Genomic DNA, 144179 nt, shown 5'->3' with positions numbered 1-144179 from the left:
ATCGTCCACTATACCTTTAAGTGATACAGCAAGACGTCTTTGATGTTTGCCGCCATTCGATTTCTGTGTGTGTATGTGTGTGCATTATTGTGTGTGTGTGTGCGTGCGTGTGTGCGTGTGTGTGTGTGTGTGCGTGTGTGTGTGTGTGTGTCTAATACATGACGACATGACCATTGTTCGTGGTCACAGATGGTCTTTTGTTCTCGGATAATGTGGCCTAAAAAATACACGGCAACAACAAACCCAACAGTATGCTGACAAAATGTAGCATCAAATTTAGAATTTTTCTTTTTTCTTTTATTTTTTTTAAAACAGTTGCGCATAAATATTTTTTCTGTCTCTTGTTAATTGTGTGGGGACTATTATTGCCAAAAAAAATTCCACAAACAACAAATACAAGGGACAACATGGAGATTGATAACGTAAATAGTATTTTTATTGTGAACGTGGAAAAAGATGAGATAAGGAAAATAGTGAAGAACTTTGGGAATAAAAGATCAGCTGACTGTGAGGGATTAGACATGTCGATTATAAAGAATATTCTTGAGTCAGTCATTGAACCACTCACATACATTTGTAATCTGTCTTTGAAAACTGGAACTTTTCCTGAAATAATGAAAATAGCCAAAGTTGTTCCTCTTTTTGGCCCCTGACCCCAGTGTCTCTGCTTCCACAATTTTCCAAAATTTTAGAAAAGATCTTTGCATCAAGAATCAACGAATTCATACACAAGGAAAATCTCTTAATTAACAATCAGTACGGTTTCAGGGCAAATCACTCAACAGCAATGGCAAAAATGGAATTAACAGAGAAAATAGCAAGAGAAATTGACAATACATTTTTTTTGTAAGTATATTCATTGACTTACAAAAAGCTTTTGACGTGATAAACCACTCACGGTTGCTCTGGAAACTTGAAAAATATGGGATCAGAGGGATTGCTCATAAATGGATAAGTAGTTATTTAGAAAAAAGTATGTTCAAATTAATGAAGTAAAATCAGACTTGTGTGATATAAATTGCGGGGTCCCTCAAGGTTCGATTCTTGGTCCGTTATTGTTTATACTATATATGAATGATTTATCTAAAGCATCGGAAGTACTACAGAGTATTTTGTTTGCTGACGACACAACACTATTTTATTCAGGAAAAAACTTAAAGGAGGTAATAGAAGTAGTTAATATAGAACTCAAGAAGATAAAACAATGGTTTGATGGCAACAAATTAGTTTTAAATGTTAAAAAAACTAATTTTATATTGTTTAATGATAGAGGAAATAATATAGATATATCAATTAAGATAGATGGGATAGAAATTCAAAGGGTACAGGAAACAAGATTTTTAGGTGTTATTATTGATAAAGACCTTAGCTGGAAGTCACATATAAATTATATTAGAAATAAAACAGCTAAATCCATCACAGTATTATATAGAGTAAAATCAGTTTTAAATCAGTTAGCATTAATTAACTTATATAAATCAAAGACTTCTGTTCTGGAAGGTGTTGGAAACAACAGTGAACCTTTTGACCCAGATTTGAAGAGCGTGCTCGTGTCACCAGCGCTTTTTGCTTTCTCTCTTACAGTTCAACAAACTGAGCTTGGATTCGGGCCGCTGGTAGAGGATTTAGATAAAGAGAAACTCAGTGGCCTTGCAGACACTCCTTGGAAATCTTATTTGTGCCTTCCAGAAAATGTCCAACCTGTATGGAGAGAACGTTATAAAACCGCCGCGGACCAAAAAGCTGTGATGCTGTAATCGCTTTTGTCTCTCCGATAAACCCAGCAGAGTGCAGCATGTTCACACAGATCGTCTGAGAAACAGCAGTTCATCACAGGTTCCAGGTACAGCCAGAAGAACAGACTGAACGCCAGCTTATGAACGTCACTGTAGGACGAGCAGAGAGCAGAGAGCTATACGTATCTCAGCCAGAGAGAAGAAAAGCATCCGCAGCGTGACATGAATGTGTTTTATCTGAGGATGATTTCAGTAAGAATGAAGTTTGAGTTTGATTTCTGCAAACTGACAAACAGTGTGGAGGAACTCATCCGTATCTGGTGCTTTAAAGGTGTTTTATGCTGTTGTGGAAAATGGAAAATGACCTGTTGTCTTTGGAAGTTTAGTTGTGATGCACACACACACACACACACACACACACACACACACACACACACATCCGTATTTAATTTTCTCAAATGTTAATCAAATTTCTTACTATTTCATATTGACATTTTTTTGTGAGTGTTCATTTTTTTCACTAGATAAATTCATTTACTGAATAATAATCTTCAGTCACATCACAAAAAATAAAAGAGTCAACACAAAACAACGCAGTGAACAACTCGATATACTGAAAGTCTTTAAAGAAATAAAGGATTGATCCTGATGGCTCGGTGGAGCGTGTCCACTGAGCAGCTCAGGGAGAAGTTTCCTTGATTTTGTTGAGACATCTGAACCATCTGTGTGGCGCATCGGTGAAGCACTTTGGTCAGATGTTTAGACCGTTACACACGTATGTCACAAATATAGCTCTATAAACATGACTTATGTAACTGTCTCTCTGTGTTTGTCCTGTGGTGGACGGATGGGTCTCGGGGTGTCCACTGTCTTCATCTAAGACAGGAAGGCTGCTGGGAGACAGAGGAATGAAGTATAAAGATGAGAGTGGGTGTTCAGGTTGCCCCAGAGGTTCTGAAGGTTCTTTAAATCCTCAGAGAAAAGATCTATTCATGTTGTGCTTTAAGGCTAAACGCTGCTGCTGGAAGAAGTCTGCAGATTGGGATTATAAAGGCTGTGAGGGATTCTGGGAGTCTAACAAATTAGTAGCAAGGGAGGTTATGAACATCTTTGAGTGAGAACAAAGCAAACAAACAAAAAAAAACAAAAAACAGCAACGCTTTTGGTGGTAAACATATGTCAGATTGACCCCCCCCCCCAAAAAAAAAAGACAACTTTAATATGAACCGAGCAACATCAGTTCGTTAGCCTAATAGCATAATTGTCTAAGTCATATTTGAATGTTTATGGAAAACAAGAAAAAACACATTTTTTGCAAGCACATTGGTATTTTTTATTGATATTGTATCAGGAAGTTCAACCAGATGTGTGAACAAGTTTCCAACAAAAAAATGAAACAGCACTGATTGTATAACAAATAAAAAAGACTTAGGCAGAATATGCCATGACTTAGGCAATTTTTCACTTACATGCAAATACAAACATAACCAAAGTTGTTTTATTTTTGTAAACATAACCAAGTTGCGTTATTTGTCTAACCTTAAACAAGTTGTCAGAAAAGTTCCCACAGGGAGAACCGGCTCGTGGCGGCCAAGCGTTCATAGCGACGTCACTTTTTGATCCTTGGATGTCGGCTCTTCCTGTCATTGTGAAGCAGAATTCACCAAGCGTTGGATTGTTCTCCACTAACAGGGAACGTGAGCTGGTCAGACCGTGGTGAGACAGGCTAGTTTTACCTTACTGATGATGTGTTGTAATAGTAACAATAGCAATAAGATTACTATTGCAACAACACATCATCAGCAGAGTTGGGGTCCGTTACTCAAAAAAGTAAAGAGTTACCTGTTACTAGTTACTTTTGAAAAAAGTAGTGCCTTACACTACTTGATTACTCCATGGAAATAGTAACGAAGTTACACTACTCGTTACTGCGTAGTGCTCCGCGGAGCTGTGCTCCTTTATATCCCTCCGCGGAGCGCTGCCATGCGCAGATCTGTGTGAATCAAAACTTTTTTTTTTTAACTGATTGTAAAGAAAACACGTCTTTTAAATGTTTTATAACCATTGGGATTTACTTCACGTGCTAATACGCCGTCCCCTGGACCACTGGAAGGAGTATTTTGTCCATTTGCGTAGTCCGGCTCTGACTGACTTCCAGCTAAGCTTCGAGCTAAGCTACTACGATGCTAACAGCTGGGAGCCAGAGACACAGGGATTGATGAGCTTGTCTAACTTTGTCAATGATAGGGAAAGGGCGTGGGTCCCTGATCTTTGGAGTATTCCTTTAAAAGGGGCATTTACAGCAGGAGGGAGTGCAGTGTGTCAGTGGGGCACAAATTTATATAAGGCAACCAATTTTACTTTGACGGTTCCATCAGCCCTGACCCGGAAGAGAGAGCCAGTAGTTCCTCGTATGGCCGCCGTTCATCTACTGGTGGTAATAAAAAAAAAACTCCACTTAAATAATGATATTTTGGTTGCTCTGTTTGCAGTCATTGTAAAAGTAAGGATCGTAGCGTTTCATTTGTAACGCTAGTTTAACTATCAATCTTGAAGGAGCAGTGCCGTTACACTACTTATTCCCATCAAAAGTAATTTAACTACTTGTAACGCTCGTTACTTGTCGTTACATACCCAACTCTGATCATCAGTAGGGTAAAACTAAGCTGTCTCACGACGGTCTAACGTCCCGCTGATGGGAGAGCTCCGGACCTCCGCTCCCGGGCGGAGACGCGCTCCGTGCCGGCCGTAGAGCGCACGGAGACCCACCGCATAACCACGGAGGCGCACGAAGCAGGCGGCGCGGCTGCTGGAGCTCTCCCGTCGCCTCCGTGGAGCAGCTCCGGGCCGTTTACCCAGTCGGCCCCAACTCGGCCCCTGGAAGTCAGACACCCGGGCGCCGTGACAGCCGAGGCCGACTCAAAGTGCCTCTCTGCTGGGGAGAGGAGCTCCAACGTTCCCATCCGAGCTAATTGTGGCTAAGTTAGCAAAAACTGTCAACTGACCCACCTGAAGACGGTAGACGAGCTGACTTTATGATAACACTGGCGATGGATGAAGAAATATAGCCGAAATGAGCGATTTTGTAGAGCTGATGTCCCGCGCTGAAGCTCCCCTGCCGTGGGCCCCGCTAAATCGGTTGGATCTAAATAACTTCTGAAGGAGTCCGAGCTGCACCATGTTTGTCTGAGTGAGTTTATGACCATGACACACCTATAAATAAGGTGCAGGTGTCAAAAAAACGGAGTTGCCCTTTAAATGCATAGAAGAACCACATCCATTTGTCTATTACATCAAGGCTTTTTGACCTTGTCAGGAACCTCTATTTAAACAAAATAAAACAAAAAAGTGTTTTACACTAAATTATAAAATGTTCTGGTTGAAATTATGACCTTTGTGTTGTTATAACACAGTTATAAAATCAGATTATAGAGATTTGTTCTGACCAGAAGCGAGACCACTTTAGCTAGTGTTAGCTAGCTTACACTACATCATACCTCGTCGCAGAAATTTGATTAAAAGTTTAAACATATAATTCCTAATCCCTTTGATTAAGTGAAAGTACATAGTGTCCACAAAGTTCAAGAAATATGAACTAGTTTACCAGATGAATCAAAGAGAAGACTTAATGCTTCACTTGTGCTCAGCAGAGCTCTCTTTCTCATGAGTTAAACCATGTTTGTGTGTCAAAAATGCCTCAAAGAGAAGACTAAGGCAGATAGTGATTTTGGACTCTAACAAACGTTCTGATAGGCTGAGGACATAGGCAATAAGACAGGATGATGCAGCAGTGAAAGGAGAGTAAAGTCAGGCAGATATCACAGTTTGGCCAAAAAATGACTTAGGCAATTATGCTATGAGGCTAACGAGTTGTAATAGTTCGTGATATTTGGGGCGTCCATTGAGAGAACACTCTGACACAGATCAGACCAGTGAGGCTGCTGTACCCCAGTGGCTCCAGCAGAGGGCGCTCACAGAACAGGAAGTTCGCCTCCTGGCTCATCCTGAATGATGGACAGAGTGTTTGAGAGCCACAGAGGATGCTTGAAGAAGCTCCTGCAGGCTTCACCCCTCTGAAAATAACATCAGCTTCGCTTTCTTCTTCATTTATCTGCAAGAGAGAAAAGATTTGGATGCAAACAGAAAGTGGAGCAGTTCCATCTGCTGTGGACCCAGAGATAAGAACTGTCCAGGTATAAGCTTTCAGCAGACATGGACAGGTTAAAGGTGTAGCTGGGTTGCATGAAGGCTGGACTCTGAGCAGACCCTCCCTCCAGCCTGAACATTCATTTACACCATGTGGCCTGAAGGTAAAGATCCATCCGGTTGGTTTTTGTTGTCAGATGTTTCACTTTTCTCTGGATAGCAACATTTTCCTGGCATTTTCTGTCTGTTTGCTTTGGTTTGTGGGGAAAAACAAGATAAATCACTTACAGCTGCATTATATTAATTAAAAATTATATTTCAGATTAAATGTTTAATGTATTAATTTCACATTAACTTAAATGGGAACCACTGCATATGACTGTATGGAATTAAAAAAAGATGGTTTTATGTTACAGAAAGACTCTTTTATTTAGTCAGTCTCTTGACTGAATTTCCACCGGATGAATCTGTGATTTTTAGCTGTCTGCTTCTCTTTTACCTTGTTCTCTACAGCAGTTTGTCATTTGATCTGCCAAAAGTGCTTCACGAAGAAACTTACATGAATCCAGTGTATTATATTTTAAAGAAAGTGCTTTGGAATGAACATGGAAGCTCTCTCTCTCTCTCTCTCTCTCTCTCTCTCTCTCTCTCTCTCTCTCTCTCTCTCTCTCTCTCTTTCTCTCTCTCTCTCTCTCTCTCTCTCTCACACACACACACACACACACACACGTACACACATACATGTACATAAGCAAGCACGCATGCACACTCATGCACACGGACACATGCACAAACACATCCACACAAGCACGCACACATGCATGCGTATACACACACACATACATATATACACGCATGTACGTAAGGACACACACACACACACACAGACACACACACACACACACACACACACACACACCCTCTCCCCCTCCCACAGAGCTGTGTGTTGATGTGTCTGTTGATCTGTGTCATTGATCCTCATTCATTCCTGGACCGACCCAGCTGTCAGTCACTTCCACTTCACTGCATCTCCAACGGCTGCAGAGTCCCAGCAGAGCTCCACACACACACACACACACACACACACACACACACACACACTGATCTGGGATCAGGGCTGCCCTCTGCTCGCTCAGTGACATGAGGGGAGACACTGGGCCCAGACCAGCTCCCTGTGGGACTCCAGGAGGACTGTGAGGTCAGGAAGGAAACTGAATAATGAGTAAAGACCGGGTCATGGTGTGTGTGTGTGTGTGTGTGTGTGTGTGTGTGTGTGTGTGTGTGTGTGTGTGTGTGTGTGTGTGTGTGTGTGTGTGTGTGTGTTGGGGGACACCAGTAAAAAAAAGGTAAAAGGGAGACATTAAAAAACAAAGAAAGATGGCAGGGAGGTATGGAGGAGAGGAACAAGTCAAACAGAGTCCAACAGCACAGCCCTGCTCACACACACACACACACACACACACACACACACACACACACACACACACACACACACACACACACACTCATTTAGTTTTTGATTAATTAGAAAAAATAGGAGCATATTGTTTAGCCCCCAGGGCAGACTCAAGCAGTGGAGAAGCTACGCCAGAGGACTCTGGGGGTGGGGGCTCTCCTCCAGCCACCAACAGAGACCCAGCAGTGGCTGGACGGTCTGGGATTATGCAGCTCAATCAGACTCCGGCAGATTATGTCTGACCAAAACAGACTCCGGAGGGGAAGGATTAACAACTATTTCCACATAGTTTTGTTGGGTGAAAACAATCAGCTTTGTGATTAGGGCAGCGTTAAATGGCCCACAGATGTAAAAGGGGTGAAACTGGAGGACAAATCTGTCCCGCAAAATCTTTTCACATCCATTGGCTCCAATATGTTTGAGAGAATAGATTGTAATTGGCCTGATTTTCACTAATCCCAAAAAATCTAAGCAGAGAGCTCCTGAAAACCAATTAGAGGCAACAAACTGTCTGTGGCCAATAATCTGAAATCCCTGCAGTATTATGAACGCTAATCCAAACTGGATTGATAAACCGGGGAGATTATCTGACAGATAAAACATAGAATTAGGAATAAATTGGCCAGATTTGTCAGAATGTATAAATATGAAGGTGTTGCTGCAGTTTACTGTGAAACACACTGTTGTTATGGTCATCATCTGGAGCGAAGCAGGGCTGAAATCCAGAGTGTGTCACGGTCCAGTCATTTACAGTCTGATCCACATTTTATTTCAGGGGTTCTATCGGGTTCAGGTCAGGACTCTGTGCAGGCCAGTCAAGTTCCTCTGTAGCAGCTGCCTGTGCAGAAAGTCGGCGAACGCTGGAATTCACTGAGCTCCCGAGAGCGGCCCATTCCTTCACCGATGTTTGTTGAAATAGCCTGAATGCCTCGGTGCTTGATGTTAACACCTGTGGCCAGGCCACGTGATTAGAACACCTGATTCTGATCACTTCCATGGGTGAGCCAGTACTTTTGGCCATACAGTGAAAGTGACCCGAGAGTTTCGCCTTGTTTGATTCAGATCATCTGAACTGGAGCAGCTCCGGGTGTTAATCTGCTGTCAGAGGAGCAGTGTGTGTGTGTGTGTGTGTGTGTGTGTGTGTGTGTGTGTGTGTGTGTGTGAAGAGAAACACCCTAAATGAGCATTCCACTGGATTTGCTGGGAAATTCAGTTGAGGGCCGGAGCTTCTTTCATCTGGGCAGCTGTGAATGGGTCTAACCGGGCCGGCCGGGCGGCTCCCGCTGGGAGGGCATATGGACCGCTTTGTTGGCAAGAAGGGAGTGTGTGTGTAGGGTCCACCAATCGCTGCCCTCGCCTGGGGAGTTAAACAAATTGATTGGCAGGCTCGAGGCGGCCAGTTCCAGACACTGTGGTCCCATTGAGGAGGCGCGGGAGCCGCAGGGCCGAGCGGAGAGCAGGGGCCGGACGGCTTCTTTTCCTCTGAAGGCCCGAAGCCGTCCGCTCTCACCTCCGGCCGCTGCAGTCGCTCTCTCCGCCTTGTGTGAGGAGGATTTATCTCCTCACATCAGCTAAAGAGCCGCGGAGACAAAGAGAGCGCAGCGACAGAGAATAAACACCAGCCCCAACCTGGCAACGCCTCGTTACCGGGGCGGCCCGCACATGGAAGCTGCATTAGCCCATGATTTATTGACCATTAGCGAGGACATTACTGCAACTTCGGAAAAGAAAGTGGTGCCGTTTGTCTGGCAGTCCTGCTGGAGGTGGTCTGGTGGCTCATTGCGGGTCTTCAGTCGGACCCGAGTCACGCTCGCACACTCGGGGACGGGCCGGTCATCTGTGGACGCGGAGGTGGACGGCTCAGTGCCCACGCAGATTAACAGTTCGGCAATTAGCCCGGAGCAGCGAGCCGGCGAGACGTGGACGAGGCGACCGGTCAACCAAGACGGCGTGCTCGCAGCAGCAGACCCGGACCCGCCAGTCCCGGCCCGATGGTTGTGTGTATGACAGTCTGAGTGTGTGCGGTGAGCGTTCACACACCCCGGTCCACACACCGTGACTGCAGATTGATTTTTTCCTCCCCTGCTTTTTATTTCTCTCTGCTCGCCATTCACGGTGTCATTTTGCCAACCTGAATGAAAGCGGGTGTTATGGAGGCCTTTTGTCGACCTCTGAAAAGCTGCTGGACTCATTCCAGTAGGCGAGAAAAGCTCCTTTCACTGCGGCAAAACTGGAGAAATGTCCTTTACTCAAATATGATCTGCACTCACAAAACAGCCGCCGCCTTTCACAGCGAAGACAAGAGAAAGAGGACACACACACACACACACACACACACACACACACACACACACACACACACTTAAAATTTAAATTAATGCTTGATTTGTGAAAATTTTGATTAAAAAAATGGAAACATTTTGAAAGGGTTGAAAAAATAACAAATGGACAATTAAACTTACAAAAAAGAAAACAGTGTAAATAAATCGCTGAAAACTACAAGTGGGGTTAACTTTTTAAAAGATGTAATTTCACTGTTTTTTAAAAAAAACAATAATAAAAATCTAATCATGTAATATGATCTGATATAAATATATGTAATATCTGTGATCAAATGGGATCTAATCTAATCTGAATTCATTTAATCTGATATAAATTGATTTAATCCAGTCTCAGGTAATTGAGCCTGATCTGGCAACTAATCTAATCTAATCTAATCTAATCTAATCTAATCTAATCTAATCTAATCTAATCCAATCTAAAGCTTCTTCAAAGTCAGGAGGTGTTCCTGTCCTTCAGCTCATTTTACCACAAAAAGAGTTGAGAAAATCCACACACTGTGATTTAAAGAGTTGCAACTCTGGTCTGGATATTATGATTGATTGATTGATTGATTGATTGATTGATTGATTGATTCCAGCCGGGGTTGCAGATTCAAAACCTTTCACTGCATTCATGGTGTAAAAAACACTTTTTCCCAGAATAAGCATCAGTTTGGAAGGTGTCTGTATTAAATTCACAAAGAAAAAACATTGGAAGTTTAGCAGCATCTCAAAGACACACACACACACACACACACACACACACACACACACACACACAGGTTTGTATTTCTATCCTTGTGAGGACACTCATTGACAGAATGCATTTACTAGCCCCTAACCCTGACCCTAACCCTGACCCCCACACAGCCTAACCCTAAAGAAATGTTTTTGACCTTTAACTGTTTTCAGTAACAACAACATGGTCAAGAAAACACTGTTTCCCTCATTAGGACCGGAAAAAGGTCCCACAAGGCACATCGAGCAGGTTTTCCTATCCTTGTGGGGACCAAATGTCCCCACAAGGATAGGAAAACACACAATCACAGACACACACACACGCACGCACGCTCACGCACACACACACACACACACACACACACACAGCCAGGCCCAGCTGCTGATGTTGGCCTGTGACGGAGTGACAGCCAGCAGCAGTATGAGGCACATTATCCACCTCGACACACACAGACCCCCTGAAAACACACTCTTTGTGTCTCATGTACGGCGCTCGCTTCAAAGGAAAGAAAAGAGAGTGAGAAAGAGAGAGAGAGAGAGCGCTTTTAATTATTCATTGGATGCAGTCGAAGGCAGAAAGTTTCTTGTTGCTTCGTCTCTCAGTTTAAATCACACTAATTTTTGTGTTGTGTGTTCAGAGGAGGTTGAAGACAGTGTGTGTGTGTGTGTTGGTGCATATGTGTGAGTGTGTTTGCATGCAGCGTTGCTGGACTCGCGGCCTCGGGTGTTGTCATGTCTTGACTTCATGAAGTAAAACGTCTCATATCGGGTTTCTTGATGAAATGGAAATCTTTTCTTGTCAGTCGACGTTCATTTGGGAGGAGCTCATTTCCCGGAGTGCAGAAGCACTGTTGACTCTGTGTGTGTGTGTGTGTGTGTGTGTGTGTGTGTGTGTGATATTGGGTGAACTGGCTAACAGTGGGAGGCACCACGGAGCCGCTGAAGCTCTGGGATTGACTCCCTTCCCGTGGTTTCCCGTCCCGTGAGGCGTCTTGGCGCGCTGACAGATCAGTGTTGATTCATTCACACATACGAAGAGTGGAGCGGGACACTTGGTGTTGAATGCAAACACCGTCCTGTGTTTGACAACACTTGTGTGTTTGAGCAGCGTCGGGAGAGGTGTGGGAGCTCTTTGACAGAAGACAAACAGCACACAGGTGGATTCAGCGCTTCAAGGGCTTAGTTATCTAGCACAAATGTTTGACTGCGGTCCAGCATGCTTATGTAAGTTGGCTGGACGCCTCGATGGCTTCTGTAACATGGTATCATATCATGTCCGTTCCTTCTCATGTTTGTCTTTCAGCACACACGGCGGGATGGCGGGTCGATGGTCAGAAGCTCCATGTGTAGAAATGCAGAGAAGCAGAAGACGTGTGTCCTCTGATCAGAGATGGACACTTCCTGCAGATGAGCAGACTGATGGGACAGCTCTCCTCCTACAAGGGCTCCGACTTGTTAAATGTTAAAACTTCAGATTTCATGGAAACATTCATATTTGTACACTTTAAGTGGGACTTCTTATCCGGCATGTTGATAACAGAAGAAGTCTGTTGGACTCTGGATGGAGTCTTGGGTGGAGAAAGTTTTGCCAGCTCAGTGTGATCAGAATGTGATGAAGGAGAAAGAGAAGCAGGAACAACCTGCAGACAGCTTCCTTCTCCTCCATTCTGACTAACTCTGCATGTGCTGGATGCAAACTTTGAACTCTGCGGTTTGAAGGTCAGAACCTGGTCAGGACCTGTTCAGGACCTGGTCAGGACCTGGTCAGGACCTGGTCAGGACCTGGTCAGGACCTGTTTAGGACCTGTTTAGGACCTGGTCAGGACCTGGTCACCACCCGAGAGGGGCTCCGGCAGTTCAACTGGATGAGAGAGGGACCGGGGGAACCGAGGACGAGCTGCAGCCTCTCTGGAGACCAGCTGACGGCTCCTCAGACCAGGCTGGACAGGAACCAGGAACCTCAAGATCACAGATCAGGACAGATACAATCCTCACTGTTAGATCATTTCACAGACCCTCAGGAAACAGACTTTCTTCATAAAACCTGTCAGATGGACGGACGCTGATACCAGCTCCATCTGTCTCAGACTGAACTCATGTCTGTCCAGCTTGTCCATCTGTCCAGCCTCAGATCAGTGTCCAACTTCACTCCAGCCTTCTTGTGCCACAAACTCAGCCAGAAACCTGGAGGTCATGACTGATGACCTGCTGACCTTTAAGACGTGGCCTCAGGTTCTCGGTCTTGTCGTTATGCCCTCTACCACATCAGGAAGATCAGACCCTTCCTGACCCAACAGGCCCCCCAGCTTCTGGTCCAGGCTCTGGTGATGTCTCTCCTCTGGCGGGTCTCCCTGCAGGTCCAGTCAAACCTCTACAGAGGATCCAGAATGCAGCAGGTCTGGTCTTCAACCAGCCCAGCAGAGCTCAGGTCCTCCCCTGTTCATCTCCTTCACTGGCTTCCAGTTGCAGCCAGAATCAAATTCAAACTCTCCTCCTGGCTTACAGAACACTTACAAGAACGGCTCCGGCCGACCTGGACTCCCTGATCCAGGTCTCCTCTCTACCTGGAGCTTCCGGCCCAGCTCGGCTCTAAACCTCCAGCCAGACTCTCCTCTGTTGTTCCCAAACGGTGGAACAAACTACCAGACTCTGGTTCTGCTGAGTCCTGTTCTACTTTCAAGAGACAACTGAAGACTCAACTGTTCAGAGAACACCTGAGGACTGAATCCGACTGCACCTTAGGGGTAGAGCAGGTCAGGTGGTCCAAAACTTCAGCCCGTTTGGTTTATGATGATTATCACTCCTGAAGCATCGATGCAGTAAGATGCTTCTCTGTGAACAATGAGAAACAAGCAGTTAAGGAGCACATGGCAGCATTTTACAACAACCTGCTTATATTCATTCAGTCACACACTAAAAAAGACAGATGCTAATAGATTTGAGCCTGTGTTTGACTGTTAGCTGTAGCGCTGAACTAAATAGCTTTATTGGATGTTATCAAACTTTCCTGAAGCAGTGCAGGGGCAGTTAATCATTGACGTGCTTGCACACTGATATGGATGAAACACATGGTGAATGGCTGAAATTGAGGTGTTGCTTTGAACCTTCAATATATGGTGTTATAAGTTCCCGGAAAGCCGAAAGCAAATACTGATAATGCGATGGCCGAGGTCGGCTGCCGTTAGGCCGGGGCTGTGATGAGCACATCCTTTGTGTTGGAGGGTTTTCTCTCTCTTTCTGATGCTCGTTCACTTTCAAATGGAAAACTGACACCGGCACGGCGTGTTCTCCTCTTTCCAACGTCCCTTCATGTGGGAACAGCTGATAACACGCTGAGGGCGGTCCAGTATTAAGGACAGGAAAAGTAGAGCAGAGGCATCCGCGACCCCCCAAACCAGATAAGTTGTTGAATGTTTAGTGACAAACATGATTTCTGTGCATGAATTAATCTGCACACAACCTCCAAAGCTAAAACCTGCTCCTCGATCACCTGCAAGCGTCTGATATCACTGGAAACGAGGGTCAAATCATCCACGGCAGATTTCAAATCTCATATTTTCAACATGCAAATTGCAGAATAACATTAAAAGGAACGAGATGTGGGCTGTCAGCTTGATTTGCGGCGGCAGTGATATTTTCAGACGCTGGCAGCGGTCCGCTACGTCCCTCGCCCGTCCTCACATCCCCCCATTCGCAAACACAGACAAAGAAGTTGTTGAAAGAACCAAAAGAGGCCACTTCACCACACAAGTGCCCTGACCTGACCCCGTCTCTCGCCGGCAGAATATATGACGGCAGTAAAGCAGCTTTGTTGCTCTCCTGACGAAGACAACACCAATACAAACAAAGAAAGAAGAAGCGGGAGGTGATCTCTCTTAATAATGCCACCGGACAAATGAGGATTATCCAGCTCAACATTAAGATGTTTTCTGGACTCGAAGTTGTCCTCCTGTCCTCCACATGCTTACAGCATCCAAAACTAAAATAAAAAGCCAAGTGGAAACAAACTTTGAACTTCCTCCATGTCCACAGTTTGCACGTCTGAAAGGGAGCAAGAACATGATATCATGAATATTTTGATAATACGGACATGAAGTTGATCTACCGGTGAGGAGCAGGTAAGATGGAATCTGGCAGATAAAGTAACATAAAACATCCATTCAACATACTCGCCTTGATGGAATAAGTGAGTCGTGTGTCCGGCCTGGAGGAGTTCGTGCTCTCAGTTATGTATGATGTGGAGCATGAGTGAACATATGGTTGAAAACCCAAACGTTTCTGATTGCACTAGTTAAAAAAGAACCGACTGTTGTTCCCGTGAGGAGACTCATTTCCTGTCTGACATCTGTTTCCATCCTTTAAAACAACACTTTCTCAGCGCTGCACCTCAAATTTAGACTTTCTGATGCTCAGCTTCCTGGGGTAAACAGTTAATAGCATGCTAGACCCTCCTTTTTTGCATGCGATACCACTCATGGTATAATTCTTAAATTAAATATTAATAAATTAACTTCAAAATGCATGCAAACTGAAATCCACCAGCAGTCTGACACGCTTTATGCAGGATGTTTGTGATCCGGGCTGAATGTTGCTCTGCTAAGCTAATCACTTAGCTTACCAACACTCCCAATTCAGCAGATTTCCCACAATCTGAGGGTGCTGGTGGATTTCTGACAGGCCCAGGGCCAGGAACTGTTTCTATCCTGAGATTTTCATGATCTTGTGCTTCTGAATGCGACTGAACGGCCGCTGCTGATCCCGGAGCAGTGACTACAGTCGGAGCACCTCTACAGCCGCCCGCCGGTCCGCCCTCACCTCATTGGCTGACCTGCAGTTTTAGAGCACCTCTTCAGTGGCACATCCAAACGTCACTAACACTTTGAGTAGTCCATTAGGACAAAATAATAGACGAGGCATAAAGCAGGGAAGTTTGGTGGTTTGAGAAAGAAAAGAAAAGAGAAAATATTGAAGGAGGGAGAGGGAGGAGAGAGAGCTCAGCACAAAACCAACAAGCAATTTACCAATCAGGAATGGGCAGGGGATGAAGGAGAGACTGATTTGGGATCAATTAGCTATCCTCACAGCTTTCATGGACAGACTCATGGATGGACTAGCGGATGAGCGAGGAGTCCGCTGGCTGCAGCCCGCCGCTCCTTTCTCTCCTCAGCCTCGCCTAATGACGACCTTCCCCTGAAGGTCACCTCAGTCACCTGTCACAGGCTTTGTTCCGCCATTCAGCCACACAACGTCCAAACGCTGACTGATTGATTGCCTGGACCTGCCAGGTTCAGTGTCACTGTTCAGTTTGCTGAGAGTGTTTCTTGTCATTTGAATGACTTTCAGTGAAAGAGGGGCTCATGAAGCCAAGCCTACAAAAGATGCTCTCCGACGCCTCGTCTCTCCGGCGAGCAGCAAATCACAGCCAGGGTTGGTGAGAGGGTTTCCAGAACGTTTCCAACGTTCAGAGGGTGTGTGTTGTTTTTGCCTGAGATTCATAACCTTGCATGACATTGATTCTTTTGCAAATGATCTTAGTCCACAAAACCTTTGCAAAGCGCTCTATAAAACCAATGCATTATTATTATTATTATTATTAAAGCTGTCTCCAGTAGCTTTTGCCTCAGCTTCTGTAGAATATTAATTCAGAGGAATGAGAATTCTGTTTGCCAGCCAGTCAACATTCACCTGCTTCTCTAGTTTGCTGATTTCTCCTATCAGAAGGATTTCTACTGTTGTCTGGAATGTTGTCTGGATTGGGCTGTGATAATATATTTGTGTAGTCATGAATTCTTAACTGTCTTTGATGGTTTATGATTTAAAAGATCAAAAGCAAACAAAATTCACATTTTATTCAGCTCTGTAAATATTGAACAAATATCTGCTCATCTGGCCCAATATTTCCTCAGAATTTGAAATGTCTAACTCTTGGTTTGAGCAGAATTTGCTTACAATATGTTGATATAGACAAACACTGATTTCCTGTCATTTCAAGTGAAAACTGACACTAATGTGTCTTTTCTCATATTTTTGAAAGGGGCATTTTGCACATTGCATGTTAAGTAAAACATTGCCCAGACTTTGTGTAAATGCAAATTCAAGGTCATTCCAAACAAAAATTGGTGGTTATTTAAATTTTATAACATTTCAGCGGTCTCCCACATTACTGTGAAAGTGGTCAGTATAGCTGTGAACCAAGTGGAGCATGTCTGGCTGCATCGTGCTGAGAAGAATAACCTCTGTTTACAATCCCATCCTCAGGGATGTGCTGCTCTCACATCTCGCGGCGTGGAAGCTAAAGGACGCCCGAGAAGAGTCATACGAGCTGATCGCTCCGTATGTTCAACCAACATTATAATCTGAGAGAATTACAGGAGCCCGTTTGACTTAGAATAAAATCCTGTGTGAAAATGTCAGGAGAGGAACTGATCCACCGCGGTACAGTCGCTCACAGTGTGTAATCGATGATGAAAATCAGAAGAGTGAATGAAGATTTTCTCAGTCGTGTGTTAAACTAGGAGCAGAGAGCCGAGCAGGTGCAGTCTTAAAAGCCCGGTCTAATCTGGAAGCTATGTTTGCTCGCAGTATTGTGTTGGACCTTTGTGTCCAGTGCTAATGGTGGGCCTCTCAGCCTCGTGCACGAGCAGATACGTCTTCAAGCTAGTCACTATATTACTTCTACAATGATGACACTTAGGGGCCAGTTTGACTGGCCGGCCTTGCTTTCCTTGAGTTCTTAAACAAGAAGCTGCTTTTTCTATGTTTCTCAAGTGGCTGTTTGTTAAGAGTGTTGCAGTTAAAAAAATAAAAAAGCACATCCTTCAAGACCTCTGTAATCACTCCTCAGCCTGCAGAAGACAATATAGGCTTAAGTAATAGGTGCTAAGAAGTGGTCAAGCTCAGCAGGGCCTCAGCGTCAGGCCTGGAGGCCGCCGGAGCCCACAGCTTCACGTGATGCTGCTTTTCACCAGCGCACAATGACGCCAACAGGTAGCCATCTTCTTTCAGTCTGCAGGCCCCGAGTCCCGTCACAACAGCTGAAGTGCCGAAAGAATGCAGTCAGAATATAGGCTTCATTCACACAGGGCTCATCACCATCCAGCCATTCATCATGAATTCACCCATCCATCCATCATCCATCCATCCCTCCATCCCTCCATCCATCCATCTATCCATCCATCCCTCCATCCCTCCATCCATCCATCATCCAGCCATTCATCATGAATTCACCCATCCATCCATCATCCATCCATCCCTCCATCCCTCCATCCATCCATCTATCCATCCATCCCTCCATCCCTCCATCCATCCATCATCCAGCCATTCATCATGAATTCACCCATCCATCCATCATCCATCCATCCCTCCATTCATTCATCATTTAATCACCATTCACCCATCCATCCATCATCCATTAATCATGAATTCACCCATTAATCCATCATCCATCCATCCCTCCATCCACCATCCCTCCATTTATCATCCATTAATCACCAATTCACCCATCTATCCATCATTCATCCATCCCTCCATCCCTCCATCCATCCATCCATCCATCATCCATCCCTCCATTCATCCATCCATTAATCACCAATTCACTCATTCATCCATCCATTAATCATGAATTCACCCATCTATCCATCCATCTCTCCATCCCTCCATCTATCCATCCATCCATCATCAATCCATTAATCATCATTTCACCCATCCATCCATCCATCCATCCATCCATCCAGCTATTTATCTCTCCATCCATTCATCCATTAATTGTCAATTCACCCATCCATTTATCCATTAGTCACCCATCCACATTCATCCATTAATCACCAATTCACCCATTAATCCATCCACCCTTCCATCCATCCATCCACTCTTCCATCTATCCATCCATCCATCCATTCATCATCAACTCACCCATCCATGCAGCTATCTGTCTATCCATCCATTCATCAAATAATTGTCAATTCACTCATTCATCCATGGATTCATCCATCCTCTGATTCAATTCATTCAGTTGTTCAGATGTGCCGCTGATGACTTTGTGTTTGTTTGTATTTAATACACACACTTAGCGAGCGCTCGTTATCTGCAGACCTCCATGAAGATCCTGCGGTTCATGAACTGAAGTTTGTTTTTACGAGCTGCTTGATGACTGCATGACTCATGACTTCAGTATCAAGTTTATGAACCCAGAATCTTCATCTTAATGTCACATCTGTCTGTTCTATAATGACCTCCAGTTTATCTGCAGCACTGGATCAACAACACCTCTGACCTCTGATCCAAGCATTAGCGCTATCAGGCAGAGAGAAAACTGACACACACACACACACACACACACACACACACACACACACACGCACACACACACATCTGGCTCCCACTTCCATTGATTTTTGGTTAACGTACAACCTTTGGCTCGGTACTGAGTCAACATTGACATGCATTCATCAGGATGTCGGAGCAGGATTTCCTCAGAAACATCAGGAATGTGGATAAATGCACAGGATAATCTGAACCTCTGAGCAAGATGAGAGCGCCGTCAATGCCAAATAAAAATAATTTAACATTTATTCAACCTTTACCTTAATACTTTTACATTTTCACACTGCAGTTCTCCCGGGTTAAAAGACCAAGTGAGACAAATACAGGTCAGTTTAAATCGAAATACAGTTTGGATCCGAGCTTAAAATTACTTTCCAGATGTTACCAACTTGTAGATTACAGGATATCTATTGAATCATTCATTACTGCTCATACAAAGACTGGATGTCAAAATTGTAAATTTTTTGTAGATTAATGAATTTTCCCAACGTTTCCCCTTCGATTGATGAGTTTCACTTTTAGAAATGAACAAGGAGCGATGCTACAGTAGTTTTAAAAACTTCACCAATTTAATACATTTCATTATTTAGATAATCACATTTATTTCTTTTCATGTGATCAAAAATCCAAATAAAATTGCTTCTCTTTCGTCTGAGAGCAGAAAATGAAAATGACAGCTGAACAGCCTGTCATATATTTAAGAAAAACTTGAAATTGGATTAACTGATCGATTGTTCACAGATAAATATTTCTGTTCGTCAGCTGGAGAAATGTGAATTCAAACTACTTCCTGATAATTCCTTACAGGAAGTGTGGACAAAATGAAAAACCTGGATCTTAACACGTCACCCTGTGGAACTCCATTCCTCGGAAAAGCAAATTTCAACATATTGACAGCAGGTTGGTAACATTTCTTGTGTTGACCAGTACTCGACTCTGCTCCGTCCTGATTTGTTCTTTGAAGACCAGCATGGTCAGAGACAAACAGACGTTTCCAGCTGAATGAAACGGACAGCAGTCAGTCTATAAAGCAACACATCCTCCGGCTGTGATGCAGCTTTACTGGTGACTGGGAACTACGTTTTCTAAGTGGTTACTTTGGATTTTGAGGAATTGTGCTTCTCTACGCGGCTCGGTGAAAGTTCTGCAGCTGCAGCTCCGTAGTTGAGGCTGCTTACAGTCTTTTGATGGCGACAGACACCTACACATTTACTGTCATGTGTCCATGGACAAAGCCCATCAGGCACTGGACAAGCAGGAGGTCCGCCATTCTCCCTCCTTCCATTTCGGACCCTTTTCTTCCTTCTCCGGCTTCCTAAACTGAGACTGAATCCTGAAGAGAGCTTCACTGTGAGGAGATTCTGCAGCGCACCAAACACACAGTGACAGAAAACACCCACACACACTCCCCACCATGGATAATGTGACAGGCCGGGCTTCTGCTCATTTTGCACGCACACATGCACTTGCACAAGTGCACTCACAATTAACCCTCAGACAGTCCGTCAACTCCCCAGAGGCCAGAGCCTTTCAGCTTTGACTGAAACACCCCTCCCACTCCACACACTTCTACTGAGCTGATGCTGTGCAGAAATTTCATGGAGAAGTTAGATAATTTCAGCTGTTTTCTGTCAATTTTCGAGACTTGGCAAATATCAGATACTTTAAATTTAAGCTATCCTCTAGGATTATATTTGTCGCTGAATTATTTAGTTTCAAACGCAATAGTGAGTTAAAGGAGAAAACGACAGCTTGTCCAGGTCTTCATGGCCCTCATTGGTTTAATCAGACTCCATAGATAAATATAAAGTCAGAAAATCCATGAAAACTAATACAATCATCATGTAACAGTTCTGGAGCTATAAATAGTGGGTCCAATGACAGAACCCTGTGGAACTCCTCAGTTCATTTTACTGTTAGATGAACTTTCATTACTGGCATAAACAAACACGGAGCTTTCTATTGAATGTGATTCAAGTCTCTTTATGAAAATCCAATCTTGTCTTGATTCTGTGGAACAGCAAAGATTTCAGACACACAAAGAAAGAAGAAAGAAAGATGTGCTTTGTAATTTGGGAGGCTGGACTCCTAAAGAGGCGTTGAGTGGAGGAAATGAAAGGTCTGCCGCGGACGCTCTACATCATGTCGGCGTGACGGAGCGCCGGCCGCCCTGACGGACTGCCCCGCTCCTAATGATCATTACAGCTCTATCTGTGTGACTTCTGGCATATTGAAGCTGAGTAAATCGGATGTTCCAGGGTTGCCCTCGCAGCCCTGACCTTCACCTGCGTCTCTGACCACAAGCTTTAAATCAGCTGCTGCGGCCCTTTCACAGCGCTGGCCGAAGGTCTCCAAGAAAGGCCAGCGGGCCCCATTCAGCAGGCGGACCGTGGGCCATGAGAAAGGACGGCGCTAGCCAGGTCAGCCCAGGCTCTTTGTAGGAGCAGGAGCTAATGGCACAGCAAGCATTAAAAACACAAATAGAGCCATTCACCGGGCGGAGCCTGAGAATGGATGAAAACACACAAAGGACTTAAAGAAACATACAAAGCAACGCCTTCGTAATCAGGACGGAGAGTGAGCTCGTAGCGCGCCGACGTCTTTACTCATGTGAGCTATTTATGTGTCTGCAGATGATTAGCGTTGTCTCTGTTTGGATGGGGACAGTTTGGACTCTATGATTTTATTAGATGTGAAAATTGTCTGCAATGAAAAGAGCAGAGAAAACGACGCATTCAGTGTGACTTCAACCTGTGAGACAGAGAGGAATCAGCGTAGCGCCAATTATCTACCAGCTGGATGAAGCAAGGGCAAGATCTTAGTTAAAATCAGGGTCGTAAAGTAACATGAGCAATAAAAAGTTTGCTTTGAACAGGAAGAAGCAGAAATCTGATGGATGCAGTACAAGAAAAACAAAGCAGGGAGCAACAGAGCCCAGAGCGCTGGATAAAGTCTCCCTAAGAAAGTTTATTTATTTCTCTTAAAGTCAAAACTGTGTCACTTTAAGAAAGAACCAGCTCAGGAGGTTTTGAGAGGAGACTGCTCCTTTCAACAGCAGACACACCACTTTTCAAAACCCAACCTGACATCAAACAACCTCAAGCAGCTGTGAGGACCTCAGAGCAGGCGGTTCAGGAGTACAGGAGCTCCAGCTGACGGCTTTCAGGCACATCAGCAAACTGCAGGGAAATCACCACACACTCATGTCTTCACTTCAACATGAACTGTCCATCTCAACAGACGACAGTCCTGAACAGAAAACACCACAAGCTGGAGGAAACTTCGCTGAGACTGACCTCTGACCCACGTCTGAGGAAATGATAACAAGGAAAAGAAAGATGACCAATCACAGGTTCAGAGTAGACTCTTTAGATGAGTGAATAAGGTGTGTGTGTGTGTGTGTGTGTGTGTGTGTGTGTGTGTGTGTGTGTGTGTTCTCGTATTTCTATCCTTGTTGGGGCCAAATGTCCCCACAAGGATAGCAAAACGTGAAACGACGTGCCTTGTGGGGACCTTTTTCCGGTCCTAAGTAGGAGAAACAGTGTTTTCTTGACCATGTTGTTGTTACTGAAAAAAGTAAAAGTGCAAAAACATTTCTTTAGGGTTAGGCTTTATTGTGGTGTGGGTTAGGGTTAGGGTAAGGGTCAGGGTTAGGGGCTAGACATGAATGGGAGTCAATGGAAGGTCCCCACAAGGATAGAAATACGAGACTGTGTGTGTGTGTGTGTGTGTGTGTGTGTGTGTGTGTGTGTGTGTGTGTGTGTGTGTGTGTTCTCGTATTTCTATCCTTGTTGGGGCCAAATGTCCCCACAAGGATAGCAAAACGTGAAACGACGTGCCTTGTGGGGACCTTTTTCCGGTCCTAAGTAGGAGAAACAGTGTTTTCTTGACCATGTTGTTGTTACTGAAAAAAGTAAAAGTGCAAAAACATTTCTTTAGGGTTAGGCTTTATTGTGGTGTGGGTTAGGGTTAGGGTAAGGGTCAGGGTTAGGGGCTAGACATGAATGGGAGTCAATGGAAGGTCCCCACAAGGATAGAAATACGAGACTGTGTGTGTGTGTGTGTGTGTGTGTGTGTGTGTGTGTGTGTGTGTGTGTGTGTGTGTGTCTTTGAGCTGCTGCTGAGGAAGCTGAGAGTCCCTCAGAGCTCCACAGCTGAGTTCACTGCAGGCTGATATTGACTCGGTGATAATTGGTTTGCAGGCTTAATGATCTTGGTTTACAAGGCAGATAAGCCTGATTGGGGGGGGGGGGGGGGGGGGGGGGGTGTTAAGCATTTAAACCCTCTCACCCCCCCTCGGTCAATATGGAAGCTCACAGCTCAGACTGACACAGAAGCTGTCCATTAATCTGAGCAGATTATCACGGAGACAAAGAGAAGGTGAAGTTCGGTCCTCACAGGAAGCTCGGGACGCTCAGACCTCCGACCGCTACGCCCACACTGCCAAAACTGCCTCACTCGACAAGAGGTGCAGCCTCAAGGGTGAAAAACACTTGTAAATGCACGTTTCTTTTTTTTGTTTGTTTGTTTTACTTAACTAAAAATTGAAATTGAATGCTTGGTTAGAATAGTTTCTTTCCTTGGACCCTTAAATATCAATCAAAAGTATCAATCCATTTACATATCAAACAATTGATTTGAATGTGCAAAATTGACCAAAATAGCACCCATTTTAAGGCTAAATTAAATTATTAAGTGATGTATTTGTTGCTGAATTTTTGGATGTGCGTTATTTGGCATTAAAGAGCATCTTTTTAGAGTGTTATTTGAACAAAAATGTGTGTCTAGTTAGGGTTGGGGTTGGGGTTGGGGTTGGGGAATGGAGCTACAACGAAAACCAGATATTTTTTCATCTCAGTTTTGTCCCCTCATCAGCAGAAACGTCCATCACTGACTCTGTCCTGTCCCTGAACCTGTGCTTGTGCTTGTGTTTCTTCCAGGATTCTGATTGGCTAGCCTGGCTGGTTACACTGCCCCCTATAGGTTCAACTTGCTCATAGCAGCTTTTGACCAGGTTTCATGTGAGTTCATGTAAATAGAGATCTGTTTGAGAGTGAAATATCATCATTTCAATGTGGCCTAAAAGCCACTCAACAGAAACAGAATGAACAGTTTGGTGAGTGTTTCCTGTCTGCTTGGGCCTGTTTCCACAGATACTGAATAAACCCCCAGCATGTGTGTGTTCATCTACCGCAGTGTCCGTCCCGCCTGTGGACACAGACTCCGTCCACTCCGCAGTGTGGAGGGCTGACAGGGAGCGTGCTACTGAGGTCAACCCTAACCCTAACCCTAACCCTAACCCTTCCAAAGCAGGCCGGCCACCCACCACCCTCCTCCCACTCCACCGCCAGCTCCAGGTCCCCTCTTATTACCACCCGTGACCCAACCCCGTGGTCCAGGCCACCTCGGCCCAGCCCCCCCCACCCCCCCACCCTGTGTGACTCATTGATCACTGCTGACACATCAGTAATTGCGCTGGGATAGATAAGGGCCAGCAGACGAGGCCCTGGGGTCTCCACATTGCTGAAAAAGCCCAGAACAAACAGTGTTTGTCACCCACAGAGGCCATTTGGCTCTGCGGCCTCTCATTGGCCTGTTTCCTCTGATTTTCCTGTGGCCTGACGTCTTCAGTGGATCAACGAGACGTCTGTGCAGATTATTGACTAATTCGCAATTGTATTCACTCATCTTTTTCATTTTATATATGCCTGAAGGAATGAAGTAGCCATCAGTACAGGGTGGATATCACACTTTCATCAAAACTAAACTTTCTTTAAAATCATTTCTAGCTCCAAGAATATATGCAATGTTTTTTTTACCCCACAACTGTGTCACGTCCTACGGGCATCATGGTCACTCTGTCGACGTGACCTGACGTCCTGGATCGTTAGTCACATCAGGCTGATGATGAACTGAGAAACAATGAATCTCTTCCACCTACGATCAGTCGGAACGATCAGAAGGAAAGCAGTCACCATGAGAACCACGTTCAGCTGCTGTTGTCTTCAGCGTGTGTTTTCTAACCATAAGACTTGAAACAGATTCACGGAGGCAGCACTGGATGGTTCTGATGAGAAATAATGAAGTGAAGCACATTTAGTGATCGATCATCCAGTCACGTGTTCAGCTCTGAAAATGTTCAGAAGAGACGAGACACAAACAACCAAGAACAAAACTCCAGTGTTTCCAATTCCTGTGATGGGTCCTGGTACCCAGGAACAGTTCCTGCTATCTGAGAAAAGCTCCTGTGGTGGGTTCATGGAAAGGTCCCGGTTCCAGGCTAAAGTTCCTGCGATGGGACCTGGGGCCTAGAATAAGTACCTGCTACTTTGGAAAAGTTCCTGTAGTCTCCACCTCAGGATTATGTGGTTTTCCAGGAAGAGCTGCTCTTCACTGAAGTGATTCACTGGAGGTTGGGCTGGACGTGGCAGCATTAGAATGAAAGCTTCCATCTTCGTTGTTAACTCACAAAACATTTCTTTTTTGGTTATTTTTTGATCTCTCTCAGATGAATTAGATGTATTTGATTGAGTGTTCGCTGTTGTTCGTCACCTGCTTTGTTCTTTTGGCTTTTAAAGGGAATTTAGTCCTAGTTTAGATGTTAAGTTTTTATCCAACTCAGTGAAATTTTGTATTTTAAAAGAGAAGCCTGTGAAATAATGAAACTATCTACAGCTTCGAAGTCGTGATAGCTGGAAGAGCATTTTCCCATCCAGGGCTGGAGCTCTGAAAGCCTGTAAGAGCGAAAAGGGAAGCAGGGATTGGATGAAAAGAGCGAGAACATGTTGTTAGCAGGACATACAAGCGTGATAAATTTCCGTTCGTCTTTTGTCACTGAATACGTCTGGGCCCATATGCTAGACTACAAAGCTACGTGAAAGCAGTGTTTAAGAAGCCAGGCCTACCACATTAAAGCCTATAACAATCTGTGTTCATGGTAAGTTATCACTCTCAATTAATCACCGTCCACAATAGGATTTCTGATGTGTTCAAGCCCCCTGAAAGCTGCAGGTCAGGCTGAGGGCAGACTGACTCTCAGCTCGCCTTTCACTTTATCACATCTCTCTGCGGCCGCTGCCAACATTTTTCTTATTCCTCGAGCCGTCTGAAAGAATGGCGGAGTCCGGCGTGTCGCCGTCCAAGCCAATCCGGAGCCAGAGCTGTAGGTGTGGAGGTGCGGGGCCGCCGCTGCCCGCCGGACCGTCCGGTTGGCTGAGAGCCTTCTGGCCTGCTCCGAGCCCCTCCCTGCTCATTCCGCTGGGCCTGTGTTAGCCCATGAATGGTATTGTATTGTTAGGGCTCTCCCCATTCCTGCACTCCTGAATGGGTTTAACCGCTGGTTTAGATTCAGTTACACGGTTTTGGTTGAAAGTGTCCCCCTCCCACCGCTTTGGACTCCATGGTTTCCTTGGCTGACCTGTTTAGAAGCCGGCGTGGAAATGTCATGTCGCCCCTCCCATGGGCCGGACCGACATTCACTCTGATAGGTAACAAAAAAAAAAAAAAAAATCACTTGGGATGGGAATGGCTCTTTTCTTCTTCTTTTTACACACAATGGATTTCCAATTTATGGTGGAACGCAAGCAGACTTTGAAGTGGAGGATGTGGCTGTTCAGCCTGTGATAAACACTGATGGGAGTTAAATGCAACACAGCAGCAGTGATTGGTTATAAAGTGAACAAGTAGATCTGTGATAAACTTTAGGATTAGGATTCATTTCCAACTGAAACACACTGCAAGAAAAACACTGAAAAATACAACACGCAAACAAACAAGATATAAGACGCACTTCTGGGGTTGAGAGTTTGATGAAAATCTTGAATCACAGTCTTGGACTGTTGGAGGTTGACGGCGTCTGCTTTCCTCGCACATAAAGAACTTCACAAACAAGCTGCTTATTTACCAGGAGAGCCGACTGCTGCTTCGCTCATTCATTACAGCGGCTGTTTTCAGCTCAACTGGAGTGGAAAAACAATGTTAATCAAGCCAGAAGTCAGGGAAGTCGGTGGAAAGGCCCTGAGCGCCACAGCACTTCCCTCTCGTCCTGTGAAGAATCATTCTGCCGCCGATTCAGTGGAGGATGGGGAGCGGAGGAAGAGCTTTTATTCTGAGACACACCAGCTCAATTCCAGAAAAAGCTGGGATGATGTAGATCTGTGGTGGCTGGTTCATTTTAATTCACCTCCTGTTACCATTCAGATTGAGGATTGAGGATCCAGTTCCCCTCTGCCTGTTTTACATGAAATTTACATTTCAGACGGTGAATTGATGAACATGTCGTCTGGCTTTCTGAGCTACTTTTGGTAACTTTTGGCATTAATTATTCTTTATGTTCTGTGAAATGATTTCTTTCATGAGGAACAATCGAACGTGGCTGAAGGTTCCAAGACATGGATGAAGAACGACAGAAAACAGAGCAAGTGAGAGCTTGATAAAGAAATCCTCCCTGACCACATGTGGAAGACATGACAACAAACCAGGACCGACGTCCAGAAGGGAAACTGCGAGCGGATAAATCTGAACCATAAACCTTCCAAAGCTGGTTACATGTAAACAGAATATGTATCAGAAATCAGACAGAACAATCGGTACAGAGCCCTCAGAGCTGACCTTTAGGCATGTTTGTCCTGAGTGAAGGAAAGAGGACGATGTCCGGTCTGGCTGAAGTGAGACGTGATGGAGGGATTCAGGTCAGAGGTCACTCAGAAACTGACGTTTGTCTCTTTGCTTTCTGCCTCAAACACCTTCTGCTAGCTTTAACATTCAGGCTGATCTGAGGAAGTGCTTCATTTTTACCCTCATGACTCTGGCGACTCTCTCCAGGTAATCCCAGAGACGGCGCTGAAATGCAGAGTGAATTCTAAAAACTGCAACAACAATGAGAATCGGCAAGTCTTCCCCCTTTTCTGAATAAACTGGACACTTTCATCAGTTTAGAATGATCCAGTTTTTCCATCTTTTCTTGGACTTCAAACACTGAGAGCGTCTCACGTTTCAACCCTGATTGTTGCTTCAGGACCTTCAACATTTATTGGTGGAAAAACTGCAACTGATCTGAAGGACCAGGAACAAACATGGTGCTAATGGACATTTACTGGGTGCAGAGGCACTTAGATAGACAGATGAATGAATGAATGAATGAATGAATGAATGAATGAATGAATGAATGAATGAATGAATGGATAAATGAAAACTACTGAAACTCAGTACTGGGAAAAACAGTGTGTGTTTGTTGGTATAAACTCATTTCAGATCAAAGTTTCAATTTTTGATTTTGAAAAACTGAAACAAAACAAAATTCCAGTTTTACTTTTTGCAGCTAAATGTAGTTTTCACCATCAAAAGTTTTTTTCATGTTGGACTTGACTGAACTTTGTCTTCCAGCACATTTAAAAACGCTGTGGAGTTTCTGGAAAGCTTTGCCATCAGTGCCTGTTGTTTTGAACCGGACAAGCCTATAATCAATTACCTCGTGTCTCTTCATGTACCTGTCAATTAGCGAGCGGCAGTTGGGTCGTATGATGGGCGCCAGCGGCCTCCAGCGCTGCTCGCTGCCACCATTACAAGCAGTAATTTGATAAGAGCGCTTGAGTCTGACACTTATTGGACATTAGTCTGGCCGCGGCCTCTTCGGCCTGCAGGAAGCTCTGCAGCTCCGCCGTCGACCTTTCACTGCGTCCCAGCAACACACAGGAGGGGTCATCTTCTTCACCTCTATTCTGTCTCTGTCATGTTTAGGAAGTGCTTTCAAAATAATTCCAGACAGGTTAAATCAACTGGTTGTATGGTAAAACAAATGTCCTATTTTGATTCATCTGCTTGTAATAAACTAGTTTAGACTGTAATATATCGACTCCTTCAGTCTTACAGTAAACAGTAATACAAACACAGCAGGGCTGTTCACTGCTTCACATTTCATTTCCCTTCATCCTGCAGTAAACAAAGGAAGCATCCAGCCCTCTGTGTGTGTGTGTGTGTGTGAAAGAGAGAGAGAGAGAGAGAGAGAGAGAGAGAGAGAGAGAGCAGGGAGAAACAGTAGTAATAAGAGTCGAGCTGTGATAAAACCCGTGTTGGAGGCTCTCCCACACGTCGGCCAGTCTCCCTGGAGACTGACTCTAGGTATATTTTACAGCCTGTTGAAGCAGCTCAGGAGGGTTTCCTCTTCCACGTCTGCTCGTCCTTTCACTGCCGTACTCTATTGGTCTGAGGAACAACACATGACGTGTCGGCGCCGAGGCTGGCTGTAATTGTAATTGGTTTCATTGGAAAGTGGATAAATAGCGGTGGCTGGTTGCAGAGGGCTTCCTGCAGAGTCTGACCGCTCCTGGGTTAATCGCAGCCCCTCCGAGCCTGGAAGCCTTCCCAGTCTGCACTGGCCACCAGCCACCAGCCACAGGACGGCAGGCCGCAGCTCAGCTGCACACACACACACACACACACACACACACACACACACTGCTTTCTTCTTGATCCGTCTGTGATTGAAATATGATCAGCTGGTCATCAGCTGAGCTGCTTCCAGAGTCCAGACTGCCACAGGAGAGGCAGCAGAGCTTCACTCTTCATCTGGTCACATGTGAGTGTGTTCAAACCAGCAGCTGTTTCAGTGATAAACTCCACTGTCAGCTGTGTCGTTCCTCCACGGTGTATCTCCACCTGGCTGCTGCTGCTGTGTTTTACCTTTTAAATGTCTTCCATTTATTGATGATCTCAAATGGAACTTTAATTCACTGAAGAGATGAACTCTGGATTTCAGCAGGACAGATGGAGCTTTCAGGTTTTCCTGAATCAGGTTAAACAATTTCACAGTTTGACTCAGTTGACTTAAAACAAGTTAAAATGAAGTTTTGGACTCATTTTCTGTTTTCTTCAGTTATTCCTCCAACTGCTGTCAGCACCCTCTATTATTATTATTATTATTATTATTATTATTATTATTGTTGTTGTTGTTGTTGTTGTTGTTGTTGTTCTTGTTGTTGTTGTTGTTCTTGTTCTTGTTCTTGTTGCATTTGTGGTAAACACTTCATGTTCATCAACTCAGCAGACTTATTGAGAACGAAAGAGGCCTCAGATTAACATTCCTTTGTTTTATTAAAAGACAAGTAAAATGACCAATACTACAAGAATGAAAATCCAACATTTATCAATCCTTCATAAATTTAATTTATCAGAAAAAATAAAGACAAACAAAAGCTCCAAGAACCCTGAACATTTTCAAAACATCCCACAAAATTAATAATGATTGACAATTCAACACAAGTCAACAGATCATCAGAAATCAACAATCAGCAAATGTGGAAAAGTCAGATATTTGTTTAAATAGACGAGGCCCACGGAAACAGTGTTCACCTCCTGTTCCACTGATGGAGAGTCAGCAGAAACTGTGAAGAGAGAAAAACAAGATACTGTCATCAACTCAACTCAACTCAACTCAACTCAACTCAACACAACACAACACAACACAACAAAACACAATATAATATAATATAATATAATATAATATAATATAATATAATATAATATAATATAATATAATTGATTGATTGATTGATTTGAGTCTTGAAAAGTTGAATGAAAAACATTTATCTGCACATCAAGTATTTTAATTTTCCCGATCAGCAGAATTCAATCTGCCACTGATCAGTTCTCTCCTCCAGAACCGAGCTTCCACTGATTCTCTCCTCCAGAACCGAGCTTCCACTTCACCACCATGAACGGTGGTTTTCAGCCTCGGGCCTTTGTTTTTGATTGATTTGACGTGCGCATAATGCTGACTCTCTCCATCCCATCGGCTGACTGAAACGGCCTTTTTGTGCCACTTGACTTTCTCTCTTACACACAGCTGCATTTGTCTTGCAAATCCCTCCCCGCTGCGTGGCGTTCAGAGGAGGAAAAGAGAGCAGTCGGACATCAGTGAAGTTCAAGCCAGCGAACAAGCGGAGAGGCTGTTCCATAGCAGCAGAACGGAGCGCCGGTGAAAAATGATGCATGCTTCTGCACCTCTGAATCCTGGCAACTGACAGCGCCGGGGAGGGAGGAGGAGGAGGAGGGCCCGAAAACTGTCCTCCGGGCTCAAGTCAGTGCCGGAGACGAACAAAAGAGGCCGGAGTGAACGGCTGGAGAGTCCTCTGACGCGCGGCGGGGATCGGCAGCGCAGAATGTCGGAGATGGATGGAGACGCACACGTAGAAACGGCCGTGACTGAAATTTGCATATTAGTAATTTATCACTTTTTTGTTGAGGTATTCTGGGATTCTTGAAAAAAAAAGACAACAAAAAAAGAAAATGCATCATTTGTCAAGGCGTGCGCGTTGCGCTCTGCGTTATTAAAACGCTCTCGGTTGTGTTTCCAACAGAAAGTCACCAAGTTTCATCGGATCTGTTCAAACCTCTCTGAAGATCAGTCCAGTCTGCTTCATTTCCATATCTTTTCAGCGGAGCTTCCTCCTGAATGGACTGTAATATTTCATGATGGGGCACGCAAAAGCTGTGCACAATGCCTCTCATATCCACCCGCATTCAGCCGCAACAAAGATCATAGCGAGACGTCTTTATGGCTAATTCAGTGAAAGGCGCAGGTCAGCCCGCACACACACACACGCACGCACGCACGCACGCACGCACACACACACACACACACACACACACACACACACACACACACACACACACACGCATCACGCACGTGCGCACAGACACGTGCAGGCACACACACACACAAATGTTTGTTTTCTTGTTTTTTTATGCATCCAGTTCACAACTGATAAAAACCAACAAGCTCAACTTCTGTACAAAACAAACAAACTGAAATGAAAGGAAGACTTATGGGCTGGAGGAGAAACCTTATGAATACAACTCCACTCCATCAATATCCACTATTCCAAAAAGATTACAATTGCAATGTTTGAAATTAATTGTTAGAGTAGAATAGAATACAATAGAATAGAATAGAATAGAATAGAATATTCTTTATCAGAGGTAAAATTCGTATAACTTTTAATTTTGTTACTGTGTTTTATGTGTTTCATTAAAATGTAAATGAAATCACAAATTCAAAGATCTAGATGTTTCAAAACTCTCTTCCTAAGTGGGACACTGTTGATTCATGCCTTCTGCAGGTCAGAGGTCTGTGATCAGGTTATTGTGGTCCCTGTCTGTGCTCAAGTGCCTGTGGTCGTCAGGGTCTGTTCTTATGGTCAGGAGTCGGGCTTTGTACTCACGGTCTGTGGCCATGCGTGCAGGGTCTGTGCTTGGGATCTGTTCTCAGGGTCTGTGCTCCGGTCTGTAGTCAGGGTCTGTAGCCGGGTCGTGGTCCTGGTCGTGGTCTTTCAAGCGGACGATCAGCTGCGCTGCAGGCGCGCTGTTGCGCAATCAGCTGGGTTGGACGTGCGCCTTGAGCCTTTACGCGTCAGTCTCAGTTAAAGCAAAGGAGACATTAAACCGTGACAGTTTTTTTTCCTGAACGTTCCGAGCTTCATGTTTCATTTTATTTGTAATTATTTTTAATGACATAAATTGTTCCGTGAAGGAAAATGAATTTTAAATGAATTTTATTGTTTAAAGCTTTAATTTTCACGCTATTCTGATAAAAACTCGTTTTGTTTGGACATAATGTGTTAAAAAAATGAGATATTTATTTTTCCCCATCTTAAGCAATTATCAACAATTGTGTGCGCACTGCATCCACAGCCAGCCGGCACGCCCGTGGCTGCTCACGCTCATGCGTCAAAAGGACAATTCCAGGCATACAATTCGTTTAATTTCGTCATAAATTATATAAAGAATATGATCCTAAATGTGCTCCCGTGGCTGTTATGACCGGATCAAATCCTTATTCCGTTGTTTGTTCGTCCATTCTGTTGTAAAAGCCAGTTGCGTTTTGTCAATGGGGAAATCTGTTCGTGCGCCCCGGAGCCACTTGTTGCCGGCGCATAAAGTTGGAGCTATTGAGAAGTTAAATATCCCGGAAAGAACACAAGTTAGTATCTCAAGGGCTTTAGGGGGACAAAGGACCAGCGCCTTAGCACCATATGCTTAATGGCTACAGCCGTCCAGCCTTTATTAAAGGCAAAAAGTGGTCCTTTAAAAGTTGGAAAGGCTCCTTTATTTGAGTTAGATGGAGCACTTGCGCACAAAACCAGAAGCGCGCGTTGCCATTGACTCGGCCCCTTTCTTTTTCTTTCAGGAGTCTGAAGCGGCCACCGTCATCGCCCGTTTCTCTCCAGCATAAGCTTTTCATCACCGGGCTTTGTTCTCGGTGAAAGTAATGCTGCGAATCAAAGACATGACAATATTTTCCATCAGCTTGGAGACCCTGGACAAGAGCCCTCGAGCTTTGGCAAAAATCAGGCCGGTTATTCATCCTGTCACTCCGCACCTGTGGTCCCGCATTCAAAGTATACAAACCTGTCCCTATTAACATTAATTATTCACAAACAACACAAAGGCTGAAATAGAGCAGGTTGAAGTCTGTTTATGGCTCCTAAATGTTTTATTCCTCTGAAGATGTGCCCAAAGCCTTTTTCTTCCCCTCGTTCGCGGCCCAGTGTCCGTCTCTCTTTCAATCTTGAGTAGCTCTACAGTCCGGATTTTACAATTGCAGCATCTGCTTCTGCTTGCGGATGAAAATATGACACAAAACATACTAATAGAGGATTTGTTATCTGTCGGTAATGAGTGATCAGCGCAGAGACAATGCGGCGGGATGGAGAGAGCCGTATGGCTCCGAGGGCACTCGGGACAGTTTGCTCTCTTGTGGAGAAAGCGCCAGGTGATGGGAAGAAAATCCCCGTCCTGAGGAGGAGAGCACACCAGATCCTCCTCCTTTCTCTCCTTAAAAAAAATAGCAGACATAAATTTAATTGGCTTATCAAGGCGCTGCGCTGTTAATTGGCTGCAGGGACACAAAACAAACGTGTTTGGCCTGTCTGGCCCGCGTTGCGCTTTCAGCCCGATGTCACATCATTGAAAATGTGTTTTATTATTGCAAAACGTCATGCTTTACAGTGACCATATTGTGCCCGGGACAATGGCTGATGGAACATTAAAGACGCCGGAAAACCGTGCCAAACCCGTCTCGAAGACACTGCAAGGGCCTCTCTCTTTGCTTGCTTTTAGGCAGCTGCTGTCCAGGGATCCAGGCGTAAAGACATGAAAAGAGGCAGAGTTAGATCTACCAGGTGCATCCCCGGAGAGCACGGCGCAGACACATCTCTTCCAGGAGACAAGAAGAGGCTCATAAAGCTGCAATTTAGACCCCGAGTGTCACGTCTGGCACACAGAGCGCGCAGGCAGGGAGGACGGCCCCGAACCCGCAGACACCTGTTGGGAAGCACGGACCCCCGGCGCCCACAGATCAGAGGGTTTGTGACCCGCTCAGCCTTCACAGCCTGCACACTGCCATACAAGACGCAGGGAAGGCAGAGGTATCGCCATGAGTGCCCCCCCTCCCGCGGGATAATCTGCAAATCAAGCCGATTTGTGGCTCTTGTTCGGCATCTCCCCCCGGTGCGCCGACACACAGGCTTAAAGCGGATTTGACAGAATTAGAGGCGATACAACCTCTCCTTTTCTTCTCTAACGTGCCACTCGAAGCTGTTTAACTAAAGCTTCACACCTTCACTGATGTCTGCTTAATCACCGCGGACACATGTACTCCGCTTTGCTTTACTTTCAGACACGGATCACAGCAAAACACACACACACACACACAGCCGCCGGTGCGTAAAAGCGCCTAGCGCCGTATCTCACCGGCACAAAGATCCTCCAGACCGACACCGTCCCTAACTCTGCCACCACGTCAAACAGTGCACGGCTCACTGATAGATCTCCTCATTAATATTCCCTGGGTTGTGCTTAAGTTCCCCTGGATGAAAAGAAGCCTGTTAATGTGAACTACTTTATGAAAGTAATTAAGAGCTTAAAACATGATTGGTCACTAAAGCGAACACCTGGACGCGCAGTATTTATTAAATGGTAAGAATAGTAAATGTAAAATATTTGATGGAAAAAAACCCCCCGATATTTTACATTTAAACATTCTCCTGATGTTTTTCTTTTTTTTTTTTTTTACATTTGACCTGAAAGAAAAAAAACACTTTTGGAGACAGTCACTCTTCAAATAATAACTCAGAACACTTCAGATGCTTTTCACTCTGAATTATCATTTTTAGGAACTCCTGAAAAAAATTAAGTCCGGGAGCGCTGCGACATTCCAGTTCCACTTCGCTGTGAGTTTCTGTCAGGATTATTCTGATGGTCCGACTGACACATTATTGTGTATATTTTATAAAGAGGACACGTCAATATGCGGACTTTCTCTTGAGGAATGTATCTTTTCCACCCTTTCAGAAGTTGGACTTGGCTTGACGAGCGGTCCAGTGCGCAGAGTTTGGTGCAGCGCTGCTGCAGTGGCGGATGCTGCGCTGCGTCCCGCGGCTCTCTGGAGGTGTGGAAGCTGCTGAATCAGCGGCCTTTGAGCTCGGCGCGCAGCCTTTCTCAGCCAGATGAATGCCCAGGCCCTCCGAGAACGAGAGCAAATAAAACCTGTCAGACAGCGGAATGGTCTGGTTCTTTTAAGCCGTGCCAAGCCCGTCGTTGGAGTGACAAGATAGCCGGGAGTATTTCAGGCTGTCCCTTCCGCTTGGCTGCGACCGCACCAAAGGATGTTGAGAGGCGCTTTGCGCGCCGCGCACTAAAAAAAAGTCTCAACTGCACAAAGGCGACAAGGTGCGAGGAAACGACAATGCTACCACTGTTTTAACCCTCAGCTCCGCCGGGAAACAATCCCGCTGGAACCGGCCCTCCTGCCAAAGAGATGAGGCTGCATTGACTCGCTTAACATTTGACTTTCTAATGGCTGTAATAGGATTACATGCTCCTGTCGCGCTGGTAATGAGAAGCGGACGGACTGGAGGAAGGAACTGGACAGTCTACAAAGAGAGAGAGAGAGAGAGAGAGAGAGAGAGAGAGAGAGAGAGAGAGAGACTTTCACACATTCATCTACATCGCATCTTGTGAAATTTAAATGAAGTTGAATGTTGTAGTTTTTCTTTTCTTTTTTTTCTTTTAGTCGTATAATTCGTCCTGCGCGTCTTGCTGGATGGAACCCACCTGTTGTAAGTCAGTCGATTGGAGTCCAGAGTGAAGCTCCTGGTTCGGGTTCTGTTCTGTTCGGGTTCGGGCTGTCGGTGCGCCGGGTGCAGCAGCTCGTCCCTCTCGGCCTCGTGTCTGCTGCGCCTCATATAAGCGCTCTTCGTACAGAGGGGGGCGGCCGCAGCGCAGAGCCTGGAGACACATGCTGGAGAGATGCCTCTGTACCACGGGAAAATCTGTCCCGGCAGCACCTGGCAGCACAGAGAGGCTTTCAGCAGCCCTCCCACCCACCACACGCCTGCACGCCTGCGTGCACGTTAAACACCTTCAGCTGCCGCGGTATATTCCGTCTTCGCATTAGCATCTCATTTGCATATTTATGTCACAATATTGTGCAGCATTCGTCTGGCTTGACAGTCGGCTCGTCTCGGTTTTCCTCCAGTGAGAGGGCGACGGGCCTCATCCACCTTCCGGAGCGCACCACGCGCGCACCAGCGGCGCTGCACTGCGGCCTGAGAGCTTCAGCCGGGAGGGCATGACGGGATTTTTTAATTCAGGCTGGAGTCCCTGTACAGCAAAACACTGCTGCAGGAACACTGAAACTCCTGAATGAGCAGTTTTTTTTTTTTTTGTTTTGTTTTTTTATGAACACCATTCATGTATTTGGGCAGCTTCACAAAAACTTGCGGTGTCGCCCGGAGCCTCTTTTTATGGAACCATATGAACCATCTGTTATTTTGTTTTGCAAACAAGTCAGGGGGCTTGTCACGTGACCCCAGGAGTTGGAATATGATCCTACAGAAATCTGGAGGGACTAAATCTTTTGATCACATTGAAACAATTTAATGACTACAAACTCCATGGTCAACAAGTGTCTCTGAGGAATAATGAGGATGTAGTTCATCTTGTGGAGCTCATTCTAGGCTGCAACTTGTTTTTGCTCATTGGCAGCTGGGGTCTGCTACAGACCCCCCCCCCCCCCCCCCCCCCCCCCCCCCCCCCCCCCCCCCCCCCCCCCCCCACACACACACACACACACACACACACACACACACACACTCACACAGCACACAGCACACAGACATATACACATACTTTCATGAGTGATAAAACAAACACACATTTTAAATGTAGCTTTTATTATCAAATTGAATATAAATATAAATCACGGAGGCCAATATAAAAAACATTTTCTTTCATTGCATTTTAAATTAAAAGAACATATATTATCACATGTGAAAAATAAATACATGATTGCCCTTTGCTTAAATTACAAAAAAATAAGGTTATCAACATGATAAAACTATTTACAACATTGAATACAATAAAACCTGCTGAGTAAATTGACCTGCTGTTCACAGTGCGATGCGCACTCAGACTTTCACGCACTCCACTTGACGGTGCTCAGTGTGTGTCTGCTTCAGGCCACGAACCCGAAGGGGGGCTCGTTTTCAATGTCAGTCAGTCCCGATTTGTTGTGCAGCTTCCGGGGGTCTTCTGGGGTCCACACCTTGGCGGTTCTGATGATGTTCTGCTCCCGGAGCTGCTTCTCATCCGACCAGGACAGGGAGTGACCGGCCAGCGGGGGGAGGCCGAAGTCCGGGTCGCTGGGTGAGGGAGACCCTGGGAGGGGGAGGGACAAGGAGAGATTATTATTATTGTTATTACTGTTATTATTATTATTATTATTATTATTATTATTATTATTATTATTAAAATATTATAATGTTATATATTATTATTACACTCACTTGTTCCTCGGTGGCAGATGATGACCTTCTTGGGCTGCGCGTGCGTCTCGCTGCTGGAGTTCCGGATGGGCAGGTCGGACTGGACCAGCTCCGCCAGGAAGTTGATGTACCCGATGGCGAGGCGCAGCGTGTCCACCTTGGACAGCCGCTTCTCGTAGGGCAGCGTGGGGATGTGGGAGCGCAGGCCCTCGAACGCGTCGTTGATGGACTGCATCCGGCGCCGCTCGCGCACGTTGGCCGCCTGCCGCAGCTGCTGCATCTCCGTCTCGGACCTCATCCTCCTCCTGCGCTTCAGCAGCGGGGCCGCCGGCGTGCGGGGACAGGTCCGAGGTGCTGTCGGCGCAGCCGTAGGAGAAGGTGGAGGAGGAGGAGGAGGAGGAGAAGGACAGGTTGCCGAGGTCGTACTCCGCCCTGCCGCCGCCCTCTTTGCTGTAATAGTCCTGGAAGTGTCTGGTGAGGAAGTCCACGTCCTCGTCCAACAGGTCCTCGGTGTCCAGGTGTCCGTCCCTGGAGGACTGGTCCGTGAAGAACTCGTCATCATCGAAGTAGGGAGGGGAGGAGAAAGAGTCGAGTCCGGAGAAAGGGTCCAGCACGGAGTCCATGTTCACACAATGACGCCTCGTTTCTGCTTTTATCGACTCGTCTCTCCGCTCCAAACTTAGTTTTAGCTGAAGAACAGGCACGCGAGGCTCCTTTATAGCGACATCCATAGTCGCGTGCCGTTTGCAGGGAGCGCCAACCAATCAGAGCTCGGTCCGCACCACAAAGCCCCGCCCCCTCCCCCGCGGCGGCTGGTCCTAACATCTCAACTCCGCGCTGTCAGCGGCTGTTAACCCGCAAACAACCGGGACTAAACCGGCCCCGCGCCGGGACTCCGCCGGTTCACCGGCTGCTGTCAGCTGAGACCAGTCTTCACTTTAACGTGACGGGAGACCGGAGGTGTGCAGCGCGGCTCCGGGACTCATGTGGCTTCTTGACGCTCCTGCAGTTGGCTTGAACGGAGGTTTCTCAAAATCACATCTAAATACTTAACAGTATTATTATTATTTATTTGCTTTCACCCCCTGCTTCAGAATGACTTCTCTCTGTCTAAATATGTTTTAATGAAGGCACAGCAACTACAACCCCACCCCCCCCCCCCCACACACACCACACACAAAAGATTATTAAATAAAATAAAAAGATAAAACCACAACAAATGTGGAACAAAAACACACGCACGAAAAAATAATAACAAAATGTGCAGAAATTCAAAAATACAAAAAAAATTGCAAACTTAAAAATATTGGCTTCATTCACACTTTGCGCGTTACCTCTGTGTCTGCAGCCTTATTCAAAAGAGTCGTTTTTGGATAACTCTCCACCAAATCAAAGCCAAGTGCAGCCACAAAAAAAAAAAAAAAAAAGAAAAAAGTGTGCTATCTTGCATTTTTGAAGTTTCAAATATAATTTCTATTCTCAGGTGTTTTTTCTGGTTTGAGTGGGTTTATCCTTCTTTACTAGCATTTTAAACATTGCTGAAAATGCTGATATTTTAATACATTTAAAAAATTGCAAGTCAGATAAACAAATTCACTCACTCTTCAGGTCATGTTATATGCTATATTATTATTATTATTATTATTATTATTATTATTATTATTATTATTATTATTATTATTATTATTACTCTTTTTTTCATCGCTACCGGGTCAAACAGCTCTATAATGTTTTGTCTGTCAAAGCCTGAAGAATTTTTAAAGACTCCCTGTTGGATTAGCAAAAGTATTTCTATTATACATCACTTTATTGAAAAACAACAGTTGCACCTCATCCACGTGTTGAAACAACTTTAATCTTGCATGTAAAACATTTCTGGTGTTTGCATTTAATGAAGTTGAAGGGGAAATTCAAAATGTCAGCAGCTCTCAACATCCCAGTGATGATTTTTAAGGATCCAGTTCCCATCGTGACAACAGCAAAACAAATGAGCAGCTAAATGTTTGAGCTTCGTCTGGAGTGAAGCCGGAACGTGGAGCGTCTGGAGCGCAGAGACCAGTCCTCCGTCATTTGTTCAGCAGTAAGTGGTCCTGTTACCGCCGTCAATACGTGCACCAGTGAAGTGGTCTCTGCGCCACTTGTGCCAGCCAGTGTGGTTTAGACTGGGAGAACTGGTCCACAAATAAAAACACAGTGGTGGGCCTCGGGGCGCGCGCCTCATTGACACCTCACGCGACAAATTAACGCGTCCAGTTTGTGGAAAAGAGACGAGCGAGCGGCCTGCGAGCACGCATCTATTCAGCCCATTCATCCAAACGGCTCACTTTGTTCTGCGGGCAAAATGGGACCTTCTGCAGGGTGCACGCGCGCATGGGGTGCGTGGATGTTGGTGGTGTGACAGAAAGGCAGCAACAGGCGCCGCGGCCGTGGGAAGAAGGACACTTGCGTCCCTATTGCCAGTCAGCGCAACACGTCGTGTTATAAATGAGCCTTGTGTCGACATAATGAAGCTGTAGGAGCAGACGCACAATGCGCACGCCCCGGTACCGAACAGGTGCTGAACCACGTCCCGGTACCGAACAGGTGCTGAACCACGTCCCGGTACCGAACAGGTGCTGAACCACGTCCCGGTACCGAACAGGTTCTGAAAGAGGAACCGAACCAGGATGACATGTCCTACTTCTGGAGCAATAACACAAACTTCAACCATTATTGGTTTTCATAGAGTAAATTCAAAATCCTCACTCAAATCAACATTAACCGGCAGATCCCGCTGAGGAAGCAGCTCCAGAGGTCTGGATCGGGGGAGGTCATTGAGGAGCCTCAGACAGACACCACTGATCAGAAAGTCACAGTTCTGATTCTGCAGAAAGAGACACTGACAGACTTGGCTCCCTAGTTCTGTTGGAACCCTGCCGGGACTCGAACCCGCAACCTAACGAAGTTCACTGCCACGGGTCTGTACCTGTCTGTTCTGCTCAGTCATGCTATGATCATAGAAGAACAGCGTCAGTGTGCAGTGGTGTCGTGGTGTTCGTGGTGAGCGCCCCACTGAAACTCTGCAGGCTCGGGTCTGAGTTTGGGGATTTTCTGTGGAGTTTGCATGTTCTTCCAGTCTAAAACACGTATTACAGAATAATACAAGTCTAAATGTCACTATACATTGGGAGATGTGCTGGTTTGTTTGTTTTGCTCCTCACGTTTCCCTGATTGGCTGTGAAAAAGTTATGTTATAAAGAGCACAGCAGAGGCAGCGTAAATCAATAAACAAAAAAAACGAACAAACAACAAACAAAAACAAACAAACAACAACAACAAACAATTGTGAAAGTTGCCTGATTTCGTCTCGAATAATTGATTTTATTAAGTATAAATTATGACAATCACGAGTGATTTTGTTCAATGAGAGAGCCTTAACCACATGCCAGATAATTACATTATAATTGGCTAATTCAGCAATTTGGGGACACTTTCACACTTCATAGTCTGTTTTCAGTTGCTGTCAGTTACTTTCGTTTTGTATTTTATTTTTATTGTTTTGTAAAGACAAACAGGTTTAATTTTTGCTGTATACCCTGCCCTGCTGCTGACATTCAGACATTTTAAAACATCTGCTACTTGATGAGTCTTTTCTCTATACGTTCATCCGCTCGAACTCAGTCCTGGATTCGCTTTTCCAAGCAGACACGCTCTCCTCCTCCTCCTCCTCCTCTTCCTCCTCTCCTCTTCCTCCTCCTCCTCCGCCTCCTCCTCCTCCTCCTCCTCCTCCTCTCGTCCTCTGGTAAATAAAAACGACGATAATTCGGACCGTGCAGGTTCTTAACGCGCCGTGACCGCGCGCTCCACGCCGCCTCATTGATAAACGCGCTGTCAGTGTGAATGAGCCGACCTGCGCGAGGCCAAGTGTTCGTGTTCCCATGCGCTCTGCAGGACGCGCAGCCGCTCCCCAGAACGCACGGCGGCTCCACGGGACGCGCAGCCGCTCTGCAGGCTGCAGGACGCGCGGCCGCTTCACACAACGCACGGCGGCTCCGCAGCGCGCGGCTCTCCAGGAGACGGGCCGCGCTGGTCACGGTGCACGCCGGGGGTTGCAGGTGCGTGCGCGGTTAAAATGTCCTCCAGAAACACACATCCATCAGTTTATTCACCTTCCGTTTTTAGTAAGTGTTGATGTCGGTTTGTAAATGACAGGGCAATAAAAATGTCTTTTTAAAATTTTTTTCCATGAAAACAAGATTAAATGAAGCACTGCAAATCAATAATTATGATCAGACAAATGAAACGCACTTTTAAATCGTCTCTTTCGTTTCAAACGCTGAAGTTTGTTGTCTTCGTGAGTCTTTCAGCCCCACTAATGAACAGCTACTGATCAGTTGCAAGAGTGTCTGGAACCCCAACATTCATCTAAAAGCAGATCATTTCCTCTGATTGATCTGAAGTGTCTTTTCATCAGTTGAATGAAATGTTAGAAAAATAACTCCTGGCAAAAAAATGACTGTAATTGTAAAGTTAAATATCAGTTCGTCATCGTCCAGTTGGCTCACTTCCGAATGCAGCATGAAATAAGACATGAGAGGGAGTAAATCACTGGACTCAGTTCACTTTAAATTCAGAGATTAAAGCTCCCTGAAGTGGCTTGTGTGGTATAAAAGAATGTGGATTGAGGTCTGCGAGCAGCAGCAGCTTGTCCACATGAGAGGCTGGAAAAGGAAATCCTGAAAGTGAACTGTGTGGCAGACAAATGTGTGGGATTAGAGTCGGAGCTAATCCTCCCACACAGAGATTCAGTGGTAATCCCTGTAATCACTGACTACTGGGGATTGTCCATCTGGATGACTGAAACAATAAAGGGATTTACTGAAGAGTGATTCAAACAACTTGATTAGATGCATTTTTTTAACCCTCTGCAGTAGATTTGACTTGTTGGTCACTTGAAGGGTTAAAGTTAGATTTAGGATTAGGATCAGGACCAAGACCAGGACCAGGATCAGGACCAGGGCTAGGACCAAGACCAGGACCAGGATCAGGACCAGGGCTAGGACCAAGACCAGGACCAGGACCAGGACCAGGACCAGGACCAGGGCTAGGACCAAGATCAGGATCAGGATTCCAGGCTGTTGCTAATTTCTAAAATCATTAAGCCATGATGAAGGTGTGTGAAAGTGCCAAATATCTCAATCTACAGATTTTACAACAAACACACAAGTTCCAACCTTAAACTCTATTACATACATACATATATATATATATATATATATATATAATATAATATATATATATAGATATTATATATATATATATACTTTTTTTTTCACAGAAAACTGAAACTGGTCATGTTAACAGATTGCATGACGCCAGAAGAGTCTGAGCAGCAGTTTCCTACACTCCCGCTCACATTCCTGTATTCCAGGGCTTTATTTCTTCAGCTGCACCTGTAGAGGAGTTTGAAGTTAGACCATCATGAGATGAATCATCTTCACAGGTGAAATGAAGAACAAGCACAAATAAATTAATCAACATAAAAACAAGTTTTACTGATTGAGAAAGAAACAGCAAACAGGCTGTTTGTCACAGAATGAGTTGAGAATGAAGCTGGAGAAGCAGACCTGAGATCAGAGGGTCAAAGGTTCAAACCCCACCGCCGGCCCCTGACTGTGAAGACGAGTTAACCTCAAGAAGATGCTTCTTGAATTTGTCGGGGAGGTTTCCTATCGCCTTATTGATTATACTGGAGGTCTGCAGGCGCTAGCAGATCCAACCGGCATCTGGATCAAGCTCAGTGCAGGCCCCCCCCCCCCCCCCCCCCCCCCCCCCCCCCCCCCCCCCCCCCCCCCCCCAGTCGGCCATCGTGGTGTGAAGGTGTGCAGACGGACGTGTGCTGCAGTCTGATCCGGGAGAAGCTGGTTGGTCTAAACTGAAGCTCACACAGGAACCAGACAGTTTCAGCCCCTGAACAAACACCGGTCCAGCAGAACCGGCCCTCCGTTAGCTCTCCCTGCACCATGATGCTCAGCTCTGACGGACCTGAAGGGGGGCAGCGGGGTCCTGGGGTCAGTGCGGTGGGGTAATTGACTCGTCTGCTGCTGGCTCTAATTGATTTGGACGTTAATCTTGTGGTTCCAGACTGAGAGCTGGGCTAATATGTGCAGTACTGGAGAGAGTCCAGCTCTGCCCGGGGCTGTTGACGGCTGCAGGAGGATTGGAGCAGATTAGCAAAGATTTTAGGGCGTCCTGCATGAACAACTTCGCTAAACTGTTTGTCTGCTTGTCTGCATAAGGTCAGGGGAAAGTCAGAGGAGGACAGGCAGCCAGAGGCCTGGCTGTGGAACGGGACACCTTTCGTCCGATTCAGATCCGGTTCTGGCTCACACTGAGACCATCGGTGAGTTTTACAGTTCAGAACAATCATCAAATGATTAACACTCACAAATCAATATGAACAAAACTCACAGGAGCTTTCTGAGTTCAGGTTAATGAGTGAAACAATCATCAACCAACGGTTTGGCTCTTTAAAAAGTGGCTGCTTGTTCACATGTTTCCCTTAAAAACACTCAATCAGGAAATTAATGGAATTATTGGAATTTGTGTGATATTTCTATCAAATGAGTCTAAGATGAGGTGAGCACAGCTTCCAGAGTTTCAAGCATACAGTGGGTTTGAAACATGTGCAGAAACTGTAGTTTTAAAGAGTTTTAGTAACAACTCGTGGCAAACATGTCAACATGTTTCCAGCTGTTTTTATGCCTGAGTTTAGCAGTTTCATTCTTCTTTGACAGCATTTCTGGGACAAATTTGACATTTAGAATAGAAATTATTCCTAGAGGGAAATTCCTTTAAGCAATGATCAACTCCGAATAAAAAAAAAAAAAAGCTCAATACCAAATAAGACAGGATAAAAATGACAAATTAATACACATAAGGCTTAATGTCAGCACAGAAAATATGACTTTAAAAAATAACTCAGCAAACTTTAATAACAAGGAGGTTTAATAGAGTCTTATGGCCACAGGAAGGAAGGACGTTTAGTCAGTTTAATGATTTCATCTCTTTTCTCATCTTTTTTGTTTTTGTATTTTTTTTCCCTCCAGTTTTAGAAATTTCAGTCATTTTAGGGTTTTATCCCATTTTATGTTTTTTTTTCAAATCCAAGAAATAAAAGTAATTTGTAAAATGACTTTGCTGTGTAAATAAAATTAAAACTATAATAAAATGTTTATAGAGATGTAATGGGGTGAAAGCTTCAGGGAGCCACAGCAGAGGAGTGAAAGAGCCACATGTGGCTCCAGAGCCTCAGGTTGAACACCCCTGCTTTGGGTTTCATTTCATTTTTTTTTTTTTTTTTTGAGCAGTTCACCATTCTCTCCGAACAGCAGATCAATATAATATAAAGCATTTCTGAACAGCATCAGAAAGACGTAGAACTTAATCCACTCTCCATATGCAACATGAACTTTTAAAAATATGCATTTTTGATTACATCTTATTTTTTTTATTATTATTACTAATTATTTTTTGAAACTATAATAACATATACATATAATAATTCATGTTTTATGCCACATACAGAAATATTAAACCATCTTCTTCCTGTCTAGTTTTATAAATATATACTATTAGGCCATAATCCCTCTCAATAAATAATTTGTGATTATTTTCTTTCAAAGAACTTTTATTATTTCTGCTTTAATTCATTGTTGTGAATTTCCATGCATTCTTCTTATTACTTCCTTTCCTGCAGTAACTATACTGTCTGCGTTGTATTTCTGTATTAATTGCCCCAGATTACTACTATTAATTAAATTAAATAAAGCTATGGAACGAGTCAGAAGGTATTTTTTCTTATTGAGAGACTTTAAAAGTTTGTTTTTTAAATGTTCAAATAATTTGCAGGTGAGTTTTTATCTATTATGACCTAAAGAAACTCTTTAAATATGAACTCACTCAATCAAAAGATATTTTTTTTAAAATTCTAATTTATAATATAAAGATAATTTATTTCTGTTGAACCAAACATTTAATTTTAAAATCCTGTATTGAACCTCTTTAATGATTTGAGTCACTTTACACATATCATCAATGTAAAGAGGGAATCATTCAGGGCCCAGCACTGACTCCTGGGGGACGCCACAGTGATGTCCAAATAACTGCAGCAACAGTCTTTACAAGCTGTTCGCCTTGTTTAGTAACTCCACAGCTGATCCTGAAATGGATGATATTTCCATACTGTTGGGAAAAGCACAGGTGTGAAAATATAAGATGTAGAGATACTTAAAACCTGCAGCTTCAGATGCAACAACAGGGATTTTATTCTCATGTTTGTTTGTCTTTTTAAGTCTCACGAGTAAAACTGTCTTCAAAGTATCTCTTTGTGACCTGCATTTTCTATATTTTCCAAAGATTTCAAAGACTTTCCCTCTGAGCATATTCTATTCTATTGTGTTCTATTCTATTCTATTCTATTCTATTCTATTCTATTCTATTCTATTCTGTTCTATTCTATTCTATTCTATTCTATTCTGTTCTATTCTATTCTATATTTCTATTAGAAAAGGAGCATCAAACCCTCAGACACAGTGAGAATCCTCGGCTGACCCTGACTGGATGTTTTCTGTAGATTCTAGAGAAGAGAAGGTGGATCAGGGTCTTTCTGCTGAGTTGAATCAGATGTAAAGAACCACAGCTTCTCTTCTTTTACTTCTCTCCCTCTGATGTTTTTCTGTTGTCTCAGCCTCAACTCGCAGCTCCACTTCTGTAGTGTTCAGTGCATCAGCGCCATCGTGTGGTAATGTGGAGGAACAGGCAGCAGCGCTGCTCATTCATTTACTGTTTTAATTCAACTTTGAAGATTAAAAAAAATCAATCTGAGATCAATTTTATGTGTCCTTTGTAACATAACAGCTCATGTTAGGTGCTTCACTCGATTTTCAGTAAATTATTTTGATTTAATCATTGATTGGTTCATCAGTGCTCCGGTTTCTGACTTTTCCTTATTTCCTTAAACTGTAAGAGATCATTAATGAGAATATTGATTACATTCAATTGATAAAACCTGAATAATACAGCTGACATGATTCACGAGAAATATTCTAACACATCATTTCATGCAGCTCAGGTTATGTATTGAAAGGGTCAGTTTGAATCTATTGATCACATTGATTTGGATCAAATTAAATACAAGTTATGAAAAAATCTGTATCATCTCTGTATTGCTGGAAAAGAAAGAAAACAAACGGTAACACTTTACTTGAAGCACCCAGTATAACACAGTATAGGTAGTTATAAACACTCATAAATGATCACAATGCTTTATAACTCACTATGCAGCATAGGGTCAGGGTCAGGGTCAGGGTTAGGGTTAGGGTTAGGTCCTGATGTTATAAAGCATCGTGATCACTTCTGAGTGTTTATAATTATACAGTGCTATAATGTACTTAAAACGTGTTATACAGGGGTGCTTCAAGTAAAGTGTTACCAAACAAACAAATAAGTTATTTGTTTTCTCTTTTCTTCCAACAACATGCAGGAAAAGGAGGAAGTTTAACTCTGACGACTGACTGATCGATATCAACAAACATATCAGAGAAAATGCTCTTTGTTACATCAATTTAAAATAATAATAATACACACATTCAATAGCCTATATTTTATTTAAGTTGCAAAGTTATTACATGTAGATAAAGTCTCTCTTTTTTGTCTGGTTACAGTCTAATTGGGGATTTTATCAATAAACAATATTGATCAATAATTATGGAGGATGTTATTGTAAATAAAGATCATATCTGAGAGAACATAATCAATGTTCCACATTAAGTGATTCACTTTTTTTATTTCCTCCAACAGACGAAACCAAAGCTTCAATCACTTCAGATTTCCTAAAAGAATTGAGAAATCATTGATTTGTGGGCTGCAGTTTATATTCTGTCTTCTTATACTGTATGAGTGGATTTCTCTCATTCAGGTCAGTAAAATTAGCCTCTGTCTGCTGGTGATCACTGCCTCTGTGCTGAATCCTCCTCTACTAACAACATCAGGATTATTACTCTTCTAATGGATCTAACCTTTGACCTTGGGCGGAGCTAAGGTCACGCCCCTCTGGTTTCCTCCCACAGTCCAAACAAAGTCAGGCCGACTCAGACGTGAGCCAGTGGGGGGGTTGATAGTTCATTTTATTATGGGTTCATCAATAGTTATGGACATATAATTATCTCTTTACAATACAAGATAAGATTAGAAGAGCATGACAGACCACTTCAACAGAATGTCAGAGTTTAGAAAACCAATAAATTAGAGCATAAATAAACCAAATACATGTCTTCAACTTAGATATAGATTCATAAGTACTAATAATTGTGTCTGCATGCGTCATGAAACACCCTCATCGGTTCTTTTTTTGTACAAACACGAGAGACCGGTCGCAGTTTTGACTGGAGAGTTTCTATACAGGATGAGTCTATGAAGCTACCAGACCGCACTGAGGAAAAGGCCCAACATAGAAAACAAGGAAGCACTTTATAGAGACCACACACACACCCACACACACTCTCACGCACATCCCCACATGCTCATATGTACAAATGAAGTCCACACACACACACACACAGACACACACACACACACACAGCGCTCATCACGTCTGGGAGACCCTGATTTTAAGAAACTACATTTCCCATCTCTTCCTGAGGAAAAATAAAGCCCACCGAGCCGTGGGGTCGAGCACAGCGCTGCTGGTGGGAGTCGTCAGGGGTCGGGGGTCAGCTGCTACGTCCTGGTGACCTTCTGTCAACGCCACGGACAGCCGGGACGGAAACTATGAAACAAGGGAATCCAGCTGCAGCTGAAAGCTTGAAAGTTTCATCAGTTTGAAAAATGGATTTTAACAAAAGTTCGAGGAATTTAATCAGAGAAAATTAATGTTGGATTTGATATTAACGAAATACAGATATGATAAAGTGCTCAATATAGAAGTGAAACGACTTGATTCAATGACGGTGTTGATAACTTATGTTTAATATCTGCTGAATTTGTTAATATGATGTAGGGAGGAATCGTTTCCGTACTGGCGGTCCGGTCCGTCCTCCACCTTTGGTTTTTCTGGCCTGTTCTCCTCTGGCTGTCCGAGGAAGCTCCAGGCTCCTCGCTTCCGTCACCCCATCCCTCTTTAGTGTCACGTTATTCCTCCTCCACACTTCCTCCCAAACTCACAGACAGTAAGCTTGCTACCAGAACACAAAAGAAACGGTTCAAGATAAGATAGAAAACAATAAACATGGTCATTCAGTAGCTGTATGGCCCTTTCCTCTCCAAAAGAAGGATTTCACATTGAATATGGCTCACTGTCATCATTTCAACACAGAGGTAATCAGATTCTGTACAAAATTACACCCCGCGCACACGCACACACACACACACACACACACACACACACACACACACACACACACACACACACACACACACACACACACACACCTAATCTTTACAAAAGAGGAAAATAAATACAATATACTGTCATCGTTAAATAGTCTGTAGAATCCTCTAACAATCCTACACCGGGTTTCCAGAGTGTCGCTCTGGAGAAATGAACGGCAGTTATATAAGAAGTTGCCACAATAAATGCAGTTATTCATATAAATGATGCTATCAGAGTATCAGAGATAAAGAAGGTGAGGATGGTCTTGGCCCCAGAGAAGATGCTGAGACCGGGTTTGGTCCCTCCCGCGGTCCAGTCCGGTCCAGCTGTGGAACATGAGACCCCGATGGATTTGGAATGTGTTCTTATGGCACTTTAGCAGTCTGTTCGGACCATTTATAAAAGAACAGGAACTTCTCTCGGGCACGGACTGAGCGCTTCAGCTCGGGCTCAGGAGGCGTCTCCCACCAAAGTCTCATCCGTCCACACGCTGCAGACATGTCCGCTGTGCTTTGTCCCAGCTTCTCTTGCTCTCCAGCAGATTCACAGGAAAGTGTGTGACTCACAGGACACCAAAATAATGATAATAAAGAAAAAAAAAATCCAAATCAAAGCCACAGAAGGTGCAAAAGAGGTGGGAAGGAGCAGGAAATGCTTGATAGCCCAGCTGCCCTCACTGTGACATGACACTCCTGAGGACTTCACACACTCCTCACACACACCGTGTGACTGGTGAGGGTTGGAACTCTCAAGTCCAGGTGTAGCAGGACACACCCAGGAGCTTCCCCTTTAAAGTGACAGCGATAGCTAGAAGCTTCTGGAGACGTCCCGTCCGAGCTGTTTGGGACGTGTATTTGGAAACGTTTGGATTCGTATTTTCAGGTTTGATCCCAGAATCCAAACTTCAAATTGTAAAACAGTGCCTGTCTTTGCCAAAACACATTTTTAGGGGGTTCAAAGGAAAACACAAACATCTCACAGTGTATTTTTCTCGTTCACTTGCAGGACAAAGGGAAATGATTGTTTCCATCTCTCACAGGGTCGAACAAACACTCCACGTTTGAAGCTGTCGCTCTTGTTTTTGAGTTGTTTGGTTTTCCTGATTGTTCTCATTCATTTCAGTTGTTTTTTAAAAGCATGAGCCTGGAGCTAGAATGGCTCCCTGTGACGACCACTCATTCAGAGCATGGTGTGAAGCAGTGACAGTGAGGGCAGCCTGCCGCTGACACTGAGAAGCTGGCACCCCACAGGGTTTGAGAACACCGTCTGATCAGGCTTTGATCAACCTGATCGGTCATTAAGCCTTAATGTTGTCATAATCACTGCACTTTTACCCTGCACGTCCATTTAAACCAAAGTTTTCCTTGGAGCCTCAAAGATTTACAGTGAGACCAAACACACTTCCTCACAGACAACAAAAGCACGAGCATTAAAAGAATATCAGTTTCTCAGGTTAGCTGTAGATTACAATATTTTCTGGACGATAACTCAAAGTTTTTTTTAAGCTTGCTTGGCTGAGTCATTTAATTTATATTAAAAATATACCAGAACATACAATCTGGAGCCAGTAGGTGTCACTGTAACAGTAAGCTGCTGATGTAAAACTAATCACAGAAAAACTAATTACTGTCGTTTTAATCGTTTTTAAACGTTTGGATTGAAGGAGCAAGCTGTCAGGAAGAAAACAAACAGTCAGAAACTTATAAGCTGGAAAATATGGCATGAAAGCAGGAAATGTAATCAAAAGAGCAGGGAAAAGCTCAGAGCCTCCCTTTGGCCTCTGGTGACCCCAAACTCAGGCAAAGAGCCTCTGGTTTAAAGGCCACCTCTCAATTAAATTCTGTGTGTATTTATGTTGACTGTGATTCTCAGTGGGATTTGAGGGGATGTCAGCTTGACAGGATGAGATGAAGCAGGCCCAGGGTCAAGCCAGCAGGTCAAACTGGACTTCTTAAACTTTTCATTGTCATCTCATGAAGCTTCAGTTGCATCCAGAACTGCCCTCAGAAGTCAAACTACCACAGTAATGTAAACACAGTGCTGTAGTATCGAGCAGCTGAACATCCAGAACCATCTCCTTCTCCTCATATCGCCCGATGACACCAGGACGCTTCAAACATGCAGTGTAGAGTTCGAACTCAATTTGAAGCATCCTTTCTTCAAGTAATAAACAAACCAGACACAGCTTCCAGTCTTTTCTGCCTCCAAACAGCTGCTTTGATGACCTCCTCTCACAGTCTGACCCACATCCAGTATTAAGAATGTGGGTTTTAATTAAGACGGCTCCGGCCCACTCCTTTAAAACCACTTCCTGAGACTGACCCACCTTTACCCAACACAGAACTGAACTCATAAATAGATACAGGTGTAACTAAATGGATTAATATGAAGAAGATACTGCAATCAGAGGCACAATGAGATGAGTACTACGCTGCGTTTTTGATTTGAATTCACTATCACCTCTAAATATTGCTTCGGTCTGAATGTACCCTGTAGAAACACATTGCCTTAAAACCCCAAAGGGGGGAAATGGATGTAAAATTCAAACCTCACAATCAAAAAATCTAACTTGTGCACAGATGATCATGTAAACATCCAGTTAAGCTCATTTTTGCAACGTTATTAATTGTTTTTTGTTTTTTTGCTTTCTTCCCCTCAAACTGATGATGTTGAAAGCACTGTGATATTCCACATAGAGGTTACATTCTGCCTCAGTACAGCTCAGGCCCTATTTTTGCAGTTGTGGTCAGTAACTTCTGAGTCAATTAAGAATAGAGCAGCTGGCTAAAGCTAAAGTCAGGGACGGGTCCTCAATCCAGATATTTGGAATTGTTTTTGGTAGTCTCTGCTGTGCTCTGTTAGCCTGTAAGACAACGTAATGCAGCTGCAAAACTTCAAGACCTGGAAGAAAACCATTTCAATGTCCACAACTTCAAAAATAGAACCTTGTTTGTCAAAGAACAGACCTTTTCTTTACAGCAATTCACCCAGCACTGCCCTTCTTATGGCCTGGATGGAGAGAGGAGGATGAAAGATAAACAGTGGTCATGGCTCTTCTTCACAGAGAGAGAGAGAGAGAGAGAGAGAGAGAGAGAGAGAGAGAGAGAGAGAGAGAGAGAGAGAGGGACGGTCTTTATATTACACCAGCCTGCAGTGTTCATACAGCCATAAGACCTGAAAGATTTCCCTGTGAGAACTCACATGTTGGTCAGCGGTTATGCGATTGTTTGCAGATGACACACGAGTGTTTTCGAGCCAGATCGTTAATCACCTCCGACCCTTTTCATCACAACAATCAGAGGTTTTACTAAAACCACATTCTCTGCTCTGTTCACGCCTGTCAGGCCCACGCAGGCCAAATATACCGGCTGCAAAGACACTCTGTGAGCGGAACCACTTGGTTCTATCGGCCATAACGGAACTACAAAACACTGAAGTACACAGCAGTGATTATCTCTTTAACTTGGAATATAACAGGCAAGTATTTCAGCATTTTGAATTCAGATTTAATGAGTTAAAAGCAGGGAAACAGGTTCCATAAGGTATGCAAATGGGTCAGAGCATCTCCAACACTGTTCCCAGTCAGTGTCACAACTGGTCCAAAGAAGGAGTTCATGAAAGGCTTGTCGATGGTTGTGAGGAGAACAGGTCTGATCCTCCCAACAAGTTACTGATGCTGGTTCTGGAGTCTCAAGCTAAAGGCTGACATTTCTTTAAATCATTTTCATTATGAGGCAATTAGTTTGTAAGGATGCTGGCCACTGCTGGTAGAAAAAAAACTGATACCCTTCATAAGACATTTTGTTTTAGCTCAAAAGTGTGGAGCTTGTTTGAAGAATGTGGTTTAGGATTATTTATTTTCTGAATATTAATTCAAAACTGAACATGAGTGCTTCTGTAAATGGAGTTTAAGGCAGAGCTGCTGGGTTTGAAAAGAAGTCAGCATTTAGTGTGGTGATGTCCCTTCTTCTTTACAGTCAGTCATGTGAAGCACAGATCAGAGGCCTTCATTATGAAGCTGGATTTCCTCCTATTGAGGTAACTTCAGGGATTATCTCTGGGCTTTCCGTCATACGACGCTGGGCCACTTCTTACAGACCCTTCTTATCAATAAAGCCTTGTCACTGAGAATTCTCTGAAGTACTTGTTCTTGACTTGTTCCCAAGTCTGTTTAGCTCCACAAGGTTTTCATTTGAAATACTGAGATTAAAAATAATGGTGACACATGACAGAGCTGCAGAAACTATCGGTGTCTTAACAGTGACAATTAATATTCTAACACAAAACATTCACATTGAGGAGCTGAGCCTCACAATAACTGGATGGAAACTAAACTAAAGGAAGATCACTGAGGAACACTGCTCCAAACCTCTGTGCTCCAATCAAGAAAAACTGAGCGATCAGAGTGATGTACGTTTACTTTGTCCCGTTTTGTTGCAGAAACAGCGTTGCTTTTGTCCTGGATGATGTTTCAATTCTTCATCATTTTGGAGAAGGATGATCTGCAGGGTTTGTGACTGGGATTTATGTGAACAAGCACTGATCGCTGATAGAACATGACTGAACATGTCTGGGTTTGTCCATGCAGATAAAAGACACATCTGGGTATAATAATCCAGCTTCGTAGTCCAGGCCTCTGCTGTCCAGGTAATCGGTTTTAAATTATCTCAATCCAATCCTAAACAGACTCCATGGGGATTTCAAAAGGACCTTGTGGGGTCATAACATTACAGGACCCCTCATCCCTGATGACTTTGGGTTCATGACTGGGTTGCTGTAGTAGGATGGATTCAGACATGCATTTGAAATAATGAGAATTTAGCATTAACCACTAAGTGTAGATTTGAAGATGTGTATATTACATAAATGTTTCTGAAAGGATTCTTTGTTGTTTTTTCTTGAGGAACCTTATTTGTCACCTAACCGTGGGAGTGAGTGGAAAACGAGCAGTGGTTGTTCTTCAGTTTGAGGATCTACTGGTGATGTTCACCTTAAAGACCCTTCAGAGGTGCGAGACGTGTTGTTTGAGCCTTCGCGGAGCTGAAGAGCTTCCTGTTCGTCATCACCATCAATCCTTCAGTCTGCTCGGACGAGGACGGTGGAGAAATAAGAGTGAGGCTCTGAGTGTTTTTGATCAGTCACCTGAAGGAGGCTCAAGACGCTGCCCACCGATGTTCTATAACTCTGACCCTGCACAGCACCAGCTCCTCTATTCAAACAGAAGGTGAGAGTGAAAGAAACCGAATCGACTGACCGGTGGAATAAGAGTTTCATCTCTCCGTCAGTACCAAGCCCGAGTGTCTTCTCAGCCTCAGTATATTTGAACCGTGTGTTTACACTCCTGACCCTGGATGTGGACAATCAGACATCTTTCAGCTCTGTTGATGTTTATGCTGAGTGTATGTTTGTGCGTGTGTGTGTGTGTGTGTGTCCTCTGTCATGTCCTCATAGCCTTGTTTGGGCCTCGGGGATGTAGATCTCGATGCTGTCGGCGCTCTCCGTGGCTGAGTTCTGCCTCACGGACGCCGCTCTCTTGGCGGCCATCAGACGCTTGCGGGCCTCCTGCCTCTGTTTCTCCGAGCTCTCCAGCGAGCGGTCTCTGGCCAGAGGGGGGTGGTGGTGGTGGGGGGGGCCCTTCGGGGGCTTTTTGGGCACTGGAGGAGGGAGGCGTCTCTCCTGGTGGAGGAGGGGTTCAGGAGGGGGAGGAACATTTAGGAAAAAAACATGCACCTGTGTGTGTGTGAGTGTGTGTGTGTGTGTGTGTGTGTGTGTGTGTGTGTGAGAGAGAGAGACAGGGAAGTGAGGTAGACATGCTCTATAATCCCTCTGTTGATCGTCTGTCACATCTGTTTTAACATCAGACCCTGTTTCAGTCGCATTGCTGTTCTACTTCATCCCTCCTGACCAGCAGGTGGTGCTGAAAGCACTCAGTGTTCTCCTTCACACATGCACAGTTTGAGTATGTATACCAAAAATGTCACTTGTGACCCCTGGGGGACCCTAGAAAGGTAATAGTTCCAGTGTAACCCCAGGTTCAGCTCCTTTTTTTTTTCGTGTTCGTTTTGCATACAGCCTGAAGATTACAACAAGCCTTTACGATATCATGAAGCGCCATCTGCTGGATGCCCTGCGACCGCGTCAATCGGAACAACGAATTCGCCCTCCAAAGGCCGCGACATGAAGCTTATCCTGTTTTCACGTTCACCTAAGGCGGAGTGACGCCGCTGTGGCGTCTCCTTCAGGTGAAAGACTCATTCTTAACCTCCTGGCAGATGGTAAGGTTGTTGAATCTATTTTTATTCTCACTGAGTGACGGGGGACAGCGGCCTCGCTCCCCCTGGGCTGGTTCACATGACGACTGTGGCCGTTAGCGACGCGATCGGTGTTAGCTTTGCCTCATGGAGGCGGCGCTCGTATGTCCGTCACCTGGCTTGAGAATGTAATGATTCTGGGCTGGTTGATAACGTGGTTGGTGTGCTTATGCTGTTTGTGAAGCTGCGTTTGGATTTTCCCTAACCAAACGCCACGGCGGAGCCCGATGGTAGCTTGCTGCAGCTAGTGACTGCCAGTGATTTTTTTAACTGGTCCTACCCACCCACTGGCCACAGGGGGCCGTCATGTGGCCGCTCCCTCTCCTGAGTGCAGCCCCAGTGGGAACTTACGGGCTTGGTAGTCCAGTGTCTGCTGTGTAGGCGGCGTTTGCCCCCTGAGCACTGTCGCTGTTGTGGCCTGTTACGCTCTCGGTGGGTGGTGCCACCATAAAGACAGAAGGAAGAGGGAGTCACCAAGTGCTTCCCCTCCTGGTCGCAGCTTAGCAGAGCTGCCAGCCCACTACAGGCAGCCTCCACCTCATTCCCTCAGCTTACTGATTTACTGTTTTTGTCTTTCTGGCCTGCGGCCGGGCGGCTGCACCCTCTTCTGGACATTGCTCTCCTTATTGCTCTCCTGAAGGAGGTGGTTGGACAAATCCTGCTCAGATGCCAAGTGGCACAGTCGACGGACGCTCAGGATCCTCCACCGTACAGTGGTGGCCCCGCTCCGGAGAGCTGCACACAATTTGGGGTCACTTCAGAGGAACTGACCCACTGTCTGCCGGGGTTCCCCTGAGGAGAACCACCAGCCTGTAGGCGAAGATGGGTTGGTGCACCCTTGCCCAGAGGGCCTCTGTCATGAATTTTGGCTGCTTCCTCTGGTCTGGCACACCCCTGAGAATTTGTCAGGGGGGCCACATGTTTTTCTGACCGGCTTGGGCATGGTTTCCCATGCTGCACAGTCTCACCAGCTCCCCTTACACGTTTAGCTACTGGAAGGCCGTTTTGCTGCTGAGCAGCTGTAGGGAGCCTGAAGCTCATCCTGAATGTCAGACCGTCATCCACCGGGCTGCAGCACGGCGGTTGCTGGAATTTCAGTGGTGCAGCATCTGCAGGGAGGACCTGGTGCTTTGCCCAGCTCAAGCAGTTTTGAGTTCTTGCAGGCTCCTCTGGGGAGAATTCACTCTCCTTCTACCCTGAGAGTGAATGTGGCAGCAATATAAGCCCGACATGACAGGGCTGCAAATGGTACAGTTGGGAGCCATGACCTGCTGTCGGCTTTCTCAAGGGAACTCTGGGGCTTCGCCCAGAGAGCCCCATGGGCTCCAGCATGGGACCTGCACCTGGTGCTGGAGGGTATCTGTCAGTCTTCCTGTGAGCTCTTGTTAACAGGGGAACTACAGTGGTTCTACACAAGACTACATTTCACTGGCCATTGCCTTAGCAAAATGCGTGGGTGGGGAACACACGGAGCCTATCAGTCCATTATGCCTGAGGTGGCATCCGGATGCTAGGGATGCCGCTCTAAATCCAACATTGCCATTTTCCCAGAGGTGTTGTCTACAGGCTGTTCAGTTTATACGGCTTGCATGATATGACTCTTCATCGAGCGTTCCTCTAGATGGAGGAACTCTTGTGCCCAGTAAGAGCCCTGGGATGCTATATTGACGCTTCTACACAAATTCATACCTCCAAACAGCCTTGGACTGTTCTGGAGGTCCTGCCTGAGGCTCTGCCTTCTCCAAGCAGCGCTTATCCCACTGGATCATGGATACCATTCACCATTCTTGTCAGGTGGCGACCTGCCCTTCACCATCGGGAGTGTGCTGTCAGTCCACCAGAGTGGTGTCCACACCTCGGGCCACCCCGATGGGAGCACCCCTGAATGACATATGTGCTGCTGCGTCCTGGGCGACGCCCTGCACCCTTTCCAGGTGGTACAGCATGAACGCCGCCACTCCCCATTCACTGGGCAATCACTGGGATTCCTTGTGACTAAGTTGGGATAAATCATTCAGTGCTTTCAGCACCACCTTCTGGCAGTCAGGAGGAATTAAATAGAACGAGAGTCACAAATGTAACTATGGTTCTACGAATCCCAGATGACTGCCAGAGCGCTCTGTTACTCAGAATCCGCATGACCACGTGACTAGATTCTGTAGGAGCCGAACCTGATTTGACACTGGTATTATTACCTTTCCAGGGTCACTCAGGGGTCACAAGTGACGTTGTTGGTATGCATACTGGAACTGTTGATGTGCAAAGGAATCACTGAGTGCTCACTGCACCGCCTTCTGGCGGTCATCCGGGATTCATAGAACTGTAGTTACATTCGTAACTTTCGTTTTAACATCAGACCCTGTTTCAGTCGTGTGTCTGTTTTAACATCAGACCCTGTTTCTGCCGTACTGCCGTGACGTTACGTGCGGTTTTACCAGAATCCTAGCAGACATTAGGAAACATGCTCTCTGGTCTGTCTCTCTGTGTTTTTCAGTGGAAGCTTTGACTTAAGCATAGTTTATTTTTTATTTCCTAAATGCAGTGATATTTCAGGATTAAAATAGGTGTTGTTATTTACCTAAATGTGTTCATTCGGTGTTTTCTGCTTTAGAAAATATCCTGTGGGCCAAGACATGAATTCATGATTTAGAAAGTCACAATCTAGTGAGCTAGTAGACGACAACAGTAGAAACGTGTTGATCAAGTGATAGTCCACTGCAGGTATTATATTAATGTGAAGAAGTATTCTGAAAACTATTAATCATTCAAAGAGCTGGAGCTGATAAACCTTGTCAAGTTTCTAAATTATGACAAAGGAATATTTTCTTTTCTCATGCAGCACAGATTGACTCTTTATTTAACACATTTTTACAGTTTTGTGGTATTTAATATACATTTCAGTGGTCTTTCTCTGTCTCATTCAGCTGAACATCTTAAAAGTTTTTAAAGAATCGTTCCAGGCAGATTGTCTTACAGTTTATGAAGATTAATAATAGTAGAAAAGCCTCGGCCACTAGTCTTTAATGAACAAAACTGCAGCCAGACTTCAGTGTCTCCACCAACGCCACCTAATGGTGGAATTGCAAGCTTACCTCCTGCTTCTTAAAGCAGAGGAGATGCAGAGACTTCAGCTGGAGTGGGTTCAGCAGATGTAGAGAACGTTTGACAGGAATGACCTTCTGTTTGCATGCATCATGTTGCACAAGCTGCTGTCTCTGTGGCCTGAGGTAGCTTTAGGAAAACAGTTGTGAGGTATCCACTGAGCAGTGGGCTCTGGTTCAGCTGACCAGGTATACAAAGAGAAGTGAGAGACAGACCTTGACTACCTTCTGCACTGACACATTTATTCTTTTAGTTTAATTCTAAACGGAGGTTGTGGAGTGTACGCTGGGATTGTCTTTTACAGATATCGACCTGAGGAGCAGCACTACGCCTCCATAATCCTCAGATTAGAAAGATGAAACTGACTTTAAAGACTCGTCTTTCATCTATTGCATCAGTCCATCTGATTATTGCTGTTCTGACGGCTTGCAGCTGCAGTCAGTCTTTTTCCTCTACAGACAGTGAGCACCGTGAAGCCGAACGGACTTCAGAAGACGGAGTGAGTCAGCTGTGTTTATCAGTCTGCATGTTTGGAGCTACAACACGCAAAGCTCATGCCACGCAATGGAAAGGCGGCTGCGTGGGGAAGTTTGATGGAGGAGCAGGGGGAGGGGGAGGAGGAGGGGGAGGAAGAGGAGGCATGGACATATGGATGGGAAACAGACATGATGGATCCACGCAGGCCCGGCGGAGTCAAGGCCCTGTGGTGTTGTTGGCTTTGCTGTTATGATTGTTGATGGATGGCAATTTGCGAAGCACCTTCACTGTTAACACACACAAAAAACACACACACACACAAAACACACACAAGAAAGAACATGACAACCATGAGAGCGGATGAGGAAGCCAACAGAATCCAAATTGACAGTAAGTGTAGAACCACAAACAGCTACAGAGCAACAAAAGCAGAGGAGGCAGGTTTACCTACAACACTTAGAGCGAGCATCAGCATCACCATGGAGACCAAGTCAGACACCGTGTACCATCTACACTTCGGAGGAAAGGCTGAGTAATACTGCAGGACTAAAAATAAGACGGCCCTGGCCTCTGTTTAGTTTGTGGAGCGAGTGAGGCGAAGCTCGACTGCATGGTGATACCGGCTCCTTCACTTCCAGCTAACGGAAGGTAAAACACGCCGTTACTTCATAGCCTCACACTCGAACACTCAGACAGAGGCCTCATTAAAAACCCTCCGGCTGTTTCGCAGATCTGTTTGTGTTAAAACGCTTCATAATCCAAGAGGAGAGTTACTTCAGATTAACTTCAACACAGTGTGGCTGCTCACAGACAGGAGGTTCACATTTATTTATAGTACAGAACATTTTATTTCGTGAAAAGTTGGCTTTTATGTCTGACATTTAACTTTAAACATCGGTAGTTCACTGAGTCAGTGATAAAGTGAAAAAAAGAGATGATTCCTAACGCCTGAGGGCCGATGCTACCAAGAAGGATTTTCTCCTACTGAAGCAACTCAAGAAAAGAAAACCTCTGAAGGATGTTTGTGTTCTTGTTCTCTATTTAACTCTGCTTACATCTGAAATAATGAGGTTAATAATAACGCTCACACATGGCAGAGCTGCAGAAACATGTATTTATGGAGCGCGTGACTACTGGTCTACGAACACTGACGCAAACGTCTGCTGGGATAAAGATAACCTGAGTGATCAGACTGCTGTCCGCAACCAATTAATGTTGAAGGATCTCAGCAAGTTACACATGAACAGAATCTGAAATTTTCTGTTAGAAACACCTAATCTGATAACCTGCTTTACTGGTCACGGTGAGACATCCTGCTTTGCAGCACAGGCCTCAGGTTAGACAGAAACAGCAGCAGCAGCAGCAGCAACATCAAGCACAACAACAATAATAATAAAATAGTCTGCATACAGAGTACATGCTACTAAAGTAAACGGTTATGTGGACATGCAGAAAGTGTATAAATAAATGTGAATTCGATTTGCAGTTTGATTTACAAATTAAATAAAATGGAAGATTGAGAAGATGTCTTTTCATGTCCTCTTGCTTGTCTCTTTCTTTGCACTAAAATACAGGAAACGTTACAGGTTATGGATTACTTATAGAAAATCACTGGACCGTTTCTAAACGAGGCTTCATGAGTTTCAGATCAATGTGTTTTACCTCAATGCTTTGATCAGATCTCATAGTTTTTTATAACTGTGAAAGACTCAGTGAAACCTGAGGGAGAGTCCAGCAGCAGTGCGGAGACAGACGGCTTTTGTTGCTACGTCATGCATCCACATAATGAGTCACACTGATCATGGCCATGCGGCGAGAGAAAGCCGTTCAGATGTGTGCGGCGAGCTGTGCGTACCTTTCTCTCCGGAGGATCCAGGGGTCTCCAGTTATTGGCCCTGAGCTGGTGGAGCTCGTCAAACTTGAGGCTGATGTTCTCAATTGACAGCTGGAGCATGTCCCAAAACCCGGCGAGGTCGGAGGCCACGGGCCGGGGGTGGGCGCTGGGGTTCTGTCACAGAGCAGAGGCAGCACCACGGGGTGAATGTGAAGCTCCTCGCTTCCGACCAGGTACACAGCGTTTAATGGGTTTACTCGACGGGAGAAGCAGCTTCGCTGTAACAGGATGCACATTCAGAACAAGACAAGACACCTTTCTGACAGCAATCTGACGGGAGCTGCTGCTCACAGGACAGGAAAATATAATCATGCTGCGGCACTAGAGCCAGATAGTGAGAGAACTCACCAATTCTCGTCCAGCAGTCGTCACTGTATTGCTTATTTTCATCAGTTACCATGTTAATACATCAGCACCATCAAAATGTGGAGCTGAGGCAACATGCCTGGATGCTGTTTGATAATGTGATGGATTGTATCTGTTACAGGCTGAAAGAACCTGGATGTCTGTATGAAGCTCTAACAGCACAAAATTGAGCCTATCATGCCATAGAGCCATGCTTAACTTATTACTTGGTATAAAATTAGCTTTAAGAGAAATACAATAGCCTCAAATAATATTCTGAACTTGTGAGACCAGGCTTCAAACACACACGACTTAACACTTGTTGGATACGGCTCTGGTGCAATCCATTTCACACATTTCATTCTCCCAAAACTCAACTACAGTCTTCCTCCGTAACAGTGCCTTGAGATGACTGTGTATTATGTAGAATAGAACAGCATAGAATAGAATAGAATAGAAAGTTAAAAAATACATAAGACAGGATAAACATTAATTAATAAATGATAAATACTGATATATTCAAGCATTTAATAGAGAGTAACATATACAAGGAATAGAATCTGATGAGAAGAATGGACTTTGGCATATATAAATCAAATTAAATTGACCAACCGAACTGAGCCAGCCATACATTTTGATGACCTCTTTAGTATTGTGCAAACTTGCACACGTGCAGCATCTTGTTTTTTCCCGATTAGAAGCGGCTTTGAAGTTTTCTTTGAGCTGCAGTGGCTCGTTCACCTCGCCTCTTAGCGTCTGTCACTATTCTGATAATCACTGACCGCTGCAGACAGGAAGCGCCTCATTCACATTCCACATCGATCTTCAGATCTTCAGTTTTTAGCTTCTAACGCACCACTTTTAGGGATTAACAGGGATCAGTCAGCGGTCGTAATGTTCTGGCTGACCATATGGGGATACTCACCAGGTTCTCCTCACACAGCTCCCTGAACTGCTGAAACTTCTGAGACATGAGCAGCTGCGCGCTGCCCATCGCACTCCTCATCTTCCCCAGGACTGCGGGCAGAGAGGCGACAGTGAGCGGCGCCACCGACACGAGACAGGAAGTCTGAGAGCGCGAGAACGAGAGACGCACTGTCTTCAGGCAGCTCGTTCTCCTGCTGGTCCAGCTCCATCTGTCGACACCAGCCGTCCATGCGGTCCGTCTCGGCCTGCAGCAGCTTCAGGAACCAGCGACCGTCTCTCTGACACACCGACCGCTGCACCACCTGCCGTGCACACAGCACAGCTCTCACACTTCACCACACATTCCACTCCAAGCTGCAATCTCAGGCTGCCGAAGAGAGCCTCAGTGCAGTGGGATCAAGTTCAAACGCAGGAAGGCCTTTATCGTGCACGGACATAAACCAGACGGACAGGTCTTCAGAGAAAGACCAGAGAAAAGAAGCTTTCCTGTTCATCACAGTTCACCACTGAGGCTGCTTCTCCCAGCTTTTCATATCATCTATAACAGGTGTTGTTATCAAAACGAGCAAAACTCAAATTCAGTCTTCAACTGCTGATTCTGTTACAGATAAAAGAAATGAAGTTTGAACAGTGTGTTTTAATAAAATGAATGAGTGTCTGACCATTCATCTCCTTGTTTTCATGGTTTCTTTTCAGAGGATCAGAGGAGGGAGCATCCTGAGCAGGACTGATCCACAGCTGGGAGCGCAGCTCAGTGGATCCGGTTCTGAACACACAGCCATCATGAGGACGCTCCTGAATTACAGCTGCTCATTTTATTAAACACTGTGATTTAATTTCGATGTCATATGAAAATTACAGAACATTTAAATTCAAGGTTCAACGAGGTCACAGTGACTTTTATAGGAATAAGTGAGGTCTTAGAGGTCAGAGGTCAAAGCAGAGCTCAGAAGAACATTTCTCTGCCTCTTCTGACAAGCAAGACAAAATCTGAAGCTTTTTCTATCACCATTATTTTGATTACCTGAAGGTGTTGTGGTGATGGGGGTTGTAATACCTCACCTCGCCACTTGGTGGCTTTTATCACCAGCTGAGGCAAAAGCAGTTTTGTAGGGTTGGTGCATGAACCTTGTTTATTTTAAGTTCGGAGCTTCACGTTCTCTGTTGAGGGGCTTGATGGACAGGTGGAAGAAAAGATCGCTTGTCTCAGATAACGGTAAACTGACGGAGCAGCAGCTCGCCTTTGACACAGCCTACGTGAACACACACCTCCAGGATGGCAGAGCTGTTGAAGTTGACGTCGAGCGAGTCGTCGGTCACGCTGTCGATCCAGGGGTCCGGCGGCGGGAGGATGGACGGATCGAAGCCCACGTCCTCGTACTCGTCAGAGGCACAGGCGTGGTAGTGGTTCCCTGAGCCCTGGATGCTGACCGTGGAGGTGGTCGCATCACGGGAATATCGTCGCGAGATGGCGCCGGACAGCAGCTCCATGTCCGTGTCCGGGGAGTCCAGAGGTGTATCCAGCAGGTCCGGCATGTCCAGGTCTGCCTGCGTGGAAGAACCCAGAGGTCTCAGAAGATCGGAGGATTGTGATACAAAATGACGAACAGTGGAAGAGATCTGGAGTAGCTTATGACCAAACTTTACCTGTACAGCGGCGGTCACACTGTTGGAGCGCTGGAACCGGCGATATCTGACAAGCAGAGGGAAACACACAGTAAACACACAGGATCAAGCATCTCTGTGACCTGATCATCATCAGAATACCAAATAATCTGGACCAGGAGGAGAAATGATCATAAAACAGAAAGAGCCTAAATGTTGGCCGAAGATCAAATGTCAGAAAATGAGACGGGATCCAGTTGAAGTGGGACGGCTGGTAAACCCTCAGACAGTGGAGGAGACCTTCAGAAGAGTGCAGTACTGTATGATGTACCCTGATGTTGACCTACTGTCAGCTCAGGTCTCTGCTTTTGACACAACTTCAGCAAACATGGAAAGTTTAAAAAGACAGTCACATTTCAGCGACTCGTCAAACTGTTTCCGGTGGATCGTTGTGACCGTCGGTCTGAGCTGAGCGAGTCCATCTACACTTCCACCTCCCCGACTGTCAGAGAAAGAGGAATTCCCAGCGAGAGACCCACATGCTGATTTATGAAGGACGGAGAAACAAGGCGACAGTGAGAATCTGGGACATCAACATCACGCAGCTGCCTTATACAAATACTTCAATCCAAAACAGCTTCAGGAACAAACAGTTCTATAAAACTCGGGCAGAAGGGGGAGAAGGAAGGAGCTACATGAACTCCTGCCTGCTTTAAAGGATAAGCGGAGATTTTTCCACACAATGACAAGATGGATTTGGTTTAGTCTTACCTATAAAGGGCAGGTAACTGCTGCATGTGTTGGTTTTTTTAGTACATATTGTTGAAGACAATCTGTTCTTTCAAAGTCAGAAAAATGTTCCACGTTATTTTTGAAGAAGACAGATGTCAGATAAATAGACGGGAGTGTGAATCGATGTAGAAGTGCTGGTCACAGTTAGCGGAGAGTAGAGCGCAGAATAACCTTGGCAGATGAGTGTGTGGGTGTTTGTGAGCAGCGAGAGAAATAATTACAGAGCGACCGGAAATGACTCAGCTCAGCCTTCCAGATCTGCTCCAATCAAAGTCTGCAGGAAAATACCGACAAGGAAAGCATGGACTTTAATAATAACCCAAGGACCGGGTGCTTCCAGTTCAGGGAGTGTGTTTTTTTATTGGAGCTAGTCAGGATCGACGGAGGCAAACCGACGACCTTCCACTGCTTCAGCTGCTGCAGGAAAGCAGCAAAAGAGCGCCGTGGTGTGAGGCTGTCATGTCCAGGAACTCAAATTACCGGCTTGTGTTTGGACAGTTCACTGAGTTTCGTGATACAACGAGGATTTGATGGTCGGGTGGTTTACTTATTATCCAGTTGTCCCTGTGTGTGTGTGTGTGTGTGTGTGTGTGTGTGTGTGTGTGTGTGTGTGTGTGTGTGTTACAACACACATCCTCCATATAGCGACGCTATACGCAGAGCCATTCTCTTTGCTGTATTGTAGTATTTTTACAAGCTGACTCACCGCCTGCTGAGGAACATTTAAAGGAGTTAGAAGAGCTGCAGAAATTACTCATCCATTAAAAATTGGATCAAGAATACAATGTTTCTCCTCATCACTGGAGCCAACTTCTTGTGAGCTCTTCCAGCATTCCTCATTTTCAAATTCAGTGAAGTAATCATGAAGGAATGGAAGATAAACCTGATAAAGCACATACAGTGTGTGTCACCATCAAATATTGATGTAAACAGTTAAGAACAATAAAAAAACAAACTTCAGTGTAAAAACCTGAGTGCAGCAGGTGTGACAACTACAAAACCTTAATCAGCATTTCAAGACAAGGTGATTATTTATTGCTCGGTTTTATTGTTTCTGCTTCTTGTAATCCTCAGTTTGTGCAGCTGATGTTCTTCATTAACTCAGTTATTCTGATAAGTATTTCAGTCCACTGTGACTCAGGTGCTACGCTGGCACAATAATCATGAGGAAAAACCAAGACGCCGCAGTCGATCACAGCTGGTACAGTCGATCACATCCTGTAGAGTCAATCATATCCTGTACAGTCGAACACAGCCTGTACAGTCAATCACAGCCTGTACAGTTGATCACAGCCTGTACAGTCGAACACAGCCTGTACAGTCAATCACAGCCTGTACAGTTGATCACAGCCTGTACAGTCGATCACAGCCTGTACAGTCAATCACAGCCTGTACAGTCGATCACAGCCTGTACAGTCGATCACAGCCTGTACAGTCGATCACAGCCGGTACAGTTCATCACAGCCTGTACAGTCGATCACATCCTGTAGAGTCAATCACATCCTGTACAGTCGATCACATCCTGGACAGTCGATCACAGCCTGTACAGTCGATCACAGCCTGTACAGTCGATCACAGCCTGTACAGTCGATCACAGCCGGTACAGTCGATCACAGCCGGTACAGTCGATCACAGTCGGTACAGTCGATCACATCCTGTAGAGTCAATCACATCCTGTAGAGTCAATCACATCCCACACAGTCGATCACAGCCTGTACAGTCGATCACAGCCGGTACAGTCAATCACATCCTGTAGAGTCAATCACATCGCGCACAGTCGATCACATCCTGGACAGTCGATCACAGCCTGTACAGTCGATCACAGCCTGTACAGTCGATCACAGCCGGTACAGTCGATCACATCCTGTAGAGTCAATCACATCCTGTAGAGTCAATCACATCCCGCACAGTCGATCACAGCCTGTACAGTCGATCACAGCCTGTACAGTCGATCACAGCCGGTACAGTCGATCACAGCCTGTACAGTCGATCACAGCCGATACAGTCGATCACAGCCGGTACAGTCGATCACATCCTGTAGAGTCAATCACATCCCGCACAGTCGATCACAGCCTGTACAATCGATCACATTCTGTACAGTTGATCACAGTCTGTACAGTCGATCACATCCTGAACAGTCGATCACAGCCGGTACAGTCGATCACATCCTGAACAGTCAATCACATCCTGTACAGTTGATCACATCCTGTACAGTTGATCACATCCTGTACAGTCGATCACAGCCGGTACAGTCGATCACAGCCAGTACAGTCGATCACATCCTGTACATTTGATCACATCCAGCCACCATCTGAGTGTTTTCCGCTGCTCTACAGCTCCGTCCTCACAGCAGACCAGATGTCAGTCATAACTTTTATCTTTTCCCACTGAAAGACGTCCATCAAACAGTTATAGATCAGCACCAAAGAGGATTCAGGAGTAAAATTAAATATGTGACAGACTTTGCTCTCCAGTGACGGCTGACAGCGAGGTTCAACGGCTTGTTTTCAGTTCAAGGTTCATCATCGAACTTGTCACTTTCTAAAAACACGAACAAGTTTCTTTCTGAGGTATCAAGGTTATGGTTCTTTAAGATGAAGGTTTGTGACTCCTCAGTAATGCTTGATAATGCCACCTTTTATGATTCATTACCAGGTGGACTACTTTTGGTGTATTTATTTGATATTCGATACTCATATAGACTCTTTCAGTGATTCTTTATTCCTTTTGAATTAAAATGTTACACTCACTTTCGCAGAATATCAGAATTGTATTAAAAATAAAAACTGTTTTCTTCTGAGGACCATTTCAGCTTCTGCCATTTACTCACAGGACATGATAAACGAGGGTCTCTCTTTAAATCCTCAGAGAGAAAACCTGAAAACAGGCTCTTTTCCTGCTGTTGGAACGACACTGCGATCACCCCGTCTCTGAGTTTGGAGGCTGTCACAGACCTGGATCTGGTTCCTGTGTGGCGGCAGACGTAAAGCGTGCCGCCCTCTCTGCTTCCAGGTAAGCCTCAGCATGTGCACCGGACTAGACCTCACTGCACAGAGGAGTCCAGCCAGGGGTCGATGCTTCAAATGAACAGAAGTTAGAGCAGAGTCTGTCTCACCCTCTGTCATCTTCCACCTGTATCCCCACAGAGGTGAACTTGGACGGGTCCTCTGGATCTGGAAGCTCCTCGGGTCCGTCCACCTGCAGGACAAACAGCGTTAGACTCCTGCAGGTCAGAATGAACCGCGAGGAGAAAGGAGGGTTCGTTTTCAGAGAACCGCCACTGAGTATGAAGGAGAACAGGAGAATCACATCACAGACATCAGGAAGTGGTGGAAGTCTTTCCTGATCTCCCACCTGGATGCCGATGGAGAGACACTTTCCCTTCCTGAGTGCTTCTTTCCTGTAGTCGTCCCGGTGGTCGTCCACAGCGACGCCCCTGCTCAGAACCGAGGGGGTCGGCGTGCTGACCGTCATGGTGCTGTTACTGACGTGCTGGCTGGCTGGTCCGTGGACCTACAGGGGAGCCATGAGGAAACAGACTGTAGGTCCAACAAGACGCCGTCTCACACCGGAGGAAGTCAAACCGAGAAGAGGAACCTGAGCATTGGCAGCTTCGATGGCAGCGGTCAACGCCTTCATGCTGTCGATGCTCTCTGTGGAGTTACTGAGTCCTGACTGGATGGTCATGTCTCCTCGGGGCCCCTCCTCCTCCATGTACGCATCCTGGGAGGGTTAAGAAGACACAGCATAGTCAACAGTGGGCGCTATTCAGGGTTCAGAGACGGAGCGAGATGGTGAATCAATAGCTCTGCTGATTGGAGGAAGACTCAGCTGATTGGATGAACCTGAACACTGACAGAAGCTCCAGCAATGAGACCATAAAATACTCAGGCTGAACTTGATGGTAGTTTCAGTGAGAGTTATTTGTCAAACAAATTGAAGTCTGATTTCTTGATGAGAACAAGGAGACGCTCTGTGTTTGTTCCCTTTCGGGTTCTCTAGTGTTTGGACTTCTTGTTTCAGATGAGTCTTTTTGGATCAAACTTCGGAAACCTCTGCTCGGATCTGAACTTCATAATAAACTCGCTGAACTTTGATGACTGTTTCATCAGTCTGCCTCTGGGTTCTGCCTTTGAGGGACAGAACAGAGGATGTGAATGCATTTTGGGGACAAAGGAATGAATCTTGTAAAGCTTTGAAGTGTTTCTGATTGACTAACGGGATGTAGGAAGGTTCAAAAGAGCACATGACTTCTTTAGCTGGTCAGTCTTAGCCGTGTCATGAAAGAGTAAGCAATACCATGGACGTTTAACAATCATGAATTAATTCCATAATGTGATGTACAACATCTGAAAACTTTTGTGTGGACCCCAAGTGAAAGTCTGGTGTGAAGTCCTCAGAGTAGCAGTGGTATCTGCTGCGACTGCTGCGATCATAAACAGACAAACGTCCGGAGGGATCCCAGAGTCTTCACAGATGTTAATAATGTCTCCAGGACAAATGGACTGCACTTCAGCTGCTGCAATAAGCACTGCAAACACAGCAACAAAATGCTGATTTCTCTCACCAAACCAGACTTATTATCAGCACAAGCTGCAATGTTTGACTTTAATAACTCTGTGTGCAAGAGCCGCTGTGGCAGGCCTCTCACTTTATTCTCATCCTAAAGTTGTTTGAGTTTATGTCCTGTAAGGCTGTAAAGCTAAAAGTGGAATTTGACACACACACCTACCAGCCATAACATTATGACCACCACCTTTTTGTTTCTCCTCCTTGAGTCCGGTTCTGCAGGTTTCTCCTCCTCTGAGTCTGGTTCTGCAGGTTTCTACACTTCTGAGTCTGGTTCTGCAGGTTTCTACACCTCTGAGTCTGGTTCTGCAGGTTTCTACACGTCTGAGTCTGGTTCTGCAGGTTTCTACACCTCTGAGTCTGGTTCTGCAGGTTTCTACACCTCTGAGTCCGGTTCTGCAGGTTTCTACACGTCTGAGTCCGGTTCTGCAGGTTTCTACACCTCTGAGTCTGGTTCTGCAGGTTTCTACACCTCTGAGTCTGGTTCTGCAGGTTTCTACACGTCTGAGTCCGGTTCTGCAGGTTTCTACACCTCTGAGTCTGGTTCTGCAGGTTTCTACACGTCTGAGTCCGGTTCTGCAGGTTTCTACACTTCTGAGTCCGGTTCTGCAGGTTTCTACACCTCTGAGTCAGGTTCTGCAGGTTTCTACACCTCTGAGCCTGGTTCTGCAGGTTTCTACACCTCTGAGTCTGGTTCTGCAGGTTTCTACACCTCTGAGCCTGGTTCTGCAGGTTTCTACACCTCTGAGTCTGGTTCTGCAGGTTTCTACACCTCTGAGTCTGGTTCTGCAGGTTTCTACACCTCTGAGTCTGGTTCTGCAGGTTTCTACACCTCTGAGTCTGGTTCTGCAGGTTTCTACACGTCTGAGTCTGGTTCTGCAGGTTTCTACACCTCTGAGTCCGGTTCTGCAGGTTTCTACACCTCTGAGTCTGGTTCTGCAGGTTTCTACACCTCTGAGTCTGGTTCTGCAGGTTTCTACACCTCTGAGTCTGGTTCTGCAGGTTTCTACACCTCTGAGTCCGGTTCTGCAGGTTTCTACACCTCTGATCCTGGTTCTGCAGGTTTCTACACCTCTGAGTCTGGTTCTGCAGGTTTCTACACCTCTGAGTCTGGTTCTGCAGGTTTCTACACCTCTGAGTCTGGTTCTGCAGGTTTCTACACCTCTGATCCTGGTTCTGCAGGTTTCTACACCTCTGAGTCTGGTTCTGCAGGTTTCTACACCTCTGAGTCTGGTTCTGCAGGTTTCTACACCTCTGAGCCTGGTTCTGCAGGTTTCTACACCTCTGAGTCTGGTTCTGCAGGTTTCTACACCTCTGAGTCTGGTTCTGCAGCTTACTTTCTGTTAACATTTAATCTTTCCATCATCTCCCCCTCTGGTTTTTCTCTGTAAAAGTGTCTTCAGATGACTGTTGTCTTTCTAAAACTGGAGTGTGTCAGCTGAAAGTCCTTCCTTTGCTTGGTGTTGGCTTTGAGTGATAGTAAGACGGTACAGGCTGGTTTAATTGGAGGATTCTGTAAACTGTAAGACGGCGATGAGCATCTCTGCCATTGTATTCCTAAAGGAAGTTGTGCCTTGAGGTAAGGAGAAATAACTGTCCGAGGAGGATTCACAGTTGTTCTTTTTCTGGCAGCCTTGGTCTTCCCCTTGGTTACTGTCAGGGTGTGACATTAGTTTTCAATAGTTAATTTCCTCTGTTGATTTTTCGCTTTTTTGAAAAAAAAAAAGCTATTTCCCAATATATTCCATCCACCAACGGAGATAATCAGTGCTATTCAGGTCCCCTCTTAGCAGTCATAATGTAATGGCTGATCCGTTTTATGACACTTTCACTGAGAACTGGAGTGAGCTGAAGGAGATCTCAATTCCGTGGAGGTTCCACTCCCAAAAAGCTAAAGGAGGCTTTTCAGCAGAGTCCATGCAGAAGCAGTTCGACTCTCGTCTCTTCGGATTGAAGCTGCACACATGAACGTTTACCTCACTTTACTTTCAAGAGGAAAATTACATGATTGGTGCCACTTGGTATTGAAACGTGTGGATTCCTGGTCTCATTAGTTTGCTAAAGCATCTCAGCATGTAATTTATTAATTTTTCAGAGGACTGCTATTCACGGGTTATTTTTCTGTTTGTTTCTAGAGATGTGAGGGGAAATCAAGCAGATCAGCAGGCGGCGAACGCCTCACATCAGTCACTTCAATCACGTCTCTGCCTTCTTCTGATTCCATCCTTGAACTCAATCCAGCGCTTTTCAGCAAGTCGGCACAGTGCATGTCCTGTCACGTGCACGGTAATCCCCAACAGTCCTACTAACTCAGAAATGTTGGTCCAGTAATCAAAACTACTCGTGCATATAACAGCAAAGTTCGGTGTTCTCTTTATGAGCTTTGATGTTTTCACCTTTATGCTTCCAAACTGCTGCACAAATTTCACAAGCTTTTCCGCCACTCCTACTTCTAATAAACATCCTGCTCGGGCTACTTATTTATTTCATTTTTTTAAAATGTTATTAACAGGTGAGTAGCTTTCTGCTAACAGTAACCACCGAACAGAAGAATCTAAACTGAAAACACGTTTCACTTGTCTTCACTTTGACAGCCCTTCTGAATCCATAGAGACTCATAAAAACTAAAACGATTCTAAAATACTCAATAAAATTAGAACAGAGCTCAATATTAATAAGGACATAAATATATGATTGTTAATAATTATTTAAATTCAATTTGAAACTAAAGAAAAAAACAAAAACATCTGATTTTACAATAAATTGTGATGAAAATAAATACAACTTCATGTTTTATGTTGCACACACGGTTCTCTATCGTCAATCAATAAGTAGGATTATGCAGGGAAAACATCAAAAACAAGCGAAGAGCAGGCCTGGAGAAGGTTGTCGTTCTGTACTTGTGTTGACATCTCCGTCCATCCACTCAGTGAGGTTGTGTTTTCATGCAGAGCAGCTGTCCGAACCTCATCTTCGTTACAGCTTCTCCTCTCAAAACCAGAAATGTAACTAAATATGTCGACAGGACTAAAGTTTGTGATACAGTGACCCTTCCAGCTGATTAGGGAAGAGAAGGTTGGACAGCCAGTTCCTGTTTCTTGTCTAGTAGTGACCCCGTCTGCTTTAAGTGAAAACGTCCTCTCCGTTCCCCCGACGGAGGGTTAAAGGTCAAGCTGAAGCCTTTTACCTGAGCCGACTCGGTGCTGCTCTGGGCTGTGATGGAGATGTATGGCTTGGAGGTCGTGGAGCAGGTGGAGGTCCGGGGCGGCACAGGGGGAGGGGTTTTCTTATAGGTGGTGATGCAGGATGAAACTACACAGGGGAAGAAACAGGAGAAACATTTTACAATGACGGATTTTTCTTTTTTAAACAACAAACCTAACGGCGAAAGTGTTATCTTCCTGCTCAAATGTATAGGTGTCATATTAATTACTCCTCGTTCCAGGTATAATTCAGAACGTCTCATTAACTCAGCCCTTCTGGTGAAGAAACTCAGTGTTCTTTAGTTTAGATTTTAGTCGGGAGCAGAACTTCCTGTTCCTCCTTCAGTTTTTATTTTCCAAGAGATCTGATTGGTCAAGAGGATGGCCTCTCATCCACAACATAGCTTGCAGGATACAAGCTACCAGCCATTCAGAGTAAGTTACCATGGTGATTTACTCAGTAAGAAATGGACCAGTACAGACAGCCCGGCTGAATGAGACGAGATCCCGCTGCACGGTACCGGCTCCTGGATGTTCTCTGCTCAGTGTGTCCTGCATGTGGAGCTGTTGCTAAAGCAAGTCGCCGTCCACGCATCTCTTCCCGCGGAGCAGCGGAGCAGCTTTTCAGACATTCTCTTTGACAATCCTTTAGCCATGCTTCTCATTCAGCCTGTGGCTGCAGAAAATCCAAGTATAGATGGGAAATGACATTTATTCATGCTTGTGTGTTCATAAATAATGTGAGGCCTGAGGGAGAGTACACCAGCTTGTTACCTATGCAGCAGATTTGTCTAAATATCAACGAGCTGCTGGCAGTAAAACCACATATAGCAAATAAAGCTCTCACACAAGATCTGAGACAAACACCGAACTACAGCTTCAGCTTCAGCCTCACTGCTTCAGTGACTTTACTTTCAGCATGGCAGCATGTGTCCTGACACTTTCTCCAAACTCTTGACTATGATCCTGCAGAAAACTTCATTTTCTCAAGGCATTCACACAAGTACAGTCAGGGTGCTGATGACACTACAGTTCTAGTTACATACATGCAGACCTGAACCTAAATCCTCAACCAGAACAGTTAAACAAGCAGGTTAGCATGAGCAGAGTGACAAATACAAGAGCTGAAAAGAAGAAAATACCGTAACCAAACAGACACAAACGTGAACAGTTACTGTGTGTGTGTGTGTGTGTGTGTGTGTGTGTGTGTGTATGAACTTGATGTAAGCCAGCATCCCATGCATCCAGACCCCAGCAGACCCTCCAGATCCAAGCAAACCCGTCCAGAGCCCAACAGAAGAGATCCCCCCCCAGAAAATGACCACAGTGGTTCATGCCTCAAATTACCACCTTGGGGTACGTTTTACAATCAAGCGCCCCCTAGTGACCATGTAAATGCCACGGACATCACGGAAACAATAAAAAAAAATTGGTTTAGCAAAGCGAGTTTCACTTAATAATTACATTTAAATACAAACACGATTCTCTGCATTGAATGATTTCAGTCTGATTTTCAAAACAGAACAAAATCTTTTAAGTAGTTCCTGAAACAGGTCAGAAGCCACAATATGAACCACAAAAACAAAACAAAAAAACAAAATCTACAGAATGGAGAAATCTCTGTATTGAATTCATTTAATCACTGATTTATCATTAAATCATCTGATTCATCTTCAAAGTTTCCACTTGGTTCATGGGTGATCTGCAGTTTCTCTTTCTACGTGCCTTTCGACGGCGTTCTTTGCAGAGCTGTTGCTCCGCTGCGTCCTTAGCAACCGTGACTGGTTGCTAAGGACTCTGACCCCCGACCCGGAAGGAAGTGGATGTGCGTCATGAACTGGATGTTTTTAATTCACGAACGGAGTTTTGCTCTTTAACTAATAATAACTATCCACAAATACTCTTCTATGCATTTAATAACAACTTCTGTTCATATTTCTAAAATAATATCTATTTATTGTTTGTTTTTGATTCTGAAGTACATTCATACTGCTGGAACAGTTTTGTTCCTCTTTTGTTGTAAATCAATCAATAAATCAGTCAGTCTGTCTGTCTGTCTGCATTTATACATCACAAAATTAAGATCGTACGTTTTTTATAGGTTTTAATTATATTTCTGAAGATTATGAAGTATTGATGTAGCAACAACAACAACAACAACAAATGCAGGATGATTCATCAGTTATTTATAAAAAATAAAGAAACAGCGTGACAGCCCACAGTTATGTTTTCCATTTCTACAATTTGGGTTGAGTGAGGCTGGGTTGGTGTGTGTGTTTGAGTATGTACATGTGTGTACATTTGGGTATGTGTATGTGCGTGTGTGTACGTGTGTGCTTGTGTGTGTTTGTCCCTATGAACCTGCTGCATTGTGGTCCTGATAAAACATTCCACAACACAAAGCCTGTTTTCTTTCGCTGAGGCAGAAGCGCAGTGCTGGACGGCTGCTGAGTGAGGCGCTGCGGGTGACGGGTGTCGACTCCGCCATCGTCTCCTGGATTGCCGCCTACCTGACAGGCAGACCGCAGCATGTCCGTCTGGACAGTGTTCTGTCTGACGCGGTGGGCAGTGATGCCGGAGCTCCTCAGGGGGCTGTGCTGGCCCCCCTCCTCTTCACCGTATACACCACTGATTTCAGTACAGCTCCGAGTTCTGGGAGAGGATGTGGAGGAGGTGGAGGGCTTCAAGTGCCTGGGCGTCAAAACCAACAACAGACCGGACTGGAAATCCAACACCGACGCTGTGAACAAGAAGGGGAGGAGCAGACTCTACTTCCTGAGGAAGCTGAGATCCTTCAGCCCGATGTTGGAGATGTTCTACCAGTCTGTGGGGGCCAGGGTTCTCTGCTTCGCTGGGGTTCTCTGGGGGAGCAGCATTGGAGCCAGCGACTCCAACACACTCAACAAACTGATCAGGAGAGCTGCTCCGCGATCGGCTGCAAACTGGACTCTGTGGAGGCTGTGGTGGAGAGGACACTGAACACACTGCTGTCCATCACGGAGAACCCTGAACACCCCCTCCACCACACACTGGACAGACGGAGCTCCTTCTGCAACACACTGCTGCAGCTCCGCCGTCACAAGGACAGACAGGGAATGATTCCTGCCACAGGCCGTCACCCTGGACAACAGCTCTCACCTGGCCGACAGAGGAAGCCCACAGCGGTGTGCTGCATCGGTCCCGTTTCTCCTGACAGCACTCTTATTATCCAAGCACCCTTATTTTTCTTTCATCCTGCTCTGCACACACCTCTTTTCTTTTATTCAGCACGTTTCTCATATCTTTAATCTCTTATTCCTTGTTTGTACTTATTGTATTTGTATGTATGTGCAGGTGTGTATATATGTGTGTATACATGTATGGGTGTTTGTGTATAGATATGTAAATATATTATGTAAATGTATTAACCTTTACTGTATGTAATTTTCTGCTCAAATGATATATTTGTACTTTTGTGTGCTTGCTACTGATGCTGCTGTAAGTAGCGTCAGTAGCAAGCACACAGAAGTGTGTGTGTGTGTGTGTGTGTGTGTGTGTGTGTGTGTGTGTGTGTGTGTGTGTGTGTGTGTGTGCACGTGTGTGTGTGTGTGTGTGTGTGTGTGTGTGTGTGTGTGGGGGCGTCATTGGGGGGACGTCGGGAACACGTGGAGAGAAGAGGGGTGACGTTCACAGACAGACCGGCGGCTGACCTGTATGCACATGGAATGAGCCGTTTCCACCTCCACCTCATCCACCTCAGCTCCAGCTCCGTCAACACTTCAGGAAAATCAGGGACTCCGTCTCCAGTCCACCGATTCCAATGTGGACGATCCCTACGAAGGGACCTGCTTTAGTGTATTTCAAAGCCCGAAGCGTCACTCCTCCTCTTCCTGCTCCTCGCCTCTGTTGAATCAGCCGTCCACTGAGGCGAGCTCGTCTCCTCGCGCCCCGCTCGTCTCCAGATACACCCGGCTTGTCGCAATTCAAGTATTTCAGCAGAATACTGGATCCGCTGTTGGACAGGGTCAGGGCAGCTCATTGTGAGGATGTGATGCCTCAGCAGAATGCTAAAAGCTCCCCGATGCTTCTTCTGTGAGGCGGATCTTCATCCCCTGTGACAGACATGTAATGTGATGTACTGAGAAACCACCGGCTCGCTTGATTGCATGTCGGAAGATGGACTTGCATCTTTTTCAAGGCCGCTCCAAAGGTCAGGCTCATGCATTTTCGTGTGTGAAAAGCACATTTTATAAAATGCAGAGGTTATTTCTGTCAGAAAAAGAGACATGCTGACCTGAACGGATACAATACCTCCTGGAACCAGCAAATATCAGAGAAAAGAGCAATGGATGAAAACTTTGAAAACTCGATATCTTAGCTTTATTTTATTTTACATTTATTCTTCCAATATAATACAATTAAGTTTTCACTTCCATAATTTAAATCCTTGTTAAATGCACAAAAATAGTCAGCAGCATTTCTTGGCAGGGCCGGTGAGCTGCTCGTAGTGATCACTCCCATTTTCTTTGTCTTTTTGCAAAACTGACTCCTGGTTCCTTCATTCCGATGTGTTGGAAGGTTTTTTTCTTGCTCTGTCCAACATGCCTCTTTCCATCACGAATAAAGGTATCAAGACGACTTTTTCATGTTATTTACATTGTGGTGGCGGGCCGGCTTGTTTACTTGAGGGAACAGCTGATCACAAAACAGTAACTCTTCCACTTGAACTGGATGCTTTCTAAATGCTATTAACAATGGAAGAGAACTTATTTCCTGCTGCTTTCCCAGCAGATATCACTCTGCTATACTGAGATACGTTTATCTCGAACTTGGCGGAGCTCAATCAGCTGGAAAGGCGATCAATATCAGGTCAATGTCACCGCCGCCGGAGGTGAGGCGGCCATCACTGCCAGCACGACACCCAAAGCAGAAAGGCTCGGTGAGAAAAATCCAGACGTCACAGCAGTGGAAACTTAAACATTCAACAGGAATAGAGCGTCCCAGTCCACTTTAAAACCCTGGAATGAATCACTTCCATTAAAATATGGACTTCCTCACACATCCCAGACACTTGGGTCACTTAATACGAAGCTAAATTATGGGAAAAAACTGAAGTGAAACTCTAATGAACTGGAGTTATGTTTCTCCATCCAACCTGAACAGGAACTGAAAAAGCACAGAACTTTATGATTTGAGTAAACGGTTACAGAACAGTAAAGTTCCAGAGACTTGCTGACATGAAAGAGGCTTTTTTTTTCTTTTTAAATACAGTAAATTTACTTCAGACTGAATGAGGACCTCTAAAATACTTCAACAAGGTATTGAGGTGATCAGGGCTGAGCGTATCATCATCCTGGAACCTCTAAAAATAAGCAGCGGGTTTTAAACCTGACAGACAATTTAGAGCAGCTGAAAAGACTGAAAAGCAGGAGAAAGGTCGCGCTGAGAGATAGCTCTCCAAAAGCGCTGTGTGAAATGCAGTACGCAGTGAAAGCTAATCTGAGGGCTTTTTGTGAGTGTGAATGTGAAGGAAGTTTTGGGGCTGGTGTCAGCTGAATGGAAACACACAGAGGAGTGGTGGGAAGCTGATTAACTGGGCTTACACAGCTCATCAGCCGGCTCTGCCTCTTAACGCACACTGACCTCCTTTAGGTTGCATTTTACTCCTCAAACCTCCGACTCTGCGCCTCACTCCTTCACTCAGGCTCCCTCTGCATGCCAATGCACCTCCTCTGTCCTCACATCTTTTATCTCCTCTTCGGCAGCTCTTTATTAATTCGCTTTGTTCCCCCGTCATTAGCAGAAGTGTCGTTAGACCTCGGCTCTGCCAGGAGCTTCTCCTCAGTCCCAGAGCTGGAACTCACACTCCACAGATTCCTCCACAAAAACCCAAATCCAGTCTGATTGGAATCACATTGGCTCTCCAGCAGTCTTAGCAAAAGAGTGTGATCAATGCTCCAGATTATTTCAAGTAATTTCAGATTTAATCCAGGTTAAAGTTGGAGGCTTTTGGATTCCATGAAGGACAAAAAGTAAAACGCATCCCAGAGTGAAGGGAAGCCTGGAGCTGAGAGGAGCAGCTGTTTCTGCTCAAACTGTCTTCAAAATGAAACACTGACATCCTCATTTTCTGCAGATACTTTGAAGTTTCATGTGTTTCAGCAGAATAAAGTTTTCCTTGCTTAAAGGCTCCGAAAAGGTTTGAATTTCGACTCCTACAAAGCTCCAAACACAGGATGACCAAACCTGTCTCACAATGTGATGGACAACAGCCCGGTGCTCACAGGGACAGACTGTCACAGTGACTGCAGGAAAATATAAGGCTGCAGCAACGCAGCAAGAACAGCCAGCAAAGAGAAAAGTGAAGACAAAACCACCACTAGCTCTCTGTGAAAAGCTCACATTTTTCACTGTTACTGATAGTGAACCGAGCTGGTTAATTTCAATCAACAGGGGATCAAAAAAATATTTTCCCACCAAAGGGCGGGGCCGCTTAGATGCCAGGAGCAGCCCCCCCCCCCCCAACCCAAGACCAGAGCAGACTGCGACCATAGCCAGAGAACCACTGGCCCAACAAGACCCCCCAAGATAGTCGGCAGTGGACCCAGAAACCACCACCGACACCTTCAAGCCCTCTGCACCTCCCTACCAAACCCCCCCCCACACCCACTCCTTTCCCCTTCAGCACCAAAACCCCACTGCACAGCCAAAACCTTTGATCCTGGAAGAGCTCCTGAAGGAGACATTGAAGATGGAGCTCTGAAACGGAACGTTTCTCCTGATAGAGTGCTAACATGCCGTCCATGAGTAACCTCCACTGTACAGTCGATATATAATAGATGCTTCTGTGTGTTACTATATTAAGAAATTCTCTCCTGATAACAGCAAGGAGCTGGAAACAGCATGTTTCCCTGCCTGGTGGGTTAGAAGCAGCGTTTGATGGAATATACCATACAGTCGATGAGTCAGCGATTAAAAATGTTAAGTGAAACCGTGGAGACCCCCCAGCAGTAATCCAGTGGACCGACGGCCCGAGTGAGCGTTTCAGTTCAGTGGACATCGAAGCAACACTTATCAGCACAATGTCCAACCATGTGGAAGTGGAGCTGACCGTCTACTGTACTGTGTGACTGCACAGGGATGTGTGAGAGTGTGCGTGGGTGAAAACTGCATACACGCTCTGAGTGAGGGTGTGTGTGTGTGTGTGTGTGTGTGTGTGTGTCCTCTTGGTTATCTACATAAGAATCCACAGAGGAGACTTGAATGTAGGTCATCCCCAGTTGAGCACTTTGAAAATAAAGACAATGGTAATGCCAGAGCGCCGAGGTGGATTCCCTGTGGCGTCCTCTCTGGCATGTTCTTATCTGAATACCATGCATGAAGACCGCCTTTTTCTGGCTTTTGCAAGATTATCTCAGTGAGATTTCTGCTTCATTGTTGGCTTGTTGCTACATTGCACAACAGAGCGTGGAGTGCAGTTATGCACGTAACTGCACCCCCAAGCGTTTTATAATTCTTTGCCTGCTCAGTGTGTGGAGCTGCATGAATGTGAGTTCTGTGGACGCAGCACCAGCTAGCTGCAGAACCCAGACACACACAAAAAAAACAGCTATATCAGCACCTGCGACAACTCAACTCTAATGCCAAACACAGAAATCACGAACAGCTTCAATTAACAGCAGTCTTCACCCAGAACCCCACTCAGCACTGAAAACTCTCATAAAAACCTAAATTCTAATGTAAATTTGGCCTGGATACTCCTGACAAATTATTTTACTGCAATGTGAAGGAAGAACTTTCTTCATGTGAAATAACTTGGTCCTGAAACACTGAGCAGAATTGAGCTTCTATGAGCTGCAGAATCTGCTGGATTACAAACACAATGTGGATGAAGATTCCTCTGACATTCTTCCACTTATCAGCACACTTGCAAGTAAAAGGGAAAATAATTTAATTAAGAAATGGCTATCAATAAAAATCAGAGCAGAAAATAAAAGGTGAACAGCCCACAGTAATCTGTAGAAACAACAGTTGCAGTCATATATTCACAACATCTTCAAACCAGCAGCTTGGATTAAGAAGAAGATAGAAAAAAAATGAGGTTTGAACTGATCCTCCACAAATCACATCTGATTCTGTTCTTCAGCTGCACCACAGCAGCGCGACAGTCATGTGTTCATCAGATCAACACAGGATTTGAAGCCTGTCATTACTTTTTGATGCCCTTTGACCCAGCGTTCAATATATGACCGACTGAACTAATGTATCTTCACAGTAGAGTGGAGAATGTTGATGAAAGCAGGTCGTCACAAAGCCTGCATGTACCTGTCAGGACATCAGTAAAAGAAAAAAAAAGCTTGTGAGGGTGACATGGTGGAGTGGATTTGAAGAAACACTGAGATGAACTCAGCTTCTTTACTTCAGAGCGTCGGGTGGAATACAGCTCTGTATTACAGATTAGTTTTAAAAAAGACAGTGAAGAGGCTTGTCTGGTGTGCAGGGGTAGTTAATCCCATATCTTAGGGGTGACCACAGAAAAGGCTCTGTCCCCTCTGAGCTTCTGTTTAGACCTGGGGACCTCCAGGAGCAGCTGATCAGCTGATCTGAGACATCCAGCAGGAGTGCAGCTGTGAAGCAGCTCAGAGGTCAGCTGGGGCCAGACCATCCAGAAACTTAAAAACAAACTAAAGAATCTTAAAATGAATTGAGCAGCGGGTGGAGGGAAGCCGGAACAGGAGCTCTGTGTTTCCAGCTGGTACTCCAACTGGTCAGGCTGGAATGAACCGACTGGAGACGAGACGTGCTGACCCCAACATGAAGTTCAACCCTTGTGTCATTTCTCTAAACCACGAGGATCAGAAGTTTCTGACACCAAGTCAACGCTTGGATTTACTTTATCTTGGGGCGTTTTCACAGCAGCACAGTTTAATTTGGAGCAGACGCCGTTCCAGGGATCGTGTCTTTGCTCTGGGCAGGTGTGAGCGCTCATCCAGACTCTGGCCTGGGCTCACCTGAAGGGAACTGTGGTCCGGTCCACAGACCCTGTGAAAACACAGGGACTATCCAGGAGTGAGAGAGAGGATGTGAGTTAGAGGGCAATGCATTCTGGATGATAAAGAAACAAAGCTAACGGCGTGAATCTGAAGGAGCAGACAGAAAATGTCTTGTGGACTAAAGTCTGCATCGCGGTTGATGGTTGCTAGCAGCTAGCAGCTAGCTGCTGATTGGAGCTGGGTTACTGCTTCCTCTCTGGTCAGTGTTTCCTCCATCCAGGCGGTTGGTCCACCGGACTATGCTGGTGTGAAAACACCTTGACTCTGCGTTCTCAGGCCGATGGACTGAGAACAGCCCTGGAAGCGTTCAGGCTGCAGCACACTGGCAGTGAGAGTGTGTGTGAGCGTGTCGGGGAAGAGGCCTCCTGGAAAAGGAAGTGAGATAATTGTGGGGTGTCCTGAGAGCGCTGGGAAGCCGATTCATTCTGCTCACCACATTATCACACATCTAAATAGTATTTATTCCCAGCAGTGTGGCTGCTGCTCACAGCGAAGCAGCCCAGAGCGGCACGGCGAGCTGAGAGCGATGCCGGAGGATCAGAGACGACACTCTGCATGCTGGTGACTTATCAGAGAGATATGAGTCCATGAGGCATTTAATGCACAGCACTTCTTTAGTGGCATGGTGAGCTCCTCAGCGCCACGTCTGGCGGTTTTGCGGTAATGCAGCCTGGAGCCATGATAGCGTGAGGCAGACTGGAGTCACACACTCATGATCGCTACGAGACGAAGAGCCAGTTTTTACATTTTTCAGCCGTTTTCATCCAGAAAGTACGAGTACTTTAGTGTGCAAATGACATAAACTCTGTAAACATATCTATTTGTATGAAACTGACTGAAAGCTTCACGTGGCTGCAGACCTCAAGAAGCACCAACAGCAGAACGGCCAACAAGAACGGTGAGTGGAGACTTCATATCAGATTCCACCCAGATGTGAGGTAACGGTGATCATTCAGCCCTCCGAGCGACTCGACCGCCTCTCTCCGTGTTTCCTGGTCCTACCTGTGCTGCTCTGGATGGTCCTCACAGTGGTGGCTGACGTTCGCGGTGGGGACGACGGCAGCAGGATCAGAGGCCTCCCCCCTTCTCCCTCCTCCTCCCCGGCGCAGCCCTGGTCGATCGCCCTCACGTAGCTGTGGCTCCGCATCCGGAAGCATCCCGGCATGGGCAGCGTGTCCATGGTGTCCATGCTGTCCATGGCCGCCTCCATGGCCTGGGCCTGCATCTCGCTGTAGACTTGCTCACACACCTGCTCGATCTGCCCGTTGACCTCCACCTCGCTCAGCTGGAGGAGGAGGAGGAGGAGGAAGAGGAAGGGGAAACAGAACCATGAGTGAACAGAGGAATCTTCAGTATAATATTTTTCAAATCTTCATGGTCTTTAACAGAAGGACGAACAGGACGAACAAGTGAAACTTCATGCTGGACTCATGCTGGACTCATGCTGGCATGCGTTTAATGTTTTCAGAATGGTTTACTGAAGTTCAACAGCACTCAGGTAGCTCAATATTCTTTAAAAACCTTAAATTACTGAAATTTTGCACATTTAAAAAGTGCGAGTAAAGCTGGAAACAGCAACACCTTGTTGAGTTGGCATGTCTGCCTTTCTGAATATTGAATATTTAGCGTGTCTCTCAGGTTTGGGCGAGTCTGCCGTTAAGCACAGGACCAAACAGGTCGTTTTATCCCCGGGCCAGAATTAAATCTAAAAAAACAGTTTACAGCCAGTGAAACTTTTCAGAGAACATGACCATATCGGGTGGACCATAGTGACGGAGAGAGCCAGGCAGTCTCTGGAGAAATGAACAAACTGCATTTTCCTTTGAGAGCAGCAGAAAATTACACTTCTCCTGATATTAACACGTCCATGCTGATGACTCAAGATGGGCTGAAGTTTCCAGTTGGATTTTTATCTCAAAGATGTTTGATCTGTCCACTGAATTGTTTCCAGGAAGAGAGAGCTCTGTATAAAAATGACTCATATTACTCAAAATTCAATATATATTCTGCGTTGTTCGGGGTGGAGGAGTGATCGCAGAGATGGACTGAATGCGGCGCACCAATTGATCTGAAAATGTTTATTTTTCAGACAGGCTCTCATTCTTCTAAAAATAGCATCAATGCAACACTTTAACACCAGCTGATGTTTTCAGTAGAACAAATGACCGTTTGATGTTTCACACATGTTGCATTAAGACGGCTTCATCCCAGGAGGACGACGCTTGCTACTTTTATTCCCTTTGTAATTTTCACCGTCAAAGCTGAACTTCCACGGCGAGCGGCGGCTTCACGGTGACGCACATGCACACAAAGAACGCCGACGTGGAGGCAAGACGGGGGGCTGGTGGTGGTCAGGGACCAGCTCAGGGTGAGGGGGGTGTGGGGTGAGGATTAGGTTCAGGTTCAGGTCAGGGTGGGGGCGAGGGGTGTTAGAAAAGCCGTTTGGTTTTTGTTCCCTGCTTGTTCTCAGGACTTTGGATTCTCCTCGTCTTGCTCTTGATTTCGGGCCGTCTGTCCCGACTCATCTGAAATCTACTCCGCACCCTGATCCTTCCCTCAGCCCCCCGCCCGGCTCAAGGACGGCTTCTGAGAAGCTGGCAGGGTGACGGCACTCGCTTCGCCAGCCAAGAGAGCGACAGAGCCGCCGGCACAGATTCCACAAAGGTTGAAATGGAGATGGAGACAACGCGATGACCTGAAAATCTCTGGTTGTTTGCTCTGTTCTGTCTTTTTTATCTTCCTCTACTCAAACTGGTGAAAGCAGGAAAGCTGACCGATCTGTACTTGGCTGTGCTCGAGTACGACTGAAGGGAGCTTGAAAAGAAATTACCCTTTCAAGTGAAACCAGGAAAACATAATTAAACTGTTGCTGTCTTTCTGAAGTTTTACAATCCGACTGGTCGTACTGTAAATGACGCCTCGGTTCGCAGCAGGTTTGTGTTTTTCACAATAAAGTACACAATGAGATGAAGTGGAGTTAAGCATGAGTCACCATTCCTCTCACTACCCACAAATTCCACCTCACAACAGAGAGCATGAGGATGACTTCCAGCACACGCAGAAACATCCAAGGCTCGGCGAGTCCGCGGGGAAATGACTGATTCACAGACGCAGCGGCGCCGGCCACCAACCTGACTGATGGTGCTCATGGCCCTCATGTAGCTTTCATTGCGTGAGCGGTATTGGGGTGAGGACAGCAGCGATTTGGGGTCGAGGAGGGTTTTGGGGTCCAGGGTATCCAGGCTTCTATTGATCGAAACCTCACTCACCGCTCGCAGGTAACTGTGGCTCCTGATCTGGAGTTTGGGGGAATGCTCCGTCGAAATCCTGCCAGAAGGGAAGACGAGACGTTTTCATACGGTTCATTCAGATCCCCCATCATCCCGGGTGCACAGAGGCTTTCAGAAACACGGCAGCCGCTCTTTAATCTCCGAGGCTTTGAGTCCTGAACTTCAGTGACTGCGGCGTCTTTTCAGATCCGACTGCGGCGTTCCCCTGTGTTCATTAAGGGTTGGGGTTACGGTCAGATTAGGGTTAGGGCTGGGACTAGGGTGAGGGTTAGAGGTAGGGTTAGGAGCGGGTCGCCATCTGTCCACATGTCCTTGAGCAAGCACTTTGGGGACTTGAGCAGTTGAAAACACGATGTGAAATCCTTTTGCCATTTAAGACAAGAATCCTTAAAGAATTCATTTGCATACTTCTGAGGCTCGAGAGACTGAGTTTGGTTTTTTTAGTGTTATTTAACCAGAGGACTGTACTGTGAAGGTCAACCAGCAGGAGAGGCTGCACAGTGAGCCGGATCCTCCTCCAGCTCCTCCACAGTCAAAAAGAGGTTTGGGCTGATTTCCTCTGACTTCCAGACCTCCATGTTTCCTGTTCAAGGACATTTATTATTTACACTCATCGCACAGAGAGGAGACAGCCAGCAGCAAAATGAGCCACACACACACACACACACACACACACACACACACACACACACACACACACACACACACACACACACACACACACACACACACACACACACGCACTTCCTCTTTAGCTCACACTCTTCTGCAGAACCCGCTCATTTTCCCCTCACCGAACATGTCAGAGAGGCAGAAGGAGTTTTCGACGCCACTTGAGGAGCGTGATCATTTTCTCATGGCGCGCTTGAAGCACTGCTGCCTGTACATTTGGCTGGTGTGAATCAGCTGGTGTGCAGGGGAAGACATGGACACCATCGAGGAAATGTTTTAGTCCAAGAAGAGTCAAGCAGCCAATCGGTGGACATTTAGAGTAAATCTAAGATGCTGAACAGCACATTTACAATCCAAAAAAAAACCCCTTAAAACCTTTTCTGAGATTTGTATTTAAATTTTATGGGATTAAAACCCATCAGAGATCTAAAAATAAGATCTTGGATCAATAAGAAATGCTAAATGTTTTCCAGCTCTGTGTTCTTGTTGGAATCAATGCAGGTAATCATTACGTGGAAGAACCGCGTGCAGGAGAAAAGGCTGGGCAGCAGTCTGAGTCCCCGGACCGCTCGCTGTAATTACCGTCAGTATTTAGAGCTTTGAAAGCCTCATTAGGCCAAGGTGGTATTTCTGGCTTCCTGCTGCAGATCAGACAGAAGACTGCGCCGAGCCCACTCTCTCACAGAGCCAGCAAAACACTGTCCGGAGATTCAGGATCATTATCTCTCAGGCAGAAAACCTGCTCCAACTAGAGATGATACATGGGTTTAAAATGTTGACTCATTCTGTTGAAACACGGAAAAAAAAAACATGTTGCAGAGATGCCTCTACATAAGAAGGCATTTCAGCAAATATTCATATAATGCTGCTTTGAAATACTGAGAATTTATTTGCTGTAAAATAGTGTTTGAAGTGTGTGGATCAGGATTTTGAGATCCTCACAGATGATAATCATCACCTGTAAGCCTCAAAGTCAGGATGATGCAACAACATCCGACTTGTTGAAGACAAAACAAATGAATCATTTCCACTTTGGGCATCTTGTGCAAATATTGCACAAAAGCTGCAGGATCACTGAGTAAAATGAAACCGATGACACTAACTGGATGAAGTGACGTCTGGTGCTTATGACTCCTGCAACAGGCCTGCAAATGATTAATCACCAGACAGCTGTAATAATAGAAAACGCTGTAGTGATGTGATGACAGGTTTTCTCCCCATGCAGTGATCATTTTGGGTTCAGACTATGAAAAGCTGGATAAAGACCAGACCGCCAACCTGGAGGCTCATTTTTAATGTAATTTACCAAACTAAAGTGAGAAGGGTTTGAAGCATCGCGATGAGGCGTTTTCTTGACGTCTTGTTGTAATAGGATTGATTTTCACTGTTCTCCAACTGTTAAAGGCCAAAAGCTACTAAAAAAAAACCTGAAAGAGAGTCGATCACATTGTGAAGTTTCATTTCCAAGACAAGGACATCCAACAAAGGTGAGCAAAGCCAATATGTCCACATTTGAACCACATACACTGTAAATATACATTCTTCAGTATCACTACATTACTGATTTTCTGTCAGTTTATGCATTCAGATTGATTAAAAAACAGAGACAAATACTGTAGTACATGTGTTCAGTCCCAAGTATTAAAGAAGACAAAGTTAAATTCCTCAACCTGATGGTTGCTCTCCATCCCTGCTCTGGAGTGTACATTCTGAGTGTTTTAATAAAGGATTAAACACACTGGAAGGTGCTTCAATGTTTAGAGAACATCAAGAATTTATTGAAAATTATGAAAAACACTAATTTCTCCTTTTTATGATAATATACGACGTCTGCCATGTTTGCTTTGGCAGAAAGTAGATTTTTCATCCAGTTAGTTCATCAGAATTATGCATTTAACTTGAATATTGACGGAAATATCAAACATTTGAACTCTATAATAGATTACTATTCAGAGACGTGACTGGAGCAATTAAAGTTACATGGTATTAAATGCGCACTTTTAAATAAAGCTGTAAGGTTGATATTTTATACACAGTCTGTACTGGAGGCCACAGTTATCAGAGTCTTACTGTAGAGTGGTCATCTCGGTCAGCGACGGCTGCGTGGCTTTCAGGTAGCTGGCCCGGCGAGCCTGGATCTTGGGGGAGGGTTTGGGACTCCCGTCAGAGTCTCCACTGTCATCCTCCGCCATGGCTTTGACGTAGCTGCCGCTTCTCATCCTCCGACAGGGAATGTCGTCCTCCTTCCCCAGAGGAGAGAAGCCGCTCCACTCATCCTGAGGTACCTGGCGGCCAGGCGAGGACAGAGAAGCGCTGTCAGGACGATCTGCTGCGCTGCCGTCCGAGTCCCAGCCACCGGACAGGCTCACCACGCTGTCCTGATGGTACATCAACGCCACCACAGCAAGACCGGCATGCAGCACGACGCAGACACGCAGTCAGGCATCCAGGAAACACAGACTGCACTGAGCTCATGGCTGGATTTCTGATTCCGTCGCTCTCACATGCGTCCATGCACGGTGGTGCGGGCTGTCAGCTCATTAACGGGGCATGCAGGAATCGGTCTGCAGTTTCTCTCTGGCTACTTCACACATCTGCTTTCTAGGAGTGGAATTAGTTCACTGACAGCAGACTGTGGAGCACATGCATGAGCATTAAAATGTATCTGCGTGATCGGACCTGCGGGGCCTGCTCGTTAGCTGGATGCTGATGTAGGTTACAATCTATGTTTCACTGAATCAGTTTCATAGAGAAACAGAAACACAGGAGACAAACCAAATCTAAAGGTTTGGAAACAGACCAGATGAGATACTTTTCAAATTTGAGTCATAGGATTAAAATATGGATTTTATAAAATTCAACTTTACTTCAATACTATAGCAGTAAGATCATCCAAAGTCAAAACAGTTTTTCCGAGTCAAATCGCACATGAGTCGTTTGCACTTTCACACACACACACACTGACAACACACCACATCACAACGCTGCAGCTCAGCGTCGGGGAGAAAAGCATGAGAAAGGAGCCTGTTCCAGTAATCACATGACATGTGTCTGCACGCCTCCTGATGGACGGGCGCTTTGTATTTCCCCAAACCGGCACCGGAGCGACTCCGGCTGATAGAAAGTGAACTGATGCACGTCTCGTCACAGTTTCCAAACAAACACGGTCACGTTTTCCAGCAGCTCGGAAGAGAAGAACTTCCCGCTGTTAAACGCTGCTGGTGAATGAGTTCGCGTCACTCTGCGTTTGTTCCTGTTTGCAGAATCAGTTCATGTGAGACCGTCCTCCTGACGAAGCCATTTCATGCATTAGCATTGGCAACTGAATAATTACGTTACTGTAATCTTCTATTAACGGTTTAATCAACTCTTCAAACGCGTCATTCGTTCAGCGCAGAGTCAGACGTGTTGTAACTTTTTAACAGAGACCTCAGAGAGCTGCTTCTTCTGCTTCTTCTGGGTCATATTGAGCGTTCTGCTGATGCACACCTCCACCGACTCTGCTGTAATTTCTTCAGCAACTTTCTGTTTTCTTGAAACATGGTTCGTGCAAAATTGAAACAAAAACAGTTTTTACAAGACAAATTAGTTCAACGAGTGTCAGAAACCCGGTTTTGAGAATCCACTTCTGTGTTTTTAAAGCAGTGCTGTGAAAGGTTCATGGCTGACTTCAGATTAGTATCCGGTCTCTCAATTTATCATGTAGTATCAGGTTTAACACAAGGTTTTTTTCTTTTTTTGAGACCTAAATTAATTAAAAAAAAGTCTCCTTTCATCATCCAATAATGAAGATGCCCTTGGAATTTTCATGGATGAGTATAATAATAATTTCGTTGGTGAATGCGGTCGTGTAGCGCTCGTCCACTGCTTTACTGGCTCCAAAACACTTCGCAACATTACCGACATTCACGCCACACTCAGTCCATTCACTGGGAGCAGTTCAAAGTCCTGCTCAAGGACAACGGGCAGGTAGGTGACTGAACCTACGGTCTTCTGAATGAGCGATAACCTGCTCTGCACGCTGATCCACAGCCGCTTCGCACAGCTCACTCTACAACACGGTGCTTTTGGCTTCTGATCCCGTTTAAAGGTTCAGTTTGTGAGTTTAAATAAGGAAATACTGGAAAAAAAAACATAATGGAAATGGATGTTTATGTGTTTTTCTGTATGGATGGAAAAATTAGCAAACAAGTTAACACACAGAATCCAGTCTGTACTCCGGCCAACAAAACAAACCCAGTTTAATGACTTAAAGACCAACTGCCACAGCCTGAGCAGTATTCAAAACATCTGGACTCACTGCTGCCACCTAACCCAGCGGAGTGGTATGACTTAAACCCACATGCTGGAGAGGTTCCTATTTTTCTAACAGAGAACGAAACGCTGGGGCCAACCCAGTAAAGTAAGGCTCTGTCCATACGACGCCGTCCAGACTGTATTTACTGCATCGCAGCCTAATTATCTTAATGAGCCACACCTTGAGGAGCGCGTGGGCCAGCTGGAGCAGCTCCAGCTCTACCCTGTGAGCATTACTGTCTTTACACCGGAGGCCAGAGTGTGAGAATTTGACAGACAATAACAGAGACGAACAGCAGGGGAAGAACACTGTTACTCTAATTACACATGAATCACCAGGAGAAAGAGGATGGCGGGATCTTTGTCTCTCTCCATGCGTGACGTCAAAGAGGCACAAATGAGCAGTTTGGCTATAAAAAGCGAATCCGGGGAAAGGACCAGCTGCAGCGGCATCGGCAGCACTTCCCGCCCACGCGCCGGCTCACATCGGCCCGGCGCCGCTACCTGCGCTTCCCACTCTGTCGCTTTCTGGTGCACATTTCATCTCTCCGCCGGTACTCTGCCTCTGCGCGTTCGAGGGGATAAGAACGCCGCCGTGCATGTGGCTTTCTGCGTGAGTCACGCTGTACTGTATGTACCGAGCGGCTACAGCAGGTTTTACACTACAGAAAGTCGACGGTTTCCGTGGTAACACTGTTTTGATGGCTTGAGGCAGCGGCGTTAGAACTAACAGATACGGAAGCGGTGCAGCCAGGAGCCACACGGCTGAGATGCTGGAGATAAGCGTTTCCAGACTGAGCGTGTCGAGCCGAAGGGAAGCAGGACAGGTTTAGCGAGTCCTCTTGACTCCACGGAGGAGAGGCTCTGATGTGGCGCTCGCAGCTGATGTTTCTCCATCATCAAACACTCCGTCGCTCAGAGTGTTTTCCTCGGCAGTGTCTCCCCTGATCGACTTTCTCACTTCTTCACTGTTTACTTGAGAAAATTCAGAACCACTCCGGCTAAAAGCTCTTTGAGGATGTTTACCAAAATCTAATTCACAAGTTGAAAATGCAGTTCAGACATCAGAAACCTCCGAGCTGAAATCTGTGGCGTTTTCATCCATACAACTCTGACTGATCCATTCTTTCTTTTAATGAAAAAAAAAAAAAAAAGGTGGAAATCCGTCAGGCTTTTCCTCATCTGCAGGTTTGGGTTGAGCGGCCACTGTAATGTGTGTAAAGGACCAAACCTTCAAAGCACTCAGGTTATGATTCCTCATATTCCACAGACCTTCTGCACTGGAAGCACGTTCAGCCAACGGCAGACTTTTCAATGCAATGTTCAGTTTTAAGCCTTTTTTTTTTCTATTTATCATTTTCTCTTAATCGTCCATCCGAAACAAACCATTGTTGATGATCTGTCTTTAAACGTAAGATCTTTTCTTATTTTGGGAACTTAAAGATTAACCTTTATCCAGTTGATGACTGTCATGTCAGAAAAAGTCTATAGTTATTTATTTATTCTCAGCACACAGAAGGGTTCAGTTTTATATCAGTTCAGGAGCTAAAAGAGGAGGAATGGTGGCAGGGAAAAAAATAAAGCAATATATCTTCAATTTGCTTCACGAGTCTTGTAAACAGCAGCGGTATTTTCACAGAAAGCAGCCTCGGTGCATCTGCGCTCTTCACTTCTCATGTTTTCACCTTCATCTTCTCATGTGATCATTCTATTTTTTCAGATAGTAACCCTCCCTCCTTTTGTGTTTTTTTTTTACTTTCTCATCACACGTTCACCAAAACAAAGTCCCTGTGGGCGTTAATTTACTACCAGGTACATATCTGTAGCTAACAGCTAGTCCTGCGCTGTTTTTAGTGTCTCGGACCTTAAAGAAGTTCACAGCCAGTGAAAAAACAGGTAAACAGCAACTTCATTATTACTTTGAAGCAACTGCAGGGTTGTAGAAGCATGAATCACTTTCCCTCCGTACTACACGTCTCCAATTCCTAAAATAGTTGTTTGTTATGGATTGCATAATCCTATAAGCAGCTTGCTGAACACAATATGCGCCTTACAGTGACTCACATGACATCTATGATGCTCTTCTCAGTATTCCAGACACATGTGACCCATGTTTGATTCGTCATGTATGAGCAATATGCGCTCCGATGCAGAGAAACAACAAGACCCGTGAGTTCACATTCAGCTGGTACCTGGATTCAGACGCTATGAAACGCTCTGGTGTGTCTGGTGTTGGGAATATAACAGAGACCGAAATGTCACGATGGCCTCATGAAGGGATTTTACATCTTTTTATTTTAGTGACAACATGAGAAATGTGACTTTGAGGGCCAGAGAGCCAAATCAGTCCCTGAAACCCTTTAAAGCTCAGCCTGGACAGAGATGGTCTACAGGCCAGAGACTCGGGTTTAGGACTATCAGGAGTTTCCTGTTTCATTCTAAACTCCAGTGGAGAGGTCAGAGACTCATGCAGACGCCACTGAGAGCCCATGCAGACCCCAGGCAGACGCCGCACAGACCCGATGGAGATGCCACATAGACCCCCCCCAGCCACCATGTGCACAATGCAGAAGACCAGCAAACCTCCACAGAATCCATGCAGACCTCCACAGGCATCTACAGACCCCATGCAGACCTACATACACCTAATGCAGAACTCCACAGACCTCGAGAGACCCCACGCAAACCCTGCAGACACCATGCAGACCTACACAGACCTCCCAAGGCATCGACAGACCTCCACAGACCCATGCAGACCCCCAAAGACCTCCACAGACCCATGCAGACCCCCCCCAAAGACCTCCACAGACCCACGCAGACCCCCAAAGACCTCCACAGACCCACGCAGACCCCCAAAGACCTCCACACACCCCATGCAGACCCCCAAAGACCTCCACAGACCCATGCAGACCCCCAAAGACCTCCACAGACCCATGCAGACTCCATGCAGACCTCCACAGACCCCGATTCACTACAACTGTTCTCATTCCAGACTCCTCCTGCGCTGACCTCTCCACATGCACACCTATTTTATGATGCATTTACTTGTGTGCCTTTATTCTATATATTCATACTGATCTATATGTTTATTTATTCTATATTCATATTTACATACATAACATGTAAATCTGTTCCTTGTACTTCTGGACTGGATGCAGCTCGTCTTCACTCTGTACTTGTACATGTCTAATGACAGTAAATCTGAATCCTGGTCGGTCCTCAAATACACTCGTAATTAGGCAGAGAGTCATAATAATTCTGATTGGTGTGATGCTATTAGTTCAAATCTCATTCATTGCTGTCATTTGATGACGGATCAAAAAGGCTTCATGTTGACCTGGGGTGAAATTCGACTCAGAAAACTGCAGAAATCCCTCATTTATCACGAAGCTCAATGTTAAGAGTTAACATCAGTTTCTCTTTTTTTCATAATTATGACACAGAAGAGGCTGATAGATTCAGACTTTACGAAATGAGAGTAGACGCTCTGCTCAAATCATTTTCTTCTGTGTTTCAGCCTCACTCCGAGCTTACGCCGGGTTCTGCTGACACTTCCTGTCACTTCCTGCTCGCCGTCGGCACCCAGAGGCTCCACGGTGGAGGGAAGTCACTTGTCTCTCCTCACCAGTCGCTGCTTTAGCTGTTCATCTGTCTCCCAGCCTTCTTTCAGTAAAAACACTCAACGTTTTCAAAGTGCAGGAGGACGAGTCTCACAGGACTTTAACCACAAGTCAAGTCTGAATGTTTTCCTCATTAAAACAGATTTCATCATTTTTTTACTTTAAATTGTGCTGTGGAGAGTTTTCTTTTTGATGACATTCAGTGGAATCCAGCAGCCATGGAGGGCTTCTTCTGTGGTGCTGCAGCAGCGTTCTGTGGTCACACAGGGACACCTAGTGGCCCAACATGGAACTCACCAGACAATTTCTATAAGAGGACGCATCAGCAGACGACGACTCATAATCTGGAAATACGTTACAGCTCTGGATTTTTTTTGTTAAATTGAGAAAAAAATGAAAACATATTTTCTCTGAAACTAGAAGGAAAAAGCTTTCCCATGTCCCGCAGTGCTTGAAGGCTCTGTGGTTCCCACGATTACAACAAACTGAAACAGATCTGCAAGTTCCACTGGTCACTGAAACGAGAGAAATGCCACCAGACACACGCAACTTATTCCCTTTCAATATAAAAGAAATTGTTTTTGTTTTGGTTTCCATCTCCTGTGTGGCTGACAGACTCCCCGACGCTGAGCTGAAGACAGCGACACTCACACACACGCACACACACACACACACACACACACACACACACAAGTCATCAGACAGGAACAATGAGAGAAGACGGCTGGCAGAGAGGCAGGAAGGAAAGCACTACTAAATTAAAAATGAAGTCTACAAACAGGGAGGGATGTTGCTCTTCATGAGTTCACCTAGCATTCAGAGAGTAAGGCTGCTACTGGCTCTGCGCTTACTTCTCTCTTCAACTCAAAAAGGAGGAAAGAGGAGGAAGAGGAGAAGGAAGAGGAAGGCTCTCCCAACCAAGGGGGAGTAAAGGAGGTGGAGGTGGGTTGGTGGGGAAATAAGAAGCGTGGGGGTGAGTTGGGTGAGTGGAGGAAAGGCAGGAGGGGTGGAGTGGTGAAAAGGAGGGGGTGGGGTGGCAGTGGGGTACTTAGAGACCAGAGCAGTAGACTGCTGGTGGTAGGGAGCAATGTTTCCTCTGTGGACACACTACAAGCTGCTCACGGTGCACCAGTGCAGGACGATCAGCCCGCTGACGCCTCTATTATTAAACACTGACATGAAACACTGACATGCCTTCAGGTTTAGTTTGAGTCCATATGTTTAGTCATCATCATGTCGTTAAATCTTTCAAAGCAATCGAATCTCTGTAGTAACAACAGAACTGACGCCGTTTCTCCACCAGTGCTGGAATTCAAACTCTTATCAGCTCGTTTTTGATGAGATTTACACAACCTGTGAAAGTGCTTTTTTACAATATCAGCACAGTGGTGACAGGCTTTGTCTACAGCTGCAGCACACAGGTGGTAAAAGTAGAACAGAGATTAAAACAACATCAGCTGCTGACTGTTCAGAGCAGTTTGTTAGAATTATAATCAAAAAAGTCTGAATAGATAACCTTCCATTGTTTGGCCCTGTTCTGGAGGATGTTTGTGACTGAGCCTGGAGTTAAAGCTGGGACTGAGGTTAATCTCATGACTAACATTACTGTCTGGTATGATTATGATGTACGGTACATACTCAACAACATACATTACTTACAATTATAACAACATCTGCCCATTGCTGCAGCCTAATTCACCACAAATGTTCATTTAAGCATCTATCTTCAATATGAAATGCATGATTTTAGGATGATCTGTTACTAGGTTTCACATTTTTATTCATTTTTTTAAATAAAATCAGTCGAGAAAGTTGTTCTCAACTTACCAACCAGTCACTATACCAAGACTTTAAATTGGAGGATGACATTAAAAGAATTAGAAGATTAAAAGATTAAGATTCAAAGATATAAAAAGAAAGCAAGTTACTGCAATTTTAAAGTCAATTAATAAAGCAGAGTGAGTATGTTTGATTGTAACAGCAATGGCAGGAACACATATATAACACTCTATTGATGGCCTACATACATATCATATCACTTTAGACATTGTAGATGCATATTTATTCATGCTAAATTAATGATTGTTAAAAGGGTTTGGTTGTTCTTGTCAGTTGAAGTGTGCCCACACCCTGAGCCAGTGACGTCCAGTCGCATGTGTAGTTCTGCAGTGTTTATTCCAACCAAACACAGTTACAGGTCCTTTAAACTCTGGACTTTAACCCACACAGCTGATCGATGAATCCTCCTGGAAAAAAAATAAATTAAAATCCCCAAACGCGTTGTAGAAACACGTGGGACGCCTCATTATAGTCAACCAAGCAATGCCAAGAACTCTAACAACATACATTATTCTGTTCTAGAATGTGGAAATTGATTGATTGATTGATTGATTGATTGATTGATTGATCAGAATCAGATCAGAAGCTCTCAAGACACTGATCACTGAAAAATCTTCATGTCAATTTCTCAAAATGTAGCAACAAATATTGTAATTATAGATAAAAACATTTTTGTAACTACTTTAAATATTTTTAATTTAACGCAACCAATCACATCATTAATTATGTCTAGTGTATTTAGTAAGTTATAAAGAATCCCACCATAATTTAGAAGGAGCGCTGAGTATGGAATTATGGTAAATTCATATTAGGTTTTTGGGTTAAATGGCCAAAATAATTTAATCACTGGCATGTATAATGTCACTGGCCATTATTACATTACTGGTTGCTACAAAAACTAAAGTGGGGAAAAGTCTTTGCATTTCCACGCCAACAGAGAAACCTTCCACACGTCACTCAGTCTGGTGATCTGCATGAAGCTGACTGCACAGCTGCATTTCTCTCTGTACAACAGTCCACGATGTGCTTTAATAAACTAACGAGGCGTCCTTCAGAGCAGCAGAGTGAAACTCACTCACAGATCTCTGAACTGACGCTCCCCGTCCATTCTGAATGAGTCCGACAGCCTGACCCGATCAAGCCCAGACATTAAAAAACGTTCCCACTATTTATTAGATTAGATGTGAGAAACGACTCCCACGGCTTTGTACATTTTGCTGAACATGATTCCAAAAACCAAAGGAGCATGGCATTAAGAATTTGATAAACCTCAGCATCCTTCCTTCCCAGCTGATAACTAGCCTATTAATAAAGATACCTGCTGTGCACATTTTGGTTGGCTTTTTCAAACCAGGCCTGTGGCAAATTCAATTCAGTGGTTGGTGTTTCTCAAAGAGAAAACGTTCTTTGATCAGAAAGTTTAGTTTTTGGTCAGACTAAAAACTACAGGGGTGCAGGACTGGACACTACTGGCTCAGAGGAAACATTGGTAGAGAAAGTAAGTTGTGGAGAAAAGGGGGTCAACAAAGGGGAGAAGGGTGAATTGACTGGTTTTGAACAGGGTTCAGGGAGGAATTATTTACCTGCAAGAAATGGCAAGAGCGCTCCTGCTGCTGACTGCCCTTAGATTTGACTAGAGCTCTATCTAGGTTTAGGTTACCGGATCCTGCGCTGGCTCGAAGCTGGTTGTGGCTGCTGTTGTTGGTGTAGACCTCTCGGGCCCTGCTCACCGTTAGGCTTGACGACCACGCCCCTTTCTTCACAAGGGGCCCGTCCACAAGACCCAGTGGCAGCAAGGGGCCACTTCCTCCACCGAGACCGCCACCGCTGTTATTGCTGCTACCACTAACTGGCATGCATGTCGATGACGCTGCATACTTCACATCGTTGTTGCTCCGGGAGGCTTTGAGTGCAGAGTGGTGGTGTGTGTGGCCATGGTGTGCGTGGGTGTGTGTGTGCTCGTTGAGTGTGCCGTAGGGGTCCATCATGAAGTACTGCTGGGACTGCGAGGAGGAGAGACTGGGGAGGGGCGCCTGGGGGAACTTTTCGGGGTTGTTGCCCGGGTACCGGCCCATGGTCATGGCGATGGGTGAAGGGGAAATGGAGGGAGAGGGTGAGGGTGGAGGTTGGTGGTGGTGAGGGTGGTAGAGACACAGCTCCCGTTCCAGGTTGTCATCTGAGCTCCAGTATCCAGAGCCTGGAGCAGATGCTGAGCCGTGGAGCTGGTGGTGATGGTGGTGGTGGCTTCGATGCTTGGGCTCCGCTGATCGACAGCGCTCGCGGCTCTTGCTGCGCTTCCGGTGGCGCACTCCCACTGGTGGAGTTTCACCCTCTGGGCTGGCCCTTGAACCACCACCACCACCTCCTCCGCCACCACCGCCACCATTAACACTCCCATTATTGGCCCCCTTGGAGGACTGCGTGTGGTGTGGCCCCTCCAGTGAGTGTGACTTGGTGAAGAGTTTCTGGACTGAGTGGACCAGGTGGCGGATTCTCCCTGGGCTGTCATTGTTGTTGTTGTTGGCCCCCATCCCCCCACCGTGGGCCAGCACTCCTCGTTTGTACTGCAGTGTGTGGTAGCCATCTCTGGAAAAGGACGGCTGACGCTCAAACGGGTCCACAAAATTTGCTGGTACCCGCGTAGGCGTTTTACTTCCATAGCCTCCTCCTCCTCCTCCTCCTCCTCCACCTCCTCCTCCTCCTATATATGGTACCATGGCCATACACTCATCCTTTACCTCAGGATGGTGGGATGAGGAGGTGGAGTGGCACCTCCTGGGAAAGGTTCCGTATGGGACGATGCTGTTGCTGTCAGAGGGGTACGAAGTGCGCTGAGCATTGTAGTAGGGCAGCTCAGCCGGATGTGGCATGGGAATGGGCACAGGTATGTCCATCTGACTAATCAAATATGGCTTGCGGTCAACATGGTGACCCAGTGGATCATACGATGGTTCATAGGAGACCACATGATGGTGACTCCGACTGCTGGACAGGCCTTTCATGTTGGGAGCAGATGAGTGATTGGAGAGAGGAATGAGATGCCAGACAGGCCTTCAGAGAAGGGCTGCAGAGGACTGTCCCTGAGAGGAGAGCTGCAGACTCTGAAACACAAAGAGACAACAGACACAGCTCTGTTAAAAACGCTTCAGAGAAAAGCAGAAATTACATCGTTTTGTAAAATCAAGAGAGGCTCATTAACGTTTTTCATGCAAAAGTCATATCTGCACTAAACTTAGCACGGATCGGAATACCAATGATTGTGCAGTTAAAACTGAGGGTGGCAGTTTCACGTTTGTTTTAATATAAAGACTGCAATTTTCATTTTTTTGTAATTGTACATTGAGAAAAACAACATTCATTCATTCATTGAACATGGGCAAACCCAGTACATCAGCATGTATTCATGAGTATCTGTAACTGTAAATATGAAGTCCCCTCTGTTTGACCTCATACAACAGTCTGTTCACATCTCACATTCCAGCAAACGGCTCAGTCGGCAGCTTTCACACATGAACATCGATGCAGGGCCCCGGCGTTCCTACTGTTTGCTGCATGCGGGACTGTATGTCCGCTTGTCTTCTCACATTGGAGATGGAGCTGTAGGATGTGCCTTTGTTTATGTGAGCATCTTTTCTGTTCTACTTGGTGGCAGAGCTGCTCACCCAGCGTGACAGGGCTACGTGTACACGGCTGCTAAGGAACCTTTCACTGAAGTAGGATCATCCTCACACAGAAACAATCATCCATGACGTAAGTGGTATGAATATGGTTTGCATGTTAAATGTTACCACGGCTCTTTATGTCTTACTCTAACCTGACTTAACATCAACCTAAAACTTCACCTGAAATTCTACTTTCAGCTAACCCTTTGATAACATCAACATACACTTTATCCATGGATCCATCCATTTAGTGACATGTAGTAGTGAAACATGACTGTATGTAGAGTGAGAGAGGAAAGAAGCCCAGTGCTGTAAAGCCCCCCCAGCTGTCTAAACCTATACAAGCTTCTCTAGAAAATGGTCCAGTGTCCTGAGCCAGCTCTGACTGCAGGTTATGGGAGCATTCCTCCCTCTTTTCGGTTATCTCTGGTGTCTCGGCGCCCTCCACTGCACACCTGCCATCAATCGAGCTAATCAAGCTGACGGTAAACTGCTCAGCTGCACCGTTCGTCAGTTTTCCCAGAGAAGTGACGACTTTGTCATAGGAGATGTGGAGTGTCTTTTCTGCCTGCTCTGTTCCTGCTTGGTCTGATCTCCGGTTTGACTCAGCCTCGGCCTGCTGTGCATTAATCCCTCATCTCTGAAGATGTTTCTGGATGGAAACCAGACCTTCTGCCAGTTCATTTGGTTCATTGTGGAGCTATGTTACAAGAATTTCCCTCTGGGATTGAAGAATGGCTATTCTGTTCAAATCGCCTGTTACTCGTACTTCAGAGTAAATTCATACATCAAACCAACTCAAAGTGTGACTGGCTGTGTTTCGAGTCGTGTTAATGAGCACATTCACACACTGATATGGGAAACGCAGGCCACGGTCCTCGGATCCGTCTGGGACTGAGACTTGAAAAGACCCGTGGATTTAACACAAGATGTCTGCACTTGGATAATTGTGGGTAGGAAGTCATGAATTACTATGTCTCTCTCAAAAGGCTCTTCTACTCACAACACTGCATCTAAAAATAAAATATTGAGGGAGGAAGTGATTCACTTCAAATGATGTGTTAGTGAAGTCAGACGTTACTTTACAAGAACCCAAAAGACAAATACACAGCTTTTCGTCTTCTTCTTCTTCAGCCTGCGAGCAGCCGCTTCCACCATGATCACATCAAACGTGACTTTATCATCTGAGCAAGCACCTGATTCAGCCTGGCTGGAGGAGACTGGCTGAGAACGAAGGACGCACGCGATTTATTCCAGACAGGATGATTAGAAAAGGTCACATCTGGGGAGAAGTTTCTCTCCTCTGTGAATTCTGTCACCACTGCTGAACACAGGTTGCCTCAGGACAAGGACATATCGACAAACAATGCAAAAATATAGAACCTTATTAGCTGATAACATTTAAATAAAAACTAAAATCAATGTAAGAAATAAGTCTTATCATGCTATAAGAAATGTCCTTAAAATAAAGTGTAGAATGAGAGTTTAAAGAACTGCAGTGACGATGTGGTGGAATCCACTGCATGAGGTCAGAAGCACCTTCAGAAATCACTGCCTGTGGACACACTTCACAGGACGAAGACAAACAGGAGCGAAGGATGAATCAATTATACTCTGAACACAAAAGAAAAACCCTGCTCTGTTTAGTGCACAAACCATGCAATCCTGGAAGATCAAAGATTCTGCATTTATATAAGTACAACACAATTTGATACTTTTCTACATAGTTTATCATTAATTATAAACTCTGATATTGAGTGAATCCCATCATGCCCCTCAAACCAGCCCACACACGTTCACACGGCCTTTAGATAGAAGGTAGATCTCTAGCTTGTTTATCTCATTTCTGCAAGATATCAGCAACATTCTCAGTTTGTAGCTTTTTATCAAGCTTGAAACAGGATCTTCTGAACCGGAACTGAAAGATGCTAAATGTTGGTTTGTAGATGAGAGCCAAGAAAAAGGAAGATACCAATAAAAGTGCAACTGTCGCAGATCAATATTGTACTTTACACAGGAATGTACATCTTTATTCCGGCGTGAAGGTGATGCTAAATGGTTGGCAGACCCTCAGCAGGTCCAGACTGCAGTGACTGCTTGCATGGCATCATTGTTCTGTGAGTAAGTGTGTGAACTGGTGACTGACTAACAGTGTAAACCACTCACACATTTCAAGCAGTTCTACTTTGCACCCATATACTCAAAATATGTCAAGAACACAAGATCCGTGCACACTGGAGAGAGAGTTCCTATTTATACGACTAACATATGAATGCAAATGAGAGCGAGTGAAACAAATGAGGGAAGTGGCGCGGGACACGACGCACAGTGCTGGATGCAAAGAGGCTGACGGAAACAAAGTCTACAAGATTATATAGTGGGGATTAAAAAAAGAGAACAGAGCAGAGATTGACAGCTGAATCTCCCTTCGCGTCTTTAACCACCACCTCCTGCTGCATTTTTCAAAGAGCCATATGTGCTAGGCAGGCTGGGTTGATGCTGTGTGTGTAGGCGGAAGGAGAAATGAAAATAGGGCTGAGATCAAGTTATTTTGGGCTAAATGGAAGCTGGCAAACAAAAAGCCTTTGAGTCACCCTCCGAGGGTGGATACCAGAACCGGAGGCAGACAGGATACTCATTTAATATAGCCCAATGGGCATGTGGCTCCATCTCAGGCCTCAGACGCCACTGCTACGTCCAGCACAGGCCTCAGCGTCAAGCCATTATTTTCTCGTATGCAGCTGTGTTTGTCCTGTCTGACTCCGAATACTGAGAGTCCTTTACCAGTCGGATCACTCACGGACTGTCTTCATCAGGAGGGGAATTAGGATTTGAGCCTCGAGACGAGCCTGAACCCAAACGAGCGAAGCTACACTGTAAAAGTCGTGCATTTTGTGTGACTGATGAGCAAGAGCTCGGAAATGACTCTGACTGCAGTCCGTCACGTGACAGTGGCCCCGAGCTGAGCGACGGGCACAGGCAGCCCTCCAGCGGCCCCTGACCAGCCCACCGGGGGCCATTAAGAACCTACTAATCCCAAACAACAGGGTGGGGCGTGAAGCACGCCATGCAATGCTCTGCTTTCAAAGTGGCGGCTTTGCAGCTTTATTGCTGCAGTATTGCTGAGATTATCTGTACATAAATGGAAGAATGTGACTGATGCAAAGCATCCATGTAGCATGCCAATTTTTAATAAGCTATACAATAACACTGAGCAGCAGTGAGTGAAGCGTCTCGCTTGGTGCTCCTCTCACAGGAATTAATTGCCCACCGCTGCACCAGACAGTATAAATCTGAATAAATAGCGCCGATAAAGATCGCTGAGCAGAACGCTGCTGTTTTACAGCAGGGGTTCCCAGCCAAGGTCCTGCGGCCCCTCTGGGCGGTGCAGAGATCAGGGGGCTCGCTGAAGCACGGCTATTTGCTTCATGCGTCGGCAGCACGATCCGGGTCAGTTATTCCCTCACAGCCAGCGAGAGCGCCAGAACTATTCAGGCTGCAGCAACAGCCTTCGCTAATCCACCAATGGATGATCAGTTCAGGTTTCAGACGGCAGGAAGAGCACGTCAGTTTTACAGTGCTCATTTTGGCAACAATAAAAAAAACAATCTATTGTGCAATATTTTACCCACTTTGAAATAAAAACATGAAATGTCAAATCCTGAAAGGATGCAGAGAAACAGGAAAGGACACTCATGTTATTTACAGCTTTGGTCACTTTAACAGCACAAATAATCTTTAGTTTTTGGATTGTAGGAGAAAAACAGAAGCTCTGTAGAAAAACAGTGCTTGCACACATGCTCAGGGAGAAAGTGCAAACTCAGCCCAGAATGGAAGTGGGAATAGTGTCACTGTGAGGAGAGAGTGCAGAGTGAATCACTTTGTTAAAAACAAAACATCTTCGTGGGTTTTCTGCAGGTACGTCTGGATTCGTACAGTCAACGCTCTGACATGACGAACACCGTCTGAGAGTTGGAAATATTAAATATGTTTTTGTTTTTCTTGTCATAAAGTGATCAGATACTCAGCACTTTGTGATTTTATTTGTGAAAATTGATTTATGAACAACTTTACTGACTGATAGGGCTGGGTACCGTTAGATATTTTTCGGGTACAAGTACTTTTTCGATACCTCACGTACGGTACCAGTTCCTGAACGGAATTTTTTTCGGTACCTGCCTTCCCGGCGCACAGATGACGCCATGACTGCATTTGCACTTCATGCCACTAGGTGTGCTGTTTGCATGTTCAGCCTTATTTTACACAGACACCACAGAGGAAGAAGGGCTGCAGGCTGCAGGCTCTCTCTGAGGCTCTCTCTGCATGTTGTTAAAAAAAGAGTGTGAGCCGGCGAGTCGTGGTAACATGTTCAATGATGCGATGCACCGTTTTTCTGGGACAAATAGTTGGGAGAAAAAAACAGACGCCAGGCTCCCAGCATGTTTTTTGGCCGTGCAACCACTTTAAGAACCGAAACTGAGACCCGTACGCACGTCTCTTGTTCGGTACCGGTATATACCGAAGTTTTTCGGTCGGTACCACTGAGGTACCGTTAAACGGTATCCAGCCCTACTGACTGATATCTCTATCTGGTTGAAGCTATATCTAAAACGTCTGGATCTTTGCAGTTATTGATTATATTGCAAAATGTTTTTGTGCAGGTTGGAGCCAGTTTGGATCCAAGAAGAGTCAGAAAAGAGCTGAAACATAAGTTTACTGTTCACAGGAGGCTTGCCAATGTCAACCGGCTTTAAAAATGCTCTGATGAGATTTCATGTGCTGAAGCAAGGAGCAGGAAAAAGAAAGTCGGTCAGAAGAGTTTTAATTTGTCACAAAAACTGTGAGTAGAGGAAAGGGATTGAACTCTGCAGCTGCTCTCGATGGAAGAGGGCGTCCAGTGACCACTGTGACGTTCTGACCGATCCACTCTGACGGATCCATTGTCTTAAGTCAGAATCCTACTGGATTAGATTAGATTAGATTAGATTAGACTAGACTAGACTACATTACATTACATTACATAACATTACATTACATTACATTAGATTAGACGGATCAGAATTGATCCTCTGGGGCAGTTTTTTTCTAGGAGATTACATTACAGTAGGAAGAAAGGAAAGCAACAGCTCTGGGTCGGAGTGAAAATAAGGAAGTAAACCAATTAATCAAACAGAGTAAAGAATGGAGATGTGTGAATGGATCGGGTGTTCCTACAGTGTGACGGCGCCGTGGCCCGGTGTAATCTGGCTCCGACTGGCTCGGCGTGGCGGCGACACTGAGCTGTGCGCTGTGTCGCCTCAAGCCCGAACAAGAAGTGGCTTTTGTTGTCTGCAGCAAAGTGAAAGTTCAGTGACAGCAATTGACTCATCAAACCTCCTCAGTCAAACGACGGCTATAAATAAATGAGAGGAGCTGAATTAATGAGCACACGACATGAGTGGTGTGAAGAGCTCAGCTAGCGATGAGACCCTGTGCCGGTTCTGCAGCGGTTCTGCAGTGGTTCTCCAGCGGTTCTGCAGCAGTCCAGCAGGTGGTTCTGTGGTAGGTGGTCTCAGTCTGCTGAACTGAACGGAGAATACAACAATATCTCTGTCCGATATCCAAGAATAACAACTTTTTCAGCAAGACAGAGATAAAGTGGAAAGTGTTAAATCTCACATCCCCAAAGAAGAACAGAAAATAAAAGCATTGCTCTTTAAGACATGTTACTGAACGCCGCGGACACGAATGATGACAGCTCACATCGGTCCTGTTGAACTTTTCTTTTGGGAGTCCGGTTACACGAAAGCAGTTTTGAAACTGGCTCCAGAGGTGGAACTTTTCTTTAATGCTCCTGACTGCTCACCGAGTCATCAGTGTTTATGGTGTATTGTTCTCTGCATGCAGGTATCTGTGGTTTCATAACCAAAACAACCAACAGCATCACCTCCTGGCCTCCAGAACACTGCCCCACAAACAAAACTTTCCTGAAACCAAGGAGACGTTGTCTCTCGAAACGTCGTCGTGCAAACGGAGCCTAAGAGCGACCCCTCTCATCACTGCGCCTGCATCTGCATTAAATGCAAGAGGAAGATTTTCTCTCCTTTTCAGTTCGTTTTTCTTACAGTCTGTCCACCTGACGCGTTACCAAATGGAGAGCGGATGTGTCACTATGGTAACCAGCGCAGTATGTGACACAGGAATGACTGAAGAGAGATTTCAGATTGGAAACACTCGCTGCCCCTTCTGCATTCATCCTCTGCTCGCTCGCTGGTAAAAATAAAGACGTGCTGAAACAGTTCAGAGGCCGTCACACCGTCCACATGTTGCAGGCGTCAATGTGACCGCACGGAAGAACGGCGTGCGACTGAACGCTGCTCCAGCCGATCCAGGCTGCATTTGATGGGTCAACGAAAGCTCCGGAGTTTAATGTGCCATTAACCTCCGACAGTGGTGAACCGGACAGTGAGGTTTAACATCAAGTCCACAGTGCTGGGTGCATCAGGAAGAGAGAAGAGAGAGGGTTTGCACATGGGCACGGTTCACTCCACAAGCACTTCAGAAGTCGAGCAAAAATATGTAAACAATGCTCATGCTGAACGGCTGCTGTGACATAAATTCATAAATTCCACAGCACCGCTGTGTGCCGGGGTAAATGCTGGATTATATCAGTGGGAATTTTACCATCTAAGAGCTCAGCAACAGCCTATAAGTAGTCGAAACATCAGCAGGAATTCCTCCAATTATGCACATCAGTTATGGTAAACTGTGAGGATAAGATGCTTCTAAAGTCTGTGGCATCCAGCTCTGTTGGCCCTGCTTCATTTACACTGGGGCAGTGGAGCTGATCCCAGAACAGAACCCAGTCTGGGTGAAGTCAGGGTACGCTTTGGACTTCAGTCCATTACAGGACAAACACACACACACACACAGTCAAAATCTCACATTCACACCGAAAGGTCAAGAAAATTAAGAGCACGCAAACTCCTCACAAAAAGCTGGCCAAACCTGGACTTCAGCCAATGATATTCCTTCTGAGAGGCACAAATTAGGACTGCGTGGTTTACTTCAATATGCAGTCATGTTGATGTTGATGTCCAGGAGTTCTCTTCCTGGACCCCCTTTAAACCAACGGTTTTGACCACATGTGAGGAACTTCGTGGTTTCTAGTCCTGTTTAGTAAACGCTGCAGCAACACAACGGCCACAAATGAGCCAAGTGAGTTCTCTTCCAACACTTCACTGGTGGCAACCAGCAATGAGAGCGCTCTCACTTCACTGCAGCCAATCAGCATCGGCAGCCTCGCCGCCCTCACTGTGCATCTTCAAACTGTTTCCTGCTCAGCCACCATTTCCCAGGAGGCAGTTCTGCAGGTCAGCGTGTAATCAGTCTGAGGAACATGAACACACCATTTTATTGTCTGCAGGCAGTGGAGAGAGAAGAAATGGAATCTTTCCTAATGTTAGTGAGAAGTCTTCAACAGCCATTCCCGCTCTCTTCGTTGTGACCGCCGTCTGATGGACGGAGGAGCAGCGGAGCAGAGTCTCTGCCTCCAAAGGTCGCCGTAATCTGCAGACCCGAGGCCCGGGAGTGCAGCGCTCTTCAGCGGCGTTCGGATATTTATATCACCACACACACCTCTCACCAAGTCCAAACATGGAGCTGGGTGCTGCACCGGAGGAAAGGCAGACCCGAGTGAGCGGAGTCCAGTGGCGGAGCCAGGCTGCTTAGCACTTTCTCATGTTAGCTGAAGCTCACATGAAGCAGAGATGGATTTAAGCTGCATTATGCAACATTTCTATTAAAAATGCATCGGGCTGCACTCTGAGTGTTTCCGCTCTCGATAAATACTGCTTAAATCAAGTCTTCTCGCCAAAAAGACGCTTCTCTTAGCCACACTTACTCAGACTCCAGGAATATATAAAACCGCAGCTAATTTGAGAAAATGGAAGTGCACATGCAAAACACGGAGCCACCAAGTATTAAAATAAAGTATTAAATGACTAATCTTAAAGTTTTCAGTCTTTTAAGTCTTGGCCTTGAGAGTGGAGGACCTGGGTTCGAATCCGGCACCTGGCAGAGAAACTCGCTCCAGTTCAGTGAAGATCAGCTCGCCGTGTTTCATGTGTTAGCTCGCTAACCACACCCGACTGGCTTCAGTCATCCACAATGGGTCTCTTGTTTAATCTCATTCGTCTTCTGTTTGTTGTGTGAAAAACTAAACTCCAGTCATTTTTAACAAGAATCCTTCAAAATGAGAATGTCACATTTTCCATCACCGGAGAAATCTGACATCCATTTTACATGGAACACTGAAAAATCTATCAGATTGACGAATATACAATCCCATTCAATCAGAAGACCAATCCCATAATGCTTTGCGACATGATCAGACGAAGCCCTTATCCATATCCTGCTTTACCAGAGTCCCAGGCTGTCCATCCTGTGAAGCAGGCTAAGTTCACCGCAGTAACTTCTGCTACGCGTGGCAGAACTCCAGAACCTGCTGGAGCCGTCACAGTGACGAATTAATATTCCAACACACACCGTGCTCGAACAGGAGCCCAGCCTCAAAACAACTCAACAGGAAATATAAACCGAGGCAAGGACACTGAGGAAGCTCTGCCCCAAACCATGTGAGCTGGAATAGAGAGAAACTGAGTGATCCGGTCAGTGTTGGTCGTTTATATTGTCGCATGAATCAATATAATCTGGGTTGAATTACCGAGGTCATAACCAGTTTGGTATTACCGCTGATAAAGATTGAGCGTGTCAGGCTTTGTCAATCCAGGAAAACAGAGATATCCGGGGCATGGTAATCCAGCTTCATAGTCCAGGTACCAGGAAGTGCTGAGCGTGGTTTGTTAGGTTGTTGTGTTTCTTTACAAAATGAAACATAAAGAAATATCCTGTTCAGAGTCTGATCAGAAAAAAAACGATCAGATGAACAGACGCACAAGAAAAGACATGATCGGAGCACTTGCACAGATCAGAATCTGTTTCAGAAGAGGTCACATGAAGCATTTTTGCTTCCAATAAACAATACTGTAAACTACTAACATGGTCACTGACTGTTCTGTACGTTCCATCATGATGAGAGCGAATCCTCTGGTGGATCGTCGTAGCAGTTTGATTTGCACCTCAGTGAAATGGTTCCAGCAGAAACCTGTTCCCAATTTTTGTGTTGTACAAGAGATACGGATTGTGTTATAAGACTTTTAAATGTCTAATGCAAGCAGGATAACAGTGACTTTAATGCTGCTCAGCACATCACAGCAGAGTAAAGACGGGTAGAAGGCCAGGGAGGCTGGGCTGAGGAGGAGGAGCTGGTCTGAGCTGAGTGTCTGCTGCTGGAGCTCCGTTCCCCATCAGCTGCTGGAGGTAGGCTCACTGTTATATAACCACAACCCAGGCAGGGTCAGAATAGAAGCACTGTCATTGTTTGAGAAGAGAGAAAATGTGTAGCAGTGACGTGAAGAACAAGGAATAGTCCAAAGCAAAACGAAGGAGCGACGATTCAGTGATGTTCTGAAGACAGAGTCGACCACAGGTTGGTGGTCTGAACCGCCTCCCTCACCACCTGCTGCAGGTCTGTCCTGCTCTCCAGTCCTCCTCACACAGCAGCATCCCTGCTGAGTCAGCAGCAACTCCCCGCCACCTGATGGAAGAGGTCAGGTGTCGTCCCGGGGAGGTCAGCTGAGACCTGAAGAAGCTGTTCTGAAGTCTTGATTCCGATTGATTCTTTTAAAAATTTCAAACGTGTGAAAACAAACAAAAGAAAAAAACATTGAAATGAAAGAGACAAAAGTAGAAAGAACAACAAAATCCATTCTCGGTATGTGAAAGTCTACCTTTCCATGAAGGAAAGCGAGTAGGAAGGAGTAGGAGGAAGCAGGCTGCGGAGGGAAATGTGCTGCGATTCATGGTACATCAGTGTAAAAGTTCACTGCTTTCTTCAGCGTGTCAGTGTGTTACTATGTGTTACTATGAGGAACAGTTACAGCAGCTGCTGACTGATGAGGGGAGTTCACCAGATATACCGCATTTGGAAATCTCATTTGGCATTCTACCAAAGACAGCTCCATGGAATGAAGCTTTGATTCTCAACAGGTGGGACCAAGCCCAAGAACAGAGTGCTGATAAAAATCAATGTGCTGTTGGTTCCAAGAAGCCCCACAAGGTTTGTTTACATGCGCTGGATGAGGGTGTGGAAACAGAGCACGTCACCAAATATAAGAACAATTTGTGCTGCTGGATCAAAACTGAGGGAGAAGTTCGGGCCGAGCTTTAGAAACTACATCTCAGTAAAGGCTGATTTCATTTTGCATTTGTGTAGAGAAACAAGGTAAAGGCAGAAGTTACTGAAGTCAGGGCTTTAATGTCAGCTGAAATGCAGTTAATGGACCTGAAGATGATGGTGAACTTGTTATTTGCTGAGACTGTGTGCAGCAAGTGTGAGTGCAGATCATCGGCTTCTCCGGTTGTCGAGGCTTTTGCCATCAGCTCACCCCACCTGTGCAGAGCAGGTGTGTCAGCTGCAATGTGTGCTGTGTCCACACAGAGGGCACGTCACTGTCTCCTGTCAGCCGGCAGCTCGGTGTTGGTGTATTGTCCATTCCCATCACACAGCTGTAGAGAAGAACATAGTGTTCACGTTGTTCCTTGGAGAGCTCCCACCAGAGAGGATCCTCCGCTGCCAGTTCTCTCACTACAACCATTTGCTACAAACCGCTGATTCCTTGACGTACGCGCTTGTGACTGAGGACGGTTGTGACAATTTAATCCAGCTGGCAAGATTTTACAAAGACAAAATAGCCATTAAAATCCCACAGAGGGAGGGAGAGACTAAGCATCGCTAGAAGCTATTAACAAATTCCTCTCCGTCAGTTTCTCTGCTCTCATCCCATCCATACGAGCCCCAATCAGCGAGAGATGTACGTCAGAATGTGCGTGGAAAGGCTTTTTTTTTCCTCTTTCTTATCGCCCACTGACTGTTATGATTCAACTCAGCCTTTGGAGCAGGGTTGAGAAGAGAAGAGAAGAGCGTGGGTTTAACCTGCTTCTCTCTCTCTCTCCCTCCCTCTCTCTCTCTCTCTATCTCCCTCCTTCTGCACAGAGCTGCAGAGCTGCTTTCCCCCTCAGAAATGAGATTCCTGGGTATGTGCTTGTCTGTGAAGCCTACAATGGACAGACAGATAGAAAGGAACAGCTCAGTGGTGGGATGTGTGAAGGAGGTGGAGACGGAAATGACCAGCTGACTGTGAAAGAAGCGTGAATCATATCTCTAACACCTTTCCTCTCCTGTCATTTTCCTCACAAACTATGGCAGACTGATTACTTTATGCTGCATTTCCACGGATGGCTTTTTTCAACAACAGCTATGCCTTCATGAATGATTCACGCTGAAGTCACTTATGTGTCAGATGCATTAAGGGATTGCTGATAGCTACATGTTATTCTCACTTCACTGAGGGAGATCACAGGGAAAAAGACAGGGTTATGACCAACATAACTTTGAGGGTAAACGACCTATCTCACAACTAGCTAGAGACACAAAATTCTCAATTCTTTTATAATTTGGAGAAATCTTATAACCAGATGTTCCAGATGGGTTTGAAAGTCGGGCTGCATGAGAGCATGTGAACATGCAATATGCATTAGTGTTGATTACGGTGAGAACATTGCCGATTGTGATGAATCTGCGCGTCGTTAGATCACTAGTTCTTCACTCACTCATCCACCAAGTGGGCGGGACTCCGGCACAGCAGGGCTCTGTCTGATTGGCCGATGTGTCGACACGCAGAGCATGAATGCACAGTGCAAAGAGGCCTAACTTATCACCGCTCAGAGGCGTGTGCAGAACACCTGTTGACATTCACATTTGTTCACATTTGTGATGTATTTTGCAGCTCCAGTTTAAAGTCCAGTCTGCTCTGGCCCTTCTTATATGCTGCATCAACACTGAGCAGTCCAGTCTGTGGTCCAGGTGGACCCCCAGGTGTTTATAGGTAGTGAGCACCTCGGTACGTTCGCCATCCCTCTGCACTGGCAGATGCTGTCACTTCGCCTGCCAGAGTCCACGATCATCTCATTGGATTTGGACGAGTTTAACAACAGTCCACGGCACCTGCCCTCTCACCCCGTTCTGTTATCACACACGATAACCAGCTGACCTGGAAGTCGTGTTTTTGGACTGTGGGAGGAACCCATAGTGAAAACCGCAGGAAGAACATGCAGCGTCTGTGCAGAAATGCTTGGTCTCGAACCCATGGCCTTGGAGGAGACAGTGCAAACCACTGACACCACTGCATAGCTCATGGACCGTCCTCCGCTGTCTGTATTATCTCAGAAAACAGAAAACCTCAACAGTTAAAGATCTCTTTTAAATCCCTGAAACGTATTTTGATTTTTGAGTCTGGGTTGCTGGTTGAAAACCCGATTACCCACTGTACGTATTCTCTGTGAGGTTCACTGTGTGGTTCTGGAAGTGTTCAGCGAAGAGCAGGAAGGACCTGCAGCAGGAGGTGAGGCAGGCAGACGTCTGCACTCAGCTCTTCTGCACATTTATTCATTCTTCATCTGATTTTATGTCCATTCATGCTGCACTGCCATCAAGGGCAGGTCAGCGGTTTTCTGCTTTCCTGAAACAATGATTTTGATTACAAGGAGTCTAAAAATGGCCTTAGGTGGAGGACATACTGAGATACTAGACCCGCAGAAAGAAATCCAAGGCGGTGTCGGCGTGATCTTGACCTTCGGCTAACAATATGTAATTGGCTTACGCTTGAGCGAGCATGACTGTGTTCAGAAACGGATTCGATTCATTCCAGATTGCTTCCTGTATTTAATGGCCGTGGCGAATCACCGAGCCTTCGGCAGTCAGGTGTTCGGTTCTCGATGCTCTGCTTTCGAACCACACGACATCCGTTTCTTCAAACAGGACACACACAAGCTGTGAGCTGCAGAGTCAATATGTGAGCTGAAGGTAATTGGCTCTGTGCAAAAGTCAATACTGAGCCTGGAAGCGACGTCCACACATAGAACAATGCCTTCAGTGAGCCTTGTGTTAATGACTGAAAGTCATTCTTCCTCTTCTACAGTCGTCTGCAGAGGATGAAGCTCACCGTCACAAACACAGATCAGCGTCTTTCTATGCTTAGTGAAACTGAACTTCCTGTGAACACAGAAGGAGCCAGAGCGAAGGAGATGAGAGAAAAAACAGAACATTTTAAAAGTGCATTTCTGCCGAGCTGCAGCTGGACGGGACTGACATGTTTAGGTAAAATGACTTGAGTTATCTCATTTCAGAATGTGTGTTGATCTACTGTGATGGGCGGAGGAGCGCCCCCTACTGGTCTGGCAGATACCATTTCCCCCTGTCATCCTTTCTTCTTAACCTGAATAAAATCATGACGATAGATAATAAGTGGAGAACAGAGCTATGATTTACACTGTAACACACGATCAGCTCTGAGTTCATTTCAGGTTTTATTGATCCAGATTCAACCATCAGAGAACATTAAAAACCATCTTTATCTTTAATCATGTCTATCTTGCCTGAATCTTTAATTATTCTAGTAGATCAAAAAAAATGTGGTGAAAAATGATTTCCCTATAAAATCACTAAAGACCACAATGTCCACTTCAGATTAATATTTCCACTTGTTTTGATTCACTTGAATTTTAATTTAAAAAAATCAAATAATCAATGATTGTTTCATGTCAGGATGCTAACATCAATATTCTTGTCCTGTTTTCAATGTTTAGTTTGAATACTGCTTGTCTTTCAAGGATTGTCTGTAAAGAATTGAGTTTGTAAAGAAGTATCTCAGAAATCTGAAGCTACCTTCAGTGCAACAGTGCAGCTGCTACAGAGTGAATGATTATAAGATACTGGCTATGGCATTAAAAATGTGCTTTTAACAGGACTTAATGGGACCTTTTTTATTTACTGTAATGACTCACGATAGCAGTAAATATTCCGTCTGATCTTCATAATAACTCTTACTGTGTTAATCCTATTTTGTTGCTGTTCTCAACAATGATTAAAAACAGTCTAACAATTTCTTTTTGTATTTTTAATCACACACGCAGTAACATCAACTGATCAAACCAGCGTTTAAGCATTAAGTTTCAAATATAACAAATGTTTTTCAAACAGTTTAAGACGTTTATGAAGAAATCAGTAGAAAACTATCGATCTGTTAAATTACAGTATTGTCGTTGTTAGTGAATGCTTCTGTTCTAAACAGCTTGACACATTTAATTTAATAACACAAGAATTTAATTAAACCGATGTATGACCTCCAATTATAAAACCAGCTTCAGAGTGAAAAATCATGAACAGTGACTGCACTGGCATTGAAACAGTCGAGAAGAGGGTGATGTGTTTTAATGTAGAGTCCAGCTTTCAACAAAAACTCACAGCCGACAGGTTTTCTCGGCGCTCGATTCCCCCGGTGGAGCTCATCCTCACTGCTGTGCTGATTTCCAGGGAAAAGGCAGAGGAACGGTTTGCAGGCCAGAATTTGTTGGAGGAGACGGTGGGTGAGAAGAGCCGCTGACAGGCCGTCTGGCATCATCTGCATGCCTGCAGACTTACAACCAGAAAACACTCCTGCGCTGTTTTCACTTTCTGCAGCAGAACTGGAAATGGAACAGCGGACTGACTGTAATCTGAACCCGTGGAGCATGTTCAGCTGGTAACTCTGCACAAGAGGAAAGAAAGTGTCAGAATCAGCCACACATGCAATGCAGGCTGGAGGCTGATAACCTGCCTTCAAACAGCCCAACGTGACAGGTCCGTGTTACACCGATTCATTAGTAGAGCTGCCTACACGTTAAAGGAATGACAGTTTATCCATCAGTGGCTGCTGACCTGCACGCCTTCAGCCTGCGCCGTTTCCATCATCAACACAAGAGTCACCTCGTTTCTGCTCTTTGAATGTTAACGAACAAAAGCGTGAATTCAGTCGTCAGGAAAACCTGGAAGGAGGCGATTAAAGCGGCTCCGACGAGCAGAGGACGCCGGTGACGCGAACAATGACTCCCGTGCTCACTCCGACACAAACAATAGAAGAGAGACTCTTTGTGATCCTTCCACGCTGTAATCTGCTGCCCTTCTTTTGTATTCCTTCGTCGTGTTTGCAGGAACTCCTCATGCTGCGTGTGACATTTGAGACCGGTGATTCAGAAAAACACGGAGTACTCCTCTGACTCTGTTTTTTCATGGGCTAAAGTGTCCATTGTTCTGGCTTTAGGGGCAAAAAGAAACCGAAGTCAAACGGCACCACAGGACCGGAGACCAGGAGCCTGCTGCCGCGAGTGTGTGTGTGTGTGCGTGTGTGTGTGTGTGCATGTAGCACGTTTACAAGCTACAGGCTAACGCCGCGGCGCCGATCTGATCCTTGCTGATTACCCATCTCAGTGTAATCCTGGGTGAGTAAAACACTGGCTTATCTCCTCCATGTCTCCATTTGATCGCGGACTCGCTCGAAACCCTCCAGCGTCGGACGAGGAGCCGTTCAGCCCACCGACTGCAGGATAAACTCCAGATTTGCGGGGTCATTAGAAATGATGGTGCTGGGAGTAAATAAACCACAATAAGCCTGGATCCATACACTGCATGTCAAGCTAATGTGAGCCACGGCCTGCGGAGCCGTTATTAAATCACGCCACGGAGTCCGTGTCCCACTAACTTTTAGATTTGATGCTGTCGTAGTTTAGAGCAGGTTTGTCAAACTCTGTTTTATCTTTGTATTTATCCTTAAAGAGTCAAAACCCTCTTCAACTGTGATAATAATATGGATGTGTAAACAGAAACCTCATGAGCAGAACCCTTCATTTACATGTGATTTTACTTTCTATCGATATAAAATGACAAAATATATTAAGACAAAGTGAAAAATGAGCGAAGCGTAACGCAAAAGCATAAAACATGCTGAACATCTGAGTCGAGTGTCTGACCCCGGAACCCGACTGGAGAGACACCAGACACCTGGGAGTCACCATGGAGCACCGCTCAGGATGTCCAACATGTCCTACAAAAGACAGGCCGTCCCGTACAAAGCCTCAGGTGAGACCTGAAGAGAAGACGCAGACGAACCGGAACAAAGGAACGTGAGAAGGAGCAGAAACTCTCCGACGAGCAGGGGTCGATCGGTCGTGAAAGATTCCGGTTAAAATGTCCCAGCTGACGTTTTCAAGATGAGGGAGAAGGTAGGAAGTGAGAACCACAGGGGTCTGCGTCTACTGTACAGGCCAAGCCAGAGAAAAGGAGCGGCAAGGTCAAAGGTCACGCCGGGCTTCTGGTCTCACTGAGGGCTGAAACAGTTCAGTGAACTTTAAAGTGTTGACAGTCTTGTTCCATGACTAACAGCATGAAGAGGAAACATGACCCTTTAACAACATCTCATAAAGACCCATCATGATCGCTCACTGCTGTTTCCACCCTTCAAAATAAAACAGTATGATGGTGATTTTATTCTGAAGCATCACACATGCAGACAGACTGACTGATTTGTTGATTGACTGATTTACGGAGAAATGTAACAAAATTGTTGCCGCTTTGTCTTTACACACATCTGAATAAAAAAATGATCAAAATTCATGAAAAGAAATGGCACGAAGCTGGTATGATCTACGAAGAGAAATGGAGCAGAAATAATTTGTCGTACAGGGTGACAGAGTGTAGACTAATCAAACTTATTTTGAAAGATGATGTTCATTTTTTGGGTTCATCTTATTAAATTAAATTACAGATATCATATACTGCATTAACGGTGTTGTGTAAATTATGATACAAAGATTGCTGCAGTTTGTATTGAGGCTAAAATGCTTCGATCTGTTACAATCATTTTTGATATATTTAGTTCTGTTTTGAAAATCAAACCGAAGATTTCATTTAATGCACAGAAATGTGTTTGTGAGCGATTGTACCAAAGTTTTAAAAACAACAAAAAAAATCTAAGACTTGTATACAGAAACCAGTGAGAAAAGTTATGAAAGCAAAGTGAAAGCCACAAGCTGTCCTGAAATCAATCAATCAATCAATCAATCAATCAATCAATCAATCAGTCAGTCAGTCAATCAATCTCTTTATTTGAGCAACAACAATAGCAGCGGTTGTTCACGTGTCAAGCAATATTGAACTGTGCTGAAAAAGGAGCAGGTAGAAGTTCGATGCGATTTCCCCTGAAAGCAGAATAAATCTCTGCCCTGTTTCTTGTTTTTGAGCCAGGATGTCGTTCATGAAGCTCCTGACACCCTGACCCCCCCTGACCCCCCTGACCCCCCCGGCTCCCCCCGCTGAATCAACTCGGGGCATTCTGCCTAAACAGCCTGAGTTCGTCCGGAGAGAGGAGGCCCTCCACCAGCTCGGCTCGGTGTCTGTAATGTCGGCTGCAAAGCGCCGTAGACATCGCTGTTTATGTCCTCCCACGCAGCAGACGCTGCTTCAAAGTTTCTTAGTGTCCTTGCAGAGCAAATTACAGGATTGGTGCAGTGAGCTGTGGAAGTGAGTGACGGGGACGTCACCTGCTGAGGGGAGGAGGGGGATGGAGCTCATCTGGAACGTCCTCCAGACGCCGCCGACATGACTGGTTCACACGTCACCTGATCGGCATGCGACACAGTCACGCTGCGAACGGGTCAAAGCTGTGACTGCACGTGGAATTCATTCAGTTTGTTTGTGTCGAAACATCATTCTAAGGCAGAGAGCAGTGGCGAAACGACACCTGACTGAGCCATGATGGGGACGGGGGCCTTACTCTGAACATCACTAACTGGTCCACAAAGAGAGTAAAATGGTTCATTTTGAAGGTGTACTTTCCCATGGTGCAAAATAGGTTTGGAGGGCCGGTGCTTTAACTGAAGGGTCACCCGTCCACCACAAGGCAGACGGTCTCACACATCAGTCACAGTAGGTTCAGTAGCTATCCCAAAGCACATGCAGAACATGCAAACTCTGCACAAAAAGACACAGAGAGGTGAAGGCTGACACTTTGTGCAGGAACCATTGCTTCTGGGCTCAAATAAAAAAAAAAAGTCCAAATTCTTCAATGCACAATAAAAACCTGATCAGCTTTGGCAACATATCAAAGAGAAAGAGAACTTTGGGAGAACATGCAGCTCCAGCTGGACGCAGCCGTCTCTCTCTTCACCTGGCAGAACAAGGTCAGCACGCACACACACACACACACACACACACACACAGTCTTGTATTTCTATCCTTGTGGGGACCGTCCATTGACTCCCATTCATGTCTAGCCCCTAACCCTGACCCTTACCCTAACCCTAACCCACACCACAACAAAGCCTAACCCTAAAGAAATGTTTTTGCACTTTTACTTTTTTCAGTAACAACAACATGGTCAAGAAAACACTGTTTCTCCTACTTAGGACCGGAAAAAGGTCCCACAAGGCACGTCGTTTCACGTTTTGCTATCCTTGTGGGGACATTTGGCCCCAACAAGGATAGAAATACGAGAACACACACACACACACACACACACACACACACACACACACACACACACACAGCCAAAATGGGAATTTTACTAGTGAAAAACAACACGGAAGAGTCAAGAGTTTCTGAATTTTATGGAATAGAAAAATCTTATGAAGCGGTGTGTAAAAATGTTCTTCTTCACTGGACATAATTGGAGGAAAGACACACACACACACACACACACACATACACACACACACACACACACACACACACACCAGCAGGTGCCTAATTGTCAACAAATAAGCAATTTCTAGCTCTTCTGTTTCACAGATTAATTTGTTAACCACCTCAGATTTGTCTGGCAGCTGATGGGGGGAAATGACACCCAGAGGCCCCATTAAAATGTTTTTCTCTGGTGGAAACCTGATGAGGTTGTTGCCTGGAAACAGCCTCATTAAAAACGTGCAGCAGTCTTTGTAAACCTGCGGTTTGAATGGCAGACGTGTGTTGAGGCTTTAGCGCCTGTGATAAAAGGATCAGAGCAGCGCTGCTCTTCAGAAAGCTGACTGCGAGCAGGCGGCACCTTACAACACGCCTTATATACATATTAAAGCTACGCTCGCCCGTTTTAAACACACTGTGGATTTCTCCGGCTTTTATTTGTTGATCTGGAGGTTTTGAATCCTTTCCTTGAAGTCTGAACCTGTGCTGCAGGAAGTGGCGGAGCGGTGCAGTGTGGAGGCTGTCAGGTGTGGCGGCGCTGCTCTTTGCCCTTCTGCTCCACCCTGCCAGCTTCCTGACGGCCGACCACGGGGCCAGGGCAGAGCTCATCACTCCAAATGCTTCTCAAGGACACACAAGGTCAGCCACAGAGTGGCGAATCCAAGGTATTTCAGGTCCAGCTAACAGAGACTCACGTGATGTCAGCTGACTGAGGCCTGGCTCTTATCGCTGCTTTGTAGCAATGCGTTGGGTCAAGATTCACAAGGCAGCTGTGTTTTGTATTTGCTGGTCTCTAACTCCAGCAGGTGTAGGATCGTCATCCTCTTCAAACCAAGAGCAGCTTCGAACTGAAATGTTAAACTCAGAGAAGTTCTTGGCCACTCTGGCAGCAGAGCCTGAAGGCCTGAATCCTTCTCTTCATCCAGGAGACATGCGACCTCTGGCTCTTCATCCTCCCACACTCGTCTTTTTTAGCCATCATTCCACTTTGAATGGAATCCATTATGAGCATGTATTCTGCAAACTTTCACTACTCTTTCAGAAGCTCACTAAGAAAATGCGCACATTTTGTGTTGGAGCCCTCAGGCCTGTTCTCACCGCTCTGGAAGTTTGTTCTTGGTTAACAGTGATCCTCTTTTAGCAGCTGATGAGGCTGCAGTTGATGAGATTTTATGGACGATTCTCAAAACCTATTGCGACCGATCCGTCACTTTGGAATCGGACGCCGTGCTGCTCTGAAGGTCAGAAGCTTCACAAATAATTCGATCATCAACCCGTCATCAACGTCAGCTCAGCGTGACAGTCAGAAGGAAATGTTGAAGAATTATCGATCTGATCTGCTTTTCCTTTTTGGAAACCCTGCTTGTTGCTTCCTGTTGGGGTCAGTTTCAGGTCACCTTCCCTCCTGTTGGTGTAGTTGTTACTGCATCCAGTAGGGGGCGGTGAACATTGCTGGATTCATGTGAGATATTTATAATCAAACATCCATGAAACACTAATTATTAGTGGCCCTAATCAGATTCTAATTTTAGTGTGGAGGAACAATTTATTGATTTATCATTTCAACTTAGAGTGAAAACATTTCTAAACTGCCCCCACAGGTCATCAGGGGTATTAAACACTGCCCCCACTGGTCATCAGGGGTATTAAACACTGCCCCCACAGGTCATCAGGGGTATTAAACACTGCCCCCAGTGGTCATTGGGGGTAATACTTCATATGCAATAATATAACTCATCTTTCTTTTTTGATCCTCTTGAGAAATTCCTGTTACCCACATTGATTCATCCTCTTTCTAGCAGCCAGAGCCAGCTCTGGGGGGGCAGAATGGGGTCAAGGGTCTTGCTCAGAAAGCTGTTGCAACCCTTTAGGAGACAAATCAGTTGTTGCATCAACGGTTTGAACGCATTGGTTAAAGCCTGAATAGGTTATAAGGAAATCACAGAAAAATGTAGTCACAATTAATCTAGCAGTCTCATCTTTGGCTGGTGAGAGGAATCTCCAAGACCTGGAGGAAAACATGCAAACTCCTCGCTGAATGGCCGTGGCCCACGTTTAAACCCAAGTCTTCACTGTGAAGAGAGTAAGAGCAGGATCACCCCGATCATCAGCCCAGTTTGAATAATTAAAAGATGTTGGGATGACAGTCACGCTCACTGAACCCTTCAGAGAACAGGCTCCATCTCAGCAGAGATCCTATCAGGCTTTAATGAAGCAGTTAGCAAAGTAAATACAAAAGAAGAAGCCTCCAACCACAACAAACCTACATCGACCCTCAATGGGAAAAATCTAATCTGATTAATTGGAATGGCTTTACGGCTAGAGGTTGGCAATGTTTAAAAGTGTTTAAATGTCTTCCTTGTGAGACGGACACTGTTGATTAAAGCTGCATTTTTCTGTGCAATTGACTGTAGCGACGGCCTTGGCTGGAGCTGAGGTTTCTCGGGTAGGTGGCGGCGGCGTTCGCACCAGAAAAGAAGGGAACGGGGGTTTTGTGTTATTTACAAGGAGCAGGGAACTGCTGTGCTTTGGAAGCAAATAATCTCAGTGGTGGAATATGATAATCCATTAAAGCGTTTTAAACCCTGCCCTCAGCCAAAACATCAACCCCACTCAGGAGCCTGAAACACAAGCAGCCAAAACACTTTCAACTTAAAAGAGGTCGTCACCTCACAGACATTAAGGAGCAACACAAAACTCAGCGTGAGGAGAATTCACAATCCTGCAGGTTATCCAGCATCCAACACTTTTCTTCTGATTCTACATTCAGGCTTTCATCAAATCTGGACTGAAAACAAGAGCTGAGCTGATGCTGCAAGTCAAATACTTGGAAAGTAACGGTGTGTGTAACCAGCAAAGACTTTTACTTCATCCCAAAATCTGAAATAGTTTTTACAGGCAGGTACAAATATTCTGTGCTTAATGCTTGACTGCTTTCATTGGATGAATGATGTTATTTCTGCCATGCAGGCTCAGATACACAGGAGGCAGTGGAGGAACTCCACAGTGTCACATTTAACCAGCCACCGATAGATTAACCTCCTCTGACTGCTAACCCCAACCCCGTGTGGAAACAGTATTAACCAGCTTTGACAACTAACTCTAACTCAGCAGGGAAACAATATTAACTAACTTTGACTGGCAACCCTAACGCCGTGCGCAAACACAACACCAAACTACTCTGACAACTGACCCTAACGCAATGTGAGACTTAACCAATCACCCAAGTAAGAACCAACCTTGACGGAAACGTAGAACCCGCAACAATAAAAGCAAGGTGAGAGGAATTGCATAAGAAAATATTTCTTTCAGGACGGGAACATCCAGTTCCACTAAAGATGCCGCAGTTTGGAAACATCATGTACAACAAGAATATTTTCACATCCCCGTTTATTTCACCTTGCTTGCTCCTGACACCAGCGAGTTGATAAAAGACATTCTATCTCTTCTTTCACATTTCTCTGAATAAATGGGATCGAGCAGCGTTTGAAGCTCTGGACATGTTTTGTTGGTACACACACTTTCTTCACAACAACTCTGTGTGTAACTCTAATAAAACAGGTAGGAAAGAATACTTTGTGGATCCTCGTGGGGACGCTGTGTCTCTGTGTTTCAGTCAACCAACCGAGTCTTCAAGCTTGATCAGAATCCACAGAAGTGATCTGTCAGCTGTGAGATTCAAACCTGTCAACACGAGATTGCTTCTCTTGCCAGTTTATAGCTTGTCTGGTAAACCAGCCCCGCCCACTCCTCATCCAGTTTGGATTTTGGAGCTGTGCTCAGTCTGGTAGGAGCCAATAGAAGGGCATTCCACTCGGCCGTTTCACGGCCGAGCCAATCAGCGTTGCCGCTTTTTGTTTTCAAATTTTTTTGGGCGAATTCTGGTGGCTAAACCGGAAGTGACACCATAGTCCACATAGTCCTAGGCTTTACTTCTTGTTGTCTCATGCTAGCTGCTGCCAAAGCTGTCCGTCCCTGGGAGAGGGATCCCTCCATACTGTGGTTCTCCCCAAGATCTCTTCTTTTCCCACTGGGTTTCTGGAGTTTTTTCTTGCCGGATGTGAGGGTCTAAGGCGGTGGTTGCTTCGTTTTGTCTCGTTACTGTGAATTTGACATATTAACATGATGCTTATTCACTGTTTTTATTTTTTACCAACCAATGTAACATCTTGAAGCCTCTGAGGCAGCTGTTGTTGTGATACTGGGCTATACAAAAATAAATTGATTGATTGATTGACCATCGCTGCGCGTAGCGGAGATTACAGAGATAAACTTTACCCGACGTCTGAAAGCTGCAATCAGTAAAGTTATAGCCAAAATACCAAGAATTACAACAATCGAGCAAGAGCAAGAGTCTGGCCTGGAGAGGTTCTGACAGGGAAAGGCGTTTTCATGTGTCTTTGCGTGCAGAGAAGCTGGAGCTAATGAGCTAATGCTAACCCTTAGAGAAGCGAACGCATTTTGATGACGTATTTGTTTTGAAGCGCCGATTGGCTGAAGTGCTCTGTCAGTCAAAGGAGTAACCGACACCCCCTGCAGGAAGTTTCTATGGGCTCCTATCCAGACTGAGCCCAGCTCCAAATCCAGATGTGGATGAGGAGTGGGCGGGGCTGGTTGACCAGGCTACTTTAAAGCCTTCATTAAAGCCTCCATGTGTAACTTAGTACAAAGTTTTGATCTCAGGTAGCTGAAAACATTGGAGGTGACCCACTGATGGTTTCCATGTGTATAAACAAGTACAAGCACAGAGGTGTAGAAGCAGATCTGCTAACAGGGAACACGACTGAATGAGAGAAGAGGTCTTAGTCATTTCCTCAGCTGGCTCACTCCAGCTTTTATTTGGTGACTTTATATTCATACTCTTCCTGTGTTGTAAGTCCTGTTGGGACTCCACGGTGTCACATTTCATTGTGTGCCGCACGACTCGGTGGTGAAAGCAAGCAAACAAACGTGGAAGTGACGCCGCTCCGAGAGCATCACTCTTACATAAGCAGAGCACACTGCAGAGAAAACCCTCAGCTGAATGCTCCTGTTGGCAACTGACATCTCTCATTGTGCTTCACAGAATCTGTGGAAGTGTAAGAAGCTCTTGGCTAAATATCAAGCCTCGGGTTACGGATGACTCGCTGCATTCCTTACAAGGAAACATCCATTGCTTCATGTGACCTGCTCCTTCAAAGATGCAGGGTCTGTTTCCAGGGAGACTTCTCAGCCCAACATGCAAAAGCAAAAAAATCCCAGCCTGTGCCAATAATAATCCAATCAAGCTCTCCATTATTCCACTGCACCGGCTTTTAAAATAGAGCAGCTGATGTGTTCACTGCACAGAAACACACACATTTGTCAATAAATTATCTCAAACTCAGACCTTCAGATATGATAATCTTGCTCATGAACTGAGCTGGTTAAACACTACAGTCTTCAGGATGAGAGCAGATAGACAGACAGACAGACAAGTGATGGCCTGTTAACGCTGATCCACAGGAAGGGCTGGGAAGCAAAAGACGAAAAAAAAACAAAAACACAAATTAATAAATAAATTCTACAACTGCAAATGTATTCTACATGAGCTCCCATCAGTTTAGCGTCACTAACTGTGCAGATTATCTGGTACAACTGCCTTCCTATTGCTCGTGTAATTATTCATGGAGTGACTCTAATGGGCGATTAAATTCAAGGACAACAAAAAACAAATAAACCCTTTTACAGACTGCAGCTACCGACTGCATGGCACAAAGACAAGTCCAATCATATTGGTTTCACACTTCTTGAATGCAACACGAGTCTCCTCAGCCACAGGCCAAAGCAAGGTCGATCTGTGTGTTTTCCTTGAAAAACTAAAGATGCTTTTATTTTCCTCAAAAGAAGAACAAAAGAAAAAAGTCACCAATGGGAAAAAATGTGTTTGATGATTTTCTGAAAGACGGTGGTTGGGTAGATTATGAGTGGGGAAAAAAGCAAAAGTTCAGTTCTGTCGAAAAGTAAAATACTACATCGACGGCAGAGAGAATGTGGAGAATTTGATGTACATCATCCACACATCTTTAGAAAGGATCAGAAATTAACTGTATTAAGACATCGCTTCCTAAAAGCTGAAAGAAACACTGGATTACTGGATTCTAATGTGCTGTGTGTAATTTCACTGAACAGAATGTAATGGGAAACGATAGATGCTTGATTAAAACACTACTAGAGGTATGTAAAAAAGCTATTACGAGGATCTGGGGGACGATAGAGCCGCCCTCAAGAGACCAATACCGGAGAAAGACGGCATGAGAAGCAGCTGGAGGTGGTGGTTGGTAGTTCCAGGACTTTCCACCGTCACCAGTTCAATAACAAACGGCTCATCTTATCAGAGATCGTGAAGATAAAAAGAAGACGTGCGTCTGATGCTGGAGCAGTGGTGGATCTTAAAGTGCACTATATGCCCGAGGAACACGTCTAAAGACCAGAGAGGAGCTGAAGAAAAAGAGGATGATGAGAAATGGTCTGATGAAGGAAAAACCTCTGAAAGAGATGAGAGAGAAAACCTTTACTGGGGATTCGGGACTGGCAGAGTCAGCAAGACAAGCATCAGAATCAGTGATTAATAAGAGATAAACTTTGGACCTGACCTCAGTTTTTCAACATGCACTAAACTTTTTGACTCTTTAGTGATTTTTTGGCTCTTTTTTGTTTAAATATACATGAAGAGGGAGCGTGAGGACAGGAGGCAGCGATGCTGCTCAACACAAGCTGATAAACCGCTGACACGAGGACTGAGGGCGTCTTGCTTTGACTGCTTGGGTTGAAACTGAAATATTTGGACTTTCTACTCGTCTCTTTTCCTCTCTCAGGGTTACAGCGAGACGATCACAGCAGCTGATGGGAACGGGTAAACAGGTGTTATTGATAAAGACCGTTGTCACAGAAAACTGCTTCACAATGAGACATTGTAAGTTTACTATGCAGAAGATTCACAAGTTGTTCAAATTACACCACAAACGGTTAACAAAAAATATTTCCATAACACAATTTAAAATGGAATTCCTATAGTTCATAAGAAATCCAACCAGATTTCACCTCCTAATGTCAATGTCTGTAAGTTTTGCTTCAAAACTACAATAATAATGATTAATGCCATTATGAGTCAATACGACAGAGTCGCCACACCGATCAACAGTATTAATCACACTCAAATAACAGTAGTTGTTATGTGTGTGTATGTGGCCAATCCCCAAGTGGCTTCAACACGGTTTCACAGAGGAAGGCTTTTCCTGGAATTAAGTCGATTCTCACTGCTATATTTCAAACCTTCGTACTCTCTGTACTTTCGCTTTAACGTTCATCAATGCACTTCTTCCAAACATGTGCTGGAAGCCTTGTGATGTTTCACTATGAAGAAAAATGGCCAGATAATGAAGTCAACTCATGGATCACCGATTGATTGAAACGCACATACTCACACGTGTTGGAGTGACGTTTCTGCAATAATTCTCTTTCCTGATAAAACTTTCATCTTCAGCAATTATGCTTTGTGTAATTTTAGAGCAATTTAGCTAAAACTGTTGTTCACAGTTTAAATAGAAAAGCATCTTATTTACAAAAGCACACATCACCGACACCGGCACACATGGCTGTGTGTGTGTGTGTGTGTGTGTGTGAATATCTCAGGTGTGCTGGTTTTATTTATGGACAGGAAAAACAATAAAACAAACTACACTAGCATTAAAGATGATGCTGAAACACATCAATAGGATGGATTAAGCTGACTTCTATGCTGTGTTCAGGTGTGAACTTCGACCTCCCCTCTACCAGGTGAGGTTGATTTGTTTGAAGGCATTTCTGAGGAGCGGTGTAAATGTTTGCAAGGACAAATGTCATTTTAATGCTCTTTATACCACCGTCTGAGGAACTGGCTGTTTCATAGGAGTTCAGTGAAAAATCTGGATGTGCAGGCTTGAAGATCACTTTTTTGATGAAGAATGTTGGAAAGTAACACAAACTGTAGAGTGTCTACCAAGAATGAGCCAGATGTAGGGGTGTAACAATACATGTCTTTGTATTGAACCGTTCCGGTCCGGGCCGTTCGGTTCGGTACAGGACTGTCCCCGGGTGAGTTCACGGGCCAAAGTTTGTTTTTTCCCGCTCACGGCCGCATGGTGCGTGTGTTTACGTTCTGCCGCTAGCATGTGCAGCGACACCTGCAGCCATGACTGCTACTGCTAGCAGCTTCGTCCAGGCTTCATATGTTCATATGTCCGTGTGGCGCATTGGTCCCTGGGATGTAATGTCATGAACTTCTGTCCACGGACGTCCGCGCGCAGGACACATTTTGTGACCACGTTGCGCGTATGCGCACATCGCGCCGGTACACGCATGCGCCAGAGCGCCACCGCAAACAAACCGTGACAGACGCTAACTTTGAAAAGTGAGTCTGTGAAGCGAACAGGAGGACGGAGAGAGCAGACTCTGTCAGGAGGAGGAGAAGGTCTGTCACTGAAGAGAAGCAGTGTGCGAACTGTACCGCGGCTGTCGGCGGGGGGGGCTCACTTATTGGGGGGGTGCGCGTGATTGGTTTAAAAAAAGGTGTCCCCTCAAGACTATTGGTTGCTGTTTGTCCCGTTTTACTCCTGCTGTAGATAGCGGATATTTTCCAAACTACTTTAAAAACACGCTATGAATTGCTTCCCATCGGGTCATAAAGATCATTTTAACCAGTATTTAAAAAAATGTATCTCATTCAAATTGCCAACCCTAGCTTTAAAGTGAAATAGTGAGGCGCACATCATCCATTAAAATTGGCCTAATTCTGCATATAATCCATGATTATGATCATACTAAATCAATAATAATAAATTAAAGGAAATACATGGGGGAAACAGCATTTTCCAATATTTAGGGCCCCCCCAAAATTTCACAAATCATGTTTTCAGGGGGGGCTCATGTCTCATCAAGGGGGGCTGAGACCCCCCCTGGCCCCCCCATAGTTCACACCCTGAGTGAAAGTATCTAATCGCTCGGGCGCCGCCCCGAGATTCAGAAACAGAAAAAAAAAAAAGGCTAAATAAACTCTGATGCTAAATGATAACGTACTGACAATGTATGAGCCTCATTTCCTATAAATAATCTGAAATAAAGGAGCCAATAAACAGTCTAGAGAGCCGGAAAGCTTCTGGAGGATGCGTGGATCAGTGCGCCTGCATGGAACGAACACAGCTGAGCCCAAATGTAGCAGCAGAGAAGAGCGTTGGTGTCGGTGATGTGCCGCAAAGCCGACAGACACGGACACGGGAAGCATGGACAACAACAAGAACATTTAGGTTTTGCATTTTGTTCCCTACTGTATCGAAACGAACCGAACCGTGACCTCAGAACCGAGGTACGTATCGAACCCAGATTTTTGTGTATCGTTACACCCCTAGCCAGATGTGTTAAATCTACACTAAGGAACTTTTCAACCTTAATAAAACATTTTAATATCTTTTGTGATGATACATCGACTTACAACTAGTTGAATGATCGCTCTGTCACGGGCTGAGGGCGTCAGTATTGCTTTCACTTGGACTAAGCAGCTGTGAGGAGGGTGGTAGGAACCCTGCACACTAAAAAGCTCCAAATGTGCGGACTGCTTTATGGCATGCTTCACATCATGATATAACATTGTTTAGCCACCATTAGATTCATTTAGATTCATTACCTCGTCGCTATCCGTCCTTCACACAGCCACTGGAAACAAATGAAGGCGAGTTCAGTCCGACAGCACGCCACCGGGAGCAGCAATTTGATGCCACACGCTAGTCCTCATGGGAACTGTAGTATTCGTTCAGGCAAAACACTACCGCTTTTGTCCACTGGCGCTGCCAAAATTAACGAAAACTGAAAGTTCCTTAGTGTTGCTTTAAGTTCTTCTTTAGACTGATGATTCGTTTTAGTTCTGTTCAGTTTAGGAAGCTGTAGTTTGCACAGCCCTCACATGATCACCTTCAGATTGGGTTCAGGTTACTGTATGGATGAAAAGTTTTACAATGACAACGGTCATGAAATCCTGGACGGGTCTCATCAGGACACATTGAATTTAAAGCAGAACTGTGCAACTTTTTTACCTCAATAAATGTCTTTCAGAATCCCTGTGGTGGTAAACAAAGACTTGTCACGGTGATTCGCTGGTCCCTCCCTCCCCCCGGGGTCTGTGTCCTGAAAACAGCGCTTGCAACTTGCAGGGGAGCTGACCCGACTACATCTCGCGAGAACAAACCTGCTTTACGGCACTCATACAAGAGTACAAATATAAAGCGCGTAAGACTAGACCCTCCAGAAAAACACGATGATGCGATCACATGAATTCATGCATAAATCCCCCTTTTGCCGCTGATTATGCGGAAGACACATATTTTCCAAAAGTGAGCTTTCACAGGAGACCAGTAGGGGGAGTGCTAAAGCAAATCTTGCATAGTTCTCCTTTAAATCACCTAGTGGATTTGTTAGAAAGCCTATCTCACTGGCAGGAGACCCAGTGGTGAGTCTTGACCCACTTGACGACTCGGTGAGAGCACGAGCCATTTTTTGGTCTCCCGAATTGCCACAACGGATCAGTTGAGGCAGTTGCAGTGATCTCCGACAGTGAGATGCTTTACTGATAATTGTGAAATGGAACTCACAGAAGGCAGACTGTGGTCCACAAAATGTCTGGTTTAGTGCCTGATAACTCCATTAGAGAAGATGACTGCCACCAAAGGAGCTTTCCCACCAGGAGAGTCCGGGGACTCGCTTTGATAAGGTGGGAAATGTAGAAGATGTTCACACTTCCCTTTCAGTTTGTCACCGCACTAATTGGTCTGGACAGCTCCATGAACAGCTGTATTACCTTGATGTGGCACTGGCCTACTGACAGATTAAACCCCAGTGCCACCATCTTCTCACTAAACACTTTGAAAACATCATGACCACGATATATAGTCTTCTGACCGTACATCAATGAATCAATGCACTTCCTCACGATGAGATATTTTCTCGTTTAGTTTCTTCAGATTCACACTGTTATCTTTATTTACGAGTCAAAATACACTGCACTGTGCACCGTCTCCTCTCTCCCAGTCCACTGATCGTCCCTGTGCTTTCACACTCTCTGTGGACCAGGCCACAGTTCACTTGGAAGTGAGCAGAGACTCGGGTTTTCAGGCAGACCAGAGTTCACAGTAAATGCAAGTTTCAGTGAGTTGGTGTCAGAGAGCTTCTCCGCCTCAGGGTTTAAAAAGAAATGACACATCTGTTTGTGTTTCCGTTGAGAGAAGGGTTGAAAAGATCCCAGGGAATCACCTGAAACCCTTCCCCTGTATCTAGAGACGCTGTGAAAAGGAAACGGCCCCTCTTCCATCTGCAGCTACAAGCTGCAACCGTTCTGCATGAGCTCCCTGCTCTGCTCATTCTGCCACATGGCAGTAACGCACAGAGCTGTAATCGTGTCTCAACTTACACAAATGTGTCAAAACTGCAGGCAAGCAGCTCCTCCAGGACTACAGCAGCAGCTCACCACTGAGGAAGGAGCTGCTTCTTCCCCATCACAGGTACAGAAAGACTTTGAACGCAGACTCAATCGTTATTCACCGTGAAGAACCGGGAGCTTCTGATTGGTTCCTCAGTGTTGCTGCGATCATCCAGAGAGCTCACTGTCAATCCAGTGTGTCCTCTGAGAAGTGTGAGGATGCTGTGTGCTGAGAGGGCAAAATCTTTCAACTCTGTCAGCTCCCAGCCTGCTGCTCAGGAGATTAACATTTCCACCGTGTTCCCGCCACAAACAGAAGTGCTTTCTTCTCTTTGTCCACCTCGCTCCAGCGCAACCTCAACATTTCACCACCGGCACACCGAGCTTTACTTTCACCTTCCAAAGATGTTTGTGTGAAATGGAAATGAATGCAGATCACTCTGGATCGGCGATCTTTAATTAGCTGAATGATGGTGACAGTTTACGCACTAGAAAGACAAACTGCTGGTTTTCATCACCTGGAGTCATAGAAAGTGCTTCAACACCGAGAAAGTAAGCAGAAAAACATAAAACAGAAGCAGAATGCTCATTAGAGGAGACAGAGAGGATATATATCCATTTAATTAAAAGATATGAAGATTCTTCACCAGCAGACGCATCTTGTGACAGTATTTTGAGCTCTGACTAAAGCAGAACTTCACAGTATGAACCCTTTATGGGGCTCGACCACATGTTTGATTACATCTACTTTTCTTCCAAACTAATTATTTATGATATAACAGTATATAAATAAATAGTTGTGGTTAACAAAGGGCACATTTTGCATCCGTGTTTTGTCAAAGAGTCTCTTCTTTACAGTCAGAACACGTTTCTGATGCGTTCAAAATAAAAAGTGGTGACAAAGGACAACATGTCCAGTGTCGATCCTGGATCCTGACCTTCAGCGGCTGGCCTGGTACGCATTATATGGATAAGTAGAAACACGAATGCGTTCTGCCTCGCCACACGTGCTAAAATCACTCGAGATGCATTTTAAGGGCAGATGGAAATGAACATCGAGTGCCCAAAGGGTTAAGTCTATAAACTCACACCAGACCGCTGGACTTCCTGGGTTGTCTCACTGTTGTCATGTAAGAAGCTACTGAATGTACCCTATAGGAAGGTTTCAGTTTAAAAAGTTAAATAAATTGATGTATTTCAACATCTCAATGGTACTTCCAGCCTATATTTCTTACCTCTTTACTCAATTTGTCAGTTCAGACATGCATTTCCTGCTTTTTTGATGGTGTTTTTTTCCCCCTCTGGTTGTCTTTAATATCTTTAACAACACTAGTGCGGCCTGAGAGGCAATACAAACTACACAATCCCTGCATGAGTGCATACTATCATACACACCCACTGCAAGGAGCAGAGCAAAAAGTGACTTTAGAATGAACAGACAAATCCTCTGCTGCCATTTAGCATGAGCAGTGTGTTCGCCATCTGTCTATCCAAGAGGCATTCAAGGACAGCTGAGAGTGTTCAGAGTGTTATCGTCATGCGGGGGAGACAAATCATAAAAATATGGCTGTGGTTGTGAAACAAGTCTCCAAAAACTTTGGAAAACAACAAAATGTCTATTTTATTTCGCGGTTGAGTGAGAAAAATAGTGTAGAGCAGTGATGGACATCTGTCAGCTCGTCGCATCATTTGGTGTGACCAGCAAATTAAATTCTGATTAACATCTCATTAGTAATCATTGGCTTCACTGCTTTAGAAGCAGCAGTCTCAACCGCAGGCGTAACTTTGCCTCCAACCACTAGGGGTGCAAGAGGCCTGACATCAGGCAGATGAGCTGCGGAAAGAGTTGACAGCACTGTAATTCCTCCCTGTGTTTCTGGAGGACTATCTTTGCTGTGATAGGAGCAGTGATGGGAATCACAATGTTACTAATGAATTTATTTTTTTCAGTAACGCGTAAAGTAACTAGTTATTATATAAGCATTGTTACTACACCGTTATCAACAGTTAAATGTGGTGCATTATGAAGTGAAGCAAAGTCACAGGAGCTGCAAAGGTGATTTTGTTTTCTCCCCTTTGGTGAGAACACTAGATACGAGTGCATATTGTTATAAACTATGAGAAAAACACAAACAATGAAGAAAAAATTAAAATTCTGGATGAATTTGTGATTTGTGTTTTGAGCTTTCGGCCTTTCATAGCTACTTACTGTGCGTTTTGTTAGAATTTTGGATTATTGTCCATGTTTGCATGAGTGAGGAAAAAATATGCCAGTTAGTATTGAAATAATAACAGTTTGTGCTTTCTGTTTACCAAGTGAAATGTTCAGTTTAATTTGTTCAAGCAAGTTCTGTGACTGTTGTGCTAACTGTTAGCATGTCAATGGATTTTTCCATAGATATTAGCATAAAGCTAACCGAAATGTTCTTCATTATGTATGTTTATTTATTGCGCCTTAAGGCGTCATATCCGTACGAAAAACATAATTCGCCCTTTACATGATGGCACGGAAAAACACTGAACTCTGTTTCAACACTGGTTGAAAAACACTGCACTGATCCTCCAGTTGGGCCTTGTGTAGTGTTAGCGTTAGCTGTTCGTCCAGCAGAAACCACTTGGAGGTTAGCAGATCTGAAGAGTTAGCTCACTTTCCACCATGCTGTGAGTCCAGTTTGGTGCAGATGAACCTGTCACCTGCCGCCCAAGTGACGAGGATAAGGATCTGGGCATTTCTGGGACGATAAAATATTTCTTAATACCCCAAAGGCTAGCAGCAACGCTCATACATGAGCACCGTTCTGTTTGGCACATTTTCTATTCTGTGAAGAGATGCACAGAAATTTCCCTCAATGTGAGAAAATATTCCCAAAGTTTAGATTCAACACAGAAACTCTGCATGCAGCTTCGAGCTGAGCTATTCACGGCCCCTGAGTTATAGCTGGAACCACAGTCAGCCTCCACTTACATCTGGGAGAGCAGCTTTTCAGCTGTGAGGCACATTAAGTCAGAAAGAGAAACACGCTGTCAGATGAAAGTCTATCTCAGCTCAGGTAAATTGGAAGTACAAAAATGGTCACTGGCATTGAGACTGATGTAGCAGCAGCACGGGAGGCCACAGGGATCTTCGTCAGGTGGAGGGTGTATGATTGAAATGCCAAGATGAATCCAAGGGTTTGGTACGAATAGATGCAATTACAAACATAAATGTTAGTTTTGGCACTTTGTGTTGGCGTTCTGCACTTTAGTCTTCTTATTGCATTTTTTTTCGTATAATCCAAAAAATTGTGTGTGTGTGTGTGTGTGTGTGTGTGTGTGTGTGTGTGTGTGTGTGCTTGGTCACAGTGCGGCCTTCAGTCAGGAGGCTGATGGGACGGAGTGGTGCGAGCTGGCCGCCATGCTTAATCCAGTCCTCATACCTGCAGCACAACAATGGCGTCACGACTGGCTCAGTTTCATGCTCCTGATGGAATAAATGTCCAACTATAGACATTTGTGTTGCCATGTAAACACGTGACGCATGGTGCCATCAGTGCTGTAACACTTCGTCTTGTAGCAGTGCCTCTGTTCTCGCCACAGCTTGCCGTGGACAGTCACCACCCAGTTGGATTCTGCAGCCTCGTCTCCCAAACATGCAGAAATTCTCACAAAGCTGCGAGTTTTCCCTTCAGATGTCGGATTCACGTGCAGGCAGAACGCTCAGTGGAGGTATCCCAGAGGAAAACTATTCCTGTGTGTGTGTGTGTGTGTGTGTGTGTGTGTGTGTGTGCTGCCTCATTCGTCCTGTGGGACCAAACATCTGCAGCGCTCGCACTCCAGAAATATCCTCATCTCACTCATTGCAGAGCGTGTTTTTGTTTTCTTCTTGCAGATAAACAGACTGGCTCCTTGTTGTCAGCATGTTCTACCTGCTCACCGTCCTGGGAGAGAGTCTGAGGTCCGAAGGAAGCGCGAGCTGTGGCTGCTGACGTGGGGAATCCTCGAGGTTTCATTCCATCTTTTTTTCCTCTGTCTCTTTTGTTTACACACACGCACACGCACACGCACACGCACACGCACACACACACACACACACACACACACACACACACACACACACACACACACACACACACACACACACACACACACACACACACACACACACACACAATCATCCATCAAAGTTATTCCATCTGGCTGGGCTTTCCCCAGGATTCACTCTGCTCCACTTTCTACAGTCGGCACTTTTCCAATGAAATTATTTGAAGCAGAATTAGCTCATTGTTTACACACACACACACACACACACACACACACACACACACACACACACACACACACACACACACACAGAAAATGTCTATGCTCATGAGCATCATCTGTCACATAGTTGGCGACACGACACAAAAACTTGGTTCAGGAAAACAGATTGGTTCGAGGAAGGAAAACTTGGCCGTTTAGGAATCTGAATGACACTGACAAGAGTGGAAACAAGACGACTGAAGCTTCTCCCAAACAAACGGTTTAGTTTTAGTCACTGGGTGAAGAACGGAATCACTGAAAACCCTCCTGAGACACAGGAGACGCCAGTCGGCTCACTTCCGTCCGCCGCTCAAAGAAACGACAGGATGAGTCTGGTGGTCGCAGCCTCCAGTCCTCACTATCAACTGAACACAAGCCATAAAGTTGCAGCACTTTGCATAAATGGTGATGTGAGCAACACATCTGCTGAAGCTGTTTGAGGAAAATATCTCCCGCGAAAAACGTGCAAAGTGAGAATTCCTCTATTTATGTAAGCGTGCAGCTCAGCCCACCTTCAGGGGCGTCTTGGTAAATCAGACCTGGAGCGATCCGTTTGCTTCGGAGACCGTCTGCAGAACTGAAGGTCGCTCATTATGAGAGGAACGGAAAGCCCGGAGAAGCAGCATGGCTCGAACTCTCGCCTCACTTTGAGACTGTCCCCAGTTCCACTCTGGGTTGCAGGGTTTGTCCATGCAGACTTTCTGGCAGTGTGTGTGTGTGTGTGGGTTTTCTCTCGGTACTCAGTTTTCCTCCCACAGTCCGAAAACATGTGTTTGAGGTTAATTACGACTCTGAAGCGCCTGCAGGTCTGAGTGTGTGTGACTGTCTGCATCCATGCTTTCCTTTAACAGACTAATGACCCACTCACAACGTGCAGTGAGTCCAGCGGATCAGCCCTGCTAAACTGGATCGACGTCTAAAAAGGACGGAGGGAACCAAATGGGCAGGTTTTCTTCCTGGAGATATTTCATCCCTGTAGGTAAGAGTGAACAACAGCCGTGTCACCGTGTCAAGACAGCCGGGTGAGCCGCCGATCAATACTGTGACGATCAGCCTCGGTCATGCTCAGCGGCTCGTTCAGAGTCCCGGTCCCGATGCAGAGCGCCGTGTTCCACAGCGGATGTTTTTAGCTCTCCATCAGATATCGAAGCCTGACGCCACACCGGACTTCACAGCTGGCTGAGATGAACTGGAAGGCCGAGGACGCGTCTGCGCACATGCTCTCTTCACAAGACCTATTAGCTCTTCCTGTGGTTCAAACCATCACTTCTAACCTGGTATGTAGTCGAAATGGCAGGATAACCGTCCATATACTGGCATTTTATCAAGCTGTTGTTGCTGCTCTGTTTGTCATCCGTCTCATAATCCTCCGAGATCATTTCCATCGCAGCCTCCGTTATTCAACCAACTCGACCAGGAAAAGGGAGAAAAAGACACGCAATCTAAACACAAACCCTGCTAAACACCCGCCAATCACTGAGGTGCAGATGCAGACAGGATCATCACAGAACGGTGGTGAAATATGGGAGGTCATTTAAAGTGGAATTTTTAATTTGCAAATTACAGACATCAAAATCACAGACGTACTCCGCAATTATCACAAATCACCTGAGGTCCAGAGAATAGAGCTGCAACCAGGTATTTACAAAAGAATAATAAAAATAACACAAAAAACAGCTTATTTGAAATGACTGACAGGTACAGGGAATATCGATTACTCAGGCATGTCTGCACAAACAGAGCGTTACTTTTCATCAATGCAGATATTGATTCAGCAAAAAAATTCTAATTATTGTCTAGAATACTCAGAAAATTGACTATTTGTTCCAAATAAAATGTGTATGCGTGTGCTGTCACCCTATTCTTTTTAACTATTTGTTCAAGGAAGCCATGAGCAGCGGCGGAGCATTTGCTGCATTTGGTAGTCAAACACTTTGAGAACCGATGTTCTGAGCCTGATGCACATTCATCAGCGGTCCTTCACATGCATGAAAGAAATATTAAAGCAGAAAAATACATCCACAGTGCGTCGACTGTTCCTGTTAGAAATGACAGTTCATCAGCGTGTGGTTTTCTGACAGGAGGCAGCAGAACGACTCAGGAAGCAGAAAGCGGCTCTGGCCACAGGAACATGAAATGGAGCGCTGGAGCTGCACTATGTAGCCAGAGGTTATCTATAATTCATCAGAGTCCACCAAAATACTCCCACTTAAGTTAAGACTCGGGTGACGCGGGGGAGGGAACGCAGGAGCCGTCAGTCCGATGCGGTCTGGAGCAATGAAACGGACTTCAGGACAGTTCAAGAGGACAATCCAAGGACGGAGGGACGACTGAAGTTCAACTAAAAAGCTCTTTATGTGAAAAACAGAACCCTTGAGGAAGCAGGGGAAGGAGAAATGGAAGTCTTTTGACGCCCACCAGAAACAGGTCAGAGGTCTTCGGGGTTAAGTGGATCAATCTGGACTGTTTGTTTTGGATGGAGATCAGGCTGTGGTCAAACCCACGGCGCCCAGACCCAGAGGTGACGCTGCAGGGAAAACACTGGGTTCAAATACATCTGTGACTGTGGGCTGAGACGTAACCGTGATTTCCTGGGCTGCTTTGAGTGAGTCGAGGCTCTTATTTTGAAACTACAACCCATGTTTCCATGAAGTTTCATTTGATGAAGTATTGAAAAGAAGATGATAAAATACATTATTGGATTTAAAAGAAATTCTGGAAAGATTTCAGCCGATTTGTCTGTAAAATCTTTAGCTTTCTCTCACCACGTTCTTCAATAGCCTGCTTGAGTACATTTTGTAGTTATGTAATTCAAGGTTGTGACTTTCCAACATTTCGACGACGGCAGTCCTGCAGCAAGTCAGACAAGTGAGACAAATTAGAGCTGTGAGCTGGAGACAACACAAAACAGCTCCAGAAGGCAGTGAAGATCACACATGTGGAGGGCTGAGCGGCGGAGGAGTAAACAGGCCGCTCGTCGTCAAGCTTCAAGCGTGGATCCACTCATTGTGTTCACGCGGGATGTGTTGTCGAGGCGGCACATCAAATCCCAGAGCTGTGAACGCAGCAACAGGAATCCTCTCTGACACCGCCACTGACTCACGTCCTGAAGCGGTCGGAGGAAGGTCGGAGGCGAGGCGTCCCTGAGAAAACCTGCACTCCAGAAATCGGCGAAGAGCGGCCAAAGGGCCGAAAGACGAGCGGAGCCATCGCCTCTTCCTGTGAGCCTATAAATATAACCTCAGAGGCGACCAGACTCAGGTCGTTCACATTACAGGGAATCTGTGACGGACGTCAGGATGAGGAACCAGGATAAAGTCTGTGTTTGTGGGAAAGAAATGAAGATTCATGCAGAATGTAGAGATTAAAGTCGTTACTCACTGAAGTTAGAGGATTAGTTTGAGGAGAAAAGATCGTTCTGCAAAACATGCAGGAAAACTCCCAGGAGCAGAGCAGGAATCACTAAAACTCAGCAAAACACAGCGTTTGATAAATGAAAAGAAATATATAAATATTGAGCAGAATGAGGCTAAATTGATGGCGTGCCCCTCTTTAGAGGCCCTGCTTTCCTCTGGTCCGCTTCCTCTCTTCACTTCAATTATTTTTACAGCTGATTGGGATCAAATTTATCTCGCCCAACACAGCCATTAAACCAGCATCACCAGCAGGGAAAATAAAATGAAAAACATGAAAATGCTTCTTTCTGAATGTAAGTAAAGTGGCGCTGCCAGCTGTCATATACCGATTGTTTTAAATATGAACCTCCGTGTCGTGTTCCTTGATGCTTGAACCCCAATACGCTAACTTTCACTGCGATTCGGCCACGTTGTGTCGAGACAGACAGCAGACGACCAAAAAGGCACAATCTGAAGGAAACAGCAAAACACTAACGAAAGCAATGTCATTGAGATTTGTGCTGATTAACAGTGCTCTTTCTCTTGGCCCTCCTTCACTCCAGCTGTGAGCTCCTGTCTTACTAGTTTGCGCGTTGCTGTTCATGTTTGTGCACTGTGAGCTGCCGCTCTGCTGAAATGTGCTGAACAAACAGAGCTGATGGCTTTCTGCAGCCAACGCCGCGTCCAAAAGCCTTAAAAGCCGGTGTCACACTGATTGTGTACTGGGCTGTGATCGCGGTGAAGGCGGACCTGCAGCTCGCCACTGGACCAGAGCGCCTTCGGCGACGAGCTGAAGGAGCCACGGCGATGCCAGCAGGCAGCTCACAGAGACCCGGATCTCTGCTGGTGGCTGAAGCCGAGGAGGAAGGAGCTCAGCTCTGCAGCTGCATCCGGACACGCGGTCGCAAAAGGAAGGGTTTAGAAGAGCAGCAGCATCTGAAGAAAACCAAACAGAAGCTCTGCTTGAAATGTTTCATAAGAAGCTCTGTTCAAAGTTCATTTTGAAGCAGAGACACACCTTCACAACAACACACACAACCAAATCTCCGCACTGGCCCATGCAAAGGAGATGCAAACTCCTCAGCCTCACCGATTTCCATCCTGTTGCCACTGACGGGACTCGGCAGGTGTACTTCTCTTAGCTATAGCGCAGCAGAACTCTTCAGTCAATTTAAATCAATAAATCAAACACACAGTCACGTATGAGGCTCAGCAGTGTGGCGCATTTGTGTAACACAACTTTCAGTCTCATCAGAAACAGAAGAACCACCAGATAATCGCAGCTGGAGTTACAGCAGCGCTCCATGCAGGTCGCCAGCTGCCACTAGAAACCAGTTTTGGTGACCAAAAAACAAAAGTCACACTGGTTAGGCATTGAAATATTTAGTTGAATTTACACATGTTGGTGAAAGCAAAAAGTATCTGGGCCATCGGACCGCTCGGCCTTCAATTCAGTGCTGTTATTGTGACTATGAGCTCTAAATATGTCAACCTAGCCATACAGTATGAAGGATGAATTGAAAATACATTTAAATGAAAGAATAAAAAGACAGTTCTCCAAAACAAAAAACATTGGACCAGTGGTTCGTACGGCCTTTCAGTCTTTCATATATAAATACTTACAATTTTGGATTTACACATAATGAAAACCATTTTGTCGCAGTTCAGTCTTTCAATACCCATACGACACGTGTTGACAGCAAGCTAACAGCCCGAGTTAGAACAACAAGTCATGATTTCCTGCTTACTTTCTGCGCTGAGATTTGAGGTTGGTAAATGTAAATATTCAAAACAATGGCGACTAATTTCCCTCCCAACACCATCAAACCTTCCATTCAGACCAGGCGGCTCCTCTAAAATGCTCACAGATATCTAAACTTCATGCAGTTTGGTGTTTTAGGCTGTGAAAAGAGTGAACAATATGTGAATTAGTCCTTAGCAGCCTTTAAAACCATTTTATCTCATTTTCTTTTTAAAAAAAATCATCTACTCCAGTACTGAAGGCTCAGTAGCGCCGACTAGTGGCGAGCAGCTGCATGAGAGGTCATCAGCGCCAGGGGGTGTGCAGGAGTGAATGAAACTGTTCATCTGATGTAGAACTGTAAGAAACGACAGTCGCTTACATAACACATTTACACTGCTTCAGCAGAGCCACATTTCACACACACACACACACACACACACACACACACACACACACACACACACACACACACACACACACACACACACACACACACACACACACACACACACACTCTTGCTTGCAAGGTGCTCGAGCTCCATTTAGAGAAGTGTGTCTTGCCGAAACACTGATTGTTCGCGTGGACGGGGCGGAGCGGGGCATGGAACAGCCAGCCGAATCTCTCCACTGCATCCTGTTGTCATGACTGCACACTGAATGCAATTATTTCTGCAAGATCTAAAATTTTACATTATTAAAATCTTGTGGCAACGTTGAATCACACTCTCCAGAACAGGGCAGCGGTGGCCTGACAAGTTCGCAGGTTTGAAACCCGCAGCCGAAAGTCACATGACATTTTGACCCCCAGCAGCTCCGCACTCCTAGAAAGAGGACGGGTTCAATTCTGTGAAAGAATTCCCCCACAGGGGCTCAACTGAGCATATAGTCCTCCAAAAGGTGGCCTTTCTGCCAACATTCCCTCCTGGATGTGTCTCCAGCAGCAGTTCTGCACTCGGCCTGGAAACGCTGCAAAATTCTTCATGTTTGTGAAGAATGATCCGTTCCTCCACAGGGAAATAAGCTCTTCAGTTTGATTGGTCAGACACTGCAAACCCCGCCCCTTTTCTGTAAGCACCTACTGATCAGGGTTGGTAAGGCCTCGGCTGAATTGTAATAGCCACTCATGAGGATTGTGGATGTCAGGCTAAGTGAATCCAGGTGTGCCAGGTATGTTAATCCTACAGGCTTCTGGAGAGCTCTACAGCCCAGCACAGCAGTGAAATGTTTGTACGAACATTTCTGTCAACACGAATACAATATAAATGACAAAATATAACTTCATTCAAGCTAAAAAAAAAAAAAAAAAAAAAAAAAACAATAATTGAACTCTGGAAAAGTCAGCTTGTCAATCATCTCCAGGCATCGTAGCTTCAATCAAGCAGCGGTCTTTACGAGTGAAGGGAATAGAAAACCAGTTCTTGTTGAGAGCCAGTTAACCGTGTGTCAGTTCGCTGGAATCATTTGCCAGATAAGCACAAACGATTCCCTTATAGAATCCAGTGGGAGTGAATGACGTCCCCATTCACCATGCACCATTCACAGGCACAGCCAGCAGGAAGCATGGCGCCCGAGCGGCACAAATGCTCGAACGCTTGGTTCCATCTCACCAGAAAGGATGGCAACAATACCTGCACAGTGGATGTTCCACCAAAGGGAGGAAATACGACCAATATGCAGAAACACTGCCACACAGCAGGAGATCCCTCTGAATGAATGTCACTCCGGAGTGAGTCTCAACCCAGCAGCAGCGGCGGCGTGAGGTAACTAACGCTGCCATCAGCCGCTAGCACTGTCAGGTTAGCGTCACTGTACGACCCGCTTTGCTTATTCCAAATGAGAATCAATAAAGCAGAGTCATTAACGCAGAATCAAAAATAGGATCGGAATCATAAATATCCTACCAATTTTCATCCCTAGCTTTATTTCTTAGTGATCGGAAATGCTGCAGAAGTCAAAGAGGAAATCCAATCATTTGGTAGTAAAACAGCATGGCTGTCGAATCACAGCCTGTCTGTCCCAGGTTTGAATGTCCTGTCCAGGGTCAGTGTGTTGGTGATGGACTGGTGAACTGTCCAGAACACTGCACTTCATCCAGCACTAACTAAAAGCAAAAAAGAAAAAAAAACAAAAGGCTATTGTGAATAAAGCTGCACAGAAAGACATCGTATTTGATGCTTCCATTAACCGAGTTTTTAGAAGAAAGAGCAACTCCAGACGTTCTGTGGCCACAGACTGGACGCCGGCATACTGAGAGACACCGGCCTCCAGGAGCTGCTGCTCTTCATGTTCAAGGTTTCTGATGACCTTTGCTGTTTGGAGGCAGTTTTGTGTCTGGGCTCCACAGTGTAACGTGAACATGCAACAAGCGTTGCAATGTTTGGTGGGAAAAAAAACTCAATCTAAACAGATAAATCCATATTGTTCTGAGAGATCTGTTCCACCAAATAACAGTGCTCTTTCTCTTTTTGCTTGCTCCACCTTTGCTTCATCTGATCAGCAGAACATGTTGACTGCAGCATATGGAAGCAAAGTTAACTTAAACGCAGTTTATGTAATTCAGTCAGTTTGTCTGCATTGTCTTGCAGAATAAATGTGGCTTCCAGGGATCTTTCTAAATACACTTTGTATTTCTCAAGTGGAAATTTCACATGTGATGATCGGATTTGACCTGTTTGCTCCAAGTGAGTTTTGTGAGAAAACCAGTGCTGGGCACTGATTCACAGTGTGTGTGGGAATCCGGTACAGTATTAATAAACCCATCCTCTCGGAGATGGCACTCTCTCTGCCCACACGCTTATCATTAGACTACCAGTTGGTCTGCTTGAATTAGAAACGCTGGGATCTGCATGTCCTCTCATCCTCGGCCGCGGGCGACAACTGACGCGATCTGAGCTCACAAGTTCATCAGTGAGGCGGAAGACCCGAAATGACTGCACCACGCAGACCACGCAGCGCCACGCAGCGCCACGCACAGCCCCGCACAGCCCCGCACAGCCCCGCACAGCCCCGCACAGCCCCGCACCGCAGCGCACGGCGGCCTCGGCTGCTGTGCCGCCAGCCCACCGAACCCCGCGTGATTTGGGGGTCTCCCCTTCAGAACAGTGTGCACGCGCACGCACGGTAGGGCGGCGTGGCGCGCGCACGCTCTCGTGATTGATTGATTGATTGATGGATGGATGGATGGATGAACGCCCCCGCCTCCGCCCCCTCAGTGCGATCCACGGTGGTTGTGCACGAACAGACACGCAGCGCAGCGCCGCACATTTGCACAGAAATACTTGTAAACACCATTTTCCGTCTCAGCCTCCACCAACTTCAGCCCCGCTGCCGCGGACGCGGACGCGGACACGCGTGGGCAGATTCTCCATGTGAAACGCTTCAGTCGGTGAGAACCGGAGGGAGAAACCCGCCTGAGCGGCGGCGGCGGCGGCGGTCAGCCCGCACGCCGCGGCCGAGCCGCCGGAGCCGCTGGCGGCTGTCACACTGCAGAGCTGCCCGGCTCATCGGCACATCATCCGCACACACACACGCGCGCGCACAGAACCGCCGTGACTCATCCGGTCGGAACCGACGTCTTACCTCCAGCAGCGCGTCACTGCATCGCTGAACCCAGGCACCGGCTGCTAAATCCACAAGCACGCCCGGGAGCGGAGACCGGAGACCGGAGACCGACCACCGACTCACTGCTGGAATGTGTGTGTGGCCATCAGGGCGCGCGGTGTGCGCGAGCGACTGAGTGAGAGAGAGTGTGTGTGTGAGTGAGAGAGAGAGAGTGAGGGGGCACAAGTGGCGCAAGCCTGCGGTCTGTAAACTGCAGTAGAGAGAGAGAGAGATGAGGAAGAGAGAGAGAGGGATGAGAGAGGACAGAAATAGAGGATAAGAGAAGAGGGAGAGACAGACAGAGAGGAGGGGAGGGTGAGAAATATGGGGAAGACTTCTGTCTTTTAACCAAACCATTATTCTATTAGTGTTTTTTTTTTTTACAAATAACTTTGAAACTTTCTGTAGAATAAAGGTTTTATATTGCAAAGGAAAAAAACAGTAACTTGAAAAGTCAGTTTGATAATCTACATACATCCAACAAAAAGAGACAGCATGTCTCCCACGGCCCAAACAAAGACATCCTCTGAAGTATGAAGGTGAACTGAACTCTGAGCCTCTGGGTATCTGGAGAGCATCATCTGACCCTGCAAGAGGGGTACCATGGATCAAGAAACTCACGGTTCAGATCATATCACAGCTTTCAGTCACAGATCGGATCAGCAAAAACACAATGCAAGACAGATATAACTTTAGCCTCCATTTATTTTGTCAAATCAATAAAAAATCAACTGAAAATGTCCAATGTGGCCATTTAAATGACGAGAAAACAACATGAACTGTTTATCAAAAACAGTTTACAGTGCAGCTTAAGTCATATTCTCCTGCATGCAGAGTGAAAACAGGTGAGTAACTGTGTGACTCGAGTCGGGGGGCTGCAGCACAGAGCTTCTTGTCTCCGGTCCTCTGTCATGTACTGAGCTGTTCTGGTTCCACAGCTTTCACAGGAAGTTCACCTGCCTGTGGCGAGATAGAGTCTGGGTACGATGGCGTCACTGTAGTGGGTGAGCAACAGGACTTTAGCGAGGCTCAGTCACGTTCAGCAGGTGTTCAAACCACAGGTTTTGCACAGTGGAGTACAGCATCATGCCTGGACTAAACACCCCGATGGCTTTGGAGCAGATTTATCACGGTCGGATTCTACAGTCAAGAGCTGCTTAAACTCCGTGGTAACAAGCGGCTGTTGTCACCGGGGTGATGTGGCTTTAAATAGGTGACCATGCTAGTTAGATTTCCGTTCTCATACGGCTTTCTCATGCCACAATGCCGTCACACCGTACTGGTTTTGTCCATAAGTCTTCTGTCATCCCTGTATTTCACAAGGAAGCCTCAGTGCTCCCGTGTGTGAGATTTAAATGGTGCTGGAGGTTTTTCCGAGTTCCTCTGCTCTTCTGCTGCGCTTGAGTGATGATTGCACATGCTGCCTTCACGTGAACTTGCCTAGTTTTAATTTCATCTACCATCCACGGACCACGTTCGTACCGAGCCGTGGAGAGGAATCCTTATGCATCACAGATCAGTTGTGGTCCATTGCACCCCCACCCCGCACCTTCAGTTTTGCTGCGCTGTGACAGCCAGATGCTCATTTCTACCTGTTCTTACAGGAAGGAGCTCAGGCAGACTTTTCTACCGTGGATTAAAGAGTTTTGGTCTGAATGTGAAGTGGATATTGAAAGACATGGCCTAACAGGGCGAACACTGCTGCAGCAGAACAAAGAGGAGGTCAGTCTGAGCTGCAGGATGTTCCAGCACAGGGAGCCGGTGCCGGAGCATGGAGGCAACCAAAGTCCTCCCCCTGTAAGACAGCTGTGGATGGATCCAGATCCTTCGGCACAATCGGGCAGTGATTCTCTCCACCAAAACATCCGTTTTTTGGGGGGAAATTGTTGGTTCCTCAGACAACACAAAGACACTGCATCAACTCGGTACCTGACTGCAGCCTGGCAGAAGATGGAATTTAATGTCAAGGATGTATTTCATGAACAGCCAGGCACGAGCCGGTGTTTGGGAGCATCAGATTTGCCCGACATCATGCTTTGTAGCCTGCACCGCCTGGAGCCCGGCCTGCTCCACCTCACAGGATGAAGCGTCTGTGGGACAGAGAAAGTGTGAAACAGCACTGCCACTCCTGCTCTAAAGGCCTGAAGAAGGCTGTCTCACTGCAGCCCAGAAGCCAGTCTGCTTCGTTATCTGCTCAGCCGTGTGTCCCAGATGAGAAACTCATCTATTTGTTTGTGTCTACTCAACTCAGACATCAGTGGTTGTTTCTCTCCGTCTCTCCCTCTGTTCATATTTAAAGTGGCAACTGCAAGAGCCTCTGTGAAAAGATAAGAGATAAAGAACAGGGGCCTCATTTGTAAAAGTTACACAAAATACCCCAAAGATGCCCACGCCCCTTCAGAGAGTGGACCATCTGCTCCTCCCAGAGAAAAGCCACCATGGCCTTGGCCACCC

General features: G+C 45.4%; 2 protein-coding genes across 4 annotated transcripts; both read right to left on the bottom strand.

Moving 5' to 3' along the window:
• Positions 1-37225: 37225 nt before the first annotated feature.
• Positions 37226-38166, bottom strand: LOC115405351 (pancreas transcription factor 1 subunit alpha). The gene is given in 3 exon segments (XM_030114916.1): positions 37226-37436; positions 37565-37869; positions 37871-38166. Coding segments are annotated over 3 exon segments (804 nt in total). The 3' UTR covers positions 37226-37233.
• Positions 38167-54344: 16178 nt separating this feature from the next.
• LOC115405345 (disks large-associated protein 1-like) lies at positions 54345-97929 on the bottom strand. Of its 3 annotated transcripts, none has more exons than XM_030114907.1 (14): positions 96511-97929; positions 87243-87457; positions 84342-84537; positions 82213-82495; positions 72163-72287; positions 68004-68129; positions 67761-67919; positions 67522-67604; positions 63657-63702; positions 63279-63557; positions 62179-62311; positions 62008-62099; positions 60699-60851; positions 54345-54629 (listed from the first exon to the last, which is right to left on the bottom strand). In XM_030114907.1, exons 1-14 carry the CDS (start codon positions 97927-97929, stop codon positions 54399-54401), a joined length of 3540 nt encoding a protein of 1179 aa, XP_029970767.1. In that variant the 3' UTR covers positions 54345-54398. The 3 variants fall into 3 exon arrangements, with proteins under 3 accessions (XP_029970767.1, XP_029970764.1, XP_029970766.1); XM_030114904.1 differs by having other exon boundaries at positions 96658-97929; XM_030114906.1 differs by having other exon boundaries at positions 97666-97925.
• Between the last annotated feature and the right edge of the window lie 46250 nt (positions 97930-144179).

This window comes from Salarias fasciatus, chromosome 18 (assembly GCF_902148845.1).
Source record: "Salarias fasciatus chromosome 18, fSalaFa1.1, whole genome shotgun sequence".
In the NCBI taxonomy this organism is placed as follows: domain Eukaryota; kingdom Metazoa; phylum Chordata; class Actinopteri; order Blenniiformes; family Blenniidae; genus Salarias; species Salarias fasciatus.
The sequence above is the reverse complement of the archived record's forward strand: the minus strand, read 5'-3'. Positions and strand labels throughout refer to the sequence as shown.

Excerpts from the sequence above, each read along its gene's own strand:
- LOC115405345 (XM_030114907.1), bottom strand. The coding sequence starts at position 97,929 with ATGAAAGGCCTGTCCAGCAGTCGGAGTCACCATCATGTGGTCTCCTAT. Across the intron at positions 87,458-96,510 it reads GCTCTTGCCATTTCTTGCAG|GTACCTCAGGATGAGTGGAG; the intron begins GTAAATAATTCC and ends CCTGGCCGCCAG. Across the intron at positions 84,538-87,242 it reads ACCGAGATGACCACTCTACA|GATTTCGACGGAGCATTCCC; the intron begins GTAAGACTCTGA and ends CCCTTCTGGCAG.